General features: G+C 37.4%; 5 protein-coding genes across 5 annotated transcripts; 3 read left to right on the top strand and 2 right to left on the bottom strand.

Annotated features, from left to right (window-relative positions):
- Positions 1 to 5187: 5187 nt before the first annotated feature.
- LOC140159702 (long-chain fatty acid transport protein 2-like) lies at positions 5188 to 24083 on the bottom strand. The gene is made up of 10 exons (XM_072183198.1): positions 23514 to 24083; positions 18968 to 19177; positions 17863 to 18021; positions 17709 to 17780; positions 16135 to 16259; positions 13991 to 14191; positions 13134 to 13227; positions 9358 to 9556; positions 7073 to 7170; positions 5188 to 5952 (listed from the first exon to the last, which is right to left on the bottom strand). Exons 1-10 carry the CDS (start codon positions 24001 to 24003, stop codon positions 5645 to 5647), a joined length of 1956 nt encoding a protein of 651 aa, XP_072039299.1. The 5' UTR covers positions 24004 to 24083; the 3' UTR covers positions 5188 to 5644.
- A 7691-nt stretch (positions 24084 to 31774) lies between these two features.
- LOC140159402 (uncharacterized) lies at positions 31775 to 44729 on the top strand. The gene is made up of 4 exons (XM_072182865.1): positions 31775 to 32378; positions 33834 to 35787; positions 43106 to 43195; positions 44646 to 44729. The coding sequence occupies exons 1-3, from the start codon at positions 31775 to 31777 to the stop codon at positions 43173 to 43175; spliced, it is 2628 nt and encodes an 875-aa protein (XP_072038966.1). The 3' UTR covers positions 43176 to 43195; positions 44646 to 44729.
- Positions 44650 to 54698, top strand: LOC140159403 (uncharacterized). Its single transcript, XM_072182867.1, has 4 exons — positions 44650 to 44738; positions 51263 to 51337; positions 53817 to 53966; positions 54377 to 54698. Exons 2-4 carry the CDS (start codon positions 51281 to 51283, stop codon positions 54509 to 54511), a joined length of 342 nt encoding a protein of 113 aa, XP_072038968.1. The 5' UTR covers positions 44650 to 44738; positions 51263 to 51280; the 3' UTR covers positions 54512 to 54698.
- Positions 54699 to 67375: 12677 nt separating this feature from the next.
- Positions 67376 to 77448, top strand: LOC140159701 (uncharacterized). The gene is made up of 7 exons (XM_072183196.1): positions 67376 to 67527; positions 70611 to 70723; positions 71511 to 71616; positions 74138 to 74226; positions 74636 to 74806; positions 75749 to 75907; positions 77296 to 77448. Exons 1-7 carry the CDS (start codon positions 67419 to 67421, stop codon positions 77413 to 77415), a joined length of 867 nt encoding a protein of 288 aa, XP_072039297.1. The 5' UTR covers positions 67376 to 67418; the 3' UTR covers positions 77416 to 77448.
- An 8466-nt stretch (positions 77449 to 85914) lies between these two features.
- On the bottom strand, positions 85915 to 135401 carry LOC140159401 (long-chain-fatty-acid--CoA ligase 1-like). The gene is made up of 18 exons (XM_072182864.1): positions 135307 to 135401; positions 133207 to 133330; positions 127475 to 127542; positions 126720 to 126821; positions 118012 to 118111; positions 117131 to 117336; positions 116725 to 116776; positions 116310 to 116383; positions 115566 to 115643; positions 96012 to 96232; positions 95227 to 95281; positions 94873 to 94968; positions 93750 to 93914; positions 92991 to 93107; positions 91782 to 91925; positions 90578 to 90679; positions 90146 to 90217; positions 85915 to 86928 (listed from the first exon to the last, which is right to left on the bottom strand). Exons 1-18 carry the CDS (start codon positions 135394 to 135396, stop codon positions 86791 to 86793), a joined length of 2004 nt encoding a protein of 667 aa, XP_072038965.1. The 5' UTR covers positions 135397 to 135401; the 3' UTR covers positions 85915 to 86790.
- Between the last annotated feature and the right edge of the window lie 8778 nt (positions 135402 to 144179).

Below are 144179 nucleotides of genomic sequence, written 5' to 3'. Positions count from 1 at the left end.
TTATTTCACAAATATATAAAACCATGATATATAAATGATAATTTTTTTACAAGAATGATTATATATAAAGTTTGTGCATGAAAAACATCCAGCTGTGATGAAGGTTGATTTAGGCAACCAAAAAAATCCCTGATCTTGGTGGAACGACCTTTCAGGTAGAGTCCATTGGTCAGGTGTTTATTTGTATATTTTTAGGGTATTTTTACATGACCCTAAACAAACCTTTACCACTCATTTTTCCCCCAAAATGCAAAACCTGGGTCGGTCAAGAATTTAGCTGCAGAACCAATTTTTTTTTGTTGCCTTAAAGTACAGGTGGCTGACAGATCACTTAGGACCTTAGTGGAATGCCCTTTCTGTAACAAGGGTCCCAAAAGCATGCACATATTTTGGGGGGGGGGGCTTGGGGGGCGCCAGCCCCCCCGGGGTAAAAGCAGGGGGCGGCCAAAATGAAGGGGCGGCAGAAGAAGGGGTGGCAAAACCAGGGGCGGCAAAAACGAAGGGGCGGCAAAAAGAATTAGTAAATACAAAAGGGCGGAAAAATTCTGAAAAAATTGGGACTATACATCAAAATGTGCTGCTTTTAGGGCGCTAGCGCCTGAAACCGTTTTTTGTTTGTTTTGTTTTTGCTCTTCACTTTTTCAAACGACCGAGAAAAAAATTGTGTCAACCTTTTCGGGCTGTTGAGGAAGGGGCAGCAAAATTGAATTTTCTTCAGCCCCCCGGGGTTGGGGGCGGCCACGGTACGCCACTGAAAAGTAACATAGAAGTACCCCCTTGTGGGACCTAAGGGTGACAAAAAGGACATACTGGGCTATTCTATTTGAAAGTTTGAAATTATTATTCCATATCCAACCATTTTCACCACTAAAAAGTGGAAAGATTATGAAATTGCAAAATTCAACCGGATTTGATAAATTTCTACAATCTTCAAATGGAATTCAACATAAAACTCGTAAAACATTTCCAACTAGACTTGTTCAATCTGGAATTGAGATTGAGATGTCAGTTAAATCATTCACAGAGCAGAGATGTCACAGGCTGACCCAAAAAAATCCTGAATTTGCGTAGCGTAGCGAGCGCAGCTCTCGCGCCACACGGCCGTGGGGTCCGGGGGCCCGCTTAAGGGCCCCCGGTGGGGTCCAGAGGCGAAGCCCCGAAGCCAGATGGTTTCTGCACATTTAGCACCACAGTAAAGGCCATTTCAGAGGGTAAAAAGAACAGTTCAAAGCTCCTGGCTTGTTCTACACTTTTAATAAAAAGTGCTTCCTTCTTCCAGAAAACATGCTTTAAAGTTTTCAGTTTCCTATACTTTTCTTATGTACAAGAGACACTCTTAAAAAAAGTTTTTTGGCTTTATTACATGGACAATATGGCTGATGTTGATATATGTGCAGCAGAAAGATAAGACAATAGGGCCACTCCAAAAGCAAAAAAAAAAAATTTACAATTTTTTTTGTTTTTTTTTGTTGAAAATCCTGAAATTGTTTTTTTAATCCCCAAAATCCGGAAATCCGGATAAATCCGGAAATGTGACATCTCTGACAGAGGGTGTGTAGAATTGAAATGGAATATCCCATTTGTAACTCTTTGTGGGACTTTTAAATGAAAGAAATTATATTTTGATCTCATTATAAGGATTTCTCCATGATTAACAGTAAATTTCAGGCCATATGCGAGGGGGGAGATAATGCTGCAACTGCCAAACGCTCAATCATTTGAGCCAAGATGTGTGTTTTCCATCTATTTATTTTACTACAGACATTTCACATCAAATACAAAATATAATGAATGTCTGATTTACAAAACTTGATTTTATATTGGCATTTCTTCAAACCCAACTTTTTCAAAAAATTGCTTATTCGTGGTGCCCCACTACTCCACTATGGAATACAGACGACGAAATGATGATGTCACTATTGTTTACTGCAATATTGACAATATTGGTAGAGTGGCAGCACCAGAATATTATATTATTTTTTGGGGTGGCATTGGGGGAAAAGTAAATTGGTGGATCAACAACTTTTCGCAAATTTTCGTAATTTAAATTTTTAGGGCTAATCTGTGAAGGGGCAAAAGTTCTGATGGGAGAGGGGTACTTTTGTCTGAGCATTTATTTGGCTATTACCATCACCCCTAACAACAATCTGGAACAGGTTCATTTGGATATCTTAATGTTCAATTAGTCGCAAAATTTCAAAAACTACTGGCTTGTTTTCTTAATTTTTAGCCTACAAAAACTCACCTTCTAGAAACACCACTAGTATAGTGTTTCTGTGTACAAACACTCATCCTCTACTCCTGATTCCATAAAAATAAGCAATAATTCACAGGGATTAAAAAAATGTTATCATGATTTGCCAAATGAAACATTGCTAAATTTTAATCCTTTAGTTAGTTCTAACTGACAATAAAAGTTGATATTAGGCGACGAAAAAAAGAAATCCTGTTTTACGGGCGGACAGACCTTTCAAATTCGGTCGGTCGGTCGTCTTTTTTTTTTTTTTTTTTTTTAAATGACCAAAAAAAATCACTAAAATCTGTAAATAATTTGCAATTTGAGAAAATTTCCGAAATTTGGGTTCCCCATTCATTTGTACAGGAAATTTTTTCCCCCAATTTGTTCAAAATCTGGGTCGGTCGGGCCCGTAGAACAGGGTTTTCTTTTTTCGTCGCCTTACAGTAATATGTTTGCAATTTGAGGGAAACTGGTCCTAAAACATGCACTTATTTTGTATGTTTTCTTACAACTCTAATCACAAAATTCTGAAAATTGGCACAAGCCTAAGCATTTAAAATCTTGAGTTATCTCACAATTTAAATATATTATGTTATTTTTAAATGGAAAAGATTAGAAAATGTGTTTTCCAATATTTTGAATGCATAACTTGAAATTAGTCATTGTACAAGTCTTTAAGCTTGATTGTTATAGCATATAAAAAAAACATCAGTACCTGGATATGGTTTTGGAACTTCAACTACTGACTTGCCACTAATATTCACATTTGGGTAAAACTAAAAAACCTTGCAAGTGTTTGAATTTTTAAAACAAAGAAATACAATCTGCTTATAAATTAGCTTATGAAGCTACTATATTGCACGATTACATATTAATTTTGCATTTTATACATCTCAAAACTTCTTTCACAAATTATCAACAACAGTATTTTATTTTGAAAACTGAACTTGAATTACATAGTTGTGGATGGATTTGCGACTTTTCAAGCTGCCAAACCAGCAATCGCATGTTCTGAATACAGGTGTCTGTGTGGTGTTTTCAGCATTTATGAAACAGTTTGGCTGAAAAATGGTGGGGGGGGGGGCATTTATTAGCAGGAAGAGTTGTTTATTAGAGGAAATACAGTATATTCAGAAATGCCCAATCTGAATTTTTGATGAATATTAAGTTGTTCTGAATGCTCAATAAACTACTGTATGTGGGGGTATCCAAAAGTTTTTGACATCACCCAGAAGTGAAAGAGCTATATCGATGAAATTTTGTCAGTGTAATCACTGGTCCTTATGTACATTATGGACCAAATATGGTCACATAAGTATGTTTACTTTCTTTACAGGTGGCGCTAGATGGGCAGTAGGCGCATAACCTGCTAGATGGTGAAAATTGAGGCACGCAGCGTGATTAAGTTCCTGCATTTGAAGGGTTAGGCCTACAATGCTCAGAAAATCTATGATGAAATGAACGCTATCTACAGTGATGATTGCCCATCATATGGCACTGTTGCTTTTTGAAAAAGGATGAGCCAAGAAGTGGACGCCTATCACTTACGGATGATGCGGCCACAGTGAAGAAATTCAAGAAAGTGGAGGATCTTATCATGAAAAGGTTATGCGCCTACTGCCCATCTAAGCGCCACCTGTAAAGAAAGTAAACATACTTATGAGACCATTTTTGGACCATAATGTACATAAGACCAGTGATTACACTGACAAAATTTCATCGATATAGCTCTTTCACTTCTGGGTGATTTCAAAAACTTTTGGATACCCCCTCATATGTGAGATGTTTTCGCTGGGATAAATTTTGGCGACTGTATCAATTCTGGACAATTTAGTGGGTGTTTAATTTACGTTTCCAACTATATTGACATTAATTAATGTAATAAATAATTTGCGAGTGTGAAAATTATACCCCGTGGAAATTTTTCGCTATACAGTATTATGTGACCGTCTACCACAAATGGGCTGTAATGTCAGCAATTTCACTTTTTGAGATATTGGTCAGGCAAATTCTCCTTATAATAAGCTTTACAATGATACATGCATATTACATGTCCCTATTGCTTGTTTGCAAGGTAGTTAAGGGGGGGTCGATCTTTTGTGCGTAATTATAGAGGGCCACGGGATTCACTCTATCATTAAAAAAATTATTTGAAGAAGTCAAAGATCCCTAGGAATAAAAACTGTAGTGTAATTCACGCCAGATACAATTTCTTTATACGACAAAAATTAATTTTTGTAATCGATCAAAAAACAAACGTTTTATATCAAATTTAAATTTAGCCTGAATCCGTAAATGTGGTACCTCTCGCCCTTTTTTAGGTCAAGGCTATTTTTACCATTATGCAGCGAACCATTGTTGAAGCTATTTCACATACATGTACAAAACATTCTAGAGAAAGAATGATGACATATAGTGTTGAAATATCGTTTGTTGATTTTGAATGATAATGTCATGAAGTTGTAAATTTTAAGGTCAAATTCCTAAAACCAAAACAAAACATTGCGACGCAGATAATTCCCGACTTACGCAATTTCATCATCACATCAGTGTCTTTATTATTTGTTTGAAACCTTTCCCAAACGTTCGTGCTATTTATGCATGAAACGGCTAATCTATCTTTACAAAACGTGTCTTTTTTTAGAAAACAAAAGGCTAAAGATGGCATTATGAGATTAATCTTTTATCATTACACTCCTCCACTCAACTGCCACGGTGGCCGAGTGGTAAAGCGCTAGACGCGTAATCGAAGGAAGTTTAGAATCGCTGGTTCGAGTCCCAACGAAGCCTGTGGAAACTTTTTTTCTTCAAAATTCATGATCGCATTCGAAATGAGTCACTTGTCGGTAAATCATGTATCGTATCCTTAACAATCAATAAATGGTTTGGGAAATTCTTCGTTCAATAACCTAATTTTGGGCCTATATTGTTGGCATCACTGTAAAAGTAAAGTCGGCCCAGTTAATTTTGTTTTATTTTGTGTTTAGAAAATATATATCATAAGCATTAAAATATATCATTTGACTTCAAATGATATCCAGAAACAAAGTTATGGTTTGTTGAACTTTGCTCCTTCAGCAAAAGGGTACCTTATTTCGGTGCTATATATGTCTCTTTTTCCACATTGCTGGTAATAAATATCAAACGGTCATAATTGGCGGTCACAACAAATCATTACCAAGTCAACAAGGTTCAGGAATGTTCAGGAATTTTGGTTAACCCTAACACTGAACACTGCTTTTTGTTATTGGAAGTTAAAGAAGAAACGAAAAAGGAGAGAAGATGAACAAACAAGTGACTTGGGATTCGATACAACCTTTATGCACATTTTGCACTTTCACTCAGAATACAATTTGCCGACTTTACGACCTGTTTGTGGTGGATGGATACATATATGCAAGACTTTCACAGCTTGGCTTTACCAATGACAACGGTCTTGAACACCTGCTGGTCCAACGGGACATAAATCTCCTTACCAACGTCCATAAAATACAATGGGTCTGACACTACTGTGGGATCAAACCCTTCCTTGACTAAGTCGGTTTTCTTGTGCTTGAATGTACCAGTAATGGTCATCTGCGGCATGATACGTATAAATTTTGGGCATGCATACAGAGGTAGGTTCTCCTTCACATGTTTGTAGAATTGTTGTGGATCTAGACTAGTGCCCTCTCTCAGTGTGATGGCTGCCATTCCTGCACGACCATCGTGACCTGTTTGAAATACAAGAGAGCAAATAATCATGAAATTTGACCATTTTGACTTTCCTGAAAGGATTTGCTTGACAATGTTGACATGCAAAGTAGGTAATGGTGCCTCCAACTGACGAGGTAAAAAACACACCAAGGATCAAAGAATGATGCAAGAGGATACCTAGAATATATAAAATGTTGACATGGTTGCACATACACTACAAGATTCCTATTGGGGCCACCTGCACAGGTACACCGTCGTTGCCAAGGTACTGTGCAGTACAGGGGAGTACCAGTGTAGTACCACTCTAGTACCACTGCTGGTGGGTCCTGTGCAGTAGCAGCATTGGTACTGTGTTTTACTCTGTGTGTACCGGTCAGGTACCTTGGCGATGGTGTACCTGTGCAGGCGGCCATAATAGGAATCTTGTAGTCAATGTAGTGTAGTTTAATTACTAATATTGGGCTATTCCAGTTGAAATCTATACACCCCCCTATCAAAGACATGACCTTAACCTCCCACACAGGGAGTGTAGATTTCTAATGGTGTCATCCATTCAGGTAACCCCACTTGAAATTCACACCCCCTGTGTGGGAGATTAGGATCATGCCTTCCATCAGGGGTGTGTGGATTTCAACTGGAATAGCCTATTTTCATTATTAGCCCTCATCTACCAAAAGGAGGGGTGGTTGCAACACCCTAAAATTTTCACTTTGTCACCCCGATTGACCACCAAATGGTTTGGTGTAGTTGTGGGACACCATCCTTTGCACTTATTTTTAAAAAAATAACTGACTTAGATACCACCTTTACCCAGGGTAAGGCCGACCGTCAAACTTCAAGGGTAAAGGGGGCTAGTGAAATCTTACAATTTTATTAAGGCCCTTCAGGCCCTTGGGTTTAAAATCTTTGTAAGCCCATCAATTTTCATGGGCTTGTGCTCCCAAATTTTAATGTTACAATGGTCCGCAATTGTGACTCTTTGTTATGACACAACAGGTAATACTATGGATTGATGTTGACGTCAACATTGAGTCTATCTCGCTAATTTCTTTAGTGACAACATTTCACGAGGGTAAGCGATTTTCAATGGCTTTTAGCCTGAGGGCCCGTCTTAAGCTTCCATCTTACGGTTCTTACCAGGTATTTGCACTCCATATACATTGCTTTCAAGAACACTTGGAAATTTGTTGAGTTCCTCAGCAACTTCTGTAGTAGCCACATTTTCTCCTTTCCACCTGTGCAATAAAACAATCAAATGATGTATCAGTCGGGCATATTCAATTTTCATTTTTTACTTTGATGTATTAAGCATTTGCAAAGCTACATTTTGCAGAAAACCCCATTGAAATTGGATAAATTGTTCCAAAGATATGAGCAGTTGAAGGGTTTCCAAAACAATAGGAAAGAGAAGAAATTATTTCCTTTGTTTGACTATGTCTCAAAGTCAATATTTCCGACTTCCGACCGATTTTGCTTAATCACATGACAAATGACTATGTCAGTCAATGGTTCACAGTAGCTTAGGAGTGACAAGAACCCACTACTAAAATCTTGATCCCAAAAGATGTACGCGGCTCTTTAAACACTGAGCTCCATCAGTGAACTCTCCAATTACAGTTTGAAGCTGACTGTTAATGCTCAAACCATACAGTGATGTAAACGATATAGGCCCCTTTGAAGATCCCTTGTCGCACCTCAGACAATTGTGCTACAACATGCCTAATTCTGCAAGCGTTGTAACTTTATTTTGGCGAATTGTAATGGGTTTTGAGTCTTAAAGTTTTAAATTATGGGTTTTGTGACCATTTATTAAATGGTCAGTAAGTACCGAGTCCAGAAGTTTTATAATTCACATTCTTCTTCACATAATGCTTCCTTCAAACTGAGTGATTTATGTTCTAAATTCAGGTAAAACCACCCAATTATCCGCTATTAGGCGCTTCATTATTATTGTTAAATATAAGGCTACTTGCAAGTCGTTCACCTTGGCTGGAGAGCCAATTTGTTGCGCTTTGTTATGAAAAGGGGAGCGATTGCCGAATAGGGTGCAACTCTACTAGTCTTATTACAAGACTGCCCTACCCCAACCCTAAACCCTAACCCTAAACTCCGTAAACGAGGACTGGACTCAAGTCTAGCAAGTTGCACCCTATTCGGTAATTGTACCTGAAAAGGTTTTGGCAACACTGAAACCATGTGCAGTGGCATTGAATGACTTGTACTTCATGATCACAAATATAAAGTAATTCAAGATGCACAATATGGGAACTGTCTCCCAAACCCATATGAAAAGGCTGAATGACATAAGGTTAGGGGTGTAAATTAACGGTTATTTGTCTAACCATTTAAACGGACCACAATCCGGTCGGTTAACCGTGTAAACGTATGTAAAAAAAAAAATTCAAAGTTTTCGGTGACTTTGGAGAACCACTGGACCTACTGTATTGTCTGTAATAAACACTCCCCCTCTGATAAATGCCCCTCCAATTTTTCAACGAAAAATTGACAAAAATGCAAACATTTCCAAATTCCATGCCATATCGTTTGACTTTGAGTAAGCTTAAAACTTGCATCAATCATTGACGATCTCTAAGTTCAATTGCATGGACAAAACCTACTACGACTCAAACTTCCATCCATTTCATTGCCTAATTATGGTAGAATTTCACCAGATTATTGCTTGATGATGCACTTATTTGTTGCATTTACCATGAAAATATCATTAACCATGCTGTTCTGTGGGCGCTGCCATTATTAGGTACTTGTAAATCCCTCCTTTCTACAGGAGCACCATCGGGAAATTTAACCCGATTTTAAAGTTTTTTTCACTTTTTTCAATTCATTTCCAATAAAAACGCCCCTTTTGGAAAAATGCAACACCTCCGGGGCGTTTATTACAGACAATACGGTAGGTTTAGCGGTTCTCTTTTTTTTTTTTTACGTTTAAACGGTTAGTGATTTTCCTAAACGGATAGTGCATTTTACGGTCGGTTAAATGTGAAACGTGTAAACATAGACACCCCTACATAAGGTAAATAAATATAAATGTGAAGGAGGCAAAGTTGTATATATATAAACAGTGAACAGAGTCTCTCTTTCTTTGGCAATTGGGCCAGACCCCACCATGAAATGTTGCTGTAGTGGGATTGCTACACCTCCTCCACAGTCATTGTGAGTATGTTACCTTCCTATAGTATTGAAGATTGCTAGTACCCCTTTGGATAGACAGGAGTAATTGAGGTAAAGCACCTTACTCAAAGGTACAAAATGCATGGCCACAACGGGGCTCGAACCCACAATCTCACAATCATGAGGTCTGTGCGTTAACCGGTAGACCATACATGCCCACAATTATGACATACACAACCATACTATAGTATTGGAAAAATATCATAACTGGAATTACATCCACAATATCATACCTGAATGTATCTCCTAGTCTATCACAGAAATACACATAGCCATTGTTGTCAATCATCATCAGATCACCGGTGTTGTAGAATTGATCTCCTTTCTTGACGACGTCTCTGATTATCTTCTTCTCGCTGACTGCTTTGGCACCTTTGTATCCCTCAAATGTAAAAACGCCTTCGATCTTGTTGACCATTAGACCCATTTCACCTATTTAATAAAAAAAGGGTCAGTTCTTTAGAGTTCGATATACTGCAATAACATTAACACACCCTATTGAGTTCTTACTATTCATCTGCGGGAGTTACTGGGGAAGCACATCAGTTGAACTTGTCCAAAGATAAAAGATGTGGAACCTTCATAAGACCTGGCCACAATGAAGTTGTTGAATTTCACATAGAAATTGTAGCAAACTAAATTTTATGTAAGCACCCCACCAAATAGTGTGGTTTATAGAGTCGTTCCCACAATCATGACATGTATAGGATTTTACAGTTCCTGTAATCATGTCATCTTTTGCAGTTCAAAGGTAGTGAGCGCTGGTTTTTACATACGCAGGAGGTATCAAGTTCAAAATCCAGAACAGCCTTTTTTTTTCCATTCAATTTTTCCAGCTTTGTTTTTTTTTAATTATCTATTCTATAACCTCATGTGACCTCATGGAAATTGTTCTTACTTGCAATAATTTCACATTTGACAGCACAAACTACAAGCAAATATTTGGGACCAGTATGGGAACGAAAATGGCGCCCTCTATGGCCTGTCTTTTCATGGGCTGTCTTGAAGAACGTCTGCTCTCTTCAATCTCCAAGAAACCACTCATGTGGATGAGATATATCGATGATATTTTCTTTCTGTGGACAGCACATGGACCTGATGAACTTCAGCACTTTGTCAACTTCTGCAATTCATTCCATCCAACTATCAAGTTTACCTCTGAATCCTCAACCAAGGAAATACCCTTCCTAGATGTACTGGTATCCATCAGAGATGATACTCTCCACACGGACCTGTACTCTAAACCCACTGATTCACATCAGTTTCTTCACTGGACTTCCTGTCATCCCAAGCATACCAAGTCAAGTCTCCCGTGCAGCTTGGCTTTCGGTTGAACCGCATCTGCTCCTCCCCTGAGACACTTCAGAAGAGAAAAGTTGAACTTGAATGCTTTCTAAAGGCCAGAGGCTATCCTGGTTCTGTTATCAACAGACAAATCAACAAAGCTCTAGAGATTCCTAGATCTGATGCTCTCGAGCCTAAGACGCCAGACTCTGATAATCCAGAACGCATTCCACTGGTCATCACTTACCATCCTTCGCTTCCCAAACTTTCTCAGATACTTCACAAACACTTGCGTATCTTGCATTCTTCAGATAGATGTAAGAAGGCTATTCCCAACCTACCCATGGTAGCTTATCGGAGAAGTGCTAACATCAAGGACATGATTGTACGCTCATCCCTACCTCCAGCCCAACCTCCTCCCAGAGGCTCGATTGCATGTGGCTCATGTACTTTATGTAATCATGAGATCCACTCTAAACCTAAATGGGGTGGTGGCTCACCAGTCGCACACACCAAGAAAGGGTCGTCTTTCACTAGTTCTTCCACAGGTGAAAGTCATGTCATCCACAAACACCTCAGTTGTCAGAGTGAGAATGTGGTCTACCTTATCACATGTGCTAATTGTCAAGTGCAGTATGTGGGAGAGACTGGTCGTAGCCTGGAAACCAGACTGACTGAGCATTGTGCTGATGCTCGTCTTAACAGAAATACACCAGTAGCTAAACATTTCAACCTCCCAGGACATTCTGCAAATCACATTACTGTCATGTGTATTGACAAACCCCAAAGACTGACACTTTCATGCGAAAAGAAACTTGAGAAAGACTGGATCTCTAAACTTCAGACAACCCAACCACTTGGCTTAAATGTTAAAGATTAACATGCCAGTGTATCTTTAGGCCTATGGATCTTGTTAGCATTTATTACTGGACCTACATGTAGGCCTATATGTTTGATGTGTCAATTCACATTTCGCTTTCTTATTGTAGGCCTCGTTGTTTGCTAATATTTTTCCAGCTTTTAGCAGTCCCTGTATCACTACCTATTTTGGCATATTTCATGTCAATTTACAACGGTATTTCACTGTGCTTTGGTTTTAGTGATTTTTGGCTTTATCACTTTCATCCGCAGGCCTATTTCCGTACATGCACTGAAATTAAATTTTATCATGCATGGACCACATGCTTTCTTACTTTCTCTGTTTTTCTCCCTCCCCTTCTTTTCAGTATGCATATTACACTTTAATATTTGAGACCTTCATTGACTTGTGTTTTATCCAGCAATTTTTGGCTTATTTTTCACTATACATGTATTGTGTAGGTCTATAAACATTATTTGTTCTTTATTTAATATGCATTACTTTTCTCATAATATTGCAGTTTGAGTGACATTAGTCCACTTATCCTATCTATTCATTCTCTACAACCTCTATTGATTGCGACCCCACTTGACATTCACTTCCTGTCAATTAGGACAATACCCTATTGTCCTGTGGTGGTGCTTATTTACATATAGTGTTTCCCAGTCTAACTTTGTAGTGAATTGCTCTCAGTGAGAGAAGACACAACTTATTTTGCTCTGAGTTTGCTGTCTTTTTTGCTACTTATTTCAATTTGAACTTGCCTTCAATTTTTGACTTGAATTTGTTTTTAAACTACAGCATGTAGTTTTTGTTGTTTGCTTTATATTTTGTTGTCTGTCCCTGAAGAAGAGCAGTTTATCTGCTCGAAACGTCGGTTGTTTTTTGTCTGTTCTGTGTTTGACTGCTATGTACACAGTGATTTTCATCACTTCCAGTGTACTGTTTTCCTGACACTTTTGTGGGCTCTGGAATTGGCAATTTTTGGCCATCGAACATTGCCTGTTTTGTGCCTACTCTGGATGTTTGGTTAAGCGTGTCTGTTTATATGCACAGTGATTTTCATCACTTGTTCTAGTGCAGTTTTGTATTACCATTGATCCTTGTTGTTTTTGCAGGTTCAGCACTTACTTCTGTGGGCCTTGGAACTGGTAAAATTTGGCTATCGAACTTTGCCTACTTCTTCTGCCTACATTTGCTGTTTTTGTCCCCCTGCATACTGTCTAGTCTGCATTTTACTTGTTTCCCCACATCAAGTTGGTGTACCTTGCTTTTTTCTTTCCTATCTATTCTATATTTTTAACCACTAATATAAACCTGACATTTTACACACAATTAAAACGTAGTTTTTAAACCTATGTTTGTGCACAGCCTAAGGCCAAAAAAAATTGTTTCCTTGTGCATATATCACTTTCAGAAATTGGGTCGGTCGGTTGGGGAAAATTTTGTTTTCCGCTTTTTTTTCTTATCTTTTTTTTCAAGACCAAAATTTCCACCAAAGACAAATTCAAGGTAAACTCTACTTCATTTGACATGTACAGGTCTGGCAAACTTAAAATGCTGCATAATAGTTCAACAGTGTTTAACATGTGTGGACACTGACTGAGAATGATATGAAATATTGAAACCCTCAGCCAGGTACGACTGGACAGGGGGAATCATGCAGGAAATGGTATTTAACAACATTTCTTTCATATCTTCAGTTTTTCAGACTAAAATTCATGACATTTTTCGGAAAATTGTAAAAAACTTTTTCCAAAAAAAAAAAAAAAGTTCTACGGTCGAGACTGCCAAGACGGTCAGTCGGATTTGAGGACAAGCAAACAACTTTTTTTTCCTAAACAAAAACAAAATAACATTACCTACCTCGTGGCAATGATATACAGCAGCCATCTTTGCCTCGTATAGGTTCAGCTGTCGCAAGATCACACTTGATGATTTCAACATAACCTCTGAGGTCCTACAAGAAGAATGAAGAACTGATTAAATATCCTTAAAGACCCAAATTGGAAAACCTCATTTCCCAGGGAAAGATCAGACAGCACGCCAAACCATGGCCAGACGGTAACATGAATATGAACAGGTTTATTTCACCTTGAAGGCATGGATAGTCTTGGGCTAACTTTACCCTGGTCCATCCAATGTGACATGAATTAGAAGGACTACAACTGGTATAGATTCTACAGGTCAGTTTATACTCTCATTTCCACATCTGTTGTTTCAAGATGTGGCTTTAAAGGTAACAAGTCATGTTCAATATCTTAACCCTAACAGGACGGTATACTACAAAATACTACTTGATATATGCGCTGTTCGTGCATGCATCCCACGTGGTGTGATGACGCCTTAATCGCCTCTAAGTGATATATAGGCACGGTTTACTGGCCAGCGAAGCCCAAGACCCGTGGCAAAGTGTTGCCGACCGAGTGCCTGGCATGCGAGGGGTCTCGGGTTCGAATCCCACCCAGAGCAAACAACTTCTTTCCTTCTTTTCTCTCTTTATTCCTTCCTTCTTTCCCTACCCGTTGCCAAAAAGCCCTTAGGCGGTTAGGGTTAAGGTAATATAGACTTTTCCATCGTCCACTTGCCCATCCTGCATACTCTAGCTATTACATTTATATGTAAAACACAGATTTGTATTAATTTGCACACAATTGATAGATTTTCCACCCAGAGTCCAGGTTCTCTGGTTTTTAATTCTGTGATGTGGACCCATAACTTACATGTACAAGTTTAGGATACCTTCCTACAGATCCCTCTCTGTCATCCAGATTCATCAAAATAAAGTTGCCCTCGGTAGCAGCGTAGAATTCACGTATATGCTCAATGTTGAATCGTTTCTGGAATTCGGCCCAAATGTCTGGACGTAATCCATTGCCCAAAGCAAACCGTACTTTATGCGCATACTTTCCGTCATCAACCCGCTGTAACATAAACAAATTATACACAATAGTTGTCATCAAAAACATTGAGCAATTTTGTAGAAACTCATTATTCCTTTCTTATAGTGCGTAGCGCACTATTAATCACTGTGTTTTGGGTTTTTTTTTCATTTTTTTAAAGATGTTGGATGTCATTTTGGTTCACTCTTACATGACAGATAACTTGGTTAACCCCACAGACACTATCTGCCTTTCTTACAGAGCCACTGATTGGTCAATTAACTGATCTGATCATCTGAGTAACCAATCAAAACAGAGCTTTTAGATCTGTGGGCAATTTTAATCCCCTTCAGCCCTACTGACTATTACCATATCTCTGATATACATGACATGGCTCCCTCTTTGTAATTCCTTCGATATTACCCATAGGTTAGAACATGATGGATCAAACATGCACCAAAAAATCAAGTCCTGCATTGTATGACTACCCTCCAGTTCTACATGCATGTAATTTGTTCTTCTTTTGGTGCTGGTCCAATTTATTCACATGGCAGGCACTGTCTTTAGAGAGAAGCAAGAGTGATGGCTCCTTCTCTGAATTATCATGCATACGATTAATTGTTAGCTCCTCTGATTGATGTCCACTGGTGCAAACAGCTCTTCTAAAGCTCTTAAGGATATTTGAAGAACACTGGCAACTCTTCACATCATTTCAAAAGACAGTTATGAAACATGAACTGGCGTTGCCGCGTTGTCTTTTTTAAAGACAGTTCTTGTTTTTACCTCACATGGAGGCCTGGCCCATCACTATATCTGATCCCAAGTTTCAACTTACATTATGATTTGCGTAATCGTTCTGAGCAAAAATGTGCATCACAATGGCCCATAAAACAGTTAAAACAGTATGGCCTAAAATTTAAATATGACCCGATCTGATCCACTCAGGCCGAAGTTGGAAATGTTGAGTTACTACCATTACTGACTTGCTCAGTACCTACACTTAGGGGCTGTGCAATAATTATGAGACCCGGGGTAAATTTCCAACCGCTCGCCAAAATTGCTTGCCCCCTCTTGGCCCACCAAAAATCGCTTGCCCCACCCCCTCTCGGCCCGCCAAAAATTCTTTGCCCCCCCCCCCCTTGCGCATGCCCAAGTTGCATAAGCCTTTTTCGAGCGCTTTATTTAAAAGGCGACCCAAAAGGCGACCCCCTCTCGGCTTGGCAAAAATTGCTTGCCCCCTCCCCTTTCGGCTCACCAAAAATGTCTTGCCACCCCCCAATTTTAGCTCATAATTATTGCACAGCCCCTTACTGATGTTGAATTTCCAGATCTCTTGAATACTTGGTTGCAAAGTTATGAACCGACTTTAACCTGATTGGATCAGATCTGATCACAAATGAGGTTAGGTGACAAAAAAAACCCTTTGCATAATGTGTAATTTTCCCCCAAAAATTTAAAAACAAGCAAAGTAGTCCCAAGATCAGCATAGCGCGAAACATTACAGCCACTATTATACACTACACTGACTACAGTATCTTTAATATAGAAAAGTTTCTTGAACTTGCAGAAACTTTTAACAACAACAAGATAAAAGAAGTTTGTTACCTGCTGATACACTTAGCTGATAACTTCCATAATTTACATTCAAGATAAAGAGGAATAAAGTTTTTGATAAGGCCCATGTGAGTACTTGTAATCTCAGTTTATCAGATTTCTGCTGATTAAAGGTCATAGTCATACTAATTGTCATTTGTACATGTTTGTAACAAATATTTTACTAGTTATGAATATCAAGAATCATGAGAACAATCCAAATGCATATTTTTTTTCCATACGATGGTCTATATACTGATGCATCAGGTAACATGCACTTTTATTCAATGCATTGTCCCAAACTGCTGTTTTGTAATGAGCCTTTAGTTCAATTCTATGAGTAGAAAAAAATAATGTGCTTTTTTATGGACTATTGTGCTGTTTTATCTTACCGGTGGTTGAGCTAACAAATATCTGCAAAGTTCTCCGATATACTGAACTACTGTAGCTCTGTATCTGCGCACATCATCCCAGTAATGGCTGGCGGAAAACTTGGGAGCGATAGCAACAGTGCATCCTATAAGTAAATAATAATAATAAAATCAAATAAATCAAACCAAATAAGAACAATTTTTGTCCAAACCACAATTGGATATTTCTCATGTTCGATGCACCACTGCGAAAAATCGAGCCGCTCAACTACCAAAAAAAATGCTGGTTCTAGGGTAGAATATATCATAAACTTTTGGAAAAATGGTGTTTTGAATGAATGATGAAGTTATAACCATGAGAAAATGACGATTTCTTGGGTACCTTTTAACACATAAAAGAATAGGAACTTGATTTAGTGGTGTGATTCCAACTGTAGAGCAGCTTATCAAAAAACAGACAATTTCTTTTCTCCAGTAGTGGAGAATTGGATTTCGGTGGCTATATACATCTCAAGTAAAGGAAAGGAAGTGAATGAAAGTTGATTCAGAGTTTCCTTTTGCCTGATTGCACTTCACTTGTAGGCTTGCAGATTATGACAGCCAAGTAGTCATCATAGTCGAGACTACGATTACTAACAAGAAATGTCTTATATGGAAAAGTTAGGCCCACTTTCGTGCAGAAAAGATTTGACCAGTCAGCTGTGCTATGAGCATGCACAATAATGACCTTTCGTCATGCATGCATGCACGCACGTCATGCATAGGGAGTTTCTTGACGATCGATGACCCCGGTCAATAGACATCCGGGTTCGCCATGCTTGATAGTAGCTATCGGCTGATTCGTCGGATGTATTTTAGGGCAAAATGTCACCCTGTTCCCATTATCCAATCAAAACAAGTTTCATATCACAAGAATCCTTAGCTCAAGTAGGTCAATAAACCAGCCGTGTTCTTAGAAAAAGTCCCGTCACTTTAATTGGCTGTTACATTTAACACGAGTAGCCCCCGAAAAAAGTGAAAAATTAGCACATTTTCCATTGACGGCACAGAATTTTGAGCGAAATAATAAGTTTTAAAGTTAAAAAGTCACCCTGTTCTCATCATCAGAAATTTTTGAAGTGAGGTTTTTATTGATAAAGACACTTTTAACATGCTAATTCCGGGCGTGTTTGTGTAAATTTGATCAACACATGAACAGCATGCGGGTAGATAGAACAGCAGAGAGGGAATTCACCCATGATTTCCCGTGGTTAAGCGGCGTTCATGACAATCGCTGAGCAAATGCACTCAACTTTTCCATATGTTAAAAAATACATCATCATGGGAGCTACTAGGTGATTACAAAAATGTAAGTCTTAAGGGCAATGGCCTTGTGGCCTTCATCAATTTCACAGGCATGAGATTGAACTTTCCTAAAAAAACTGAAAAAAAAACCCCTGAAAATGTGCATGAAATTAGGCAAAAAGTACCAAAAATAGGCTGAAATTAAATAATTTTTTGAAATAAAATTTTGACTAAAAAAACAACTGAATTCAGTTTTAAAATTGAAAATTCTCATGCCTGATTTCAAGACCAGATAATCAATGTTGACTCACCTGCTCTGATGGCAGTACACACCCCCATCTGGAAGCCGGCACTGTGGTATATGGGTAATGCAGTATAGATAACTCACCTGCTCTGATGGCAGTACACACCCCCATCTGGAAGCCTGCACTGTGGTATATGGGTAATGCAGTATAGATAACTCACCTGCTCTGATGGCAGTACACACCCCCATCTGGAAGCCGGCACTGTGGTATATGGGTAACGCAGTATAGATAACATCATCTGGTTCTAACTCAAGAGGTTGTGTTGTATAACTAGCTCGAATCAAACGTCCACTGGTCACATTCACTGCTTTAGGAAGACCTGGAAAATTAAGAACGATGGTGTGTACACGTGTCACGCATGACTAAATGTTATTCCCCGGGAGGCACTCCAACTTTGGAGGTGACGCGTATGTAGGGCTGTAAAGACCCCTTTTTCAGCATCGCTGTCACCCAAAGACCCCATATTTTTTTACTTAACACATGCTCTGTCACCCGAAGACCCCCTATTTTTCCATTTGATCTGTCACCCAAAGACCCTTACAAGTTCAATTTGAACAGCAACTTTCATTTTTCACTGATTTTGTTACTTATTTTGAAAAAACAATGAAATTTGAAGCCATTTACAACTAGAAATTCAATTTTCGAGGTTTTTGCGGCGCTGTTTCGGCTCTCACCCAAAGATTCCATTTATAAAAAAGTCATGTTCTCACCCAATGACCCCATATTTTTTACATTTTGCTCTCACCGAATGCCAAAAATCATGCTCTCACCCAATGACCCCATATTTTTTACATTTTGCTCTCACCGAATGCCCATTAGTGCGAAAGTGCCAGCCCTACACCTATATCCATTTCATATTGAAGTGCCCCCCCCCCCCCGGGTGTTATTCATACCAACTCCTATTAAAATGCCCCTGAAATGAACATCAGCCCCAAAGTAAATTGTTGGGAAATTCAACATTTTTGAAAAACTGTTATTTATTGAGAATTTGAGATAGGTTGCTACTTGACACCAGGGGGGGGTGCTTTGAATGATAGTGAGGAGAGGTCATCAAACTTTCATATACAGGGCTTGAATTTCAAAATTGCTCAAATCTGTTGACAACCATGACAAATTATTCCTTTTCAATTACGGATTCAAAACAAATAAAGTACATTATTAAGTTTGTGAAATATAAATAATCATTGGAAGTACTGCTCCAAAAATCATTATACGCCTTTAGCCAGAACTGCCGTCAACTAAGTAAACATATTAAGATTACAAACCTGTTGTGCCTGATGTATAGATATACATTGCGGGAGTATCTTTATTGACATCCTTCCTTACTTCACGAGGAATGGGATCGGCTACACATAGCCGCGTATCTACTCTTCTCATCCCTGTAGGTGCAACCATATCATCATGACCCACAAGCCAAATTTCTATTCCATGATTTTGAAGATCTTCTTGGATGACTTTGAGTACTGGAAGATACTCTACATAAAAAAAATGAAAATGTTACATTTCTAGAGAGAGCGTGGTCTTGTGGCATGAGGTCCTGGGTTCAATTCCTGGTGGTGTTAAGTAGCTGGGGTAAATTGACTTACACTGCAGAGAGAACCAAGACACCTAGTAGATAGAACCAAGACAGCACTATCATTTGGAGGGGACGTTAAACTGTTTGACCTATGTACAGATCTACAATATTTTGAAGGATCTACAATGTACAATATTTTGAAGTCAAGAATATGGGTCACTGTATTAGGAGTCTAATAGGATATGATAGCTAATTAACACAACTAATTACGGATAAAGTTTAGTTCTAATTCTTAAAATATGTACATATACATTATGATGGTACATCCATTGAATGGATCATAATGTATACATCAATACCATAAGGCTGATATTGAGTCACTCAAAAAGGATCTCCATGATTTTCCCAGTGGTATTTCTTCCAGAGACATGGAACTTGTTGAATCTCCGAACTGTTGATTTTCAAAATACTGTCCAAAGTGCGATGGATTTACATATCCCTGCCAAATGGGTTACAAGTTGTAACCAAATTCCATGGATTGACCAAAAAATAAAAGCCCCTTCATAGGTTATGATAAATTTAGCCAAATTAAAAAGGAGTTAAAGGACACATACAAGGAAACAAGAACCTCATATACATTTTTGTACATGTAGGCGATTTATTTCCTCAGTTTGTTCTGCACTCAAATGTTTCTGGTCATTCATTAAGAGAAGTTGACACTATGGGAATTTCTGCTCTTAAAAAGGGTGGAAATCTTGTGTCAGACAACAGAGTGAAAGCTGAAATCCTTTCAAATCAATTCAGTTCCGTTTTCACAAATGAAAACAATATTTTACCCAAGGTGTCAAAGTCAGGTATCCCCCCAAATATGGCAGATATTACGATATATGTTGAAGGGGTTGCAAAACTGTTTAACAAGCTTAAACAAAATTTAGGCTACACACCCGGACAAAATACAGCCAAAAATTTTACACCTTGCAGCCAATGACCTGGCTCCGGCTTTTACCATCATTTTTTCAAAAATCCCTTGATTCAGAGATTCTCCCATCAGACTGGTTTTTGCCAACTTTTCTCATTTAAAGGAGATAGAGCTGATGCTGCAAATTATCGCCCTGTGTCCCTAACCTCAATCTGTTGTAAGACATTGAAGCACATCAGTCACTCCAATATTATGGCTCATTTTGATAGATTTTCAGTCCATTCAGATAAACAACGTATGGGTTTAGCCTAGGCGCATCATTCATGTGAGTTGCAACTTATTCTGACTGTAAATGACCTTGCTAAGCTTTGATAATCGTTCACGAGTTGATATAATTATCATGAATTTTAGTAAGGCATTTGACACTGTCCCACACCACACTGCAGGTACCGTAGTGGTTTGATGGGGAACAACCCCAGGGCACGGTACTTGGGCCGTTATTACCGTAACCACTCGGGTATAAGCCCACCCCCTAGATGGCAGATTTCACTTCAAAAATGGGGGTGGGCTTATAACCGGGGAAGGGCTAGTGCTTGAATTTCAAAATAAGAACAAGCACCCCCATTTGTACATGTATAAGTGTGGAATGTTAATTATCAACTGATATTTTTTATATTTGTTCTTAAATATGAGAGCAAAGCATTGATTTGATTTAAGAACTTGGCCAAAATTTAGTACTGGGCTTATACCTGAGTGCACCCTTGTTCCCAGAATGTTTTGAAAAATAGGGGGTGGGCTTATAGCCGAAGGTGGGCTTATACCCGGGTGCTTACGGTACTTACATATAACGACCTTCCAAATAATATATCATCCACAGTTCATCTGTTTGCAGATGACTGTACAGAGAAGTCAAAAATAACTTTGATGCATCAGAAATCCAAAGTGATCTAAACACACTCTTGAACTGGAAATCTAAATGGTATGCATTTCAACCCAAGCAAATGTTTCCTTATGAAACTCACACACACACAAATGCCACAATCACCTAGAGAGTTCAGTTAAATAAGCTAGGTGAATCAGTGCTAAAGTGAAGGAAACTACTACTAGTATGAGTACTAGTCAAAAAGTAGCCATTCATACTTAGGTGTGGAATTTACCAACAACCTAACATGAACCAAGCATATAAACAACATCACAGCCAGTGGCGTAGCTGCCGGGGGAATTGCCCCTGGCAAAATTGCCTATTGCCCCTTGTGCAAGGAAAAAAAGAGGAAAAAGGAGGGAGAGAGAGGAAAAAGAGAGGAGAGAGAATGTCTATTGTCTATTTGGGCCCCCGCCCCCCTAGTACAGAGGAAAAGGAGAAAGGCTTGGTGGATTTGGGCACCCGCCCACACAGGCTTGCCCCCCCCCCTGGAAAAAATCCCAGCTACGCCGCTGATCACAGCATCGGCAAAGTATAGGGAACTGGGTTTCATCAAAAGGAACCTACACTCTTGCCCCAAGAACACCAAAACTAGCATACAAAACCATTGTCACACCACTGGTGGAATATGCTCCATCCTATTGGGATCAACACACTAAAGAAGCCAAAAACCAAATTGAAATGATTCAAAATAGAGCAGTGAGATTCACTCAGAGTGATTACCACTCACGCTCCAAAAGGATGTGTCACAAAATGACAGATGATATTGATTTTTCTTCTCTCGAAACCAGAAGAACCAGTCATCATCTCACAGTTCTCCATCTGGTCACCTATCCCTACCCAGTGGTTGAAGTCTAGCCAAGAATTTGCTCACCGATAGCTTCACATTCTAGGCTAGAGACCATTGCATTCAAAATCTAGTCGGATTCACTGAAGCATGACACCGTGCAAAGCAATGGAAGTTCAGAAGTAAACACAGCCGATCACGACAAGCGATTGCATCAAAAATGTTGCTAAAATTACACTCAGCAAAATTTTAGCAGGTCCAAAATAGGCAAATCTTGCTCAAAAGATACAGTTGACTCATCGAAATAACTTTCATCCAAATTTCAACATTAACAGAATGAATAACCTCCGGTGCAAAAACATGCACCGCTGTCTGACTGAAAAACGATAGCAAAGCACTCTAGCATCGAATGCGTAACTATCATGTTCAAATTCGAAGTTAGAGTTCTCGAGTAACCCATTGGAAACCTGCTTCAGCCTCCTCTGCGTCAATCACAGCTCCATAACAATTCTGCTAAATAACAAATCTTCACCAACAAAGACGTCTACAAATACGCCTTCCTACCCGGAACAATAAGAGAGTGGAATGAAATACCAAATCATTTAATTTGGTCAACATTTATAACAGATCCCTCTCAGTCTCAATTTAAGGGGGTACTACACCCCTGGCCAATTTTGTGCCTATTTTTGCATTTTTCTTCAAAATTATAGTACATTGGTGACAAGTAAGATATGTATATTATTGGGGCAAGGGCTACAACTACTGTACTGAAAATTCAGCAACTCAAAGCAATTAGTTATTGATTTATTGATCAAATATTGGTTTTTCCTCATTTTTGACTGTAACTCCACAACTGTTGCCTGTCCTGAAATAAATTTCCAGTGCAGTAGTTGTATTCCTTGCCCCTATAATATAAATATCTTACTTGTCCCCAATGCGCTATAATTTTTGAAAAAAATGCAAAAATAGGCACAAAATTGGGCAGGGTGTAGTACCCTTAAAACACTTGGATAGAGAATATTTCAAACAAGTGCAAGTACAAACATGACAAAAACAATAGATGATCAATGATCATGAGTATTTGATAAATAAATTCAGCTTTTTAAAAATATTAGAATACTCATTATTTAGGTATCCCAGGCAAACCTTAGTTAACACATTTGCTAGTCAGCCAAATTCGCCGAAAATGTCAATGCAAATTTACATAGAAATTTAAAACAACTGGCGAAGAAGGAAACCTACATAAATATGTTTTCTATACTTCACTTGACCCAAATATTTACTTTTTTACAGTGATAAGCCACCCGCACATGTAATTTTAGAGGGATTTTCATAGCAGTTCCATTAAAAAAAGCTGCTATCATAATGAGACTAAGATCTAGAAACACCCCGAAATGCCGCTTTTGGGGAATTTTGCTAGCTGAATCTTTTTGATGAAAGTCAATCTTTGACAAGATGTAACTTTGCTACGGAAAGTGCTATGAAAAAAAGGTTTTCAGTTTTGGCTTTGCTTACTCAAGGGCTTTAATTTGATATATAAAATGATGCAGTTTGATGGCAAATTTGAATTTACCTAGCATACCTACATTATTGATACTCTCTCTGGCAAGAAACTTTGCATCAATTGGAATATTTAAATTCAATAATTTGTGAAATATTGTTCCTACCTTCACTGCAAAGCACAACTTTTGCATCAGATATCTGAATGCAATGAAGGAGTGCATGCGGCTTTAGGTTGTAATTCAGCAATGCTGTGGTAATTCCAAGCTTATTGAAGGCCAAGAAATTCCACACATACATGGGTGCATTTGGCAACAAAAAAGCCACAGTATCACCAAATTTCAATTTTCCATTGCCTTGCACATAGTGTGCCATTTTATTAGCTTCTCTCTCAACTTGTCCATACGTATGACACTCATGCTTGTATAAAATAAACGGCTTGTTTGGAACGTTTGCAGCATTCTCCTCAAAGTTATCAAGGACTGTATAATGTTGTGCCACTTTGTCTTCCACAAGTGCGAGAAGGGCGAGTTGTCTACGGATCAAAGAAATGTCTTCACGAATGGTTGGGTATTTCAGGCGAAGATAAAGCAATAATCCAGCTGGAATTCCCACTGCTGCAGCTGCCACCGCTTTACCAGTTCCAACTCCAGCCATTATTCTGATAATTTCTAGGATATGTTACGTAATTTGAAGCAAATCTCCTGTCAAATTCCTGAAAGAAACAACACACACACCACTTGTATGTCATGTATGTGCAGCAGTAGACAAATCTGGAGCATGAGTGACCCTGAGTGAACTCTGACCTTGATTTTGACCCACAGAGGCGCAGACGGTACAGAGCAGCCGATCAAATTGACAAAAAATACTAAATTTAGGAAAAGTGGATTTTGAGATTGACAACCTTATAACCCCATCAAAATGTAATTTTGGTATCATGTGAAAGCTCATATTTTTCTCATTGAGGGCATTTCGTGATCCACAGCTTCATCCCCCCCCCACTTTTCTCAAAAAAAGTTGAGATTTTGATACCACTGGATACGTCTGGATAATGTTCATTTACCAAAAATTTCTTGCAGATTAATTCGTTTGGCAAAACTATCGCCAAATTTGAATTTCGTTCTGGTGTATACCAGAACGAAATTACAACAAGTGGCATGTGTAATACACATAATCATGCATCAAAAAACTGTCAAATTAGTCTCAACTGTGGTATACCACGTTTGAGCCTAATTTTTTCGGAAATACACCGATTTGGAACTCCTAATTTCAATATGTTAATGAGAAAATGATCATGATGATTATTATTATTAATAAAAACACTGTAGACTACCAAAATCATAAAATTTCAGTAATTCCATAAGGAATTATGAGTCACATTTACAAGAAATATTTACATGTTCTTTTTGCATGAATGTGTGACAGGGATGACAGTTAGGCCTATGTTATAGGTGAGTTTTAAAGGCTTAATGTACGATTTCCTTCCAATTTTAAATTTGTCATTATATACCGTACTCAAAATGCTGAAATAATACTAGTAATAATGATCGGGAATGGTTTCAGTCCATTTTGAGCTGAAATAACGAGATAACGTGAAAGAAACACTGCTTGTTATTTTGGCCGTTTAACACGCAGTTCTATGGGCGGACATAAAGTCATAATTTCTTGAATTATGACTTTATGTCGAACTTTAATTGCTCTGTTTACCTACAAACACAACAAATTTGGGTGATTCCATTTAGGTGCAAGTTGTGACAGGTCTAAACATTACAAATACCGGTATGCCAAAAAAATCAGGTTTGAAAAAAATTAACCAAATTCATATTATAAGATCGTACATTATGACTTTAAGGGGCTGTGCAATAATTATGAGCCCTGGGGGAGGGTAAAATTGGGCCGGGCAAGATATTTTTGGCGAGCGAGCTCGGAAAGGGGGGAGCAATTTTTGGCAAGCCGAGAGGCAGCGCACAGTGTCATCGACCCTATATCTTCATGGCAGAAATCGCCATGGTAGGTTGAATCCACAGCCACGATTGGCCATTTGGTTCACACCTTTGAAGCTCTTTGAGATGAATAATTAGTCGAGGGACATGGCTATAGGCTACTCACAATAGCCGGGTAATTGATCTTGGTTGTGCGTGAATAAGCTTGTATACTCCATTGAGGTCAATGGTCATCGACTTTTATACTGCCTAGTAGTGAGTGCAGCTGTACTTACACAGGACCAACCCCGGGGACCAACGCAATATAAAATTAGAGTTTTGGTCCGATTTTGAGTTCAAAGCGCACGGCCAATTTTCAAAGCGCATTCTAGCGACCATCATATCTGTTCAACACGTATTTTCATGTGTATGAGACCACATCTGGTTTCTTGAGAAAAATTCATTTACGGGAGATATTCATCATTTTCCAACCCGGTATCGGAAGATTTTCGTCTGATATCAAAATCGTGCATAGCAATTCACGTGTATCGATCCCGTGTATTCATTTTAGTGTCTCTGCAGCACCAAATATTTATTAGCCAGGCGGTGTCGGTGTGCAGCGGGGGAAAGCGATTTTTGGCACACATTCATGGAGCGCATAGGGCCTGCACTTTGGCTCGTTTTTTGCAGGTTTACATGGTCCAATAATCACAAGATGACTGACATGTGGTAACAAAGGAAGCAGTCACTGCAATTTGATTATGTCCCATATGATTGGCCATTCAAGACACCCCTGTGAATATACTATAGCGGCCTTTTCAAAATATAATACCTGTTTGCTTGACTGCATTGACAATACCCGGGAACAATACACACAGTATATGCATTGGACAAACTTTTTACAATAAGCATGATAAGTGATGATGTGACCTCCAGATTTATACATCGTTCGTCTCGCACACTGACGACATTTGATTGAATGGACTGCGCCGTGATTACGGTGAAGGACACCGGTTCAAATCCTTTGTTTGGAGCCAATCGATAAAAGCATGCAGGGCCTCTATACCCTATACCCATGTACAGTTTATCCCTTACATAACCTATGTCTTGAATACGCTGGCAAAGTTATGTAATAATCGGATTAATACTATATAGCAGTAGGTAAAAACAAGTTTTGAATAATCCGCGCTACAAAGTCCCATTCAGTGATCCCAGCGAAAGTGAAAAAAAAAATCAAATTGTTACGTGTATAAATTTTTTGATGAAAAACAAATGGCAAAAAAACAAAACAGGAAAACGACAGTATTGACGAAGTTGAAGCCCCATTCAAATACATGTAGCTAATTTATATACTGTCAGTACCGGTATATAAATTACAGACTCACGTAAATGCATTATTTTTTTGTCTTAGACACACGGCTTTCGGCTGAACCACTACACTAGCAAGCTATGTTAGCACATCTATGACAATGACGAAACGTACAAAATCAGCCATAGGCCTTTTATGACCTTTGACATTCTTTTGTGGCGAGTGACATGGTCTTTCAATTCACGCCGAGTGTCCTTGACAGGTTCGACTATGCTTCAGTGGTCATGAAAGAATTCAAAAGATAACCTCTGCCCCAATAATCCCAGGCAATTATCTGAAACTGCTCCTCGGATCATAAGAACTCAGTCCTCAAATGATAGTCATAATAATGTCCAAAATATAAAAATTACTGACTATCATTGAAGACTGAGTTCCGCAGTCTAGTATCCAAAATCTGAATTTTGATGATTTTTACGATCGTCGGGATGAAAAAAAAAATCAAAAAATCACTGAATGGGCCTTTAGTTCCCTACTCTCCTTACCCTGGCAATATAAAGAAGAAAAAAAACAAGAAAAGAAAAAAAAGACAAAGAAAACGCATTCTGAATACGAAGAATGTCTTTCTGATATCAAATAAATTTCATTGTTTGGAATTCACGATATAATACAAATTTTATGACAAATTATTAAAATTTGATATTTTTCACATTTTTGATATATAACAGTCCTCGAAGTAAATATCATAAATCTAATGATATAACAGTCCCTGGCATACCATACATGTATAGGCCTATGTATAGTACATTAGTCTGCTTTATCTGTTTTGTGCTGTTTAAGCAAATTTAAACATAATTTCCATAAAATGTAAGCTTTTACTGTCAGATATGTCCCTTTTAATTTTGAGCAGAACAAGTGAGGTAAAGCAAAGAAAATTGGAATTTACTACTACTAGCGCCAATGAATGTTATACGATTGTAAAGCGGTACGATCCTCTGGGTGTGTACGTGGGGGGGGGGGGGTGTGCGTATGTGTGTCCTGCACGCGTATTTTTCTGCAACTATAACGGGACGCAATACGATACCGGTATGTTATAAGAATCAAACTTACAAGAAAGATGGCTCTTGTCAAATCCTACAATTCTGTCAGAGAAAATATGCATATTTGCATTAAATCTTTTATTAATTGACATAATTGATTAATTAATAAATATTTTATTTAATGATTTACCATAATTCCAAACATGTCAAACAATATGTCAAACTAAAGCTAATGAAATGCTTTATAAATTGGTAAGAGCACATTTTGCAGAATGCATTTAGTATTTTAGTTACATGATTCCAAACATTCTATTCCAATTTTTTGCTACACACGCATAGGCTAGGAGCTGTACTTTTAGAATCCGCGCCTAATCAATAATAATAGTCTTTCACTCCATTGTCAAAGTACTGTGCTCCCTGTAGCATTATGGATTGAGCTGTGTACAGTTTTATACGGCGGATTTATTGCCATAAGTATTACCTCTTACTTAACAAAAGAAAAACAAATTAATTCCAATTAAAATTCTACCAGGGTTCGAACCCACAACCTTTTATTTAACAGTCGAGATCGAATACCACTACGCTGTGAGTGCTTCTGTCAGAGAACTGCGTTTGTTCATCATACTTATTGATTACGGAATAAATCGCAAACACACGATATATATATATATTACTTGTCTATTAGTAATAAATACGTATATAATCTCCAATCAATAATGAACCTTGCCTCCGACTATGCGGTTCCTATGCAAATGTTGACTAGTAAATTAATATAGGCGACCAGGTCCTAGAGTGTGATGGTTTTGTAGCAGATGACAGTGCTCATTCAAGCCTGTCAAGGTCAGTTAGTAGCCACTTGCTGAATGGATGGCCATTATCAGCTATCAAAGAGATGCCTTGTGCAGCTGCCAATCACAGTAGAGGTTTGATAACATTTTGTTAAAAACCCAAATGTGATATAAGGACAAAGCTGTGCATGTTGGTACTTAATTGTTTGGATTCTTATGTTGAAATTCCCTTGTATTAGTATTTTTATGTGTAGTGTATATTGTTCATAAATTATATAGCTTTTAAATTTTGGGCATTTTTGCTCTGTTGCACTGTACCATTATGGAATTTGAGCAAATCAATTACCGACACAAGCAGGTATACAGTGTATTATTTTATTTTTATTTCGTATCTCAGGAGCACAGCTCACTTGGTAAGGTGTCAGAATTTGGTACACGAGCGCTTCGAACTTTAAATCGGAAGGTGGTGAGTTCGAGCCTCATCACGGTCACATTAATTTTATAAACCAAATATTGTTCGAACTTTTCATATTTGTTTTTCTTTTATTGTTTCTTTTTTTTTTTTTTTTTTTTCTTGTTTTATTTAATTTTTTCTTTATTTTTCTTTGATTCATATTGCCAGGGTAAGGAGTGGAGGGAACTAACGGCCCATTCAGTGATTTTTTCATCTGGACGATCGTAAAAATCATCAAAATTCAGATTTTGTACAATGATATAGTCAGTAATAATCTTTTGATCATGACTATCATCATCCGAAGAGCAGTTTCAGACAATTGCTTGGGATTGTTGGGGCAGAGGTTATCTTTTGAATTCTTTCATGACCGCTGAAGCAGAGTCAAACCTGTCAAGGACACTCGGCGTGAATTGAACTGATTTAATTTATATACTGACAGTATATATAAATTAGCTACATGTAGGCCTATTTGAATGGGGCTTCAACTTCGTCGATACTGCCGTTTTCTTGGGTTTTTTGCCAATTTTTTTCATTAAATTTTTTTATAAAAGTAACAATTTGATTTTTTTTTTCACTTTCGCTGGGATCACTGAATGGGGCTTTGCAACGCGATATATTCAAAACTTGTATTCACCTACTGTTATAGCATTAATCCGATTATTACACAACTTCGCCAGCGTATTCAAGACATCCAATGCAAATAATCACCTAGATTATGACGTTCATACCGTAAATATGGCGGAGTACTCAAATTCATTCAACAAAAGCATGATTACAAGCTATTGCAATCTACCGCGACAGCTCGTCTCACACACATAACAAATGCACTATAGGATCAAATAGGTTGACGACAACGTTTGATTGAATGTACTGCATTGCGCCATGATTACGGTGAAGGACACCGGTTCAAATCCTTTGTATGGAGCTAATCAATAATTTCACGCACATCCTCTATTATTGCCCAATTATTGCCCGGGATGATTGCACACTGTAAAAGAGCTATTGTTATAATGTTTGATGAAATCGTGTTTAACTATTTGCTTAAGAAAGGCACAATACAGATAAAGCAGACAGATTTACTACATGTGGTACATGTATATACATATAGGGAATGTGTTCGAGTATTACCTAATTATAATAGGGCGTATCCAAAATGAATTCACACCCCTTTCAAATGTCGAGCCAAAGTGCAGGCCCTATGCCTTTTAAATAAAACACGCTAAAAAGGCAGGTGGTGGCCGCATTGCATTCTCTAAATTCAGTAAATTGTCATCGTCAACCGTGTTATTGAATGTGATTATTTTGAAATTTTAAAACGCTTGAAATATCACAAACAAATAGGCCTATGTTAATAAATAATATAAATACAAGCTAAAACCGTTGGGGTTCGATGATGAACCCCACAAAATTAACCAAGTATATTGAAAATGCCATACGGCCGGGCGCTTTCACAAGTTGCCGGCTCGATCATGTCAGCCACCACCTGCTAAAAAGGCTTAGGAAATTGCTACAGAAACGCTTAAATATGCAAATTTGTCTGCACGCTGCGCTAGCAAGTAGCAACATCTATAATAGACCATTTAAGATTTGGAAATTGAGATCCCAAAAATTTGGCATGTGCAAGGGGGGGCAAAGAATTTTTGGCGAGCCATTTGGAAATTTTACCCCCCGGGGCTCATAATTTATTGCACAGCCCCTAAAGAATTCGATTTTCCTTTGGGATTTGATGTTTTTTTATTTTTGGACCACAATTCAAGTTGATGGCTGGTAAAAAAAACCAGGTAGGGCCTACCTGAAAAAAGGATATAGACCCCCTACTAAGGGAGTGTTCATAAATACTTTGGTAGGGGGCTCCCGGGGAGGGGGCTGGGCAAAATGGAGGGGGAAAAGTTTTAGGTCTCCAAAAAAAGGGGGCGGGGGTCAAAAAGTTTTTGCTCCTTATCATTGGGAGGGGTCAAAAAGTTTTTAGCAAGAAAATAACAAAACTAGATCCTACAAAATTTTTGTGCGCTTGCGCACATTGTACCAATAAAGCCCTTTTTACACCGTCAATTTTTTTTTGTCTTTGCCCTGAAATTAATATTTTGACCCCCTGACAAAGAAAGCTGGCTACTCCCCTGTTAAACAAGTCTTAAGCATTAAAAATAGTGATTATGCGCCCAGATGTTGCTTTCAATTTCCTTTTTTAAGGTACATACAAAATTCAGGATTTTAGGGTAAAATTCATATTTCATATAAAAGTAAACAAATAAACAAATAAACAAATAAATAACAAATAAAATAACAAATTAATTAATCAATTAACAAATAAAATAATAAATAAAATAACAAATAAATAAATGAATGAATGATAAATAATAAATAAATAAATAAATGAATAAGTAAATAAGTAAATAAATAAATGAATGAATAAATAAAAAAATAACAAATACAATAAGATAAAAATAGATTAATTGATTAACAAATAAAATAACAAATAAATAAATAAATAAATAAATAAGTAAGTAAATAAATAAATAAATAAATAAATAAATGAATAAATAAATGAATGAACAAATAAAAAAAAATAACAAAGATAATAAGATAAAAATAGATTAATTAATTAACAAATAAAATAACATAAATGAATGAATGAATGAATGAATGAATGAATGAATGAATGAATGAATGATAAATAAATAAATAAATAAATAAATAAATAAATAATAAATAAATAAAAATAAATAAATAAATAAATAAATAAATAAATAAATAAATAAATAAATAAATAAATAAATAAATAAATAAATAAATAAATAAATAAATAAATAAATATTGGCTATCTGGGCTATATAAATAAATAAATAAATAAATCACCTGGCAACCCAGGTGATAACCTTAAAAAAGGTCATTTGAGGTCACAACAAATCAAAATAAAAATGGCGACCTACGACGCAAAAATGAGACGTGTCGAAAATGTAAATGATTTTCGATCTAGATCTGTTGTTGTGCTTTTCATTTTGAGTACGTGTTTTCAGTGCTTTCTTGCAGTTCCTGTTCCTCTAGCAGAATTAAATGTAGACTCTTACCATTCTTTGGTAGAACAATTAACAGAATGTGGGCCACCTGCCACAACCTTCTACGTGTTCCCTGTTGCTCGAGGTGATGCGCAGTTCGGTACTGCATGTCGTATGAGGTTACAAAATGAAGCACCGGATCATGACCAACCTAATGAAAACTTGAAGCATATGGTCTGTCGCAAATTTGTTCAACTTGCTTTAAGCAATTGTGTCAGTTCCGAACGGAGGAAAGGACTTGAACAAAATTACTCTAAATTTTGGCATGGAGTTTCAAAGCATGACACATGCTCTGCATTGAGTGCACTGCTGCAACTAGAGGTGTCGCAAGAACATTGTGATGGTGTGTGTGGGGATCGGCAATCAGGGTTCAGTAGTATCTGCGAAGCAAATGCATTTATACAACAGAAATTACCTAAACTGCGGTTATCGTGGTCAGAGTCGTCTCCCGAGACTGCAAAAGAAGGTAAGTAGGTATGCTAGGTGAATTCAAATTTGCCATCAAACTGCATCATTTTATATATCAAATTAAAGCCCTTGAGTAAATAAAGCCAAAACTGAAAACCATTTTTCATAGCACTTTCCGTAGCAAAGTTACATCTTGTCAAAGATTGACTTTCATCAAAAAGTTTCAGCTAGCAAAATTCCCCAAAACGGCATTTCGGGGTGTTTCTAGATCTTAGTCTCATTATGATAGGAGCTTTTTTTAATGGAACTGCTATCAAAATCCCTCTAAAATTCCATGTGCGGGTGACTTATCACCATAAAAAAACATATATTTGGGTCAAGTGAAGTATAGAAAACATATTTATGTAGGTTTCTTTCTTCGGCAGTTGTTTTAAATTTCTATGTAAAAATGCATTGACATTATCGGCGAATTTGGCTGACTAGCAAATGTGTTAACTAAGGTTTGCCTGGGTTACCTAAGGTAAGAACAGTCTCTCATGAATCAAGTCTACATTGTACTACTACGGTACTTACGAAAATCATGTTCCATAATCATATACCAAGTATTCAAATTTGCAGGTGCTAAATGTACAAAATCTATGCTTAAAGATATAGGTATGCCAGGCAAACCTTAGTTAACACTTTTGCTAGTCAACCAAATTCGCCGACAATGTCAATGCATATTTACACAGAAATTTAAAACAACTGGCCGAAGAAGGAAACTTACATAAATATGTTTTCTATACTTCACTTGACCCAAATATATGATTTTTTATGGTGATAAGACAATCGCACATGGAATTTTAGAGGGATTTTGATAGCAGTTCCATTAAAAAAAGCTGCTGTCATAATGAGACTAAGATCTAGAAACACCCCCGAAATGCCGTTTTGGGGAATTTTGCTAGCTGAATCTTTTTGATGAAAGTCAATCTTTGACAAGATGTAACTTTGCTACGGAAAGTGCTATGAAAAAAAGGTTTTCATTGTTGGCTTTGTTGTTTAAATTACTCAAAACCGTTAACCGTCATACATGTATGTGCATGAAACTTGGTGGGTACAGTCAACATTTACATGTAGAGCCAAATGTTTGGAAGGTTGGTTATTTCGGGGTCATCCAAGGTCATCCAGGAGTCATTAGGTTTAAATTACTTTGTGGGTACAGTCAACATTTAGAGCCAAATGTTTGGAAGGCTATTTCGGGGTCACCATGGGTTGCAGGTTCATTTACTTCTACCAAAAGTAATCACGAAAGCAGGCAGTTGCGAAAGAAGGCGAGACTCGTGGTTCGAGAACCGCCTTGTTTATGTTTTCTTTCTGTATTTATTACTGCTTATTTTGTTGAGCTCAAAGTTATAATTCATTGCTCCTTTATCATAACACTTCTTTACTAATCAAATTCATTGTGTTATGAATTGTTTGTAGTTTTCACATAGTCTAAAGTGGCAAATGTTTCTATTTCTTCCATTTAACACAGACGATACTGTTCCAGATACTGGTGACAGTGAAGGACAAACGGACCAAGATGCTGAAAACACAGGAAATGACGAAGGGGAAGAGGGGAAAACAGACCAAGACAAAAACACAGGAAATGAGGAAGAGGTAGAGGAGAAAACAGACCAAGATGTTGAAAACACTGAAAACGAGGCAGAGACTGGCGTTGATGATGGGAAACTACCCACAAATGATGAGGACAAAATTCCACCAGATGTAGAAAATAATGCAGAGAAGTTAGATGCAAATCCAGCAGATGTTAATCTCCCAGCAGATGATGGAAGTCCAGGGATTGAAAAGAATCTAGAGACAGGAAATGATGAAGTTAAAGAATTGCCACAAGACCTGGATGTAAACAAGAACCCGGTAGGGTCTTCTAACACAGATGAATTTGGCCAGCCTAAAAATAATGGCGATCAGGAATATAAAGCAAATGATCCACAGCAAGATATACATTCAAATGGACAATACAATCCACTGCCAGGACAAAATAATCCACTACTAGGACAAAATAATCCACTGCTAGGACAAAATAATCCACTGCTAGGACAAAATAATCCACTATCGGGACAACAATACAATCCACAGGATAATCTATTGCCAGGAGGACAAAATCCACAGCAAGGACAAAATAATCCACTGCAAGGACAAAATAATCCACTGCTAGGACAAAATAATCCACTATCGGGACAACAATACAATCCACAGGATAATCTATTGCCAGGAGGACAAAATCCACAGCAAGGACAAAATAATCCACTGCTAGGACAAATTAATCCACTGCAAGGACAAAATAATCCACTGCTAGGACAAAATAATCCACTATCAGGACAACAATACAATCCACAGGATAATCTACTGCCAGGAGGACAAAATCCACAGCAAGGACAAAATAATCCATTGCAAGGACAAAATAATCCACTGCAAGGACAAAATAATCCACTATCGGGACAACAATACAATCCACAGGACGGGCAATACAATCCTCAGCAAGGCCAATACAAACCACAGGATGGTCAATACAATCCTCAGCAAGGCCAATACAAACCACAGAACGGGCAATACAATCCTCAGCAAGGCCAATACAAACCACAGGACGGACAATACAATCCTCAGCAAGGCCAATACAAACCACAGGACGGGCAATACAATCCTCAGCAAGGCCAATACAAACCACAGGACGGACAATACAATCCTCAGCAAGGCCAATACAAACCACAGGACGGGCAATACAATCCTCAGCAAGGCCAATACAAACCACAGGACGGACAATACAATCCTCAGCAAGGCCAATTCAAACCACAGGACGGGCAATACAATCCTCAGCAAGGCCAATACAAACCACAGGACGGACAATACAATCCTCAGCAAGGCCAATTCAAACCACAGGACGGGCAATACAATCCTCAGCAAGGCCAATACAAACCACAGGACAGGCAATACAATCCTCAGCAAGGCCAATACAAACCACAGGACGGGCAATACAATCCTCAGCAAGGCCAATACAAACCACAGGACGGGCAATACAATCCTCAGCAAGGCCAATACAAACCACAGTCAGGACAATACAATCCACAAGGAGCAGTTGATCCACAGCAAGGAAAGTCAGGTCAACAAGATGAATTACCAGAAGAGACAGCTGACAACAGGGAAACATTAGAGGGTCAAGGTATAAACCAGGAACAAGGAGACGATACCCCAAAATACCAGGATGAGAATAAAAACCCATCGGATGAAGAATACAAAGCAGAGAACAATGGTGCTGATGATAATGATGCGAAGGATGAGGAAATTGAAGAATATTCATCAGAAAGTGAAGCAGAGGAAAACGGTGATGGGCAGGATAAGCAGCAGTACTACCAGGAACAGGGGGCAACTATAATGGAGAGGATAAACAGCAGTACTATCAGGAGCAAGGGGGCAACTATAATGGAGAGGTATGTTGATTTTATAATATTATCTTTTCACCTCATTGATTTCCTTGGATCTTTAGATCAAAGTATGGTATAGTTTGATCAGCTCGTAATCGGCGGGCTATAACAGCGCAGATTAATATTAACATATTTTATCTCAAGATTGTCTTGTGACATCTCGCCAAAAGTATCACAAATTATTAATTCAAAGTCCTATACTCTGTCAACTTTATTTAACACTCACAAAATAGGCCATATAGGCCAATTATATCACTCTTTTTGTGGGTATACTTTTTGGCGTAGTGGTAAAGGCCTAACAATTCCCACCGATTACGAGCTGATCAAAACTTTAGTTTTGGTGAAAAGTCATAGCATGTAACTTATGCCCATCCAGTCAACAGTCCCCCTACCCAGGACAATGTGGACTGCTTGAGGTCACTGAAGTGTCAATGTGACTGGCACAGATAATTCCTTTAGATAATTTTGTTCCTGAAATATTTGATATTAAAATGATATTTATATTGTCACTTCTTGTCGTTCCCGATAATTTTTGCCGTGGCTCTTGGAATTGTGTGTGTGTTTTAGGGCATTCCCATGCATGTAAATGTGATGTGTGCACTGCGCATGACAACTTCTAAAGATTATATGCATAATCCTGCTCTTCTTTTGCACTCTTACAATGAATACAACTGAATTTGTTAAGGATGACATTTAAAAGGATAACATTTCCTCTTGCATGTTGACGTTGTTACAGCAGTGTGTTCCCTGTTATTAGGCCCCCCCCCCCAAAAAAGATTTGTCTCAAAGCTTGCTCGCGCGTTTGTAAAATCGCACGATTTGACAAAAAAGAAATGCAGACATTTTTTTTATTTCCCCCTCCCCCCCCCCAATTTTTTTAATAGTTTTTTCCGGAAAAATTCGGCGAAAATCAGACTTTTTCTCAAAATACCATGAAAAAAGTCGGGAATAAAAAATAAAAAAATCGCATTTCGCATTTGTTTATAAATTTCTCGTGAGCTTTGAGACAAACCTTTTTTTTTTTTTTGCCTTAGCAAGTACATTTTTGTACCAACATATCAGGATGATAAATTAATGTGTCAGCATTGAGTGATATAATTAATGTATTATCATCTAGAGAGTTTAACTACAAATTGTTTTTTTAACACATCTCCCAGTCCCAGTGGTAACATGTGATACATGTCAGTATAGAGCGATACAATTTAATGTCCATATTATAAATAATAGAGAGTTTAACTACAATTGCTTTCAGAGAAATAGTTTTTTATTGCGTAGACAGCGTAAACACAGAAGTGGGGTTCCAACTGGCTAAAAATAAAATCCATCATCCCACAATCATAACATCAGACCAGTAATACTAATAGGATTGGGTGATTATGCATAAAAGCCCCGCTAGATGTTAATGCTCATTTAAGGGATCTGGAATGAGTTTCGACAGTATTTTTTGTGGGACATGAGAGCACATCAGACATATTGAATTGCATTTTGAATGCGAAGAATGTCTTTCTGATATCAAATAATTTTCATTTTTTGAAATTCATGATATTACAAATTTTATGACAAATTGATATTAAAATTTGATATTTTTCACATTTTTGATATATAACAGTCCTCGAAGTAAATTTTTTCACGGCAGTGAAATGATGCCACTTTCCCCACATCTCATATGCACAGTTTATCCCTTACATATCATGTGTCATGAATAGGTATTGTAGCACACCAGCCTTGTGAATAAGAGTCTAGGAAATAATTCCTAATATCTCATACCCTAGTTTGTATGCCTTTAAAATATCTAATCTTGCCACACTGACAACTTACTAATTAGCCCTAACCCAGAAAAGAGTCTGTCCAGGAGTAGGAATTTTTTAGCCTTTTTTAGAAACATGTTTTCAATTGGCTTATAGCCATTACATGCTTACAATACACAAAACTGATTGGTTAATCAAAACTAGCAGGATCCTGGCCTGGCCTGATTACAAAGTAAACGTACATCATTCCGATTTACTTCAGAAAATTACTACACTGCTCAAAACTAAGTCCATTATCTATAGTTAATTGAATGTTAGCTAATGTTTATTGACTTCATATTGGTGTTCATACATATCCCTGACCCTGACAAAAGCTAGCAAGAGCAAGCTGTGTAATTATTTTGTTTACTTGTGATAAGATACAATTTTCCAAATTTGTTTCCTATTGAGTAGGTGACTTAGTAAAATTCCTTAAAAAAGGAATGGGCGCCCAATGTGAGCTTGGTCGTGATGTGGTAAATTTCATGGTGTTTAGATTTGGCATTATTATCTCTTGCAAACCCGGTTACACCTCATTATAGAAATCAGACCTGTCGATAGGTTGTAAGAGGGGATAGCCTTTTCCAGGCTCGAATTGGGCCATTATAATAAAGTTTTGCTACTTTGCAATGCAATAAAATCCTAAATGCAAAACGAGATCCTGTAGGTGGCTCCCGAGGTGGCTTAAAAAACTAAATGCAAAATGAGGTTTTTAAAAATATTGTTTTCAGAGTCAAGATGCAGGTATCATTATTAAGCCTCAAATCACTTATGTATTGTCGAATAAGTGCAGAGTAGGTTAGATATAAATATTGAATGTTAGACCAAAGTAGCTCAAAGTACATGTACATGTACTATACACTTGATCCGTGAACTTGTCTTTTTTAAAGACAAATTCTTGTATAAATCTAATGACATATTCTTAAAGTGTATGTAGCTGGGAGGAAAAGCCCGACGATCAATGGAAAATTTTGACCTTTCGTATTGAAGATATGGATTTTTTTCCCAAAAGACCTACTTTTTGTGGGTGTTTTGGGAAAAAAATCCATATCTTCAATACGAAAGGTCAAAATTTTCAATTGATCGTCGGCTTTTCATCCCACCTTCATACACTTTAAGTATAAATCATCAGATTTATAAAGTTTACTTCGAGTACTGTTAAATATCAAAAATATCAATTTTTAATGATTTGCCATATATTACATTGTATTACATTGCGAATTTCAAAAAATGAAATGTATTTGATATCAGAAAGGCATTCTTCGTATTCAGAGTGCAATTCGATATGTCTGATGTGCTCTCATGTCCCACAAAAAATTCCACTGTTGAAATGCTCAAAACACTCATTCCAGATCCCTTAACAGAGTTAGTCCGACGAGTAGGACCTTTTATTTCTAAGTTTAAATACCAGAGTGTACCAGACTATACACATTTCACACTATGATCACTATCTCACATGGCGCAAGAAAGACGAATCGCGAAAGTCCAGTGACCGCGCCCCCCAAAATAAAAGGTCCTACAATATTCGTTGTTGGTGTACCGGAATTTCGGTACAAGTTAACTTGACACCAGTGGTGACATCACAATTTGACGACCAATAGAAAATCCCCAACTTTTTGTTTGACAGGCGACGGTTAAAATCTGAGACAAATTATGCCGAGGGGCTTCCAATTGCGTAACTGGAATTATCAGCCAGACACCTAGCGGTCCCCGGGTCGCCCTCCGAGGTCAGTCACGATGCACACCCCAACCGCAAATCTAGCATGTCCATGGCAATGGACTGACCCTGAAGTTGTACACACAATTTTAAAACAAACACCTTTCCTTGCAATCAATACCACTTTCTGAAACTACAGAATTTTTTTAATTCAATAAGCTTAACACACATTCACCTGACATTCACTGATATTTGGGTCTTAAATCCTCTGAAAATGTTGACTTTGCCCCGGGACTTTGCGTGTCGACAGGGATCCTGTAAATGTATTCATGGTATTAAAATAAGGCAAAAGTAGCTGCATGATCCCTGATTTGGCAAATTTAATACTTTCAAAGTTCGACAGCCGGTGAAGCCCAGGTCGCCATTCTGGGTCGCCATTTTCCCTCAAACTACTGGCAATAAATCTATGAAAATATCCAAAATACAGTTTTAAAAATTTCTACCTCCAAACTATGCCTGTAGGGATTTTAAATATTTTAGTTTTAATTTTTTTTCACTAGTTTTGCTTGTTTATTTCTGTCCAGGGACCTCTTGTTTAGTTGTTTACTTCTAATTACCATATGAATGGGAAATTGTTTTGGAATGTTACATTTAAATGACGGGGGTGATATATTTTATTATTACCGATAATTCTATAAAAATGGGGAAAATATGCATTTATAATTATATATTTTTAATTAAAGTAATTCCATGATGGTTTTAAAATTATTATGACTAATTACTAGTTCTCATCAAATTAGAATTGTGATGGAAAATGAATGTAAACATACTTAAATCTGCAAAACACCCCTGGGAAAGCAGCTACAGTGGTAGAATCAATGGGGTTTCCCAATTTTTAATGACGGTATTGCTCAGGTGCGTGCGGGAAGATGACTTTTAGATGAGGTACATTATTTTGTAATACCTTTTCACACAATAAATAACTTCAAGATTTATTTTGTGTTTTCTAAGAAATTCTCAGGGGTTGGAAATATTCTTCAAAATTATTTTATTGGAAAAAGACTTCCAATATTATTTGCTATTCTGTGCAATGCAGTGATGATTTCCGGGATGATTTGTGTTTTCTTTTCTTTTCTTTTCTGCCGCGCCCGGATTTCCCACGAGGCATAAATATTTCTCTGGAAGGAGCTTCGCAAATTCATCACTTTTTCCCATCTTTCATGAAGTCGTGGTCAAGGCAAAACAGAATTTAGAAAAAAAAAAGCGACGTAGTCAAACCATGGAAGAAAGATCTTTTAATATCTCGTACATGTTGATGTTCATTTCTCAAACAAGATAAGAAAATGAAGCGAACAACTCGCAGTAGAAACAAAATTTAAATATTCATTTCAACTTATTTTTATATTCTGACAAAAAGTGAATAGGCCTATATAAAGATCTTATCTCGTACATGTTGATGTTCATTTCTCAAACAAGGTAAGAAAATAATGAAGCAAACAACTACGCAGTAGAAACAACATTTTAAATATTCATTTCAACTTGTTTTTATATCTGACAAATTTAGGTATTATGGTCTCAGCTTTTTGGAAACCAAAAATGCCAAAATAATTCATTATTTTCAAAGTAGGCCCTATCGGTGTTTTCACTAGCGAAACATAGGCCTATATTTTTGATTGTAAAACATATATTCATAACTTGGAAGTAAAACCAGGCTCTTTTCTAAACTTTTCTAGTTCTTTACCCATATAAAAAACATGTTTATAAATCACATGTATGAGTTTGGCTCAACACGCATTTTAGGTCAATATTATGAAATCTGATGAAATAATGAAAAATAAAAAATGAAAAAGTCACCTCACCAACCTGGAAAAAAAAAGTGACGATAAACTCGAATTGACTTTCATGGGCCTAAAGATCTTATCTCGTACATGTTGATGTTCATTTCTCAAACAAAGTAAGAAAATAATGAAGCAAACAACTCGCAGTAGAAACCGGGAGTAGAAACAAAATTTTAAATATTCATTTCAACTTGTTTTTATATTCTGACAAAAAGTGAATAGGCCTATATTTTTTTTCTATAGGCCTATATCTTTCATCCGGAGTTCATGACATATTCAAAGGCCATGATATTGTTAAATGGATTTTTTTAATCGCAATATTATAAATGGTTAAATACAACATAATTAAATCAAATGTTTAAAACACGCATGCAGGCTGAATTGTGTAAACTTGATCTATATAAAACCTAGATCACATGTGCTGCGCTCTTGCTCCAAGGTTGGTATCGGCACAGACCCTGGAAGACCATCACTGACCGAGAATAGATGAGTGATATACACAACAGGTGGTCGCTGCCATATCCAGTGGGCGTGACTTTGGGAAGGGTTATTCCATATTTGGGGTGATTACATCATGGTTTCATATTGCAAGCAGTGACCAGTTTTCAACCAACGTGGGGGGCAAGCGACGTTTATTGTAGGACCTTTTTTTTTCGGGAGGAGCAGTTAGTGGACTTTTGTGGTTAATCTTTCTTGAGCGATCAGAGTTAGAGTATAGTTGGTAAACTAAGAAAAAACAGGTCCTACTCGTCGGACTAAACAGAGTGCACATGAGAGCACTTGAGAGAGATCTGAACTTCTCTGTAGCGTACATTGTATCTAAGCTGAATATTTAGCAACCTTCCAAAATTGGCTGTTCCAGTTGAATTACATACATGCCCTACAGTAGACATGACCTCAATTATATTGCCCACACAGGGGGTACAGATTTTACCGTTTGAAATTCACACTCCCTGTGTGGAAGATCATCATCATATCTTCCATTAATTAAAGCAATAATGTGTGATTTGCATTTATAACGAATAGATTCTTATTTAAATGTTTGTTTTCACTGATCACATTATCCCCTTTTAATTTCGAGCCAAACAAATGAGGAAATTAAATTGCGATTCATTCCCACGCCTACAATGCGTGTACTATGCTCGTTGATCGTATTACATGTAACTGCATGGAGCATCGCGCTCGACGTGTGTACATGCAAGCTAACATCCACGGTACATGTTAGCAAGTATCAGGGTTAGCGGTGACCTGCCGAGTCCAGGGGTCCAAATTGGCAAATAAAGGGGTCCAGGCATCTAATTCTACACAGACGTACAAAATTAAGGGGTCCAAATCACGGGGACCTGCCAAATCAAGGAGTCCTGGACCCCGAGACCCCTTAAAACGCTACCCCTGGCAAGTATTCGATCGTTGAACTCTGAATAAAACCAGGTCGACCCGGTTTTAACACAAAAAGTTAAAGTTTACTGTTATTAAAGCACTTCAGGCTTAGTCTTTTACGTGGTATTTTAGTATACCACTGGGCATTATAATTATGCAAAAAGTTGAAATACAAGTAAAATTTAGGGCGTCGCTGTGAAGCAAATCACACATTATGGCTTTAAGGGATGTACAAAAATAAATGTATGGATTTCAACTGGAATAGCACAGTGCCCTGTCTTATAAAATGAAATTCTTTTTTTATAATAAAAATACCACTTCAAAAAAATCCAGGGACTGCCATTTGAAATTTTCAGGAGAGCATTAAAAAGCTCTTCTGAGGCCATCAAGGAGAGCTGTTTGGAGCATTTACAATAGAATGTAAGGACAGAATACACGTATGTAGTTCACTAAGATTTAAGGAGAGCACTAGGAGTGCAATTATGCTCTCGCTCTCTTCAAAAGGCAGTCCCTGAAAATGTGATTTGCAGAGTACAACATGTCTATGTGTAGAGTAAAAGAACAGACATCCAATGTAGTACATGTATTTACATGTGATTAGACAGGCTTGGAATTCTAATTTATCCTAATGAAATAATAATATTGCTTTAATTTACATCAAGCTTGGAAACGATAATGAGGAAAGCGAAGGTTCAGATTATGAGAAGTCTGCAAATAATGAAGAGAGTGTGAGTTCAGATTATGAAAATGAGGTATGAAATCATTCTGTGATGGGGCACTAACAAAACCTGACTGCTGTGTACAAATGTTTAAATAAATATAACACTTTGTCTCCCATCCATGTAAAATGAAGAACTGGTCCACCCTAGAGTTGAAGCTGCTGATCAGCCATCAGTTTGCTTACTAATCTGCCGATCTGAAAACACATCCTACACTCTTTAAGAAATTAATTAGGGCACCCTCTATAATTTGCCCTTTCTGCTTTGACTGATGCCAAAATAGTTACGAGTAAAAAACATTTTAAACTACATGTAGTGTCACCTACCTGGGACAAACAGTCACCTTGAAGCAGTCAACCTTTGTAATAAAATATTGCTGTCGTGAATACTATTCATTTGGGGTTACAATAATGAATCGGCTCATTAGATCGGCAAATGTAGAAATTTTCCCCAATTCCGACTCAGACTTTAAATTGGACAGATTTGGAAGTGACTGATCAGTGATCAGATTGGTTCTAGACTCTGGCTATGTGTATATCAATAAAGAACATCAGATGCATGAGTACCATCATACTGCCATGAAATGCTATCACTACAACATTACAATCAAGTTTACTGTCCAGGTTTACTCAGACCTAGAGGTCCCTGTTCTCACTGATCCACATTGATTTTGCATCCTCACTACACACCCTAAGAAAAACATGTCCACTGTGTGGAATGGATATAACCCAGATGCTTACCAGAATGTTGAATTGGACTGAGTCCACTTACCCAAATATTGAATGTAGAATCAATGTTCAAAATTTGGTACCACATCCTACATCCGAGACTACCTCAATAACAACATATTTTGCAGTCTCACTAGGCATGAATGTAGACTCAATGTAGCATTGCCACCACATGCCTTCCATCAAACGCCTGTAGTCATTCATTTTTATTATTAATTAACTAATTTGCATATTTAATTAGGGAAAATGAGCTACAGCACCATTGGTGCTCTTGTATAATCATTATCATTATCATTATTGATATTATCATCAACATCATTGTCATCATCATTATTTAGGTCTTAAAGTTTGTATTGCCTTATAAACTGATCAAAAATCAGGTCTTGTTTGGGGGGTTTCTTTTTCTATGTATTTGAATTTTCATTGGTATAAAGTTAATAAAATATTTTGCCTGTTTGTAATTTCTACCACACAACTCAGATTCAAAAAACAAGCCTGACTAACCTTTGAAATCATTGTTTGTCATCAAATGCAATATGGTACATTTTTTAACAGGATGTGGCAAAATATTTAAAAAAACAAAAACAATACCAACTGACCCCAACTTTGGAGTTATAAGGGCAATTTACAAACTTTTGTAGGCCTTATCAAGTTGAACCAAAATTATGCCCATAACAGGTCTCTGATTTTGGAGTTTTTACGTATAATATGCAGAGGTTTAAATAATAATAATAATACAATTATTTTATATCAAGCCTGGAAATGATAACGAAGAAAGCGAAGGTTCAGATTATGAGAAGTCGGCAAATAATGAAGAAATTGAAAGCTCTTTTGTATTTGAAAATGAGGTATGAAATCATTCTGTAATGGGGCACTAACAACACCTGACTGACTGCTGTGAACACAAACATGCATATAATGTACATACCTTTCACCCCATGTAAAATGCATGTTTCTGCATTTATGCTTCTGAAGTTCCATCAGAAATTGATGGACAAATAAAACACTAACACATGTATGATTGTAGTGATTGCACCTCAAAATCAAGATTGGCAAGTGTGTACCATGTGTAATACTAGTTACCACAACACATTTCTTACCATAACATACAGATGCATGTGTGCCATCAGACTCACTGCCAGGAATTGTTTTCATTACAACCAAGTTTACTCGGACCTACATTGTAGAAGTCACTCCCTGTTCTCACTGATCCATATTGATATTGCATTCTCACTGCACACCCTATTTGTTAAAAACGAGTCCAATGTGGACCGGATCCACTTACCCGGTTGTTGAATTGGACAAGGTTAAGCTATGCATTCTCGGGCGGGTTTTCGTACCACAATTCGGCATCAGGTTACCTGGGGGGAAATTGTTATATTTTTTGTTTGGTAAGTCAACCATGAATGATCCTAGCATTTAGGTCCAGGGACACTCCAAAATTGATTTTTTTGTTTGTTGCAAATGCGTCGGATACCCGGGTATAAAATTGCCTGAAAATGCCAGGCTTAGATAGGGCACACTTACCCGGATGTTGAATCGGACTTAGTCCAATTACCCGGATGTTGAATTGGACAGGGTACACTTACCCGGATATTGAATCGGACTTAGTTCAATTACCGGGATGTTGAATTGGACAGTGTACACTTACCCGGATGTTGAATCGGACTTAGTCCAATTACCGGATGTTGAATTGGACAGGATACACTTACGCGGATGTTGAATCGGACTTAGTCCAATTACGCGGATGTTGAATTGGACAGGGTACACTTACCCGGATATTGAATCGGACTTAGTTCAATTACCCGGATGTTGAATTGGACAGGATACACTTACCCGGATGTTGAATCGGACTTAGTTCAATTACCCGGATGTTGAATTGGACAGTGTACACTTACCCGGATATTGAATCGGACCTAGTCCACTTACCGGATGTTGAATTGGACAGGGTACACTTACCCGGATGTTGAATCGGACTTAGTCCAATTACGGATGTTGAATTGGACAGAATACACTTACGCGGATGTTGAATCGGACTTAGTCCAATTACGCGGATGTTGAATTGGACAGGGTACACTTACCCGGATATTGAATCGGACTTAGTTCAATTACCCGGATGTTGAATTGGACAGGATACACTTACCCGGATGTTGAATCGGACTTAGTTCAATTACCCGGATGTTGAATTGGACAGTGTACACTTACCCGGATATTGAATCGGACTTAGTTCAATTACCCGGATGTTGAATTGGACAGGATACACTTACCCGGATGTTGAATCGGACTTAGTTCAATTACCCGGATGTTGAATTGGACAGGGTACACTTACCCGGATATTGAATCGGACTTAGTTCAATTACCCGGATGTTGAATTGGACAGGGTACACTTACCCGGATGTTGAATCGGACTTAGTCCAATTACCGGATGTTGAATTGGACAGAATACACTTACCCGGATGTTGAATCGGACTTAGTTCAATTACCGGGTGTTGAATTGGACAGAATACACTTACCCGATGTTGAATCGGACTTAGTCCAATTACCGGATGTTGAATTGGACAGTGTACACTTACCCGGATATTGAATCGGACTTAGTTCAATTACCGGATGTTGAATTGGACAGGGTACACTTACGCGGATGTTGAAAAGGACTTAGTTCAATTACCCGGATGTTGAATTGGACAGGATACACTTACCCGGATGTTGAATCGGACTTAGTCCAATTACGGATGTTGAATTGGACAGAATACACTTACCCGGATGTTGAATCGGACTTAGTTCAATTACCCGGATGTTGAATTGGACAGGATACACTTACCCGGATGTTGAATCGGACTTAGTCCAATTACCGGATGTTGAATTGGACAGAATACACTTACCCGGATGTTGAATCGGACTTAGTCCAATTACCGGATGTTGAATTGGACAGGGTACACTTACCCGGATGTTGAATCGGACTTAGTCCAGTTACCCGGATGTTGAATTGGACAGGATACACTTACCCGGATGTTGAATCGGACTTAGTTAACATACAGATGCATGTGTGCCATCAGACCACCAAGAATTGTTCTCATTACAACCAAGTTTACTTGGATTGTAGAGGTCACTTCCTGTTCTCACTGATCCATTGATATTGCATTCTCACTGCACACGCTATATGTTAAAAACGAGTCCAATGTGGACCGGATCCACTTACCCGGTTGTTGAATTGGACAAGGTTAAGCTATGCATTCTCGGGCGGGTTTTCGTACCACAATTCGGCATCAGGTTACCTGGGGGGAAATTTGTATATATTTTTTGTTTGGTAAGTCAACCATGAATGATCCTAGCATTTAGGTCCAGGGACACTCCAAAATTGATTTTTTTTTGTTGCAAATGCGTCGGATACCCGGGTATAAAATTGCCTGAAAATGCCAGGCTTTGACAGGGCACACTTACCCGGATGTTGAATCGGACTTAGTCCAATTACCCGGATGTTGAATTGGACAGTGTACACTTACCCGGATGTTGAATCGGACTTAGTTCAATTACCCGGATGTTGAATTGGACAGTGTACACTTACGCGGATGTTGAATCGGACTTAGTCCAATTACGGATGTTGAATTGGACAGTGTACACTTACCCGGATGTTGAATCGGACTTAGTTCAATTACCCGGATGTTGAATTGGACAGTGTACACTTACCCGGATGTTGAATCGGACTTAGTCCAATTACCGGATGTTGAATTGGACAGTGTACACTTACCCGGATATTGAATCGGACTTAGTCCAATTACCCGGATGTTGAATTGGACAGGGTACACTTACCCGGATATTGAATCGGACTTAGTTCAATTACCCGGATGTTGAATTGGACAGGATACACTTACCCGGATGTTGAATCGGACTTAGTCCAATTACCCGGATGTTGAATTGGACAGAATACACTTACCCGGATGTTGAATCGGACTTAGTCCAAATACGGATGTTGAATTGGACAGGATACACTTACCCGGATGTTGAATCGGACTTAGTCCAGTTACCCGGATGTTGAATTGAACAGGATACACTTACCCGGATGTTGAATCGGACTTAGTCCAATTACCGGATGTTGAATTGGACAGGATACACTTACCCGGATGTTGAATCGGACTTAGTCCAATTACCGGATGTTGAATTGGACAGGATACACTTACCCGGATGTTGAATCGGACTTAGTCCAATTACCCGGATGTTGAATTGGACAGGATACACTTACCCGGATGTTGAATCGGACTTAGTCCAATTACCGGATGTTGAATTGGACAGGGTACACTTACGCGGATGTTGAATCGGACTTAGTCCAATTACCCGGATGTTGAATTGGACAGAATACACTTACCCGGATGTTGAATCGGACTGAGTCCAATTACCCGGATGTTGAATTGGACAGGGTACACTTACCCGGATGTTGAATCGGACTTAGTCCAATTACCCGGATGTTAAATTGGACAGTGTACACTTACCCCAATGTTGAATCGGACTTAGTCCAATTACCCGGATGTTGAATTGGACAGGATACACTTACCCGGATGTTGAATCGGACTGAGTCCAATTACCCGGATGTTGAATTGGACAGGATACACTTACCCGGATGTTGAATCGGACTTAGTTCAATTACCCGGATGTTGAATTGGACAGTGTACACTTACCCGGATATTGAATCGGACCGAGTCCACTTACCCGGATGTTGAATTGGACAGGGTACACTTACCCGGATGTTGAATCGGACTGAGCCCACTTACCCGGATGTTGAATTGGACAGGGTACACTTACCCGGATGTTGAATCGGACTGAGCCCACTTACCCGGATGTTGAATTGGACAGGATACACTTACATGTACGCGGATATTGAATTAGACTCGGATATTAAATTAGACTGAGTCTACTTAACGGGATGTTGAATCGGACTGGATCCACTTACCCGGATATTGAATGTAAAATTTTCAATGTAGACTCAATCCACATTGAATGGAAATGCATTCTTATCACTTATTTGCAATTTGGTACGACATGCTAGGTCAGAGACTACATGTACATTGACAACTTATTTCGCGTTCTGACTAGGTGTGAATGGACTCAATGGAATTATATTGAGTCAATGATTGACCCTTCATCAAGCAGGTGTAGTGAGAATGTGACCTAAGGGATTTTCTTCCATTTTATTATTAGCATGATGATGATCATTATCATCATCTTCATATATATTGTTATCATCATTGAATTAGTCATCATCATTGTCATCCTCAATATTATTCTTTTGGTTACTATTATCAACTGATGAAATCTGTTCCTGTGAACATTTTAAATAAGCCCCCCCCCCCCCCCCACCACCACATCACACACATACACACTGTCAGTGGTTGTTGATTTGTAGAACAGTAGGTATGGGTTATTGAGGATAAGATTTTAGTGATAGAATTAGTTGATGGGTTAAACATTGAATGGCCTTTTATTTGTGTCTGTATTTTTCCTCACATGATATGCACCCTGGGTTACACAAACAACTAGCCTATCCCCACTAAACCCCATCTCATATACCGGGTATGCAAAAGCAGCAATAGCTGCCAGTTATCATATTGTTTGTGTGCAGTACATTGTGCAGAAATTGTCAAATGTCTACAGGGCAGCTATTGCAGCAACATGTATGGCTTTGTTGCACCAACCTTTCGATATGTCGTGTTCCATATTTCAACCATATACTGTATGTTTATTCTTGCACACAATTGTAGCCACTATACTTGTTACTGCACCCAAAAAGTGTCCGAACACTTCAAACAAAGGCCATACAGGGACTGCCATTTGAAATTTTTAGGAGAGCATTAAATAGCTCTTCTGAGGCCATCAAGGAGAATTTCAAGGAGAGCTGTTTGGAGCATTTACAATAGAATGTAAGGACAGAATGGTTCACTAAGGAGAGCTAAAAACACACTCTTGTATCAGATTTAAGGAGAGCAGTACACGTAGGAGAACAGTAATTATTGCTCTCGCTGTCCTCAAAAGACGCTAAACTAAAATAGTATATAGATGGGAAATTTTGTTCTGCGTAATTTATTACCTTTTCTTAGTCAGTGGGAGTGGTCTAGTTCGTAGACACTTTTTTGATTGGACAATCGCAAGATTTCAGGTGCCGTTTATCAGGCAGACGACCCCGTCATCATGCGTCTTGATAATGCCGTTACACGCTTGTAGGTGCGGCGTATGTATTGCGCTGTAATGTCGTGACTAGTGCGGAATACGCGACGCGCTAGCAGTCTGCGCAACAGAATACGTGAAGTTGTAAACAAGTTTCGTTCATTTTATAATGAGGGAGTTTTATGACGGTAACTTAGTTTTTGCTTTAAAAAATTGTTTACAGTTATTAAAAATAATATTTAACTGACTAAGAATGAGAATAAGCGATAGGAATTTTTATTTTGCCTATCCTCTACCTATGATAGGCGACAGGCAGGTCCAATATTTTTATCGTAGTGGATACCGGCTGCGCCCGGCATCCACTACTCAAAATATTGGACCTGCCTGTCGCTCTATCACACAGTAGAGGATAGGCAAAATAAAATTCTATCGCTTATTCTCTAAATTCGCACGATGCGATTCTATTCCACTAAGCTATACTCATTTGAATGACAAATGATTGAGTTTCAAAAGTGACAAATTTAGATAATTCCTCCTTCAAAGCAATTTCTGCTACCTATTGTTACAGGCTCAATAAAGCCTACCGCAAATTTTTGTCAGTTTTGGAAAGCTCTCTTTTTTATTCAAATTACTATAAGTTCATCGAACATGTACCAAATATTAAAATCCATGCAGAACAAAATTTAATTTAGTTTGAGTGTCTTTAAGAAATGGCTTTTGTTTCAAGTGTTCGGATACTTTTTGGGTGCAGTATATGTAGTGTTTAGTAGCTTTCCATATCTATATATGTATGTATTCTTGGCTTTTGTGTTACCAGTGAAGGTGTTACTATTTTACATTATCATTGCATCTTGCAAATCTTCATTATTTCTCGACTGCTCCACCTCTGACCTTCTGAATCTCACCTGTACATAGAATGCAAGAAAGGTTTTTTATCATTTTTATTTAAGAAAAAAATTGTTGTGACTAGAGTGTATGGCAAATAAGGAAAAGAAGTTTGTTTCCCATTATCAACATGCATTTTGTCCTAAAGCTCAAAGTAATTTGAGGTGTAATTCTGACTTTAAATATAAGTGCAATAAATAAAAATTTAAAACAATGCATATGGGTTTTCAGTCCACCTACATGTACCAGAAACAAACTTTTTTTTTATTAAAGCCTATAATCCATGTTTCTTTAGTTATTTTTGTTTTCTCTCTCTTACCACATGTCAATTAAGAACCAGGAGGCAGAACAGATGAATTACCTTGGCGATCATGATATCAAAGTTCAACAAGAACAACAGGTGGAATTTGTGAGTATAAAATTGCAAAGAAATGATAGTGAGATTTTGGTAGCAAAACTTTCAGACTTGTGTCCATGTTTTTAACCAAAAAATATTCTGAAGACATAATAATGATCAAATTGGACGGATACTTTTGCATGGCATGATATTTGAAAATTCTAGCTCGACCGATAAACTCAGGTATAATGCTCAATCCGTCCAATTTTATATCAAACTTGGTTTGGTGATTGGATATGGTAGCCTGATGTGCTGTATACTTTTGTGTCATGTTATTTGCGTATTTATGAATATTAATGAGCTGATTTGCGTATTTTGCCTACATTTTTATTAATCCAGTCTGCAACTTAAACGCAATGAGACAAACAATTAACTTAATATACAGGGTGTCCCTGAAAGAACTGTATCATCTGAAACTAAATTTTTTTGGGTATTTTATCACCACATTTAATCATAACTAAATAACTGGTGTGGATGATAAATAAATCAGCTATCATATACTTTTTGAATTTTGACAATTGACCACACCGTTCGTGAAATATAGGAATTTTACGAAACCCCCTCATTTTCAAACCTTTCCACGGATTCAAATATCAATCGATGATCTGTATTCGGAGTGCCAATCACTGTGCATCATCAGCGCATGAGGCGTCTATTGTCATTGATAGATATTCAACTCCGTGGAACAGGCTGAAAATGAGGTAGTTCGTAAAATTCTTTTATTTAAAAAATGGAGCGGTCAATTACTTAAATAGTTCATTTTCCGACGATACAGTTCTTTCAGGGACACCCTGTAGCATTATAAAATCAAACAATTTCAGTGGCAAGGTGGTATTAACAGATACATGTATTTGACAGATTCAATGCACAATATAGGCCTTTACATTCAGTTCTTTTCCCTCACACCATATGTCACAGATTTTGCTTTCAAATCCATATATTTTATCAAATTAACCATGAACTGCAGCAGTGTATTTGTTTGTTGTCTCACAGTAGACCATATATAAACCCGGTTCAGATGTTTAATTGTTATATGTAAGTCATATAATGTGTTGATAAACCACTGATATATTCTCTTTGTATTTGCTCATTCACTTTAATACCATAATGCCATCTCTTCAGTTTGTGAAGTTTGGCTATTGACCTTTTCGGTAAATCCCACAAGCCTTTGCGAGTACACCTGAGATGTCGTCATTTGATGTCATGCCGACTTGTAGTGCGCAATTACGATGTTCAATAAACAATGTGCGCTTCGGGTGTACTCACAAAGGCTTATGGAATATACCAAAAAGGTCAATTAAGGTTAAATCGCTGCTACCACCTCAAGATACTAGGATAACGGGTTATGATAAACTTTTAACGAGAGCGTATTTTGAGCGCACATCACATATTTACTGTGTTAAATGCACTTGTCTGTGATTAGCTGCTGAGGTGATCTGATGTTGCCAAGTGGAAATGTTTGCAACATCACAGTCAGGCGGCGAGTGGCATGATAGAGTCGGCAACTTGTGAATCCGCCCGGCCGTATGGCATTTTCCATATACTCGGTTAGGTTTGTGGGTTTCATTATCGAACCCCAACGGTTTTAGCTTGTATTTATATTATTTATTAACATAGGCCTGTTTGTTTGTGATATTTCAAGTGTTTTAAAATTTCAAAATAATCCCATTCAATTACACGGTTGACGATAAAAATTTACTGAATTTAGAGGATGCACGGCGACCACCACCTGATCACAGTAGTACATGCTCGTCAAAGGTTTACAGCAAAATATTATAGGATTAGGGTTGGGATTAGGATTTTGATTTTCACCCAAAATATTCATTTTGAGCTTAAATTTACAATTTCTATCAAATTTTAATGTTGTTATTATTTGTCAAAAATGATGAAATAATATTAGAAATTACTTTATCAGGAAGGTTTCTGTCCATTTTAATAACAAGGTTTTAAGTAAAAGAAACCCCACAGGTTATTTTGACCGTTTAAGATGGAATGATATGGGGGATTTAATGCACGATAAAAGCCACCACATTATATCATGCTCTGTTGACCTACACGAGCACAGCAGCTGATTCCATTTAGATGTAAATATTACAATATATGCCAAAAATCAGGTTTGAAAAAAATTAACCAATTTCATAAGATCTTACAGTATGGCTTAATGAGGTAATTGGAAAATTATTCCAGCACCTACAATGTAGGTTATGAATGCATTTTATATGCATAAATGTATGTCACAAATACATCATCTTATGCACCTTAAAGTGCTAGTTTTCCATTGTTTTGTCGCACAATTTTGAAAAATTTACCGGAATTTAACTTAACTTTGAACAGAAATAATTTTATCGAAGTCCAGATCAAAGTAAACAATAATTTTTCAGGGTATATTTGCAGAGTCCCCGCTGCACAACCCTGCCCAATCCAAAATACCCAGATAATTATTCCATACTAAGTAATGTGTATTTTCCTCTTCAAATTTGTCATCCTCTAGGCAAAGAGTCAAAATGAAATGAAGAAAGAAGAAGCCGAAGTGTTATACAAATTGGAGGAGGAGTCTTCCAGTAGTCATTTCTTGGCATATTCACTCACAGCTATCGTCTTGATTATGGCAACATATCTTCTCTACCACAATAAACAAAAGGTATCTATTCAGTTACATATTTGGGACTTATTCTGTCGCTTGGAAGTGTTACTTGGTTATTCCTCAGTCTCAACAGGGGTGTATCTGGGGATGCGGATGGTGCACTCGCATCCCCTGGTTTTCCTAAAAATCATACAAAATTGGCCTATTTTGGCGCCTTTCAGCCACTCATTATAGTGAGACACAAGAAGATAATTTGGATACTGATAGCCATGGTCCACTTTATTATGACAACAATAAGGGCCTGTTTGACAAAAAGGGGAGTCAGACATTTTATAACCAGCACAAGATGTAGAGGAAATTAAGGAGGCATTTTATAATCATAATAAAGGAAATTAGGAGGAATTAATCCCATTAGTTCAAGTCGGAAAGAAATTAACCAAACTTATGTGTTCTGCTTTTATTTATAGATTATCGCAATCATCATCGAGGGGAAGAATTCCAGTAGTCGTAGACGGAGAGGAGATGGATACAATAAACTCAATCAGAACGTCACCGAAGTGATGCCATCACTGCAACAGTCATCTAAGGATTATACATTTTAATCAAGAAGGGTTCTCAGCAAAATGTATTCTGTGTGGTTTCAAGTATGGAGAAATTCTGCCTAACCAACATGGTTTGATCAAATCAGTGGTTCTTAATTATATAATGCTCGTTGGTGACAGAACTTCCAAATCATTTCAAAGATTTGTGTTTGAGAGCAAATTACACCTTGTTTTGCTATGTTTATTGTATATTCTTAGTCAGTGGGAGTGGTCTAGTTCAGTATACACATTTTGATTGGACAATCGCAAAGAATTCGGTGCCGTTTATCAGGCCGTAGACTAGAGCGACCCCGTCATCATGCGTCTTGATAATGCCTTACACGCTTGTAGAGGTGCGGCGTATGTATCGCGATGTATGCGTGACTAGTGCGGAATACGCGACGCGATAGCAGTACGCGCAACAGAATACGTGAAGTTGTAAACAAGTTTCGTTCATTTTATAATGAGGGGAGTTTTTATGACGGTAACTTAATTTTTGCTTTAAAAAAATTGTTTACAGTTATTAAAATAATATTTAACTGACTAAGAATGAGAATAAGCGATAGGAATTTTTATTTTGCCTATCCTCTACCTATGATAGGCGACAGGCAGGTCCAATATTTTTATCGTAGTGGATACGGCTGCGCCGGCATCCACTACTCAAAATATTGGACCTGCCTGTCGCCTATCACACGAGAGGATAGGCAAAATAAAAATTCCTATCGCTTATTCTCTAATTTCAGTGCAGATAAAGGACCAAGCACAATTGGTTGGCAAGTTAGATCTAACCCATGGGCGGTCTGTTGAGAACCACTGCTTTAAATCATGTAGTGCAACACATGTTATTACTCTTAGCATACACAATTGTGCTTTGTCTGGTTAGCGATACATAGGCTTGAGAATTCTCAGGTTTAAATGTGAATTCAGGTTTTTTTGTTACTAAAAATGTTAAATTTATTTTCAGGGTGTAGTGGGGGCATTATTTCGTAATTTCAAATGCTTTTTAGCTTTTTCTATCGGTTTCAGGTTTTTCCATGAAAGTTCATTCTCATGCCTGAATACAGCAGCTCCTTTACTTTATGTATTCTCTCATGTACTCGATGCTGTCTGCCAAAAAACATTTCAATAATTCTGTGAGCCTTTGCGAAAGTAGTCCCAAGTATGTCACGCTGATCATTTATGATCGTTACTGTGCAGGTCAACTTCGGCAGTGACAATGTGCGCATAAATTACAAAACATTCTGTGACTTTTAGATAGGGGTGTGATTTTCGGGTAATTTTGTGCCCGGGTACCCGTCGCATTTTTCGGGCGGGTAACCCGGCACCAAATTGCAAAAAAAAAAAAAAGTTTTTTCGGTTTTGTAGTGTCTCTGGACCTAGACCTAAATTCTAGTATCATGGTTGACCTAAAAAAAAAAAATTAAAAAAATTGAATTTTGCACATTGTTTTGTAATTTTAACTCTATTAATGATATCAAAATGCATTCAAATTCAATGCATTTTGATATCATTAATAGAGTATGACATGAAAACTATGTATCAATTTTCATATTAAAATTACAAAACAATGTGCAATATTTTAGGTCAACCATGATCCTAGCATTTAGGTCTAGGTCCAGAGACACTACAAAACCGAAAAAAAACTTTGAAAAAAAAAAAAAAAAAAATTCCCGGGACTTTATACTCACACCCTTACTTTTAGAGCAGCTGACTTCACTATATGGCAGCTTACACTTAATGGTCACCATTTGATAGTGACCTGAGTCAGTTATATTGTATTCCTGTTAAAGATGTCAATCTGCAGTATATATTTGACATGTTTTTCTTATTCATACTTGAGACCAAACAGAAAACATGCGCAGTTTTCAATATTTTATTAGTTGATCTGTCGATGTTCTATTTAAAAAAACAAGAAACACTAAACACAATATATGGGATCAGCTGCAATTATGTTTTAGAGTTAGTGTGAAACACAATCCATGATGCTGAGTGATAGGCCTTGTTTTGTGCATTATTTTTTTATGGAATGCACAGAAAAAAGGTCAATGCAGGCATTGAGTGAACAGAAGTTCATATCATTATGGGATATTTTGATGACAAAGATTAATGTGTATAATGTAATAGTGACACATATCTTATCACTAACTTTGATTCCATGATGATATTTGCTGCACTGCTGCACACAATGAGGTAGGGTCAAAGAGTACCGACTGCGCTATGTTTGTGTGTCACTCATGGAGGGCAAATAGTGTACCTCCCAATGAGGTAGAACTAAGGATTACTAACTCCACCATGCTTGGGTGTCGCTCATGGAGGCCAAATAGTGTACCTCCTGATGAGGTAAAACAAAGGAGTACTAACTCCACCATGTTTGAGTGAGTACATTGTACCTCCTAATGAGGTAGAACCAAAGAGTACTGAGTACCATGTTTGAGTGTCGTTCATTGAGGGCAAATAGTGTACCTCCTGATGAGATAGAACCAAAGAGTACCGACTGTGCCACTATTGTGTGTCGCTCATGCAGGCAACTTATGCGCCCGGCAAACTTGAATTCAAAGTGGGTGGTTGTTTGCGTTCTGCATGTAACACATGTTGGGCCAAAAATGAGTGCTAAGAATTGCAAAATATCATTCGCTTTGAGAATCTTGCCGGTACATTATCTGCACTCCATGAGCGACACACCAAGATGGTAGATTTGCCATAGTGTTACGTATGGTGCAGTTTTGAGTCAGTAATCTTTTCGGTGTATAAATCACAGACTACTACAGACTATGTATCAACAGTCAAAGTCCCTGTGCATTGAATGCTGTGAATTCTTGCATATGCATGAGGGGCTGATTGTTTGATCGTGCCATGTCTAACAATCACACCAGTGTTGTGTGCCTTCACGATTACATGATAGACCGTAAAAATATGCGGTAAGGGCATAGCAGTTTTGCCTGTCGCATTTCATGGAACAATCGGATGATGCTGGGACTTTCACTGCTTGTACACGGTCTGTTATCTTTTTGTCAATGGGTGTAATATTTTTGGCTGCACATGATTTTGAGGTAGAGTGTAGTTTCCTGTCTATTGGGCTTATCCATTTGAAATTTACACCCCCAACTGAGGAAGATATTGGAATTCCAAACAAAACAGATTAAACAATTTCAGGTCCAACCATTTTCATCCATAGAATGTGGAAACGATGTGGAATTAAGTGTACAAAATTTTGCAGGCTAAAGTATGTTGAATTCACATGGATCTTATTCTTATTGCATCAATGGACAACAATTTAACACAAAAATAGCACAAACTTCCAGCTGGATTGAACATTTATAAGATGTAATTGGAATTGAGATAGCAGTGAAATCTTCCACAGGGGGTGTGTGGATTTTAAGTGGAATAGCCCAACCTTGTGTATATTTGTGTGCTTAAAAGTAAAAGTATATTATAGAGAGCATAATTAGTCCCATAGTGTAATGTACATGTCACTATGTACCTCACATTCAATATTTTTAAGTGCCTTTTGTCATATAAACTAAAGTATCAAATCTATGATGCATGTGAATGTAAAAAAATAAAAAAATATTGTAATTTAGCTGATGATATTAGCAAAATTTTATTCCTTTATGTATGTATATCAGGGTTTCTCAATTTCATTTGGCTCACGAGCTGCCTGTTGAGAAGCCCTGATGTATATGTAGGAATTGTATTCGCCATAGAAGTGATGTATAAATAATCAGATTAACTACCATAGCAATGGATGAATACAAGTTTTGAATATATCGCCCTGCACTACAACTTTCACACGGTACCTATGCATTGAACCACAGATGCATGTCAAAGAACCGGGATAAAGACCTGGATCATAAATTTGTATTCTATAGGATGATTAGTATTTTTGAAAAGAGCGGAATTGTATTCGATCAATGATTGCAGACATACACAGGTGATGAGTGCAACCTGCTTGTAGTGCAGGGCAATATATACCAACATTTTATTCATCTATTGCTATGGTAATTAGTCCTGTTACATCATCATTTCTACAGTGAATAGTTACGACAATGTACTTAACATATCAAAACCTTTATCTGATGATCTGCATGCGATACATAGCTTAGATAAGTGATTTTTGTTTTGTTTTAAGTTTTCATCATCTTTTTTATTTGATTTAACCTAATTTTTTTGAAATTATGGTGCTTGGGTGCTATATCATGTAAATATAAAGTATAGTGTAATATTTATGAAATACCCAGCAGCATAAAATGTTTATTTTTTATCATTTACAGCTAGGTAGGTGGTCAGATTTTTATATATTCTGTTTTCTATCTTATATTGAGGCTAACCATTTAAACAATGTTTCCAAATTTTCAGTTATATTCCTCCAGTGGTTTTGATATGAGAAGCAAAAAAATGTGTATAAATACACTGACAAAATATCGACCACTTCGACCTATCACACCTACGAAAAACAATATTCTATCTTATAATGAGGCTAACCATTTGAACAATATGTTTCCAAATTTTCAGTTATATTCCTCCAGTGGTTTTGATATGAGAAGCAAAAAAAATGTGTATAAATACACTGACAAAATATCGACCACTTCGTCCTATCACACGAAAAACAATACCTTTCTGATCTTGCAACACTGTATTTTTTGTATATAAATAAAATATTTTGGATTAGTTTCATGTGAGATTTGGACACTTGTTACTTGCACGTTTGTACATAGTATTATCATTATGTACACAATTGTACACTACTCAAAAAACATAGACCCTGTTTACACAGAGCCTGAAGTCGACTTTAGTCAACTTTGAACTCGACTTCATTTGTGTGTATACAGGGTCGCCGTGTTTTGAACTCGACTTCAGAAGTCCGACTTCAAATGACGACCCAGAGCAACATTTATCAAATGGTAATTAGAAGTGAACTTTACAGCTCTTATGTGGTGGATGGTCAATTTGAAGTAAATTTTATAAATTTAATGATATAGTCTTAAAGTGTATGTAGCTGGGAGGAAAAGCCAGCGATCAATTGAAAATTTTGACCTTTCATATTGAAGATATGGATTTTTCCCCAAAAAGACCTAATTTTTTTTGGTGTTTTGGGGAAAAAATCCATATCTTCAATACGAAAGGTCAAAATTTTCAATTGATCGTCAGCTTTTTTCATCCCACCTACATACACTTTAGGTAGAAATCATCAGATTTATAAAGTTTACTTCGAGTACTGTTAAATATCAAAAATATCAATTTTTAATGATTTGCCATAAGATGTGTATTACATTGCGAATTTAAAAAAATCAAACTTATTTGATATCAGAAGGCCATTCTTCGTATTCAGAATGCCATTCGTTATGTCTGATGTGCTCTGATGTATACAATTGCAGCTTTTGAAAAATGCTAATAAAAGTCTGATCTTTTGGGTTTTTTTTTGTAGTGTACATGGATTTTTTCCCTACCCAGTAACAATGTAAGGTGATTGTGACAGTATATTCTGTGAACCAACGAAAAAAAATATGAAGCAGACAAGCAGTAGTAAAGCACATCTTATTTAGTATACTATACTGGAAATTTCAATTGAATGAACACAGCTGTACACGGTCCAACTGCGATCATATATCGCGTATTTCAAACTATAACACGAAAGCACGACCTTGGATACAATACTCGCCAATCACAAGTACGTTGGCATGATTGGATTCATTTCCATGTTATGCACACAGTCGCACATGCTGGTGTACATCGCGTAGTGTATGCAAAAAATCATCACGCTATGTCAGGCTGTGTTCATTCATACAATTTCTAGTATAGGGAAGAGGGAAAATAAATTACGGGAAATAAAAAAAAAAGATCTCAATATCTAGAATAGTGTTTGGTAACTATATTATAACATTTATATATGGTGGATTTTTAGGAATCAAGTACCTTGTTGAAATACTCTATTGTAAATACTAAAGAGGTGTAAATAAGTTTGATGACCGAGACATATCATTCCCAAATGTAGAGTGTATGTGAATCAAATACAATAGTTTAACCATGGCGAACGGAAGTAACTCGCTATTGAAGAAATATGAGATAAACTATTTTATCCTATTAGCGGTTTGTACACATATGTTTATAACCACAGCAGCTAAAAGGAGTATCCCATTATGCTTTGCGGTACCTTAATAGAACTAAAAGTGTCATAGAAAATGCATACAAAATCCATCACTTCAACTTTCAATTACTGGCTTAAAATCAGAGGAGCTTAGACTTTTGTTGAAAAAATATGACCCCTGAAGTATTGTGAAACTATCCATAGCTCTCAATATCTAAGCGGCTCTTGTTTATATTTTGTATACATTTGCTATGGAGCATGCAGAGATACTGCAATGTATGATGGGATACTCCTTTCAGCTGCTGTGGTTTATAACATATCAAATGTAAAATTTTGTCAACCACTGCAATTGCATTTGTATGATTAAATGCTAAGTACTGTGACTAAGTGGTAATTGTCACGCCAGAGTTATTTTCTGGAATTTTGTGAATAGGCGTTAAGTCGCAAATGTGACAACACAAATATATGAGAAGTTTTGTCATATGATGACATTGTTGAGGCATAAAATTCACAAAGAAACCAACACATGAAAGTCCCTTTTGTTGGAGATTGTGAATCATTCTGTACGCAATAATAGCCACTTATAATACAGCAATCAATTAACATGACAATCACGAAATATGTGTGTCACTGATGCATTATAATTAACACCACCTGGCATTACCTAATATATGCCAGGAATATATTTTATGTCGCACAGCAAATTAAAACACACTCTTTTATTATAACAGAGCTCTATTGAGTTTAACATTATAGTATAGATGGTATAAGGGTTAAGTGGAAGTAAGCTATTCCAGTTAAATTCCATACCCCCCCATATGGAAGACATGACCTTAATCTTACACACAGGGGGTGTGAATATCAAATAGGGTTACCTGAATGGGTGACTCCATTTGAAATCTACATCCCCTTTGTGGGAAATTAAGGTGATGTCTTTCATAGGGGGTGTATGGATTTCAACCGGAATAGGCCATTATCCAGATAACAGGTGGAAATGTCTTATTTACTTGTAATAGTCATTTTTTGTGAAATATCAATTAAACAAAATATTTTAGAATATTATATATGGCATCAAATTAGTATCCACACAAATCAAAGGTGTTGTAACTGCTCTAATCAGGGGTAGTGTTAACCCCCGATCGGGGGTGAATGACCCCCTAAATTTAAAAAATATTAATTTTTCACCCTCCTTATATTGGGAATGTGCAAGCTCGGGGGTGAAATCTGACCCTCTGCTTTTGGACCTTACTCCTACCCCTGACTACACTGCAAAATATTTTTCACCCCCGAGATTTAATTTTCACCTCATTTATTTGGATTTTCTGCAAGCTCGGGAGTGAAAAACACGGGAAAACAACCCACAACTTTCGGGCCTTAATGCCCTGCCATGCGATATTCGACTTGAAACAGAAAAGATGTTGGTATTGCCTTCATGTAAGCAAAATCAAAGTTAGCCTAATATCAAGACAACTTATAATGGAATAAAGCTGTCTATTGCCTTGAAGTCTGACAATAGGCTAATGTTACATTTGGCAGATATTGAATTATAGATAAGGAATCAGAATGTCTTTTGGACATTGGGTTCTATTTTTACAAGCTTTGTTCAACAGACAAGTACATGAATATGTTTTTGTTTGCTAACATTTTTCATTTAATTGTGCTATTCCAGTTGAAGTCCTTACACCCTATATGGAAGACGTGTCAAATTCACACTTACTGTGTGGAAGAACAAGGTTATGTCTTCTACAGGGGTTATATGAATTCCAATTGGAATAGTGTAAATCAACAAACCTGATTCTAATTTGTACAGTAAACATTGAAATGCATGAGTGACAATGGTCTCTTAAAGGGAATCTGTACCATAAACTAATCAATGGCTATATAGTTGCAGCAATAATAAAAACGACAAACAGTAAAAGTCCCAAGCTTATATTCGTCCAAATAAAGGAGAAATTCTTAATTCCTTACGACGATTAGCGGTGAGTTTGCGATCCATGGTGGCTGCCATATTGATACCCGATGTATTTTTATTACGCTGTAACGGTACCTCGATTTTGAAACCAGCGAAATCCGTGCCACAAGCCTCGTCCCTCGTGAACGTTGGTGACACGAAGCGAATACTACCAAAGTTCAGATTCAACATTCGTTCAAAAGAAAGCGCGACAATTTCTACCCATAAAACTACAGAAGAACATAAAAAAATGTATTTTAAGTAATATTTATGATCAACAATGTCTTTTGAGAACGAAAAGTAAAAACAGCACTAAAAACCAAAATTCGCTGTGGGGGTCGCGAATGCCATAGCAATACACGCTCGCCGCGGGTCTGTGTGAAAGGTTACACTCACCGCTTGTGGCAGAAAGGACTCGCAAGAAGCTATCATGGCGGCTTCCATGAATCGCAGAAACGAAGGATTAAAAGTGCTTTTTCTTTGTTAGGAATATTCCGAAATTCATATAGACCGTCTGGTATGTTTAATTTAGGGGTATATAACTATATTAGCCATTGATTAGTTTATGGTACAGATTTCCTTTAAGTTAATTGTCAAAAAAGAATTTTATTTATCAGGTTTTGTGAGTAGAATGAAATTTAGATATAAAGTACTTTAATTTGCACTATACTCAGTTGTATACTTCTCATTTTGTGCCTGCAAAAAGAAAATATTGCTTATGCTAATTCATTTAGCTTGATTTGAAATGTTATGTAGTTTTACTTTGTTTGGATAACAATTTGAATTTATTAATATTTAGATAGATACACACATAATATCAGAACATTTTTTGAATGTTAAATGTTTCATGTGTAGAGTGACTTGGGGCCAGGAACTACTATATAATACTTTTCCATTTTATGTATGTTTTGTTGTCAGTGTATGTTTTGTTGTTGGTACATGTGAAATACATAATTATGTTCTAAATGTATGTTGAAGCATGTAGGATACACTATAGAGGCCGTCAGCGTGACATCATATGCCACCATCTTGTGGGTACTAGGTACACGCTGCCATGGTCGTTCGATCTGCATGCGTGAACAACAAAATCGCAGCATCAGCGCGTGATAACAGCTGCGTGGCAAGCTGCGCCCTGCGCGTAGCGTCCGATGCCTGGACACGCAGATCATTTGTAACCGCAAGATGGCGAAAGGCTGACTGCCGCTATTGCATGTGGGCATGCAAAACATTCAACTACAACATACTGGTCCTATCTGTCATTGGGCTATCCCATGTCAAATACACACCCCCTATGGAAGACATAACATTAATCTTCATTACAGAGAGTGTGATTTCAAATGGGAGTACTCCATTTGAAATCTACACCCTCTGTATGGGTGATTAAGGTCATGTCTTTCTTTGGGGGTGTATGGATTTCAACTGGAATAGCACATTGGCTGCTAAAAGATAACAATAATATGTGTGCTCTTGTGTGTGAATTATGATTTTTTTTTGTCTCTCAGCATTACCTAAACGAAAAACTGTCATGCTTATTTTGTGAATAAATTACCATATCATTAGCATAAATATGAGTATCCTGTAACCTGTATTATTGTGGTAATATTAAAAGGGTCACATTTTTGTCAATTATTGTAGAATTGATATAGTATTTTACACACAGCATTGTATAAGGTAGTAATTCTTTATCTATGTCTTTATAAAATGTTTTATATCTTAGTGTATAGGTATTTTTCCATCCTTTTTTGTACTCAGTGGCTTTTGACTTAAAATTTATGTTAAATTTGATAAGATAATTTATTGTCTGTTCTGGATTACTTGAGTGTCTTTATTTTTCCATTTTGTCGCCCTTATCAATATAAATTCATTTAATTGAAGCTTTTAAATTAATTATAGCTATTAGTCACATATCTGCAATAGTTTGTTGGAAATTTAGTAAATGGAGCAGAAATGTGTTTTGATCTCAAAATTGTAACCTTAGAAGAAAAAATCTGCCTTGGTCTATTGGTTTTTTTTTCATTACGTATGCATAGAGTAAATGCGAGACAATCTTTTCAGTTTAGACAGCTACTTTCCAGCAAACAGAAAATGTCAAGTAATGTGAAGATTTTGTAACATTTTAATAACATTTTTGAAAACTTGCTGCAAAACATTCAAACATACTGGTAGTGTTATTTTTAAAACACTAAAAGTGTTGACAAAATATTTTGTAAAAATGTTTGTCACAAAATAATTACAGCAAGATTTTGGCAGCATTATAAAAATGATATTGCAGTATTTTTTCATATAAACATTTCATTTTGACCTTCATATAACCCGACATTTAATGTTATTAGAACGTTCTGACCAAAACATGTTTATAACATGTGTATAACGTTTTAAAATTTTTGTGTTTGCTGGGTTGTTTTAATGTGGTACTATGTTAAGGGATTATTTCAATTGATATTGAAACTATATTTACATTAACCAAGAATAAAAATGTGTGTGAATTAAATTTATCAGGGCTTAGTCCCCCTCCAATAAGCAAAGGAATAGATAATGTACTAATAGTAATATAATATTAAGGAAGTTGGCATAATGTAAGAACTACAAATAGTTATTTTCCAGTAAAATTAGAAATTCCACTACTTAATAGAAAGCACAATTTTATGTTGTTTTGAAGTGAACATTTTAAAGCCATAATGTATGATTTCCATCAAATTTTAATTTTGTTGTTCTTTATTCAAAATCCTGAAATACTAGTAGTATTTAGTAATAACTGTCAGCGAAGGGTTTTCATCCATTTTAAGTCGAAATATCAAAACAAAGTAAAAGAAACCCTACTGACTATTTTGACAATTTAATGTGAAGTTCTTTGGGAGACTGAATGTAAGAATATGACTTTATTCAAAACTTGTCAAAGTTCATACAACTTTGACAATATCAAATTTCAAAATAATTTTGTAACATTGTCAAAATAGAAAAATTAAGTCAAAATTTATCAACAAAACTTAATGTTTGGACAATTTATGGTTAACAGTCTTAATCAAAAAGATTTGAAGAAAGTAAAATAATTTCTCTGTATGTTTAAAATGTTTACTTTTAACCATTCTTGGCACATGCTTTTACACCATTTGTCTTGCTGCATATTTCTGAAAATAAATAAAGTCAATACGAAAAATATGTTTGTATTTATGTTGGTTGGATTTGTCTGATACATACATGTATGTCTTGTTTATGATATGAATTTACATCATATACTGTAAAATTCCATCTACAAGCATATTCGCTGGTGTAGTGCATGTTAGAATATGACCGTTGCTAGGTCAACTGGCTCACGCTTTCATTGATAAAAACCACTGATCGAAATGATCACAAAACAAATTTTTTTTAATGAAAGAGCCAAAAGGCAGACCCTACACACACAAAAATTACAATAGATTGATTTTACAATAATAATAATATGTGTTTGTACAGCCGACTGTATCAGTAATATAGTTGCTCAAATGCCAAATAATAAAAAATACCCTCATTTAGAGGTATTATAATATATGCTTGTAGACAAAATTCTACGGTATTATACATGTATGCACATATCCATTATGGCCATATTGTAACATTTCAATAAAAAAAAATTATATTTCTTTCCATCGAAAGAAAGTTTGTTTTTATACTATTAGATATGTCCCATTTAAATTTGAGCCAAACAACTGAGGTATCGAAAAGAACATGTTTATTTATGAAAGTAGATCGCAATCATATAAAACTCAACAACTTTGACAAAACTTTAGGGGGTCCTCCTCAGCATATGTTACATTATGGCTTACAAAAATAGATATGCATTCCCACTCCAGCGAAGGAGCATTGCGATTTCAATGACCACCACCACAGTGCCAACCCGAGTCAAAAGGTGGATAAAAATCACCCTTTTTAGGAGGATAACAATTTTCGTATCTGGGGGTTATTTTCTTCGGAAGGGGGTCATGAATGTACTGGGGGTCATAAAATATGCCAAATTAGGTCATATTTTTTGTCGTTAGTGTAACCAGGATTTTAGTGTGAGGGGGGAAAAGCTAAATTTTCGTTACTCCCCATTTATCAATTTATTGTCCCATCTTAGACGGTTTACTCTTTGCCATCTCCATTATCTTCGAAAACATTTGGGGGGTTGCACTTACAATCAAACTTTTAACGTGCTGTGCGCGGGGCCGGCTCCAACCACCTTATTTTATTTATTGACCTTTACCAGAGATGTTGCATGTTCTCTGCCATTACAGATAATCTGGTATGTGAAAGGGGGTCAGACAAGTTTTATTTCCCAGTCACTTGACATTTTCATGACCCCCTCCTCCATTCCGAAAAAATTACCCCCCCCCCCTCCCCGGTCTTATATTTTCTTCGGATGTGGGGCACAGTCTCTAAGTACAAAAAGTTGGCGTCATTAAAATTGTGACCCCCCCCCCCCATTTCTGCAAGTAAAATTATGTGACACCAACCACCGATACACCTTGCCCCGTAAACAGGCCAAAATTGTATTGAAGTCCGTCTATCTGAATAAAATAAACACATCTGTGGCATCTTGTGACTTTTAGTCATCAAAATGTATGACCCCCCGCATATTTGTAACCCCTTCCGAAGAAAATTATAGCCCCTTCGCCCCCCCCTTTTTTTTTTTTTTTTTAAACACATGCTGCACAGTGAAATAATGGCAATCAAGTACCAATATCATTCACCATTCGCTTCTGACACCGTCTGGGGCTACAAAGGTCAAAGGTTATGTTTTGATTCGTGTTGGAAATTTTTGCATCGCGTGAATAAATAATGAGAGAAAAAAGCAGTATTCTGCTACTTTTTGCACGAATTTTGGACAAGATTATAAACGAAGTACAGCAAAATAAGTAAATGTATATCATATAATGGGGACTGTAGCTTCGAATTTTCCTGGAGATGACGGGACAATTTTGGCAGACATCATAAAACCAGCAGACGACGAGTGGATACTCAAACATGCAAAGGAATGCAATGGTGAGTAAGCTTAAAAAATGTAATTCATCTGGAGAGCTAGGGCTATCTGATTTGACACAGCTCATACGCAGTACTGGCTGTGTGGTAGTAAAGGCCCAGCACATATGCTGTGAAAGCATCAGAATTACAGGTTTTAATTTAGAGTTTATAGGTTTTCTTTAGTACAAGGAACTTATACGATGTCCTCATTCACAAACTGATACTATCTGTCCATCGTATAAGACTGTTACCGCACGGCAACTGGTTGAAGGAATATTACACAGTCAAGAATAGGCTCCATCATTTTTTTGTTCTGAACCCTCCCAGTCTCCCAAAACATCAAAACATCAAAAGCGTTGCACTTATGCTTACTTAAGACTGTCCTTTTTCATATAACGCAAACAAAGTAGGGCCAACTTGCCTAGAAATGGTCAAATTTTGGCAAGAAATATCTCGGTGTAATCCTATGTAAGTCCCATATCACATCGTTATCGGCGATCGAGGTTTTTTTTCTTTTCTGAAATTTGGTTGGTACCCACCAGCGTCATGCATGTGACGTGACACGGCTAAAATAAGCGACCGGGAATCGGGGATCGTTAAAACGTCAACAAATTTCAAAACATAGAAAGCAGTAAACTTATTGGCGAGCGGTCTGAATTTTGAGCCATAAGTTTACGTGGTGAACTAGGTTTTCTTATACCCTGAGTAAAGATAAACACTTCATGAATCATGACTTGTGCTGAGCATCAAATTGGTCACTTATCGCTCACTGTTCAAAATGTGACATCTACACTAATTACAGTCCCCGAAACTGTCTATTTTTTAGCCGACCGCAATAAGCCCAATCGGCATTGGAAGTTTGCAATGCATTGTGGGACAGTTTTTGCAGTTTTAGGACACTTTGTCCTTTGACCTATCGGGAAAATTGCTGTAATTATTAATAATTTATTTATTATTGTCATAATGTTATCATTAAAAATATTTAAATAATTAATTCATTTAATAATAATGTTTTTAAGTTTGTTTTATTCTAGTAACAAGTTTTAAATTATATTTTGTACGCACAAAACCCGAATTTTCCAGATAGGTCAAAGGGCAAAGTGTCCTAAAAAAACCGGAAGTTACAATAGCGATTTGGCTTATTCCGAAACATTTACTAGTGATAGTTAAAATGCGATCCCCAACCCTTTGGTTACCTTTGGACAAATTTGCAGAAATCTCCGCGGAGTCTCCGTGTCTGAAATTCCCCGGTACAAACATCGAAAATGTCGCATTTCTCAGTCCCGGTGATGATACTATATCCGCATCGCTGTTTTCATACATGAATATATGCATATCTCTTACCCCTGTAAGGTCAAAAACGTGGCGTTGATTTCAACCAATCCGATCCACCGATTGTGACCTTTTCATGAATATTTAATAAGCAGCTTGATACTGACGTCATATCTGAGGTGACAGCACAGAATTCTATATACACAAGAACCGGTCATCCCTATACCGCTGCGTGGCCGCAAAGGTAACCGTCCCGGCTGAAAAATGAATCAAAAAGGTACGGCAAGACTTTTTTCGCATCACGTGCGTCGAAGTTCACTTTCCAATTATGCAATCTGTAGTTAGGATAACGAAAACGACTGGTAAGCAAGTCTACTAAAATACCTCAAAATCTGAAGGAACAAAATGCCGGACCCGTCGCCAGACCCTTTCCAGAACTAATACAGCATATCTAGCCATTATCAACATGGGGTCATCGGTTTGAATATTTTCCTTATATAAAAAACTAACACCTCCGCTATATGGTATTTCATGATATAACATTAATGGAAAGAAAAGTGCAAATGCTTTTCGTGTTTCGAATCGGACGAGTGACAAGCTCTAATGACGTCATGATGTAAACAACGTAATTGTCATTAATAATTAATTAGGTAAATCCAATGGAGGTTAGGTATCCAAAAGTATGCTAATTCGAACTTCGACTAATCAGAATACGACCCTGGTATCCAATTCTATGCAAATGAGTTGAAGGAGGTTACGTGAACACATATACTTATTCTCATCTAGCTTTACTAAAAGATCTTTGGGTGACAGGAGGCATGGCAGCAGATACCATTTTGGTCAACTGAACTCAACTCGTGCGTTCTTTTGGTTGACATAAATTGAACAAAATTTTCAATAACAGGTAATAGTAGGATTTCAATTTTTTATTAATGAAGTTACTTGTAGTTTTGATGAATGACAAAGTTGTTTTTGGAAACTTAGATGTTTGTTTCAACTGATGATATAGGATCACAAGGTGAGTGAATTCGTGAAGAGATTTGCTTGTTTGAGTGATAGTAGGATACGGGATGTTGGCTAGTCCTCTGTGTTTGACCGGCTCCGACGTCTCAATTCACGCGGAATTATTCGTACCTGCTAACCAGACAGCAATACTGCGTATTGCTGTATGGAACCAGACATAGTTTTCTTATTGGGTTTAAATGCATGATTTATGTACGAAAATTGCTTGATTTAAAGCCATAATGTGTGATTTGCTTCACAGCGACGCCATCAATTTTACTCAGATTTCTCCTTTTTGCATAATTATAATGCCCAGTGGTGTAAAATACCAAGTAAAAGACTAAGCCTGGAGTGCTCTAATAACAGTAAAATTTAACTTTTTATATTTACCGGGTCAACCCGGTTTTATTCAGAATTCATCGATCGACTGCAAGCTAACATCTCACATAGATGTCAGCTTGTATGTACACACGTCGAGCGCGATGCTCCGTGCAGTATTATATGTTACGTTCGGCGAGCGTAGTACATGCATTGTAGGCGCTGGAATGAAATCGCAATTTTCTTCGTTTGGCCTCATTTGTTTGGCTCGAAAATAAAAGGGGATAATGTGATCAGTGAAAACAAACATTTAAATAGGAATCTATTCTTTATGCAAATCACACATTATTGCTTTAATGTCTGAGCTAGTTTGCTCTTTTCGTTTGTCTCTGGCAAAGGAACTTGCCAAGAACTGCCATACAAGTGCCATATCGATATTGTCATCCTCGCCTTCATTCTCAAGTCCTATGTATACTATGATCATTTTTTATTGTTTTTTTAAATTTTCACAGTACCAGAAGCTGATGTGAAAGCTCTATGGGTCCAATTTCAAGAACTTGGTTGTAATGAAAATGGTCTTCTTCAAAAAGACTCTGTAACCAATGGTGATGCAATGGCCCTGAAAGTAAGTTAGTTTTTAATATTTAATTTAGCATCCTTATTATTGATGATTTCAAATCTAGATATATTATTATTATCAATTACATTTCATTTACAGTGGTTATGTTTAAATTTGTGTTTCAGGTAAAAGTAGGTTAATGGGACTATGCATCCTGCACATGAACCACAGTTTCACAGTGGGATCTGGTGGCCTAATGGGGCCTAAAAAAATAATGTTTGGTTTCCGGTATCCCGACCGACCGTGTAAAACCCTGCCGACTCAAGTAATTTTATCCAATTTTTGAAAAAATATTTTAAAAATTTAATTTCGGGTACCCGGATAATCTCGGGCGGGTACCCGCAAGCCCGCCCGAAAATGCCAGCCTTAGTTTGTATAGTTATACATGTCGTAGGTTAGGGTGGGTTAGAGGGCTATAATAGTTTGCATCATGGATCAAAAAAAATTTTCAAAATAAAATTTTTTTCCTACCTACCATCCCAGTTTTTTCCAGCAGTGTAACCGGAAACCAAAGATTATTTTTGTTAGGCCTGGTGAGGGCATCCATCTAGTGATAGGAAGACTGTGGGTTTGTCCCTTGCTTTTTTTCAAGTTGGGTTATGTTTACATGTGTTGGTTTTTACACCCCCACCCATACACCGCCACACCCCCACCCCTACAAACCACCCTACCCACACACACAATGTTAGATAGTGAGAATTTATTTACATTTACAAGTATTTTTGCATCTCTTAATAACCTGCTTACTTTTGTGCATGTGTGTAAAATTACATGTTTTTATTTCTTGCATCAGATATTTAAAGAATTTCCAGCAAACATCAATGGTGAAGTGGCATTCCAGACTTTCTGCAATGCATCCAGGTGGTACAAAAATGCAGACACAGAAGCCAGAGTTAGAGGTAAGATTCTTGAAAACCATTTTAATGTACAATTTGGGTCAACTTTCCATTTTTTTTATTCTTTGCCAAAATTTACATAATATGTGACCTGCTACCACGAAATGAGCATAAAATCGGAAGTTGGTAGTTTTCGAGATGCCCTGACTACTGCATTGGTGTTCTTTGTTTCACACGCACAGTCATGTTCAAGCCAGCAGTACATGTATGTCCTTTGTGAATGGGGGCACAATGGGCCATTCACTAATGACAGACCACTGGCTTGTAGAGCTTGTACAGGTGTGCAGCGAACAAAGAATATCAACTCAGTCAGCCAGGATGTCTCAAAAATACCAACTTGCGACTTTTCCCTCATTTTGTGGTAGCAGGTCACATAGTGTTCGTAATTTCCATCAAAGAAGATTTTCTGTCCATTTTATTCAAATGAAAGAAAAACCAGGCCCTTCCATTTGAAATCCATACCCCCCTATGGAAAACATGACCTTAATCTCCTACACAGAGAGTGTAGATTTCAAATGAAATCACCTATTCAGGTAACCCCATTTAAAATTCAAACTCTCTGTGTAGGAGATCAAGGTCATGTCTTCCATGATAGTAAAAATTGAATAGCTCTTCTTCCTATTCAGGTAACCCCATTTAAAATTCAAACTCTCTGTGTAGGTGATTAAGTCATGTCTTCCATGATAGGGAGTGTATGGATTTCAAATTGAATAACCCATCTTGGTCCCAGGGTTCGGTTTTTGCCGGCAAAAACCTGTTTTTGCCGACAAAGTGGCAATAACTGGCAAAAACCTGTTTTTGACAGTTTTTGCCTGCTTTAAACCGGCAAAAATGGCAAAAACTCATTTATAGTCACTCAAATGTTAACAAGTACACAGAAAGCTAATAAACAGTAAACATTCATCTTTTAATGAATCATTCAACTTAATTTTTGTCTCATCAAGTTCTTAAAATGAAAAAAATTTGAATTTGATATGCCACATTTCAGTTAAATAGAAATTAATTTTTTAATTTAATAATTCGTTTTGAGATCAAAAATCGGAACTTTAAATCACTTTTTTGGTTTTTGCCATTTTTGCCGGCAAAAACTGTTTTTGCCAAGCGGTTAAAACCGCGGTTAAAACCACATTTTTTTTCCACCTGCGGCAAAAACCTGTGAACCCATCTTGGTCCCATAACACTTCCTTCACTCACACACAGCGCATAAATGTGTCAAATTCCCATTCCTTGCTCATGGTGCATAAATGCGCTGATGGCACAAGCCAATATGGCTGTCTTGGATATGTGAGAGATGGAAAATGTTATGTTCTACAATAATGCTTTATAAACATTTCAAATGATTATTCCTCATTCCTAATAAACAGTTTTTAAATTCACCTTTAATGCACATAGATTAGTTTCCATGGTAGCCATTTTAGATGAGCAGGGAAGGGATATTAGCAAGGTTGTGCACAGAAAGTGTTTGTTATCTGTGTGAAGCTCTATGGGGATCAATGTCTTAATTAAAAATTGCTCTATTGTACTACGACTTACAAGCACAACAAATGTGGCTTATTCCAGTGGAGGGAATTGAAGTGGATGGGAATGGGTTGAGTTGGGGACAAAATGATTTTCAGAAAGTGGGTATTATTTATATACAATGTTTTCATTTCTACATTAAACAGACAGCAATGAAGTTTGCACAAATATAGGTCTTTTGGTACTTGTAAATTTACCTACATTAACTCCTATTCAACATTTTGTTTGGGGAAAAGTATATTTAAAGAAAAATATGTCTCAAAGAGCAAGTTAGCTGGATATATATTGAACAATGGTATTTTAGAGGAGACTATAAAATGTCATGTTTATTAACATTAGATTTATACATATGAAATAATCACAAAGGCTATAATAAACTGGGCTCAAAAAGAAACTTATAATTTTTCACAAGGTCATATCTTAAAATCCTGTCCATAAAAATAAACCAAAATTGCACACAGGTTTACTTCAATACTCTACTCTAAACACTGGTCAGTAACCAAACAGTTGTCCAACTGACACAACAGCAAAGTGCACTGACATGAAACAGCTTCCTGGACCACATTCACAGCCCAATAATTGGCACCCAACATAGGAAATCTGTGAGTAAGTGGAATAGTGTGGAACAAGACCTGTTTCTCGAAGAAAGTGTGTGAAAGGCAGGAGCAGCCCCGCTCTACACTATTCCACTTACTCTTTGGAAATTATTACATCTGTAAGGATCTTGTACGCATTCTCACAAATTTCTTTTGCTGAGTGCCAATTATTCGCCTGTGAATGTGGTCCAAGAAGCTGTTCTGTGTCAGTGCATTTTGCTGTTGTGTCAGTTGGACAACTGCTTGGTTACTAATATGTGTTTAGAGTAGAGTATTGAAGCAATACTGTGTGTAATTTTGGTTCATTTTTATGGACAGGATTTTAAGATATATATGACCTTGTGCAAAAATATAAGTTTCTTTATGAGCCCAGTTTATAATTTATGTACTATGTGTATGTCTCCCTACAGTTGCCTTTTGTACATTAAACAGTGGACAGCCACTAGATCAAACCATACTCAATGAAATACTTGCTGAAGTGTACCAAGATTCAAGTCAGGTAAGTGATGATCTCAAAGTTTAATCTGAATCTGTAGTTTTCACTCTACTAAGGACAATAAAATGAATAAAGAGAAAATGTGGAATGGGTTATGGAATGATTTGGTCGAGTCACAGTGTACTTAGGATGATCAACCTTTAAAACACATGTTTTGGCTCTTATTTCCAAAAATTGAACAAATTGTAAAATTTGACTTTTATTGCCAATCAGAACTAACTAAAGGATATATGTTTCATTTGGCAAAACAAGATAATATTTTTTTAATTCCAAAAAATGTGTGCTGTATTTTTCTGGAATAGGGAGTAGTTATGTTTATAGGGCTAACATCTTTTGTTCTCAAACAGTAGTGCATTAATGTCAAGATTAACTGTGGGTATATTATCATCCATTTCTTGTTATCAATATTCAGGAAGTAGTTGAAAGACTTGGAAGAGTTTTTATGGAACAGGTAGATACCAAGAAGCAAGGATTTATTGACGAGGACCAATTTGTAAATTGGATCAAAAACATGCCACAAGATATCATAGAAGCTACTATGGATTTCAATCCTACATCTGAATCAGATCAAAAGACAAATGAGGTGAGAAATGGAAGGGTAGCCCCTATCTGCTATAGCTGCCCTATAGATATTTAACAATTTATGCATCCTATATTGTACACATCCCAAAATATGGCACTTGGCAGCTATTGCATATGGGGGTCTTCTTACACTAACCCCTCAAAATATTCTTGTACATGTTTAACTTTCTTTAGAGTGGATATGCACACAAAAAACTTGTACAGCCTTATCAGCCATACATGAAAATGTCTTAATCTAACCAACCTAACTTGTACTTATGAAAATATTGTTGTGTGAATGTGTTAATACAACGTTGGAATTGTTTTCTGATGTATTGAGATTTTCTTATAAAAGCGAGAAAAGAGGGGCCCAAGGATTGCTCCTTGTCTATGGGCAGGGTAATGACCTTATAAGCAAAGCAAATGGTGAAATTTTATTTGTTCAGGAATTTTGACAAAAAGTTGCTTTGAATTAAAGGTTCTATCAGTTATCCCAGCAAAAGAAAAATTACAATTTGTAGGATTGGTTACAAGTGAAGGATAAGTCAATAAATTGTCATTCTGTATTTTTTTTTTATTTAGAAAATGTCAGTTGTAATAAAAATGAAGCTTCATTGTCTGTATCAGTGCACTTCAAAGGTCCGTACATGGACAAACTCCACAAACATTGACCAGAATGTGACATTAAACTACCTTTATTATGGCATTCTTGGCCTTCACATGGGTACATATAAGGTATATTGGTGATAGTGATCGATAAGCAAAAGTGATGCATGCTGGGAAGGAAAAGGGCTCAAATTCATGAATTTGGTTGATGAATTCAATAGCTTTTGAGCCCTTTTCATTCCCAGCATTCACCATGTTTGCCAATCGATGGCTAATACCTTCCGGGATTAACTTATCAGCACACCCATTCTCTTTACAAAAACTAAAGGAAAAAAACACGCTTATCTTCCCAATATAGGAATCGACTTCAGATGTCACTGTTACCGATAACCAGCTTCAAGTTATTGCCAATGAGGCAAGCCAGCAAGACTGGGCTCTGTTAGCCAATAAGCTAGGATTCACACTGGAGGATGTTGCAGAAGTTAGCAAGAAATTTCCTGATAAACCTCAAGATCAGGTAGGACTAATATGATCCTTAGCTTTGCTTCAGCTGTGTATGTTGGGCTTATTTCCCCATGAATGTGGAAAATGAAAGCAAAAAATGTTTCAACCAACTCAAACATCATTCTTTATGCAACTATTTAATTGCAGTGCATTTATTTCTATGTGTGTTTATATGTTACTTACTTTATAATTAATTTACTATTTATCAGGGTATTTATCAGGTAAATAAGGATAATTTACTAGGTGGGCAATTTAATTTATTTTTGCCCTCAAATTTTGGAAAATAATTTACTGGGTGGGCTGGGCAGCGATAATTAATGGTATCCAGGCATTTGGATTTTCGAAAATGTAGACCTGGTTTTGCGTGGAAGTTATCTTTGATGTAAAAAGTCAACTTAAGCCTCCCCCTAAATGCATCTTATTAACATATTCATGTTGCAACTTTCAAGAAAAATTGTATGTTTGTATTATATTTTGCATTTGACATTTAAAAACCTTACACTAATTATCACTCATCATTACTCCTAGGTAGGGAAAAAGCAGTAAAGTTAGATGGGAAGGGTATTGTTTTTATTTGGTATTACATGGAAATAATGTTTTGACATTTCCTCTGTAACTTCTTGTCACAGACACACATCACTCACAGATTAAAGAAATATAAATTTAATTATACCTGTTTTGGACGAGTGGCATTTTCTAAAATGTATTGAAATTATTTGATAAAAAAATGTGAATATGTGTTAAAAACATGAACAAAACTATATTTCTAAAATTTATAAAAAAATTATAGCCAAACCAGTATTTGAGCAGGTTTTTACTATTAATTTCAATGTTTACAAGTATTTCCCAGTAATAACTTTTCCTTCTCATGGCTGAATTCCTTCTTTTATTAAGTCAAAATATCCACACTTTTAATCATCTTCAGCCCATTTTGGGGACTTTTTATCCAAATTTACACATTATTACAGGCGTTTTTTCACAAAGTTTCAGGGTGTTTGAGTGGCCCATTCGCCCACCCAGTTTAGTGAACTTGTTATTTACCTCCCTGCTATTTATTCTTCGTTCAATTTATAAATGGCAAGAATCATAACATCATGGATTGATATATATTGGCTTCCACACACTATGGCGGGAGGTTTAGATGGTATATTTAGACATTTAACAGAATTTAGTTGTACATGTGCAATGAAGAGGGGGCAGTTGTGTCTCTATCTGTAGGAGCACTTATTAGAGGAGGGTCACTAATTAGGTCTAATACGGTACTTGTACCCAACAATGTAGGGCTGCCAGTATGTCAGAACTATCATTTAATGTTAATCAATGAAGTTATATTCTTTTGAAATGTGCAGTATTTCCTGTTCCCATTTTCAAAAATGTTATAAACCAATTGATCATTTTCAGTTGCATGATATCCTAAAGCAGTGGCAGAAAGCAGAAGCTGAGAGTGCAACCATGTCTGCTCTTGAAGACATTCTCAGAGATGCTGGAATGACCAAAGTGATAGAAAAACTGAAGGTATAGATACACTGCTACAACTGAAGAGGTATTTTGAAGACTGTATTCAACTTAATTTATAACTTTATAAGTAATTTGTTGTGCAATATTTTGATTAGGTTCCCTCAACTTCTATCACACAGGGGTCAACTGAGCAATTTGGTAGTAGTGACCCCCCTCCCTCCCCCACCCCCAGTTTGAACCAGCAGGGGTGGCACTCACTGAAAATGGGTGATGGGGATGTGTGGCCACATTGACCCTTTTTTCACAAGTCAACAACCCTGTTTTTGTTTTCTGTCACCCAATTGACCCCTTTTACTTTCTAAATATGCATTTTAGATAAGCTAACACAAGCCTCCTTTCATCTCTAAAATGACCAATTTTTTTTCAGAAACCTTTCAAAATTTTACTCAATTTAGACTCCTTTTTCAACTTTTGGTTTAAAAAATGTACCACATTTTCAGTCTCATCGAATGACCCAATTTTAAGGGCTTTTTACCAATTGACCCCTTTTTAGATGTCAAATCTCTCACCAAAAACTTATTCTTTGGTTTACCTCAAGTTTGGTTGTGACATAAATGTTTTTTTGTGGTTGTGCTGCAAGTGTGCCTACAAACAGGCCTTGTAGGAGTGTGTGTGTATACTAGGTGCGATTGCGCATGATTCAATACTGCCACCAGCAAAATACACACCTACGTCACTACCAAACTTGAGGCGAACCAGTATATAGTTTTGAATTGCTGTCTGCCCTCCTCTCCCCCTTTACTTCAAAAGTATGTACACCCCCACAAGGAAGATGGTACGACAGGGACTGCCTTTTTAGGAGAACTGCTCTCCTTAAATCCAATATAGGAGAGTGATTTTTAGCTCTCCTTAGTTGACCATTCTCTTCTTACATTTTATTGTAAATGCTCTAAACAGCTCTCCTTGAAGACTCCAGAAGAGCTGTTTAATGCTCTCCTGCAAATTCCAAAAGACAGTCCCTGGTACGACTCAAAACTTAGTTATTGTAAATGGGGAGAACTGATGATTTTTTTTAAATGGTGCAGTTTGATGGATACTTCTTGCAAGTCCATTGACTAGATTTTTCCCAACGACTGCCAGTTAAGAAAGCTGGATTTGGTGCAGGTTTTAGAGAACTTTAATTAATTCTATAGGTGACCCTGGAATGACGTCACAAGCCGTTGACCTCCGTTGACAACAAATCCGACTCAAGAAGTCAAATTTGTAGTTTTCTGTGGTTTGTCCTTTTTCAAATCGGCCAAAATACTACCATTTCTATAACTTCTCAACATGGGGCCAACAACAAAAATAAAGACGCTCCTCTTCATGTTCATGTGTGTTCAGCTTCACATAAAATGCAATTTTCGCCAAGTATTTTACCTTTATTTTACCAAAATCGGCACAGAAATTTGCTTGATTCGAGGTCAAAACAGAATAAACAATCTGAGCCAGCTCTGCTACAAGTCTTCAAGTAGTCGCTCTGATCCATGATCTATTGTGGGCTGAAAAGCGTAAGTATAGCGAGTGTAGTGTTGTGTAAAATACCCGGGGTAAAATAAGTATCCCGATGGCCGGGGTCACCTATTGCTCCAAACTATAGCATGTATTCAATAACCATTCCATAGCCATGCCAAATGAATCGAAATGGGCTATTCCTGTTGATATCCATACACCCCATGGAAGTCATGACCCAAGTTTCCCACACATGAGGTGTAGATTTCAAATGCAGCCACCCATTCAGATAACCCCATTTGAAATTCACACTCCCTGTGTGGAAGTTTAAAGTCATAACTTCCATAGAGGGTGCATGGATTTCAACTGGGATAGCCTGGTACACTCTGTTTAAGTATTAAATGATTTTTTAAAAGAATGTGTAATGTCAAGTTATGAATTGTGTTCAAATATACTTCGCACAATGTAACCTATTAAACCCAATCTGAAATATTTTAATGATCAAAAATTGTAATGCTACTTCATGCAAAAGCCCAGTACTACTATTACATTTACAATGCAAGAGACTGATAGCAAACGAGCAAAGTGTTACTAAAATGTGACACAATCTGGTCCATGGAGACCAAAGGTGGCAAATTTGAAATTGAAATAGAGGCAGAAATGTGGAGTAAAAAAACCCAATAAAATACATAAGAAAGTAAACATCACATTTTTTTACAGGGGTGTCTATTCTTCCAGATAATTGAAATTATTCCCTCACCTTAACTGCGCTGTGTCACATCCGTCCCCAGATTCTTCCCCAACAGATCCAAAAAAATGGACCCAAAAGGGAAAATTTTAGGTTAGTTGCTATCTACATGTACTTTTCCTTAATTTCTTGTTCGCTCCTTTCCTGACTGAATATAGGTGCGTTGTCGGACCCAGAAACTACTTTATACAACTGGTAGGCTAAGTTGTGAGTTGTTCTTCCCCTAAAAACATCAAATTCTTTCCTAGATGGTACAGTCTGCATGGACACTGAACCATTGCATCTAAGGACTAATGGTTCAAAGGGAAGACAGGCTGGCAAACACCTCTAGGCTCTTTATTATTTTCAGAGCTAGCTGTGATTTATTATTTACAGGGGTGTGAAGAGTTCAGCTTTTTGTTTTGATTTTCAGATCTTGCTCTGTACAAAAGTATAGGATCTTCCCAAATTGCAGCTTTTTGCTAGGTGTTTTTAGCTTTTTGCTAACTGTTTTCAGCATTTTCAGCTCTTTTAATTATGTGGTGACTCACATGCCCCTGATTTATAAAGCCTTAGAATTACAATTCTTCTGTCAGAGTTCGGAGATTGCAACTGAACTATTGCATCTATGCCTAGGGAAGGACAATCAAGGATTTGGATCTGAAGCTGAGGTTTAAAAGGGAAGATAAACTTGGACAATAGAGCTGTGAACTAATTGATGGTTCTATATATTTATTTTATTTTTTATTTTATTTGTCTTCCCTTAGAATCCCAAATGCTTCCCTAGATAGGCAGATGTCCAAACTAAAAAGAAAATGTATTTGGTATGCAACGCAGAGCTCCCTTAATCTTTGTGTGCATTATTACCTTTATTTTGACTACTAGTCACTATTGCCCAGGCAGGGAAGAATTTCCAACTTTTCCCTGTTTTATGCTAAAGTCCATGGTTTCCCTCAAAATAATTATTTTTGGAATGGGAATGGGTAAAAGCCAAGGGACCACTACATGTATGCTAATGCTATGTATCCATTATAATTCTTCCCTAAATGACACTTGATGAGTTTGCCTACCATGTAGAGCAGTCACTGCCAGCCAGTGACCATCTATTTCATTCCAAAAATAGCCATAAAACATAATAATATATCGTTATGAATTCGGCAGACGGCCGAATCCGGATTCGGCTTTTAGTAAATTCATTTTTGGCATGCATTACTTTTGAATTAGAGAACAAGGGATCAATGCTTTACCTATAGAGGGCGGCATATCGATTTTTTAACGGTTATCGTCTTTGACCGTACTGTGAGTCACCGTTAGCTAACCCTGTATGCCGCCCTCTTTTGAATACTTATCATCTGGTCTCCGTTAAAAAATTGACATGCTGCCCTCTATCATGTATAGCATTGATCCCTTATTCTCAAATTCAAAAGTAATGAATGCGTAAAATGAATTTACCAAAAGCCGAATCCGGATTCGGCCGTCTGCCGAATTCATAACGATATGTTCCAGTTATACATTTTCTTCCCAAATTAGTTTATTTTATTTTTAATCTTCCTTGAATCCTGTTGACTTTCTTCTGTTTTTCCCCTCTCTTTTTTTTCTTTTTCAAAATGCAAAATTCTTCCCCAAAGGGGTAAAATTATTCCCTCCCCTTTGGGGGCGATTAATGGAAGAATAGACGCCCCTGCATCACAAAACTTCATTACTTTAAAACCCTTTGGTGTTTTCAGTATAACTCAATTTTCAAAAATGTCTCCATTGATCTAGATCGTGTCACAAATATGAAGTTTTTATTGTTTAAAAGGTGCTTAATATTTGGTGGAATATCATCAGAAAAATTATTTATTTTTATTTATCTTTATATATTTCAAACGAGTAGAACAGGCTTTTAGCACTTCTTTGAATTACGGCTTTAAAGCACTCCAAAATCATTTGGAATTAGGGTAGCAATTTTTTGTGTGCAATAAAGACAAAAGCAACATTTGACCAATTTTCAAAATTTGGTGGAAGACAATCAAACAACCTTTATTTTATGGCCAGAGATTGTGTTGTAGTGCAATATTTAATATTTAGTTTTGTGTGTGTATCATAACTTGCTTGAGCTCATTAGGCAGATGCGCCGTTTTAGCGTTAGCTTTGGATATTTAATTTTCTTTATTTTTCAACCGGGTAAGTCGGGTGGAAATTAAAGAAAATAATTTAATGTTAAATACCGCGCCTCAGCCTAATGCTGGTATAGTTTTAATAGTATCTGTATTTTGTTGAACTTTATTATAATATATGTTTGTACAGTAATGTATTTAATTTTTGATACTTTGTATTTTGCAAGTCCCTCTGATGGTCAAACTAAAAAAAAATGGTGTACTTGTTTTGTTACCCCATGCTAAAGACGTATTTATATAATATATAAATTTTAAAAAAGATGACAAAATGTCACAGATTGTTTTGCAAACATTTTCTCAGACCTATGCCAATCTTACTACCTAGTCGTACCAAAAATATTATTAAGATTTAGGATTAAAGTGAGATTCAGTCCTGGAATAAGTATTGAGTCTGTTACTTTTTAAGTAAAACTAGCAAAAAGACATCAAAACATACAGAACTTCAAAATTGTGTTTATTTTATTTTGCTTTTTTAAAACCACATACTCTACCATGTCGCATTAAACTAGTAATAAAATATTGTATGCATATAGGTGCCCCAAAAAGCACTGGTAATGTATAACTGGTAATAACACAGAGTGCTAGTAACTTCTGTAATCCTCATGACATCTTTAGATATAATAATCTTAAAGGAGTGTTTTGTGATCCTAGCATCCTCTTTTTATGACATTTTTCAGTACATATCCACGAAAAAAGCCTATTCCCAAAATTTCAGTTGATTCCGATTTTTGCGTTTGCGAGTTATGCATGATTATGTGTATTACACTGCTCCATAGACAATGCGTTGTAATTTTGTTCTGGTGCACCAGAACGAAATTCAAATTTCACGATATCTATGCAAAACAAATTAATCTGCAAGAAATATTTTGTACATAAACATAACGTAGCCAGAGATTTCCAGTGATATAAAAATCTCAACTTTTTTTGAGAAAAGTGGGGGATGAGGCTGTGGATCATGAAATGCCCCTTTAACATTAAATAAATTATATTTTGCATTAAATTTGTATAATAATATTATTATTACTTACTATTAAGCTTTTAAGTGTACAATTGGCATGTACACTGTAGGCCTACATGCCAATTAAACAACTTCTAGGAATTACAATTACCAGTGCAAGATATACCTTATGCCCATTTAAAACTACATGTAGCACATGTGCACTTGCAGCGTATGACAACAATATATCTCAGTAATATATCTCAGTATGATGTAGCCTATATATTCAGTTGGCAACAAAGTCTCTTTGAAATATTTCATGTACATTGCAAAATGAAAACCTCAGCAAAGAACTGAGAACCAAAAAGGGAGTGAAAGTCTGTGACAAAACATTATGACAGCATCACATGATTTAATATACATTCTGTATCATGATCAAGGAGAATGAGTCACATGTTGACCCTGGTCGAAAATGAGTTCTATGTATGTATCTACAGAGGACATTTAGAGCTTTCAGAAACTGAAAACCCCATGTGGACTATGAATCGCTTAAAACAATATAAAACAAAAGAAGTTGAAAATTTCTTTGCCAATATCTCAAAATCAATATTAGCGTTTTTCGACTCATTTCCCTTGATCGTGTCACATATTGTTACTGCACAGCTCAATATTGAATGTGTATCATTTATTTTTCCATCTAACGGAAGATGATTCTAAAAGCAGTCATTAGTTTATTCAGTATGAAAAAACATTTCACAGAGCTTTGACTGTCTATATTCATGAGGTGCTAGAAACAAAATGATTTAGGGACGAAATCAAAACTCGACCGGCAGTCAACCGCCTGTTCCGGGCGTTTCCGTCCGGTTACTATTGTTCTAAACAATGGGAACCGGACAGAACCGGCAGCTAACCGCCTGTCGAGTTTTAATTTCATTCCTTAGATTGTTATGCTCCAAAATAATGTAAGTCATGAGAACTTTGTTAAATTTTACTTTCTTGATATGCTTTAAAGTTATGAAAGACTGCTTTTCCAAAACAAGCTTAGTCTACCAGCAATATTGGGCTATTCCATATGAAATCCATACACCCCCTCTGGAAGACATGACTTTACTTTTCCACACAGGGAGTGTGAATTTTAAATGGAGTTACCTGAATGGGTGATTCCATTTGAAATCTGCACCCCCTGTGTAGGAGATTAAGGTCATGTCTTCCATAGGGTGTATGTATTTCAATGGGAATAGCCCAGATAATTATGTACTATGTGGATCTGATTGTTGTTTTATACTCTTGCCTCATGGAGTATAGTAGTGGCATAGTGGCATTGATAGGCAAAAACTGCTGGTTATCTGAGCCAAGATTGGAAAGTGGTCTTCATTTGTTCTCGGTTATATGAACAATAATTTTGATTGCCTTTTAAGGGGGTACTACACCCCTGTGGTCAATTTGTGACTATTTTTGCATTTTTCTCAACAAATAATAACACACTGGTAACAAAAGTTATGTATATTATTGGGGCAAGGAATCCAATTACTACACTGAAATTTCAGTGACTCAAGACAAGCGGTTCAGTATATATGACAGGAAATGAGGTACATCCTAGCGGTACCTTATTTTCTATCATAAATAACGAACCGCTTGTCTTGGGTCACTGAAATTCCAGTGTAGTAATTGGATTCCTTGCCCCAATAATATACATAACTTTTGTTACCCCTGTGTTATTAGTTTTTGAGAAAATACAAAAATAGACACACATTTATCGAGGGGTGTAGTACCCCCTTAACCATCAGTATTCTTTGTTTAGTACTTGCAATATTTATATCTTATATTACCTCTGCTTTACAAAACAGGCATAATTACCATGTGTGTGACAAGTTGTTTAAAATTTGTGCAAATATATTAAATGGCTTTATATGCAATAATTCTATCAAAAAAACAATGTCATTATGAACTAGTCATTTCTTATGTTGTTCATAAATGTCTACAGAATACACAGATGTAAGTGATGTATTTATGATATATAACATTTTGCTCACTAGGATGCCCTTAGGACAAAATAGCCCATCTGCAATAGCTGCTCTTTGACATTTTTTTACAACATGCCATATCTAACATTTTAAAACCTGGCAGCTTTTGCAGATAAGAACTTCTTGCCCTAAAACCCTTGTTTTCTTTCTACAGTCTGTGTTGCATACCGTATATACTCTATTAAACGCCCCACAGGCATTGCAATTTTGAAAAGTGAGAAGTGAATTTTCAATGAAAAAATGTGCAAAATATGATCTCCGGATTGAAATACAATGTGGCGGCATCTATAGGGACCACATATTATCAGAAAATACTACGAAATTAGATCTCTACATGCATATTTATGCAAGAATGCAATTTATTTAGTTACATATAGGCCTATAAATTATAAACATTAATGTGTTGCACAATTGGATGGAAATTTAAGTTAGAATAGAATTTGTCCATGCAATTTCGCAATCATGACAGGCCAGTTTTTAGCTTATTTATGATGCTTACATTCTATGGCATGGAAATTTCTGCAGACGGGGACGTTTAACATACGGGTGGTTTAATAGAGTAAATATGGTATATTGGATTCACAACGAGGTGTAAAATATACATAAATTTGAACATTTTTAAACATTCATATAGACAACATAAAATCAATGCACATTCTGTAGTAATATCTACAATTTCTTTTATCTCAAAAATATATTCCAGAAACAATATCATTTGTTCTTTCCCTGTATTTAAGATAGCTACATGAGAATAATATACCATAATCTCATATACATAAATTGGAATTTTACAATGTACACTTGTAACGAAATTATAAAAAATAAAAATAATACATGCTTTTTACCCTTTCATCCACCATCTTAAATATACTACAAAGTGGTGTACAATACACTAGTCCATAAATGTCTTATAAAATAATACAAAAATCAGCCCTGCTGCAAACATAAACTAGGTGGGAATGTTAATCTGGCTGAGAATTGTCCCAACAATTGCAAGTTTATATTTTCCCAATGTAAGCACATACACTACCTATATAATACTAATTTGCTTAACAAAAACCTTGAAATAATTTCTCTTCATTTATATAAAGTACTGTATTTTCCTGAGAAAGTAATTGTACAGGCTTTCAGAATAAAGATAGCTGTTTCAAGTGTGTTAGTAAGCTTAAACAATATCCCGAGCTTGGGATTTGGCAAGATAATGTATCAATGATATAGATAGCAAATCATCAAGGCAAGTAAATTTGGTGTCAACTTTTCACAAGACACATTTTACCATGACAGGTGCATGCCCAGGGAGTGGCTTGGGGGCTTGAACCTCCCACGTTTACACCAACAACATGCAAAATCAGCCTATTTTGGGCACATTTCAGCCTCTTCCAAATGCGCTCATATCATATTCTAGTCTTTGTCAAAGACTCTCAAGATCCCTGCCGAGGGGGGGGGGGGAAGCACCAAAGACATGACAAAGCGGTGAAGCTGCAACACTGAGCGTCAATAAGAGAGACGGTGCTTCCAGCCTCCCACCCCAGGGCTCTAGACAAAGGCATGTTGAAAGACTACTCATATCCCCCGGTTGAATGTTTCTTGGCATGCCCTGTTACCACAAACACTTAACCATGTTAACATGGCATAACTGTGAGCTACATCACCAGTACTTTGGGGGTTCCAACCTTTATATAATGTGATCTCATTTCTTTAAAATAGTGGCATAAACCAGGGGGCAAATCCCACCTGGCTTGAAATACCAGGACAGAATCTGGGGACAGAATTTGCATTTTGCACCTTCTTTTGTATGTTTTTAACCCCCCAAAGCCAAAATTTTTGGCCCATTTTAGCATTCAAATTTGTCATGATATCCCAGTAAGAGCATTCTGGGAATGAGGCAGGTAAATGACTTTTTGCAATTTTGCCTCCCTCCTCACTCCTCAGAACATTTGCCCAGTATGCCACTACTTCAAAATTCTGTCACATAACCAACCAACCTTATTCTGCTGTCAGTATCGAATTGGGAACCCTATACAATGTACAAATCCCTCAAACTTTCCCTAAGACAATAGACAATGTCTGTATTAGTACGGAAGACAAGCAAAGTGTGTGTTAATCCAATTTTGCATACATCTCTGCCAACTGCGATGCAAAGAACTCCTTGAGCGCTGGACGTTTACCTTTGAAGGTGGGTGTTAATAGACCATTCTCAACACTGAACAGTTCATTATGTATGTGGATATCTCTCACCTGAAAGTTTGATAGAAACAAAATGTGACTTACGTTAATGGCTTGAACATCTTAGTCTACCGATGCTGCTACAAAATTTAAGAGGATCGATTGGCGCAGAAAGCAAAATCATTATTTTTTTGGCCATATCTTCTTAGATTGGCCACAAATCAACAGCATTATACAGGGTGTATCAAAATGATTGGTACCCATCAGTTTCCAGTGATTATGGACAAGACTACTACAGCAAAATGCAGCAGAGGAGCGACCTTATATATAGATGAATGTAATGTAAGGTCATAAAACTATAAATGATGGGCATTTCAACAGGATCCAATGTTGCATATATTCAAGAACAGGTTTGTCAATAAACACCAAAAACTGATGGGTACCAAACATTATGATACAGCCTGTATGTAACAAGCAATGACTGGTCACTCCCAGGTGACTGGGATTAGGGCTGTTGTCGAGTAGTACTTTCATTGTCGACAATCATCAAATCTCAAGATCTGACGTAGACAAAATATGTTGATAAAGTAAAAATATTATACATCGTTTATTTACATCAAAATATGTGCGGCATCGGAATATTGGGATTGTAATGGAAAGATAAGCTGCACCACTTGCTGATGAAAACTGATGCAGGTGTAAATTATCTCTAACATTTTAATGACTAGTTTTTTTGTCGACAGTTGGTCCATGCTTGTTGACAATCTGGAAAATTGCTTTGTCGACAATATTGTTGATACCTTGTCGACAACAGTCCTAAATCGAATACATTAATAATGCTGAAACTTGAATATAAATTGATTCAATTTTTGGTGATTCGCCGCGAACAATGTTTAGTGTGTATGGCGAGTGGAAAATCGCTTACTAGATTTTGGGCTAGCGGTGGCGAGTGAAAGCCAGATCGCTCGCACAACACGGCAAGGCCTGTATGCTACGAAGATCTAAAAGGATTAGAAGAACTGCAGGGCCAAAGTTTGTAAGCCTAATTATTTTTCATACGTTGGGGTTGAAGGCTGTATAGGAGAGGTTAGGCATCATTTCTTAATATTAACTCATTAATATTCATTAGAGTACTTATTAGCTACTTAGAATATGCAGAATAAATGCACAGTTTTGGAATCGAGTTGTAGTGAAAATGGCTTAAGATTCCGTGCGGGCAAAACACAACTCTTTTCAAGAATATTTGAAGAAAAATAAATATTAAACATTAACTATTATTAAATAGAGAAGAAGTAGCTCTATTATTAAATAGATTTGCACGTGAATTAATACAAAATGACGTAGGTTCCAAAAACAATGCATAAGTTTGAAAGATGCTTCTTCATTGCATATATCAAATTATGTTGAATTTTGAAAATTTCGTATGAGAGAGAATTTCATCTTTAATTGCACTATATAAAATGTGGAAGCAGCAATTTGGCCCATAAAGCTACACATGCTAGCTGCGTCTCGCACCGGGGTCTAGCACCATACCGATGAACCTCTGAAACCCTTTCAAATTGCCTTTGCAAGTAAGAAGTATTTTAAATAGCTTTAAATGAATCATTGAAAATTATAGGAGCCTGGCATAAACGAAGAATGTTCAAATTTCAAAATTTAACGACTTGTAGTGAAAACAATAAGATACAAAGCAATCGAACCCTTCTTTTACCAAAATCTCATTATCATTACCATTTTAGTTTCTCGTAGACAAGATGAGAATATTTTATCAATCAATTAAGGGATGGGGTATGAACGTTTGGACAGTATTTATTTTGGAACATTAGAGCACATCAGACATATCGAATTGCATTCTGAATACGAAGAATGTCATTCTGATATCAAATAATTTAGATTTTTGAAATTAGCAATTTAATACACATTTTATGGCAAATCATTAAAATTGATATTTTTGATATTTAACAGTACTTGAAGTAAACTTTATAAATCTGATGATCTATACTTAAAGTGTATGGAGGTGGGATGAAAAGCCGACGATCAATTGAAAATTTTGACCTTTCGTATTGAAGATATGGATTTTTTTCCCAAAAACACCCAAAAAAATTAGGTCTTTTTGGGAAAAAATCCATATCTTCAATATGAAAGGTCAAAATTTTCAATTGACCGTCAGGCTTTTCTTCCTGCTACATACACTTTAAGAACATATCATTAGATTTATATAATTTACTTCGAGGACTGTTATATATCAAAAATTTGAAAAATATCAGTTTTTTATAATTTGTCATAAAATTTGTATTATATTGTGATTTTCAAAAAATGAAAATTATTTGATATCAGAAAAACATGCTTCGTATTCAGAGTGCAATTCGATAGGTCTCAGGTGCTCTCATGTCCCACAAAAAATACTGTCGAAACGCAATAGATGCTCATTTTAGATCCCTTAAGTAAATTTGTTTTTGTAATCATTAGTATCAGCAAAGCCAATACAAAATGTGATCAAGCCTAAATGAGGCATATTTGCACACAACTATTAATGAGATTTTACTAAAAGACTGGTACAATGTTCTTGTATTTTATTGTTTTTAGTAAAAATTCAAAAAATAATTTTTGGGAACCATATGCCCAAATTTGATAGGTATAATTCAATCATAATTGTGAATATAGTATAACCATGATAACTGGTATATTTGCTTGATGATATAGCAAATCACAGCTTGCAAGATAGAAAACAATTCAGGAATACAAAGGTATCCTTAAATTATTTTCGATATTTTATAATTGCCTATTATGTGTAACCTTTTAATATTACGTTCAGATACCATTTTATACTTCGTTCATTTATATGAATCAAAATATTACTACCGCATATACGCATGATAAGAATATTGGGATTTTAATGGAAAAATAATCTGCACCACTTGCGAATAAAAATAGAAAATTGATGCAGTCATTTCAAGGCAAATAATGGTGATGTTAAGCTTATCTCTAATGACTATTTTTTTGTCAACAAGTGGTCCATGCTTGTCGACAATCGGGAAAGATTGCTTTGTCAACAATATTGTCGACAACAGCCTTGTTGACAACAACCCTAACTGGTATAGTGTTTCAAATAACTGATGCACAGAACTCCTTAAGATTAGATCAAACATATATCAATATACTGTTTAAATTTAAATGTAATGAATTCATACTTTTTATGTGCACAGTTGCAGGGGTAAAATTTCATTTTGTAGATTCTCACAGAAATTCTATACAGATATTTTTGTGTACAAGTTATGTCAGATCTTACCAGTTCAAATCCTTTCAGTCCTCTTTTCTTTCCATGTTGCACAATTTGCTTTAAAATGGCGTCTTTCACCTCCTGGAATATCAAAGAATGTTTATTTATTGGAAAGAAATTGCACATATTGATGAACATTGGCTTCATTAAGGAACATGGAATTGTAATATCCAAGATATCACTATCATGCTTTTTTTTTAATATTTCAGTGATATCTACAACATGTTTTTTTGTGTGTTTCTTTCTTTTGAATCATTCAATGTCAGCCACAGGCATAACTTATTGGAACTGTCTGTGAGGTCTTTGTCATCCGCTGAATCTGCTCCACAATTCAAAGGCAGTATTATGGAGACAGTGGAACAATACCAATTTTTATCGCCACCATATTAAACTATAGCCCTTTAACAATTAAACACTTAATTTAGCTTTTTTTTTACTTACCTTCTGTGCATATAGCTCCTTAAAGTCCCCTTTTAGACCCTCTCTCTCACCAAATTTCTTCAATTCCTCTTCTTCCGGCACAATGACTGCAATTATACTGGCCTGTGAGAAGATGTGCAATATGTCAATTTGATCTTGTTAGTTTTCAACTTTACATTTAACCAGAACAAAATTTGTTTTTCACTGCATTTGTAACTTACAATTTTTTAAACAAAAGACCTATCACATCAAAAAAGGCAGTTTTTTTATTAAGAAATCTAAATTGACATTTTCAAAGACAACCCTAACCCTAATCCTAAACATAAAACTGACTCTTATCCTAATTCTAACCATAGCGCTAACCCTACCTTATCCCTAATCCTAACTTAAAATGGCCTAAACCCTAACTTTTCTGACTAATGACCCTTTAGACTAATGGGTTGTTCCCCATAACATAACAACTTTGTTTCCCAGATTTAGAGGTCCATTGAGAATCAGAACAAAATATTTTCTGAAGTTACTTTATGTGATTGATAAATTGGGAGAATACCCTTAAACCATTATCAGAAATATTAACAATATGAACTGAAAGGTTATGTCCATCTTACAATGCAAAAACAGCAAAGCAACACTTATACACACTTTAATGGCTAAAGGTCCGTTCATACTACCACCGCATTTGCGATGCGTTGCTTTGCGATGCCGATATATCGATTACTTTTTGCCGCAACTCAACGCAACTCGTCGCATTTCCAAGTTAAAATGTATTTAACTTCATTGCGATATCGCAATGCAGTATTTTGCAGTACGATGCAGTGCGACAACGCACCGCATCGCAAATGCGGTGGTAGTATGAACGAACCTTAAGGTTTGTACAGTGAAGGTAGAGGTGTGTTAATTTATAAACACTAAAACACATAAAAAAATTAAGATGTTCATGTTAACACATTGTTAAAAGTGCACTTTTTAACACTACTTGTGTTAAAACACATAAACATCTTCATATTTTTATGTGTTTTAGTGTTTATAAATTAACACAATTAACACGTTTATTATGTGTTGCTCTGCTGTTTTTGCAGTGTATGGTCTATTGGATTTGCATGGAATTTTTACACCCGAAAACACAGTGTCTACCTTATTAGTTGTATGTATTAGTTACTACATTACATTAAAATATAGTATTATAAAAATGGAACAAATTATGTGAGTGGATAATGGAGCTTACCTTAAGACTTTCACCGTGTACATATGCCTGAGCTACCAATGTGTCCTCACAATAAATGGTTTCAATCTTCTCTGGGGCAACATACTCTCCCTGAGCTAGCTTGAAGATGTGTTTCTTACGATCAATAATCTTCAAACATCCATTCTAAAAGGAATAACATCAGAAACAGTGATTATGGACATGACTTAGGATCTACATGAAGTGTAGATTAATGTCATACAAATTAACACTATTTAAGGATTTCCCACATTTACCCCCAAATGTCACATTTTAACTGGCTATATCTTTGAAAGTAAATGGAGTAGAAACTTGATATTTGGTGTGGGGAATAATGTGGAACATAGATTTTTATACTTATGAACAAAATCATCAATACATTAAAGGGGCATTTCGTGATCCACAGCCTCATTCCCCCACTTTTCTCAAAAAAAGTTGAGATTTTTATATCACTGGAAACCTCTGGCTTCATAATCAGTGTTCGAAATTTTGGTTGTCCGTTCGCCCGGGACAACCAAAACATGCACCGGACAACCAAAAATAATGCTCTAGTTGTCCGGCGGACAACCAAAGCCGGGAACCAAAGATCTACAGCCAAAAGTCACTTTTTCAGCATGCTAGTTTGCTCAAACCTGACACAACTGATGAATTGTTAAACATTTAAGAATAATTGTTCATTAATTGACTACACTCACTCCACTTGATTGGTCACATGTAGTTGTTTCAGATTGTGGCATCTTACGGACAACCAGAAACTTTGGTGGACAACCAGAAATTACAACCTGGTTGTCCATGGGACAACCCCTTTTATTTTCTTAATTCGGACACTGTTCATAATGTTTATGTACAAAATATTTCTTGCAGATTAATTAGTTTAGTAAAGATATCGTGAAATTTGAATTTCGTTCTGGTGCACCAGAACGAAATTACAACGTATTGTCTATGGAGCAGTGTAATACACATAATCATGCATAACTCGCAAACGCAATATCGGAATCAACTGACATTTTGGGAATATGCTTTTTTCGTGGATATGTACTGAAAAATGTCATAAAAAGAGGATGCTAGGATCACGAAATACTCCTTTAAGATTTATGGGTGAAATTTTCATTTTTTATTTGTTCAAAAATGTAATTTTGGATGAATAGACACCCCTGTAGGGGAGGGGCACTAATTAGCTCAAATATGGTACAATATATAATTATATCTTACTGGAAGCCAGACACCAATATCTCCTGTATGTAACCAGCCATCTTCATCAATTGCTTCTTTAGTTTTCTCCTCATTCTTGTGGTATCCAGGAAACACATTGGGACCCTTCAGGCATATCTGTAAATAACAATGTAATGCAATTTACCATAATTAAAAATACAGACTTACTTAAAGAGGAAGCCCACCAGAGCAGTTCTTCTGGGGTGAACCAAACCTGCCTGGTTATCAAATTATTCAGTGACAATTGACAAGTGCATGACTTAGCTAATGCCTATGTTTATACCATGCCAGGGTCATTTGTTTGGCAAAAATTAAGGTTTGGTTCACCCCAAAAGGACTGCTCTGGTGGGGCTTCCTCTTTAAATTAGTGATGTGTGTATTGGATTGTTGACAAGAAAAATCTCATCTTTTGGAAAAGGTATCATTCATGTTGATGGCTCAAGAAATTAAATATTTTTTGTGGGCTGTGTGTGTGAGAATTATGGATGAGTATGTAAACTCTTAGGAATTGTGCTATCAACTATGTGCTGATTCAGATGGGATGGGATTCGTATGGGATAAATTTGAGTTGAATCCATTCACAATGGCTGATCAAACTTGTGAGCAAAGATCTACGTGAAATATAGTATAATTATAAGTACTTGAATAGAAAATCTATAATTGATCATAATATTAGAATTATGTTAGTTTTGGTTTTGTTTTTACCACAATGTGTTCATCAAGTCTGAAGCAAGTTTACCAAATTCAGACATTTCATACCTCTCCTTTGTCATCCTTGGCAAAGTAGTTCATTTCTGCCACATCCACCAGCTTTATGTTGGTATTGGGTAATGGGGGACCCACATGACCTTCTGGTGATGTATCTCCTGCCAACGTTAGGGTAGCTGCACAGGTGCTCTCTGTCTGACCATAACCTTCATGAATCTGTAAGATATCAAAATGACAACCAATGTGATAGTAAGAAAGTGGTGTACCCCAGGACCCCATATTGGGTCCAATATTGTTCATGCATCTTTTGCATCTGTAAGTGTCTGTCTATGACCTTCATAAATCTGTAAGGTATCAAAATGACAACATTACCAATGTGATAGTAAGAAAGTGGTGTTCCCCAGGGTTCCATCTTGGGTCCTATTGTTAGTATGTCTTTTGCTTGTGTCAATGTACATGCAGGCATAATATCATGGTTGCCTAACCATTTATGAATTGTTTGATTTATTTTGACTAGATATCATAGCCTTACAACAGTTTCATATTGATCATGGTATATGAGTCTATTTTATTTAATTGTTGACTCTTCCCATACGAATCCTGCTAGGATTAAAAGCTCAGGTCATTTAAAGGCTTAATGTACGATTTCCTTCAAATTTTAAATTTGTCAATATAAAAAAAATATACTCAAAAAGTTGAAATAATACTAGTAATAATTATCGGGAATGGTTTCTGTTAATTTTGAGCTGAAATAACGAGGTAAAGTGAAAGAAACACTGCTTGTTATTTTGGCCGTTTAACACGCAGTTCTATGGGAGGACATAAAGTCATAATTTCTTGAATTATGACTTTATGTCGAACTTTGCTCTGTTTACCTACAAGCACAACAAATTTGGCTGATTCCATTTAGGTGCAAGTTGTGACATATGTACACATTACAAATATGCCAAAAAATCAGGTTTGAAAAAAATTAACCAAATTCATATTATAAGATCGTACATTATGACTTTAACTAATGTTATGTACATCTTGACTGCTATGAAAGGATGTATATACAAAAAAGAACAATTGGGATGTACAGTGTTTGTATTTCAAATAATTTTAATTATACCCCAGATGTGTATGCTTTCATAATAAAGAAAGATGTTATTAGTATTAAAAATGTATTACTTACATTGGCTCCCATAACAACTCTCCAGAACAAGAGAACTTCGGGTGAGATAGGAGCACTTCCTATGAACATCCAGTCCACTTGCCCACCAATCAAAGCCTGAAACAGTAGGCAAAATAGCATAATCAAAATAGGGTTAGGCCTATAGCTTAATAATACCCATCCAACACATGTTCAGGACACCTATGGTGTGTAGATAACTTTACTGTCAGGCTGATAACATTATGAAAATTAAGTTGTTTTAGATAGATGATTAATATGTTAAAGTATGCCTCAAAGTTTCCATAACATTTCCAAAAACTTTTTATGCATATAAATGCTTTTATTCTTGTGCCATAAAACATAATTATACTCTACCTGAAACTTGTTGAAGACTATTTTGTCCCAGATTGAATTCCTTGTGGTAATTCCTCTGCAAAATAATGACAAAAATGTCACAATATTAATTCTAATAATAATATTCATCCAGGTTTAGTGTTGACTCTTGGTTCTATCTATCAAAGGATTTGTAGTAGATTCAATTAATTTTAAACTTTTTTTCTGAAGATCAAAATCTGAGAGGGTCAGTTGGGCTCTTGGTTTTTATTACTTTGGTCCTCAAAAATGTTCACAGGCCTAAACTCTAATTGAAAATTATTAATGTTACACTGGTCCACATTTTGTGACATTTTGTAAAACTCATTAATAACAACAGGTTATGTTATTTTTGTTAAAATCAGCAAGTATAAGAGGCTAAGAATTCAATACTATCTACATGTATGAAAATTATCACTTCAAGTGATATTACCAAGCACATAATGATCTCAAACACTTATTATCCCTGCTACCGAAGAAAGCGGGGTTTATTGCATGCCGTAGCAGGAATCGAACCTGGGGCCATTGTATTATAAAATGACCCTTCTTACTACTAACCCAGCAAGGAATGAGCTATCAGAGTGGCAATATTTATTCTACATAAGCTTTACAGAATTACTGCAGTTATCATGAAGTAAAAAACTAGATTACCTGAGGTGATATTGTTTTGGAAAAATCACTTGAAGTGATATTACTTATAGGCCTATATGTTTAAGTGGTAAGCTGGATGATCATATCCCAAGTCTGCATACATATTATACACATGTATTAATTAAATACCAACTTACTGTAAGACTTGTGCCTTTTTCTTGTTGAATGCTATGTTGAATAGCCCCCTCTTTAAGGCGCTAGCATTATTGACTCCTGATGAGATTTTGTCATAGATCCTATTCATAAGGCGTGGTACACAGGGGAAGATACTGGGTTTCAATGCTTGCATATCATCACTAAGGAGTTTGACATCTCCTTGGAAGAATCCAGTGCGAACACCTTCACAAATCATTTCATACTGGAAAAAAGTTAAAGCAATGTTGTATGGTCATTAAGAAGTAGATCTATCAGAGACAGTATGGTCATTAAATATTTTAAGCTATAGATATTCTAACAAGTAGAAAAAAAAAAATACTTCAAGGGGTATTTTGTGATCCACAGCCTCATCCCCCCACTTTTCTCAAAAAAAGTTGAGATTTTTATACCACTGGAAACCTCTGGCTATATACGGTAATGTTTATGTGTACAAAAAAGTTCTTGCAGATTAATTTGTTTAGCAAAAATATCATCAAATTTGAATTGCGTTCTTGTTCTGGTATACCAGAATGAAATAGCCCATGGAGCAGTGTAATACACATATTATATCATGACTACCTTGCAAACGCAAAATCAGAATCAACTGAAATGTTGGGAATAAGCTTTTTTCTTGAAAAAGTGTCATAAAAAGATGATGCTAGGATAATGAAAAAAAGTATACTTTTGGTTGTTTTATAAAGGTCACAAGTCCTATGGTTCACTTTATGCATGTCTGCATGATGAGTTGTGACATACACTTAGGCATGTTAAGTTACACATGCGCGTATTTTATGGGGGTTTTGGGGGCCTAGCCGGGCAAAAAAAAGGGCGTGAAAAGAGAAAAGAAAAAAAAAAAAAGGAAAGAAGGAAGAGAAAAGAAAGAAAGAAAGAAAGAAAGAAAGAGGAAAGAAAGAAAGAAAGAAAGAGGAAAGAAAGAAAAAAGAAAGAGAAAAGAAGAAAGAAAGAGAAAAGAAAGAGAAAAGAAAAAGAAAGAAAGAGAAAGAGGAAAGAAAGAAAGAAAGAAAGAAAGAAAGAAAGAAAGAAAGAAAGAAAGAACCAATCAACCATGATGGAGAGATAAAGGGGCGGCACATACCAGGAATGCAGAGAGAGGGCGGCTTGTAGCCAACCAACCATGATAGAGAGATAAAGGGGCGGCACATACCTGGAACGCAGATAGAGGGCGGCTTGTAGCCAACCAACCATGATAGAGAGATAGAGGGGCGGCACATACCAGGAATGCAGACAGAGGGCGGCTTGTAGCCAACCAACCATGACAGAGAGATGGAGGGCGGCACATACCAGGAATGCAGAGAGAGGGGGGCTTGTAGCCAACCAACCATGATAGAGAGATAGAGGGGCGGCACATACCAGAAATGCAGAGAGAGGGCGGCTTGTAGCCAACCAACCATGATAGAGAGATATGGGGCGGCACATACCAGGAATGCAGACAGAGGGCGGCTTGTAGCCAACCAACCATGATAGAGAGGTAGAGGGGCGGCACATACCAGGAATGCAGAGAGAGGGCGGCTTGTAGCCAACCAACCATGATAGAGAGATATAGGGGGCACATACCAGAAATGCAGAGAGAGGGCGGCTTATAGCCAACCAACCATGATAGAGAGGTAGAGGGGCGGCACATACCAGGAATGCAGACAGAGGGTGGCTTGTAGCCAACCAACCATGATAGAGAGATAGAGGGGCGGCACATACCAGGAATGCAGACAGAGGGTGGCTTGTAGCCAACCAACCATGATAGAGAGATAGAGGGGCGGCACATACCAGGAATGCAGAGAGAGGGCGGCTTGTAGCCAACCAACCATGATAGAGAGGTAGAGGGGCGGCACATACCAGGAATGCAGATAGAGGGCGGCTTGTAGCCAACCAACCATGATAGAGAGATATAGGGCGTGCACATACCAGGAATGCAGATAGAGGGCGGTTTGTAGCCAACCAACCATGATAGAGAGGTAGAGGCGGCACATACCAGGAATGCAGATAGAGGGCGGTTTGTAGCCAACCAACCATGATAGAGAGATGGAGGGCGGCACATACCAGGAATGCAGACAGAGGGTGGCTTATAGCCAACCAACCATGATAGAGAGATAGAGGCGGCACATACCAGGAATGCAGATAGAGGGCGGCTTGTAGCCAACCAACCATGATAGAGAGATAGAGGGCGGCACATACCAGGAATGCAGATAGAGGGTGGCTTGTAGCCAACCAACCATGATAGAGAGATAGAGGGGCGGCACATACCAGGAATGCAGAGAGAGGGCGGCTTGTAGCCAACCAACCAAGGAAGAGAGATAGAGAGGCGGCACATACCAGGAATGCAGATAGAGGGTGGCTTGTAGCCAACCAACCATGATAGAGAGATAAAGGGCGGCACATACCAGGAATGCAGAGAGAGGGCGGCTTGTAGCCAACCAACCATGATAGAGAGGTAGAGGGGCGGCACATACCAGGAATGCAGAGAGAGGGCGGCTTATAGCCAACCAACCATGATAGAGAGATAAAGGGGCGGCACATACCAGGAATGCAGATAGGGGGCGGCTTGTAGCCAACCAACCATGATAGAGAGATAGAGGGGCGGCACATACCAGGAATGAAGAGAGAGGGCGGCTTGTAGCCAACCAACCATGATAGAGAGGTAGAGGGGCGGCACATACCAGGAATGCAGACAGAGGGTGGCTTGTAGCCAACCAACCATGATAGAGAGATGGAGGGCGGCACATACCAGGAATGCAGATAGAGGGCGGCTTGTAGCCAACCAACCATGATAGAGAGATAGAGGGCGGCACATACCAGGAATGCAGATAGAGGGCGCCTTGTAGCCAACCAACCATGATAGAGAGATAAAGGGGCGGCACATACCAGAAATGCAGAGAGAGGGTGGCTTGTAGCCAACCAACCATGATAGAGAGGTACAGGGGCGGCACATACCAGGAATGCAGAGAGAGGGCGGCTTGTAGCCAACCAACCATGATAGAGAGATAGAGGCGGCACATACCAGGAATGCAGAGAGAGGGCGGCTTGTAGCCAACCAACCATGATAGAGAGGTAGAGGGCGGCACATACCAGGAATGCAGATAGAGGGCGGCTTGTAGCCAACCAACCATGATAGAGAGATAGAGGGGCGGTACATACCAGGAATGCAGAGAGAGGGCGGTTTGTAGCCAACCAACCATGATAGAGAGATAAAGGCGGCACATACCAGGAATGCAGACAGAGGGTGGCTTATAGCCAACCAACCATGATAGAGAGATAAAGGGGCGGCACATACCAGGAATGCAGACAGAGGGTGGCTTGTAGCCAACCAACCATGATAGAGAGATAAAGGGGCGGCACATACCAGGAATGCAGATAGAGGGTGGCTTGTAGCCAACCAACCATGATAGAGAGATAGAGGGGCGGCACATACCAGGAATGCAGACAGAGGGTGGCTTATAGCCAACCAACCATGATAGAGAGATAAAGGGGGCACATACCAGGAATGCAGACAGAGGGTGGCTTGTAGCCAACCAACCATGATAGAGAGATAAAGGGGCGGCACATACCAGGAATGCAGATAGAGGGTGGCTTGTAGCCAACCAACCATGATAGAGAGATAGAGGGGCGGCACATACCAGGAATGCAGAGAGAGAGGGCGGCTTGTAGCCAACCAACCATGAAACGAGGTGGGGCGACACATACCAGGAATGCAGACAGAGGGTGGCTTGTAGCCAACCAACCATGATAGAGAGATAGAGGGGCGGCACATACCAGGAATGCAGAGAGAGAGGGCGGCTTGTAGCCAACCAACCATGATAGAGAGATATAGGGGCGGCACATACCAGGAATGCAGACAGAGGGTGGCTTGTAGCCAACCAACCATGATAGAGAGATAGAGGGGCGGCACATACCAGGAATGCAGACAGAGGGTGGCTTGTAGCCAACCAACCATGATAGAGAGATAGAGGGGCGGCACATACCAGGAATGCAGAGAGAGGGCGGCTTGTAGCCAACCAACCATGATAGAGAGATAGAGGGGCGGCACATACCAGGAATGCAGATAGAGGGCGGCTTGTAGCCAACCAACCATGATAGAGAGATATAGGGGCGGCACATACCAGGAATGCAGATAGAGGGCGGTTTGTAGCCAACCAACCATGATAGAGAGGTAGAGGGCGGCACATACCAGGAATGCAGATAGAGGGCGGTTTGTAGCCAACCAACCATGATAGAGAGGTAGAGGGCGGCACATACCAGGAATGCAGACAGAGGGTGGCTTATAGCCAACCAACCATGATAGAGAGATAGAGGGGCGGCACATACCAGGAATGCAGATAGAGGGCGGCTTGTAGCCAACCAACCATGATAGAGAGATAGAGGGGCGGCACATACCAGGAATGCAGATAGAGGGTGGCTTGTAGCCAACCAACCATGATAGAGAGATAGAGGGGCGGCACATACCAGGAATGCAGAGAGAGGGCGGCTTGTAGCCAACCAACCATGATAGAGAGGTAGAGGGGCGGCACATACCAGGAATGCAGATAGAGGGTGGCTTGTAGCCAACCAACCATGATAGAGAGATAAAGGGGCGGCACATACCAGGAATGCAGAGAGAGGGCGGCTTGTAGCCAACCAACCATGATAGAGAGGTAGAGGGGCGGCACATACCAGGAATGCAGAGAGAGGGCGGCTTGTAGCCAACCAACCATGATAGAGAGGTAGAGGGGCGGCACATACCAGGAATGCAGAGAGAGGGCGGCTTATAGCCAACCAACCATGATAGAGAGATAGAGGGGCGGCACATACCAGGAATGCAGAGAGAGGGCGGCTTGTAGCCAACCAACCATGATAGAGAGGTAGAGGGCGGCACATACCAGGAATGCAGATAGAGGGCGGCTTGTAGCCAACCAACCATGATAGAGAGATAGAGGGGCGGTACATACCAGGAATGCAGAGAGAGGGCGGTTTGTAGCCAACCAACCATGATAGAGAGATAAAGGGGCGGCACATACCAGGAATGCAGACAGAGGGTGGCTTATAGCCAACCAACCATGATAGAGAGATAGAGGGGCGGCACATACCAGGAATGCAGACAGAGGGTGGCTTGTAGCCAACCAACCATGATAGAGAGATAAAGGGGCGGCACATACCAGGAATGCAGATAGAGGGTGGCTTGTAGCCAACCAACCATGATAGAGAGATAGAGGGGCGGCACATACCAGGAATGCAGACAGAGGGTGGCTTATAGCCAACCAACCATGATAGAGAGGGAGAGGGCGGCACATACCAGGAATGCAGACAGAGGGTGGCTTGTAGCCAACCAACTATTATAGAGGGATGTAGGGGCGGCACATACCAGGAATGCAGATAGAGGGTGGCTTGTAGCCAACCAACCATGATAGAGAGATAGAGGGCGGCACATACCAGGAATGCAGAGAGAGAGGGCGGCTTGTAGCCAACCAACCATGATAGAGAGGTAGAGGGGCGGCACATACCAGGAATGCAGACAGAGGGTGGCTTGTAGCCAACCAACCATGATAGAGAGATAGAGGGGCGGCACATACCAGGAATGCAGAGAGAGAGGGCGGCTTGTAGCCAACCAACCATGATAGAGAGGGAGAGGGGCGGCACATACCAGGAATGCAGACAGAGGGTGGCTTGTAGCCAACCAACCATGATAGAGAGATATAGGGCGGCACATACCAGGAATGCAGATAGAGGGTGGCTTGTAGCCAACCAACCATGATAGAGAGATAGAGGGGCGGCACATACCAGAAATGCAGAGAGAGGGTGGCTTGTAGCCAACCAACCATGATAGAGAGGTAGAGGGGCGGCACATACCAGGAATGCAGATAGAGGGCGGTTTGTAGCCAACCAACCATGATAGAGAGATAGAGGGGCGGCACATACCAGAAATGCAGAGAGAGGGTGGCTTGTAGCCAACCAACCATGATAGAGAGATAGAGGGGCGGCACATACCAGAAATGCAGAGAGAGGGTGGCTTGTAGCCAACCAACCATGATAGAGAGATAGAGGGGCGGTACATACCAGGAATGCAGAGAGAGGGCGGCTTGTAGCCAACCAACCATGATAGAGAGATAGAGGGGCGGCACATACCAGGAATGCAGATAGAGGGCGGCTTGTAGCCAACCAACCATGATAGAGAGATAGAGGGGCGGCACATACCAGAAATGCAGAGAGAGGGCGGCTTATAGCCAACCAACCATGATAGAGAGGTAGAGGGGCGGCACATACCAGGAATGCAGACAGAGGGTGGCTTGTAGCCAACCAACCATGATAGAGAGATAAAGGGCGGCACATACCAGGAATGCAGACAGAGGGTGGCTTGTAGCCAACCAACCATGATAGAGAGATATAGGGGCGGCACATACCAGGAATGCAGATAGAGAGGGCGGCTTGTAGCCAACCAACCATGATAGAGAGGGAGGGGGCGGCACATACCAGGAATGCAGAGAGAGGGCGGCTTGTAGCCAACCAACCATGATAGAGAGATAGAGGGGCGGCACATACCAGGAATGCAGATAGAGGGCGGTTTGTAGCCAACCAACCATGATAGAGAGGTAGAGGGCGGCACATACCAGGAATGCAGATAGAGGGCGCCTTGTAGCCAACCAACCATGATAGAGAGATAGAGGGCGGCACATACCAGGAATGCAGATAGAGGGCGGCTTGTAGCCAACCAACCATGATAGAGAGATAAAGGGGCGGCACATACCAGGAATGCAGACAGAGGGTGGCTTGTAGCCAACCAACCATGATAGAGAGATATAGGGGCGGCACATACCAGAAATGCAGAGAGAGGGCGGCTTATAGCCAACCAACCATGATAGAGAGGTAGAGGGGCGGCACATACCAGGAATGCAGAGATAGAGGGCGGCTTGTAGCCAACCAACCATGATAGAGAGGTAGAGGGGCGGCACATACCAGAAATGCAGAGAGAGGGCGGTTTGTAGCCAACCAACCATGATAGAGAGATAGAGGGGCGGCACATACCAGGAATGCAGACAGAGGGCGGCTTGTAGCCAACCAACCATGATAGAGAGGTAGAGGGGCGGCACATACCAGGAATGCAGATAGAGGGCGGCTTGTAGCCAACCAACCATGATAGAGAGATAGAGGGGCGGCACATACCAGGAATGCAGACAGAGGGCGGCTTGTAGCCAACCAACCATGATAGAGAGGTAGAGGGGCGGCACATACCAGGAATGCAGAGAGAGGGCGGCTTGTAGCCAACCAACCATGATAGAGAGATAGAGGGGCGGCACATACCAGGAATGCAGACAGAGGGTGGCTTGTAGCCAACCAACCATGATAGAGAGATATAGGGGCGGCACATACCAGAAATGCAGAGAGAGGGCGGCTTATAGCCAACCAACCATGATAGAGAGGTAGAGGGGCGGCACATACCAGGAATGCAGACAGAGGGTGGCTTGTAGCCAACCAACCATGATAGAGAGATAAAGGGGCGGCACATACCAGGAATGCAGACAGAGGGTGGCTTGTAGCCAACCAACCATGATAGAGAGATATAGGGGCGGCACATACCAGGAATGCAGATAGAGAGGGCGGCTTGTAGCCAACCAACCATGATAGAGAGGTAGAGGGCGGCACATACCAGGAATGCAGAGAGAGGGCGGCTTGTAGCCAACCAACCATGATAGAGAGATAGAGGGGCGGCACATACCAGGAATGCAGATAGAGGGCGGTTTGTAGCCAACCAACCATGATAGAGGGGTAGAGGGCGGCACATACCAGGAATGCAGAGAGAGGGTGGCTTGTAGCCAACCAACCATGATAGAGAGATAAAGGGGCGGCACATACCAGGAATGCAGACAGAGGGTGGCTTGTAGCCAACCAACCATGATAGAGAGGTAGAGGGGCGGCACATACCAGGAATGCAGAGAGAGGGCGGCTTGTAGCCAACCAACCATGATAGAGAGATAGAGGGGCGGCACATACCAGGAATGCAGACAGAGGGCGGCTTGTAGCCAACCAACCATGATAGAGAGATAGAGGGCGGCACATACCAGGAATGCAGATAGAGGGCGGTTTGTAGCCAACCAACCATGATAGAGAGGTAGAGGGGCGGCACATACCAGGAATGCAGAGAGAGGGCGGCTTGTAGCCAACCAACCATGATAGAGAGGTAGAGGGGCGGCACATACCAGGAATGCAGAGAGAGGGCGGCTTGTAGCCAACCAACCATGATAGAGAGATAAAGGGGCGGCACATACCAGGAATGCAGATAGGGGCGGCTTGTAGCCAACCAACCATGATAGAGAGATAGAGGGCGGCACATACCAGGAATGCAGACAGAGGGTGGCTTGTAGCCAACCAACCATGATAGAGAGATATAGGGGCGGCACATACCAGGAATGCAGACAGAGGGCGGCTTGTAGCCAACCAACCATGATAGAGAGGTAGAGGGGCGGCACATACCAGGAATGCAGATAGAGGGCGGCTTGTAGCCAACCAACCATGATAGAGAGATATAGGGGCGGCACATACCAGGAATGCAGATAGAGGGCGGCTTGTAGCCAACCAACCATGATAGAGAGGTAGAGGGGCGGCACATACCAGGAATGCAGACAGAGGGTGGCTTGTAGCCAACCAACCATGATAGAGAGATATAGGGGCGGCACATACCAGAAATGCAGAGAGAGGGCGGCTTATAGCCAACCAACCATGATAGAGAGATAGAGGGGCGGCACATACCAGGAATGCAGAGAGAGAGGGCGGCTTGTAGCCAACCAACCATGATAGAGAGAGAGAGGGCGGCACATACCAGGAATGCAGAGAGAGGGCGGCTTGTAGCCAACCAACCATGATAGAGAGATAAAGGGGCGGCACATACCAGGAATGCAGATAGAGGGCGCCTTGTAGCCAACCAACCATGATAGAGATAAAGGGCGGCACATACCAGGAATGCAGAGAGAGGGCGGCTTGTAGCCAACCAACCATGATAGAGAGATGGAGGGGCGGCACATACCAGGAATGCAGAGAGAGGGCGGCTTGTAGCCAACCAACCATGATAGAGAGATAGAGGCGGCACATACCAGGAATGCAGACAGAGGGCGGCTTGTAGCCAACCAACCATGATAGAGAGATAGAGGGGCGGCACATACCAGGAATGCAGATAGAGGGCGGTTTGTAGCCAACCAACCATGATAGAGAGGTAGAGGGGCGGCACATACCAGAAATGCAGAGAGAGGGCGGCTTATAGCCAACCAACCATGATAGAGAGATAGAGGGGCGGCACATACCAGGAATGCAGAGAGAGGGTGGCTTGTAGCCAACCAACCATGATAGAGAGGTAGAGGGGCGGCACATACCAGAAATGCAGAGAGAGGGCGGCTTATAGCCAACCAACCATGATAGAGAGATAGAGGGCGGCACATACCAGGAATGCAGAGAGAGGGCGGCTTGTAGCCAACCAACCATGATAGAGAGGATAGAGGGGCGGCACATACCAGAAATGCAGAGAGAGAGGGCGGCTTGTAGCCAACCAACCATGATAGAGAGATAAAGGGCGGCACATACCAGGAATGCAGATAGAGGGCGACATGTAGCCAACCAACCATGATAGAGAGGTAGAGGGCGGCACACATATACCAGGAATGCAGACAGAGGGTGGCTTGTAGCCAACCAACCATGATAGAGAGATATAGGGGCGGCACATACCAGAAATGCAGAGAGAGGGCGGCTTGTAGCCAACCAACCATGATAGAGAGATAGAGGGGCGGCACATACCAGGAATGCAGATAGAGGGCGGCTTGTAGCCAACCAACCATGATAGAGAGATAGAGGGCGGCACATACCAGGAATGCAGATAGAGGGTGGCTTATAGCCAACCAACCATGATAGAGAGGTAGAGGGGCGGCACATACCAGGAATGCAGATAGAGGGCTCCTTGTAGCCAACCAACCATGATAGAGAGATAGAGGCGGCACATACCAGAAATGCAGAGAGAGGGCGGCTTGTAGCCAACCAACCATGATAGAGAGGTAGAGGCGGCACATACCAGGAATGCAGATAGAGGGCGGCTTGTAGCCAACCAACCATGATAGAGAGATAAAGGGCGGCACATACCAGAAATGCAGAGAGAGGGCGGTTTGTAGCCAACCAACCATGATAGAGAGATAGAGGGGCGGCACATACCAGGAATGCAGATAGAGGGCGGCTTGTAGCCAACCAACCATGATAGAGAGATAGAGGCGGTAAAAACCAGAAATGCAGACAGAGGGTGGCTTGTAGCCAACCAACCATGATAGAGAGATAAAGGGGCGGCACATACCAGGAATGCAGATAGAGGGCGCCTTGTAGCCAACCAACCATGATAGAGAGATAGAGGCGGCACATACCAGGAATGCAGAGAGAGGGCGGCTTGTAGCCAACCAACCATGATAGAGAGATAGAGGCGGCACATACCAGGAATGCAGACAGAGGGCGGCTTGTAGCCAACCAACTATGATAGAGAGATAGAGGGCGGCACATATCAGGAATGAAGATAGAGGGCGGCTTGTAGCCAACCAACCATGATAGAGAGATAGAGGTGGCATATACAAGAAGGGCGCCATGGGGCGACACATACAAGGAGAGCGGTGGCCTGTGAAAAAAAAAACGTGTGTCAGTCACCCATAAAGGGCGGCACATGGTCAACTTGTAACCAAGATAAAAGAGGGGGTGGAAATGTACAACAAGTCTAATATGCCCACAGGTTGACCTCACAAGGAGGGCGGCTTGTGACGGGCGGCACATGCAAGGAAGGCGGTTTGTAACCAGGACAAAAGTAGAGGGGGGGGAGAGAAAACACTTGTTGGTCATCTATAGGCGGCACATCGTGACATGTAACCAGGGGAAAAGAGGGGGTGAAAAGGTAGATCACACTTTTTGACTGTATGGGCCTGCACTACAGAAGTATGGGTGATTTTTTGGGGGGCGGCACATATACAAGGAAGGCGGCTTGTAACAAGGAAATGCTTATCAGCTACCTATTTGTAGGGCCGCACATGTTGGCTTGTAACCAATAGAATGAGGGTGGGGGTGCGGCTGAAACGTACAACAGGCGTTATAAATATAGGTGACGGAGGGCGGCTTGTGAGGTGACACATACAAGGAGGGCGACTTGTAACCAGGACAAAAGAACAGGGAGGGAGGAGAGAAAAACGGTTGTCAGTCACATATAAATGGCGGCACGTCGTGATTCTTAGTGGAAAACGGTATATCACGCTGTTTAACTATGGGCCTGCACTGTGACACATAGAAGGAGGGTGGCTTGTGGGCAGCACTACATAAAAGGAAGGTGGCTTATGGGGCGGCACATACAAGGAAGATAGCTTATAACCAGGAATAAAGCAGATGAAGAAGAGAAAATCACATATATATGGTGGCTTTCAACAGTGGTGTAACGACGGGGGCAGAGGGGGCACGTTCCTGGGCGCCACCCTTAGGGCGCCGAATTGACCAATTCAACATCGATTCTGCGCTCCTCCTGGCGATAAAAGTAAAAAATTTTGCACGCTTCGCGCGCATTTGAACACAAATTCATTTGAAAGATCAATTGACGATAATCAACTTCATTATAACCAAAATTAATGAATGTTAAAAAGTGAGCTGTTGTAAACTGCTTATCCACAAAAATAGCCTGTTAAGTAAAATTTCAAAGTTTTAGGGGCCTGAGCTTTCGATCCTAGCAGGATCTTTATCAAAGGCAAAGTGACAAGACAACATACAAACAAGCATATATATAGTGACATGGACATAAAGGAAAGGGAAATTAGCAAGACAATAGAAGACTTAAGTGTCTATTGGGAAATATCAATAGGGGCAGGAAGTGGGATGTCATGAATGGAAGTAAGAGGGATAAGGATATGAATGAAGACAAAAGGCTGAATAGAAAAATGAAAATGAAAGGTAAAAATACAACTACATGAACATATAACATAATGATAGATGTAAATAGGAAATAAAAACTAAAATAATAAAAAGTGGAGGGAAATTTTTTTTTAAATGATTAGGAAATTTTTTATTTTACTTTTTATTATATATAAAAAATATATATAAATAAGGGTGGCAAAATATTATGACGATGAAAAAACAAGTTAGTCGTTTCCCTCTTGGATGTTGAGACCGTGTGGCTGGATGGCACGGGCGCTTCATCCAGAATTTCTCCCTGCTGGCACGGACGGTGTCGGGGTGGTTACCTAAAGACTCAATGCCCTGTAGGATCATGTCGGAGATGGAGTGGTTGGGGAGGTTGAAGTGATTACCAACAGGGGTGTCAAGCTTCTTGGTGTTGACAGTGGACCTGTGTCCTTCTCAGGAAGCTTGAAGCTATCAAGGACCAGATCCCCAACACTGCCATCATTGGCACTTGTGATGTGTCATCCTGTATACTAACATCCCATTCAGTGAAGGAATTTCAGCTACCTGTGAAGCGCTATCTAGAAGTGGCCACACCAGTCCCCCCATTGATGATCTGAAGACTCTCATGAATCATGTATTAACTAAGAACAATTTCACCTTTATGGGAGATCACTATTTACAGGTATTTGGGACATCGATGGGGACCCGCATGTCCCCGCCGTTCGCCTGCCTCTTCATGTCTAGGCTTGAAGAGCAGATGTTGGATGCTGCCCTTGCCGTCCATGGATTTGGTGGAGGTACATTGACGATGTGTTTTTCATCTGGACCAGAGAAGAAGACAGCCTTCACACGTTCCTTGCCCATGTCAATTCTTTCCACAGAACAATTAAATTCACCTCTGAACTTTCTCACCACCAGGTCAACTTCTTGGATGTCACCATCAGAAAGGAGAATGACTCCCTTGTCACAGATCTCTACACCAAGCCCACAGACAGTCACCAGTATCTACACTCTTCCAGTTGCCATCCCCAACACTGTAAAAGTGGTATAGCATACAGTCAAGCTCTCCGCCTCCATGCATTTGTACTAATGATTCTGACTTTTCACAGCATGCCAGGGACCTCAAGAAGAACCTTACATCTAGGGGACATAGCGCACACAAAGTGCAGCAGGCCATCAACAAGGTCAAATCTCTTCCCAGGTCAGATGTGCTGAAGCAGAAGCCCAGAAGCCAGGATACCAATACCAGAGTCCCTCTTGTGGTCACTTTTCATCCTAACCTCCCTCCTCTCCGCAGCATCACTAATGACAATCACCATATACTTCAAACCTCAGATCGGCTACAACGAGCAGTTCCCGATAGCCCCATCCTGGCCTACAGACGTCCTCGCAATCTTAGAGACCTTCTTGTGAGAGCTGAAGTCCCCCTCTTTCTGATACTATTCCTTCCACACAACAGGGTACTTCCACATGTGATTCCAACAGGTGTGTTGTTTGCAAGGACCATATCCAAGAAGGGGATTCTGTCACCAGTAATTCCAACAATTCCTCCCACAGGATCAGGGGCAACATCACCTGCACCACATCTAATGTAGTATATCTCATTTCTTGCAGAGTTTGTGGTATACAGTATGTGGGAGAAACTAAGACTGCACTTAAGGTGCGGTTTTATGGACACAGGTCCACTGTCAACACCAAGAAGCTTGACACCCCTGTTGGTAATCACTTCAACCTCCCCAACCACTCCATCTCCGACATGATCCTACAGGGCATTGAGTCTTTAGGTAACCGCCCGACACCGTCCGTGCCAGCAGGGAGAAATTCTGGATGAAGCGCCTTGTACCATCCAGCCACACGGTCTCAACATCCAAGAGGGAAACGACTAACTTGTTTTTCATCGTCATAATATTTTGCCACCCCTTATTTATATATATTTTTTTATATATAATAAAAAATAAAATAAAAAAATTTCCCTAATCATTTAAAAAAAAATTTTCCCTCCACTTTATTATTTTAGATTTTATTTCCTATTTACATCTATCATTATGTTATATGTTCATGTAGTTGTATTTTTACCTTTCATTTTCATTTTTCTATTCAGCCTTTTGTCTTCATTCATATCCTTATCCCTCTTACTTCCATTCATGACATCCCACTTCCTGCCCCTATTGATTTTCCCAATAGACACTTAAGTCTTCTATTGTCTTGCTAATTTCCCTTTCCTTTTATGTCCATGTCACTATATGGTCGAATCCAACGAAAAGTGTACACGGCATGTTCAGGGCCATAAGTTAAAAGTATTAATCAATTGGCATTCATTTTTGTATTGTGTTTATTCGCCTTGATCATACGCTTCGCGCCATATATATAATAAGACCCCTTCTGTGAAAAACTTAGACACAGAGACCCCAAAACATGCTATTTTTACCCATTTTTTCAAAATATTTCTTAAAGTATTTTTAAAAACATCTAAATCAGTTATGAAAAGAAGTCATTGGATTGAATCTAAATTGATTTCCTGAAAGGCGTGTATTCAAAGATTGCCTGTTCAATTTTTCACATATTTGTACATAATTATGAATTTTGTGTGATAATTTTTTGAGTGGTATTTTTTACATTACCTACGAATACAATTTTTCATAGCACTAGATATATCTTTAAAAATGGAAATCACTAATAAATGCTAATTGATACAAGCTTTGATATGTCCAATACTGAAATGCATTGCATTCGGGCATCTTTATTATTGTGTTTAGCTGCCAGAAATTCTAAATGGTACAAAGGTAGGTTTGGTAAAAAATATGCATTACCTCCGAATACATGTTAAAAGCTGTGTCATTTCCACAAAGTGAGAGAATAGTAAACAATAGTTAAGCAATAGGTGCAGGGTAATACACTCTTTATTTCTACCAAGTTTCAATAGCCTGCGTTTAAATATTTCTGAGATGTCAACAATAAAAGCAAGTATTCAGTAGGTAAATTTCGCAAACCAATGTTACCTACTGAATACAATTTGACATCATGACAGTATTGTGAAACACCGCCATTCATGCCAATGCCTATATTGGTACATAACGAAGGCCTGTATGTTTGCTATCAAATAATATGTCAATGAAAGTTGCGAATTCACATACATGCCCACCATGCAAAACTGAATACGGCTTAATTGTTGAAAAATATGTACTGAAATAGACGACGGTCTGCTCATTTGAAAGAAAAATCAGATTCAAAGAAGATTAGAAGGGATAAATACTTGGATTTGTCAACTGTCATGTGTGCTTCATTTTAAATGTTTACCGACCTTCTGGCGTCTGAGTAATTTGTGTCCAAATTGATTTATTTGAAGGTAACTTTTGACGTTTTCGCTAAGGTTACCTACGAATACCATGGAAAAAACGACTGTTCTCATTGTCTCATGATCTAGACAACATAATGATGGACCCTGGTATAAAGCTAATTGTAGTTGCCCTCAAACGAAAGGCCACAAGACGTAACTGACTCCAAGATGGACTTCACAAGTCTGCAATAACGGTTTTAAGCGAGTTGTGTGCAATTACAAATTAAAGTCACTTTAGTGCCTTTGTTTCTTACTTCAATACTCTTTCAACCGCTGTGAACCGACATTATTAATACATGATAGGGTCTAAAGTATCAATAAACGCACATAAAAAAAATGATACATTCAAAGTGCTTTATAAAATGAAGTTTTGATTGGGATATCCACCAAAAGTCTAATTCTTACCTACAAATACTGAAATGTTACTTACGAATACAGCATAATACATGACATGTGTAATGAAGTGTCGCTACCAATGGAAATTAATTGTCAAAAACTTTAAGCGGTACCCCAGGACACTATAATTACCCATATACGGATTCATTCAACAATTATTTATTATGTAAAATTGCTGATTAACTACTTGTATATCAAAATGAAGTGGTCAAAATCTTGCTAAAAGCATCAAAAAATTTTTGATCTAAGGTAATAGCATTTATTCATTTGGACGCATACCATCTGAAAGAGATCTAAAACTACCATTTTATTAATTCATTACCATAATAGCAAACTTTAAACCTCTAAACTCAATATAGATATTGTTAAATCGCTCATGTTACCTACGAATACCGGGTTTGTTCACCTTTTTAGTGTATAAAGCGTTAGGTGTATGCTTATAATTCCTAATATTCTTGAAAACATATATCCTACGTACTCGTTCTTATACAATGTGTAAATTGATTCATACTCATTTGATAAATAAAATACAGAAACTGACCTAAACTTCATTTTCAAAAATAAACTAGCATAAATTGACTAAGATCATATTGATCGCGTTATAAAAATAAAAACAAATATTTTCTGGTTGAGCTAGCATTTTCCTGACACCCTGTGGTCTACTTTACACGAAAAACGCGTTAATGGGAATATTCCATTTGTTTTAGGTTGATTAGTATTGCGATAGTGAAAGCATCCTAGTGGTATTCGTAGGTAACATTGGGTTTTGATATCACATTTACTATCACACGTCCTGGATTTATTTTTCAAGATTAGTAATGGCACTTTTGGTTCCTATAAGGCCAATATGTCATCAATCAATGGGCAAAAGGAAAAAATTGTGGAGACATTTTTATTTCGGACTTTTATTTTTGGCCCGTGGACACTTTTGGTTGGATTCACCATATATATGCTTGTTTGTATGTTGTCTTGTCACTTTGCCTTTGATAAAGATCCTGCTAGGATCGAAAGCTCAGGCCCCTAAAACTTTGAAAAATTAATGAATGATAGGTACTATTTGTGCACATTTTTGCGCGCTCCGCGGGCATTTGCTTCAAGGATTGGGGAGGGCTCCATTGTGTATCCTTAGCCCTGGGCGCCAAAACCCCTAGCTATGCCACTGGCTTTCAACTAGCACTGAGAGAAGAGGGGAGAAGGAGAGAAAAATCAACGCCATGCATGACCATTCCTTAACTAAGGGAGACAACAGGGAACTTGCCGCCCTGCGTTGGGTTCAGCGCCTCTTTAATTGATTTTGAGCCCAGCGTCAAGCAGCGAAAATCTAAATTTCAACAAAACTAATCATTATGAAAGATTGTTTTACTGGCCGGCAAAATTCAGAGGTCAGAAAAAAAACCGAATAAACGCATGATCAGATACAGTGCCCCCTCGATGGATTTTGAGCCCCTTCCAAGCAGTAAAAATCTATTTTATTTTTAATTATTTTGCTTTGATCATTAAAACTAAGAGAGTAAAAAAGGAACTCGCAGCCGGTGTTGGAATCAGTACCCCTCGGTAAATTTTGAGCACCTCCCATGATGCAAGCGGCAAAAATGTTTCCACACCTCTTGTGAATTTAAAAACTATTAGTATGAAAGATAGTTTTTTCAAAGCCAAAATTTTCAGAGGGTAACAAAAATCATATAGCCCGTGCCATTAGCGTTGCATGGAAGTCAATTATATTTTGTCATAGAAACCTAAAAGTGCCAATTATTCCACTTCTGTTTAGCTTCAATCATGGTAAATTTTCTGGCGCTTCGAGCGCATTTGTACCATAAACTAATTTTGTCACTGAAAGGCTCTGGATTCACTGTACTTCAAGAAATTTTCCACCCATGTTAAAAAGACATCTACGCCACTGTCCATAGGGCAGGGTAGCATCTCGCGCATTTATCTCGGCAAACCCATTCTGTGAGTAGATCTGTGAGACGCCCCATTGGAAATTCTTTTTTTTTTCATCTCAAACTTGAACACAATCACAAATCTCAAAAAGGAGAGTCATAATTCCATCCTTTCTATTATGTAAATCATTAATATGTGTGAGGCAGCTCCTCTGATGCCTGGAATAAGCATAAAACTCATGAGCTGGATCAAAACACCGGGACTAAATTAACCAAATGTTGTAAAACGCCTATACATCTTCCTTTGGGACAATTGTCCTCAATTGTGTTCATTCAGATTTGGGGTGGGGTGTCTTCTATTTGATGAGCCAGAGGTGGCACTCATGTTGCGCAGGGACCAGCAAAAGGACATCACTCCTCAGACAACCAACCCCCTGTGAATGAATAAACAAGTGAAAAGCAAAATTGTCCAACTTTGGAGGGAGAACATCCACCCTCAGACTTGTCAGACACCCCCTGCATATGGTTAAACAAGTGAAAAATGATGCACCAGATGGCTCCAATTTGGACCTTTATTAATTTTGGCAAAATTGTACAATTTCGGAGGAGGACATCCACGCTCAGACACCCCTTCCCCTGCGTATGGTTAAACAAGTAAAAACGATGCACCAAACGGGTTCAATTTGGACCTTCATTTAGCAAAATTTTCCAACTTGGCAGGGGGAACATCCCCCTCAGACACCTGCCCCCCAGGATAAAAAAAAGAAAAATTATACCCCAGATGGCTTCAATTTGGAACTTCATTTGGCAAAATTGTCCAACTTCGGAGGGGGGAATCCTCCTCAGACACTCCCCTGCTATTGGGTAAACAACTTTGAAATTATGCATCAAATGACTTCAATTTGGACCTTTAATTGGCAAAATTTTCCATCTTCGGAGGAGGGGAAATATGTCCCTCAGACACCCCTCCAGCTTAGGCTGACGAAAAAAAAGAAACCATGTTCTACGGGCGGACGGACCTTTCAAGTAGGGTCGGTCGGTCGGTTTCAATTTGGACCTTCATTTGCAACATTTTATGAGGGGGGGAACATCTCTCAGACACCCTTGCCATCATTTACCAAAACTTTCCAACTTCTGAGCAGACAACCTCCTACGATAGATAAACAAGTGGCCGCTTTCTCTTCTCTTTAGAACACAAAATCAGTTTTGGTCCACGAATTGCTTCATTTGGGCCTTCATTTTCACTTTTTCTAAGTATAATTTTACAATATAATAGTGTCAAATGTTTTTTTTCTTCAAATTCTTAGGAGGTAACATATCCCTCAGACTTCCCAAATAATCGTGTGTGTGTGTGTGGGGGGGTGTCGGAAGGGGTGTCGGGGGGTAGGCGGCATCCTGTATATTTTCTCCAGGGCGGCACAAACCATCTCAGCCCCCCGGGGTAAGGGCCTTCTAGATACGCCACTGTTACAGGTCACTGAACAGCTCTTTTCAGAGCCACCGAATCTTCAGTAAGCAAGGGGCAACCTACTTTGAACAGCTCAGACAAACAGTGGCGGCGCCATGGGGGGCATGGGGAAAAGCCCCCCAGTCAGAACTCTTGCCCCCCCTGTTGAAAATTCCACTTTTTGCAGTAATTTTGCATAAAATTTGTTGATTTTGCCCCCCTGAAATTAACTTAGCCCCTAATGCCCCCCCTCCCCGAAAAAAAATTTCTGGTGCCGCCACTGTGGACCGGACAAACACAGTAGGAATACCTTCACAAATCATTTCAAACTAAAAATATATTCTAAAGGTACACTTATTCCACAACTTGAGGTCAATTTCTACATGAAGCAATTCTTGTTGACTTGAGGTTATTGAATTAAGCCATTAGATATGTAACGATTTTCCAATGGTTAAGGGCAAGAAAGCCATATCTGCATTTATAGCTGCCCTATAAACATTTAGACAATTCTGCATTCTATATTGTACACATCTAATAATATGACACCTGGCAGCTATTGCAGATGGGGGCTTCTTGCCCCAAACCCCCAATTTGATGCATATTATATCCTCCTTACCTGGTTACATCTCTCAAATACGTGGGCTAATGGCAGGAAGGAAAAGTGCACATCTGAAGGTTGAATTACATGTACCGTCTATAGAGCAAGAGTAAAGTGCATTTATTACAACAAATAAGTAGCGCGAAAATGTATATAACTTATACTTCACCTTGTAAATTCTGTACTAATTTTTAATCTGAGCATATAAATCACAACAGTTTAAAGTGTATGATGTTTTTATACTGATATACAAAGTGACACAAAGTTAGCCCTTGTGAATTTTGGATGGATTACAAGAACCATGTTAACTTCCAAAGTCATCTTCAAAAGGCAAAACAAAAACACAATTTCATCCAAAGAAGTTAGATCTACTTCGAAAGGACTTGTCTTAAGAAATAAAAAATATGCAAAAATCATTCAAACATTTAAATTTAAAAAAAAAAAAATGTGGGTATTCTATTATTAGCAGGCACTAAAATTATGATTACTTTTTTTGTGTGAAATAACACTATATTAATTTTATTAAGCACGATAAGTGCTTCTATATCAATAGTAGTAGTCGTTAAATGTTGTTGTATTTTTTTGCAATGGTTCAACAAATTTTTCTTTTTGGCCTTTTGGCCAGCTCTGTCATGCCAAATTTATTATTTCTATTTTAAATTTTTATGCATTGTGTATCATTTTGTTTGCATATGAATGATGAATAACTTTAGTATAAGTTGATAAATTGTAAGATACTTAGAATAGCACTTGCATACATACCGCACCAATCGTGTGAACTGCGCCTATTTCAGATATGAATTGTTTGTGTGTAATCCTTGCTCCTTTTGGTACACCTATTGTAAACATGCAAAATATTTATAGGAAGATTACACTACATCCACGCTCTTTTAAAAGATACACTGTTTCTCACTGCCTTTAATATCTATGACATACTGGACAACTCAAAAATGGAAATAGAATACCATTTGAATTATTAATTGCTCAAAGACAGATAATGGCACAAAGAGACACATTTGAGATAAAATGGGATGACAAAGAGTAAAATGGCTCGAATGGGTGTGACATAGGGCAAAAGTGAATGGAAAATTGAAAAATTAGGACAAAAATTGGCAAATGTGCCCCCCCACACACACTCACTCAACCCAGACTGGCTATGTCACTGCAAATATCTCACCTGTTGTGCCGCTTGTGAAGCAGATAGTAGCAAGATTGTCTGGTTTGGGAGGCTGTTGAGTAAAGAGACAACATGTAAATTTACACACAACAGAAAAAGTGGTTCCGGTTGAAAATGCTCAATGTGGGGAAAATCGTGAATATTTCTAAAGGTTGGTCAAAAAACAAACAAATGTGTTTCTAGACTGTTTTCACAAGAAGAGTATAAAAGAAGAAAAGAATATTTGGGTAAAAATCATGTTTTTATGATTTGAGCATTTTTACATAAATCTGACATCACAGTTGGATTTGTCAAGGTTTTTGTTTTCATGATGTAGGCTTATACTTTTATAGACTTGCTCATGTTTTTACCATATTTTGCTTGTTTGCTTTCAAATTTAAAAGACAAAACTTGTATATATACATACCACCGGGTCTTTCATGTTATCTTTGCCAAGTTGTAACAAATCCTCATATGACATAATCTCCACGTTGTGTTCATCACATTGTTTCTTTTCATCTTCATTTGGTGTACCAAGTAATATAATCAATTTGAGAGTAGGTGTGTTGCTAATATGCTTTAGTAGCTGCTGGACTTTAGCCATTTTGTCGCAGACGACAGTAGACATATCGGCTGTAAAATTGTGAGGTAAAATATGTTATAGGCTGGGTTATACAGGAGAACACCTTAAAAGGTATCAACACGTTCTGATATTTTGTACCGAAAATCTCACATTTTCTTTCAAAGTTACAAGACGGTTTTTTTTCAGTCGGCTAAATCTCAAATTTTCTTTCAAAGTTACAAGACGTTTTTTTTTCAGTCGGCTAAATCTCACATTTTCTTTCAAAGTTACAAGACGTGTTTTTTTCAGTTGGCTATTCAATCCAATCGTCAAAATATTAAGGTGGTACTACACCCCCTGATAAATTTTGTGACCAATTTTGCATTTTTCTCAAAAAATAACTACACATTGGTAACAAAAGTTATGTATATTATAGGGGCAAGGAATCCAATTACTTCACTGAAATGTAAGCGATTCAAGACAAGTGGTTCATTATATAAGATGTTAAGAAATGAGGTACATTCTAGCGGTACCTCTTTTCTTATCATTAATAACGTACCGCTTGTCTTGAGTTACTGAAATTCCAGTGTAGTAACTGGATTACTTGCCCCTATAATATACATAACTTTTGTTACCAGTGTGTTATTATTTTTTGAGAAAAATGCAAAAATAGTCACAAATTTATCAAGAGGTGTACTATAGTACCACCTTAAGTGTATCCTTAATTTTGGGCGGGAAATACGTACTGAGTTTGACGGTGTGTTCCATTGCTTCTTCGCCTAACGTGTCATATAGAGGTACAGCAACCATGGAGAATGACTGACAGCCAAAATCAGCGATTACCCACTGGAATCAAAGACAAACAGGTAAGCATACAATTAAAGTACAAATATGCTGAGGCCTAAGTACAAATATTCTAGTAACGTAATTTTACCACTTTTTGGAATAACAGTGTAAACTACCCTTCTTTATATGTAATGTTTAAATAAAAGTACAAATGCTAGTAATGTACATAGTTTACCACTTCTTGGCATAGCAGCGTATAGGTTTACAACTTTTTTTTATATGGAATGTTTTAATAAAAGTACAAACATAGTAATGTAGTTTACCACTTCTTGCAGCGTGTACTACTCTTCTTTATATGAAATGTTTCAATAAAAGTACAAGTATCCTAGTATAATGTAGTTTTACCACTTCTTGGCATTGCAGTGTGCACTACTCTTCTTTATATGCAATGTTTCAATAAAAGTACAAATATTCTAGTAATGTAGTTTTACCACTTCTTGGCATTGCAGCGTGTACTACTCTTCTTTATATGCAATGTTTAAATAAAAGTACAAATATTCTAGTAATGTAGTTTTATCACTTCTTGGCATTGCAGCGTGTACTACTCTTCTTTATATGCAATGTTTAAATAAAAATACAAGTATTCTAGTAATGTAGTTTTATCACTTCTTGGCATTGCAGCGTGTACTACTCTTCTTTATATGCAATGTTTCAATAAAAGTACAAATATTCTAGTAATGTAATTTGACCACTTCTAGGCATTACAATGTGTACTACTCTTCTTTATATGCAATGTTTCAATAAAAGTACAAATATTCTAGTAATGTAGTTTACCACTTCTTGGCATTGTAGCGTGTACAACTCTTCTTTATATACAATGTTTAAATAAAAGTACAAATATTCTAGTAATGTAATTTACCACTTCTTGGCATTACAGCGTGTACTACTCTTCTTTATATGCAATGTTTAAATAAAAGTACAAATATTCTAGTAATGTAATTTACCACTTCTTGGCATTGCAGCGTGTACTACTCTTCTTTATATACAATGTTTCAATAAAAGTACAAATATTCTAGTAATGTAGTTTTACCACTTCTTGGCATTGCAGCGTGTACTACTCTTCTTTATATACAATGTTTCAATAAAAGTACAAATATTCTAGTAATGTAGTTTTACCACTTCTTGGCATTGCAGCGTGTACTACTCTTCTTTATGTGAAATGTTTAAATAAAAGTACAAATATTCTAGTAATGTAGTTTTACCACTTCTAGGCATTACAACGTGTACTACTCTTCTTTATATGCAATGTTTAAATAAAAGTACAAAATAGTAATGTAGTTTTACCACTTCTTGGCATTGCAGTGTGTACTACTCTTCTTTATATGCAATGTTTCAACAAAAGTACTAATATTCTAGTAATGTAGTTTTACCACTTCTTGGCATTGCAGCGTGTACTACTCTTCTTTATATGAAATGTTTAAATAAAAGTACAAATATTCTAGTAATGTAGTTTTACCACTTCTTGGCATTACAACGTGTACTACTCTTCTTTATATGAAATGTTTAAATAAAAGTACAAATATTCTAGTAATGTAGTTTACCACTTCTTGGCATTGCAGCGTGTACTACTCTTCTTTATATGCAATGTTTCAATAAAAGTACAAATATTCTAGTAATGTAGTTTTACCACTTCTTGGCATTGCAGCGTGTACTACTCTTCTTTATATGAAATGTTTCGATAAAAGTACAAATATTCTAGTAATGTAGTTTTACCACTTCTTGGCATTGCAGCGTGTACTACTCTTCTTTATATGCAATGTTTCAATAAAAGTACAAATATTCTAGTAATGTAGTTTTACCACTTCTTGGCATTGCAGCGTGTACTACTCTTCTTTATATGCAATGTTTCAATAAAAGTACAAATATTCTAGTAATGTAGTTTACCACTTCTTGGCATTGCAGCGTGTACTACTCTTCTTTATATGCAATGTTTCAATAAAAGTACAAATATTCTAGTAATGTAGTTTTATCACTTCTTGGCATTGCAGCGTGTACTACTCTTCTTTATATGCAATGTTTAAATAAAAATACAAGTATTCTAGTAATGTAGTTTTATCACTTCTTGGCATTGCAGCGTGTACTACTCTTCTTTATATGCAATGTTTCAATAAAAGTACAAATATTCTAGTAATGTAATTTGACCACTTCTAGGCATTACAATGTGTACTACTCTTCTTTATATGCAATGTTTAAATAAAAGTACAAATATTCTAGTAATGTAATTTACCACTTCTTGGCATTGCAGCGTGTACTACTCTTCTTTATATACAATGTTTCAATAAAAGTACAAATATTCTAGTAATGTAGTTTTACCACTTCTTGGCATTGCAGCGTGTACTACTCTTCTTTATGTGAAATGTTTAAATAAAAGTACAAATATTCTAGTAATGTAGTTTTACCACTTCTAGGCATTACAACGTGTACTACTCTTCTTTATATGCAATGTTTAAATAAAAGTACAAAATAGTAATGTAGTTTTACCACTTGGCATTGCAGTGTGTACTACTCTTCTTTATATGCAATGTTTCAACAAAAGTACTAATATTCTAGTAATGTAGTTTTACCACTTCTTGGCATTGCAGCGTGTACTACTTACTCTTCTTTATATGAAATGTTTAAATAAAAGTACAAATATTCTAGTAATGTAGTTTTACCACTTCTTGGCATTACAACGTGTACTACTCTTCTTTATATGAAATGTTTAAATAAAAGTACAAATATTCTAGTAATGTAGTTTACCACTTCTTGGCATTGCAGCGTGTACTACTCTTCTTTATATGCAATGTTTCAATAAAAGTACAAATATTCTAGTAATGTAGTTTTACCACTTCTTGGCATTGCAGCGTGTACTACTCTTCTTTATATGAAATGTTTCGATAAAAGTACAAATATTCTAGTAATGTAGTTTTACCACTTCTTGGCATTGCAGCGTGTACTACTCTTCTTTATATGCAATGTTTCAATAAAAGTACAAATATTCTAGTAATGTAGTTTTACCACTTCTTGGCATTGCAGCGTGTACTACTCTTCTTTATATGCAATGTTTCAATAAAAGTACAAATATTCTAGTAATGTAGTTTACCACTTCTTGGCATTGCAGCGTGTACTACTCTTCTTTATATGCAATGTTTCAATAAAAGTACAAATATTCTAGTAATGTAGTTTACCACTTCTTGGCATTGCAGCGTGTACTACTCTTAATTATATGAACAGTTTAAATAAAAGTACAAATATTCTAGTAATGTAGTTTTACCACTTCTTGGCATTACAATGTGTACTACTCTTCTTTATATGAAATGTTTAAATAAAAGTACAAATATTCTAGTTATGTATAGTTTTATCACTTCTTGGCATTGCAGCATGTACTACTCTTCTTTATATGAAATGTTTAAATAAAAGTACAAATATTCTAGTAATGTATAGTTTTATCACTTCTTGGCATTGCAGCGTGTACTACTCTTCTTTATATGAAATGTTTAAATAAAAGTACAAATATTCTAGTAATGTAGTTTACCACTTCTTGGCATTGCAGCGTGTACTACTCTTCTTTATATGCAATGTTTCAACAAAAGTAAATATTCTAGTAATGTAATTTGACCACTTCTAGGCATTACAATGTGTACTACTCTTCTTTATATGCAATGTTTCAATAAAAGTACAAATATTCTAGTAATGTAGTTTTACCACTTCTTGGCATTGCAGCGTGTACTACTCTTCTTTATATGCAATGTTTAAATAAAAGTACAAATATTCTAGTAATGTATAGTTTTATCACTTCTTGGCATTACAGCGTGTACTACTCTTCTTTATATGCAATGTTTCAATAAAAGTACAAATATTCTAGTAATGTAGTTTACCACTTCTTGGCATTGCAGCGTGTACTACTCTTCTTTATATGCAATGTTTCAATAAAAGTATAAATATTCTAGTAATGTAGTTTTACCACTCCTTGGCATTGCAGCGTGTACTACTCTTCTTTATATGCAATGTTTAAATAAAAGTACAAATATTCTAGTAATGTATAGTTTTATCACTTCTTGGCATTACAGCATGTACTACTCTTCTTTATATGCAATGTTTCAATAAAAGTACAAATATTCTAGTAATGTAGTTTACCACTTCTTGGCATTGCAGCGTGTACTACTCTTCTTTATATGCAATGTTTCAATAAAAGTACACATATTTTAGTAATGTAGTTTTACCACTTCTTGGCATTGCAGCGTGTACTACTCTTCTTTATATGCAATGTTTCAATAAAAGTACAAATATTCTAGTAATGTAGTTTTACCACTTCTTGGCATTGCAGCGTGTACTACTCTTCTTTATACTCTTCTTTATATGAAATGTTTCGATAAAAGTACAAATATTCTAGTAATATAGTTTTACCACTTCTTGGCATTGCAGCGTGTACTACTCTTCTTTATATGCAATGTTTCAATAAAAGTACAAATATTCTAGTAATGTAGTTTTACCACTTCTTGGCATTGCAGCGTGTACTACTCTTCTTTATATGCAATGTTTCAATAAAAGTACAAATATTCTAGTAATGTAGTTTACCACTTCTTGGCATTGCAGCGTGTACTACTCTTCTTTATATGCAATGTTTCAATAAAAGTACAAATATTCTAGTAATGTAGTTTACCACTTCTTGGCATTGCAGCGTGTACTACTCTTAATTATATGAACAGTTTAAATAAAAGTACAAATATTCTAGTAATGTAGTTTTACCACTTCTTGGCATTACAATGTGTACTACTCTTCTTTATATGAAATGTTTAAATAAAAGTACAAATATTCTAGTAATGTATAGTTTTATCACTTCTTGGCATTGCAGCATGAACTACTCTTCTTTATATGAAATGTTTAAATAAAAGTACAAATATTCTAGTAATGTATAGTTTTATCACTTCTTGGCATTGCAGCGTGTACAACTCTTCTTAATATGAAATGTTTAAATAAAAGTACAAATATTCTAGTAATGTAGTTTACCACTTCTTGGCATTGCAGCGTGTACTACTCTTCTTTATATGCAATGTTTCAACAAAAGTACTAATATTCTAGTAATGTAGTTTTACCTTCTTGGCATTGCAGCGTGTACTACTCTTCTTTATATGCAATGTTTCAATAAAAGTACAAATATTCTAGTAATGTAGTTTACCACTTCTTGGCATTGCAGCGTGTACTACTCTTCTTTATATGCAATGTTTCAATAAAAGTACAAATATTCTAGTAATGTAGTTTTACCACTTCTTGGCATTGCAGCGTGTACTACTCTTCTTTATGTGCAATGTTTCAACAAAAGTACTAATATTCTAGTAATGTAATTTGACCACTTCTAGGCATTACAATGTGTACTACTCTTCTTTATATGCAATGTTTCAATAAAAGTACAAATATTCTAGTAATGTAGTTTTACCACTTCTTGGCATTGCAGCGTGTACTACTCTTCTTTATATACAATGGTTAAATAAAAGTACAAATATTCTAGTAATGTAGTGTGATGTGCCCTCAGTAATTTAATTTAATTATTTAACTTTGTTTACAAGCTGAATGTATGTCATGAGAAGTGTGAGACAAGGGAAAACACCTTGGAAGCAATCATACAATAGTTTGTGTGTTATGGCATGTTCTGGGGGGATTCCCTTTCATTCATCAGGTGATCAAAACACACTGAATCAGAGTTATTAATATCATAGGGGATTTTCCGTATTACTCAATATTCTGTGCATTATTGCACCATCAGGAAAACCCCCCAGGAAGTGATGTAATGTGAAAGGTTAATGTGTATAATTAATCTTGGGAAATCCCAAGCTTGCATCATCTGTGAAGATGAAGTGATGGTTTATTAATAGATCTTGGGTTTTCTGGAGTATAAAAATGTGAGAGCTTGAGTTGGCTGATTACAGAATGTCATGGGAGATTGTGAAACTCCACATGTGTGTGATGGTCTTCGTGCTTCAAAAAAGAAGTACATTTTAACCAGTTTATATAGCCAATAATTGAGCTAATTTTAATACAGCAACGAAGGAGATTGCGAGCATACAAAAGTGCTATTCCTCATCAAAGGATTAAAGTTCTTCTGTCGAATTGCTGGAGTTTGCTGGGTTTGTGAAGGCCACACATCTGTCAAAAAAAGCGGAGCTGTGTTAAAGAAACCTGTTCCCTGGAAAACAGAACAGTGATTGGTGAAAGAAACACCATTATTGGAGAAAGCAGCGCAAGGAGATATATTGTGGAGAAAGCAGCAAGAAGATAAGTAATAGGAGCAAGCAGCATCATTTTCGTGTGAGGATTTCATACGCAAGGATATTTATAAACGCAAGTGTACACTGGACTTCGCTGATTTTCGCAGGACAAGTGAATAAGGATATATTACATCAGTCGTCCAGAACATTAACATTGCAAGAACTCTAGGATCACCAACAAGAAGACCGCTGGTTAATTTGTGTGATTTTATTGTATTGCAATATTGTTGTTATATGTACCAAGCATACTTTGTTTTCAATTAAAGACTTAGATTGTGTTAGCTTAATCAAACAGTGTATTTGTGCTGTGCATTCGTGTGAGTTCGGGAAAAAGGTGATTTTGGCCTTGAGTTGGTATTACGACTCGTAAGAGTAGTTTTACCACTTCTTGGCATTGCAGTGTGTACTACTCTTCTTTATATGCAATGTTTAAATAAAAATACAAATATTCTAGTAATGTAGTTTTACCACTTCTTGGCATTGCAGCGTGTACTACTCTTAATTATATGAACTGTTTCAATAAAAGTACAAATATTCTAGTAATGTAGTTTACCACTTCTTGGCATTGCAGTGTGTACTACTCTTCTTTATATGCTATGTTTCAATAAAAGTACAAATATTCTAGTAATGTAGTTTTACCACTTCTTGGCATTGCAGCGTGTACTACTCTTAATTATATGAACAGTTTAAATAAAAGTACAAATATTTTAGTAATGTAGTTTACCACTTCTTGGCATTGCAGCGTGTATTCAGGATTCAGGCTAGCGTGTACTACTCTTCTTTATATGCAATGTTTAAATAAAAGTACAAATATTCTAGTAATGTAGTTTTACCACTTCTTGGCATTGCAGCGTGTACTACTCTTCTTTATATACAATGTTTCAATAAAAGTACAAATATTCTAGTAATGTAGTTTACCACTTCTTGGCATTGCAGCGTGTACTACTCTTAATTATATGAACAGTTTAAATAAAAGTACACATATTTTAGTAATGTAGTTTACCACTTCTTGGCATTGCAGCGTGTACTACTCTTCTTTATATGCAATGTTTAAATAAAAGTACAAATATTCTAGTAATGTAGTTTTACCACTTCTTGGCATTACAGCGTGTACTGCTCTTCTTTATATGCAATGTTTAAATAAAAGTACAAATATTCTAGTAATGTAGTTTTACCACTTCTTGGCATTACAACGTGTACTACTCTTCTTTATATGCAATGTTTAAATAAAAGTACAAATATTCTAGTAATGTAGTTTTACCACTTCTTGGCATTGCAGCGTGTACTACTCTTCTTTATATGCAATGTTTAAATAAAAGTACAAATATTCTAGTAATGTAGTTTTACCACTTCTTGGCATTACAGCGTGTACTGCTCTTCTTTATATGCAATGTTTAAATAAAAGTACAAATATTTTAGTAATGTAGTTTTACCACTTCTTGGCATTACAGTGTGTACTGCTCTTCTTTATATGCAATGTTTCAACAAAAGTACTAATATTCTAGTAATGTAGTTTACCACTTCTTGGCATTGCAGCGTGTATTCAGGATTCAGGCTAGCGTGTACTACTCTTCTTTATATGAAATGTTTAAATAATAGTACACGTATTCTAGTAATGTAGCTTTACCACTTCTAGGTATTGCAGCATGTACTACTACTACTCTTCTTTATATGCAATGTTTAAAGAAAAAGTACAAATATTCCAGTAATGTAGTTTTACCACTTCTTGGCATTACAGCGTGTATACTACTCTTCTTTATATGCAATGTTTAAATAAAAGTACAAATATTCTTGTAACCTAATTTTATCACTTCTTGGCATTGCAGCGTGTACTACTCTTCTTTATATGCAATGTTTAAATAAAAGTACAAATATTCTAGTAATGTAGTTTTACCACTTCTTGGCATTACAGCGTGAACTACTCTTCTTTATATGAAATGTATGTGAACTATTTAAAGAAAAGTACAAATATTCTAGTAATGTAGTTTTACCACTTCTTGGTATTGCAGCGTGTACTACTCTTCTTTATATGCAATGTTTAAATAAAAGTAAAAGTATTCTAGTAATGTACGGTAGTTTTAGCACTTCTTGGCATTGCAGCATGTACTACTCTTCTTTATTTGAAATGTTTTTAATTTAAGTACAAATATGCTAGTAATGTAGTTTTAGCGCTTCTTGCGCATAGCAGCAGCGTGTATACAACTCTTCTTTGTATGAACTGTTACATAAAAGTATACAAATACGCCGGTTATGTAGTTTTACCATTGGAAGTTTGACGCCATAATCTGTGAATATTATTGAAAACTACATATTTGTCTTTGTCTATTGAATACGATATTACAATGATAAAAATCTGCCCCTACCTCAGGTCTGTTCTGCGAGTAGATGCCAATGTTAGTTGTGTTTACTGCCTCACGTCCTTTAGATATTAGACCGGATCCAAACTGCAACGACTTTTCTTTAAACTAGAACAAACAAGATATATAAGCAAAAATAGTTAACACGTCACGTTAAGATGGAGTTGAGTACATTTTATTTTCATGTAATAAGTAGTACATTATTTTAGGTTAAATTTCCACATAAACCTCACTCTTCAAAAAGAAACGACTGACTTCCTCTTTGAAACATTGGTCGGAAACCATCTTAAATTGTCGTTTCACCAAGTTTTAGATTGTAAGTCAATCTTTTTCACGAACATTGTTTATTGAGTTTTTGATTTTGCGTGCTAGCCCTATTCTCCAAATTACCAAAATGTCCAAGTGTTGAGATATTTTCTCATTATATCCACTGCTATCTCATGAGCTACTAGCACTAAACAAATACTAGGCTTGTTTGTACTCGTTTAAATGTATTTTTCATGCTTATTCCAAATATGGTCATAAAATGTACAATTCTGAAATTGTTGAATATTTTTTTAAATAACTTTGGACCTCTTATATATGTTAGAACGTAAAAACTATTATAGTCTATATACATTACATCATTATCAAAGTCAAAATATACGCCACCAGTGATTTGAGTGTATAATTATAATTATATTTGATTCAAATGTCTTATTACAAAAGGTAAGATATATAACACCAAGTTTATCGTGACAAATACATAAGTATATTGGTACCTCGCTGAATTTCATCCATTTGTACGGTTCCCCTGCAGCAGGTCGCCACCCCATACAAGGTCCATCATCTTGTAGAAAACAAGCAAGAACGTATAAACTATAATTAGTAATAAAGCTAATTTAGTTATACGTAGCACAAATAATAAAGTTGATAAATATGCAAATTTTAGTTTGCCTTTTCTCCTTTTTTATGGAATGTCCTTAATATTGCCCTACTCATCAGGGAGGTAAATAAGGATAATTTACTGGGTGGGCAATTTAATTTATTTTTGCCCTCAAATAATGATATAATATTGGATGGCTGAGCATGATACCATAACATATCGGATGAGTCATAAAAATATCGGACGAGCCAACGGCGAGTTCGATATTTGTATGACGAATCCGATATGTTATGGTATCATGCGAAATAAGCCATCCAATATTATCATTATTAGGTTTTCTTAACTCCTAATAACCCTGAAAACATAATAATGGAAAATAATTTACTGGGTGGGCAGCGATAATTAATGGTATCCAGGCGTTTGGATTTTTGGCGTTTTTGCATCTTCTGCCAATTTTTAGCATATTCATGTAGCAACTTTCAAGAAAAATTATATACCATGTTATATTTCACTTTACTTATACTAATTATCACTCACTATTACTCCTACGTAGGAAAAAAAAGCAGTAAAATTAGATGGTAATTATTATATGGTGCCCAATTTTTAGTGGGCAAAATAATTTACTGGGTGGGCATTTTTGGGCAATGGGCAAATTGAATTTACTGAGTGGGCAAAATAATTTACTGGGTGGGTAACTGCCCACCCAGTTAACATGTTATTTACCTCCCTGCTACTCATTCCGTTCACTCTTTCTTTTCTTTCTTTGTTATTTTGGAATTAAGACATGAGTTTTTTTTGCAAGCTACGCTCGCAAATTAGGAGTGTGACTTTTTATTTCTATTTGGTAATCATGTGGTAATGAGGCATACTATTAAATGCCAATAACAAACAAATCAAGGAAATTCAAACTTCCGGTGCCAAAGTTTAGTTCAAGGTATATGGCTTTTGTTCATTACAACAACTTCCACTATCATGTGTAAGTATATATAGGCATATAAACTGGCCCAATTCTCGTAGTCTCATTTTGCATAATATCATACTCAATTTTGGAATAGCTTTTTTTTTTTAAATATAAAAACATATTATATGCATGACACGGGGCATGTTTTATGGATTATTCCCACTTGGTCCAATCCCATTTGGTCCAATCCCACTTCGTCCAATCCCATTTGGTCCAATCCCACTTGGTCCATTCCCACTTGGTCCAGTTCCCACTTGGTCCAATCCCATTTGGTCCAATCCCACTTTGGCCAATCCCACTAGGGCCATGTCCCACTTGGTCCATGTCCCACTAGGGCCATGTCCCACTTGGTCCATGTCCCACTAGGGCCATGTCCCACTTAGTCCATGTCCCACTAGGTCCATGTCCCACTAGGGCCATGTCCCACTAGGTCCATGTCCCACTAGGGCCATGTCCCACTAGGTCCATGTCCCACTAGGGCCATGTCCCACTAGGTCCATGTCCCACTTAGGCCATGTCCCACTTAGGCCATGTCCCACTTAGGCCATATCCCATTTGGACCCGTACATAGGCCTAGATGTACATACAAAGATGAAAAGGTTTAGAAGAACAGAAAGGAAAAAATGAGATGATGTAGAAGGAGCAGAATAAGGTAGATGAAAAGGGTGAAGAATAGACAGAGGAAGGAAAAGAGAAGGAATCAGTAGGACAAAGGAAGGAGATGGAGACTGAAGGAGAAGAAGGGATTGTTTGCCAACATAATGCCGGAGACTATGAACAGAAATGACCCATAAATGATGATCTTTGGCTTGTATAATAATTATGTGCATAATTATACGAAAGTGGCATTTTATCATAGGCCTATGTAATATTATATAGACCATTTAAGGTTTGTAAATTGTGTGAACGCACATCGTCACACACAGTTTTGCAAGAAAAATGAGAGTATCTTCTATCATGCACGATAAGTTGACGAAAAAAGATACCCTGTTCTACGTCGGTCGGCCTTTTTTTTTCTTCTTTTTTTTTTTAAATGACCCAAAAAATCACCAAAATTTGTAAATAATTTGCAATTTGAGAAAATACAAATACATTTTTTTTTCCCAATTTGTTCAAACTCTGGGTCAGTCGGGCCCGTAGAACAGGGTTTTTTTTTTTTTTCGTTGCCTAAAAACAAAAACACAAATTGCTCCTTTCAGACTCAAATCACCGTACCATTAGACTCTGAAAACCAAAAATGAAATTTGTCATCTAAGATTCACATGACCACAACCAAATCTTGCAACAAAAGAAAGAACTGCTCTATTACAATAAACTCTATAACATCCACGATATAGTCATCAAAAAAACCCAAAAATGCATGATAAAGCTCAACATGTACATAACACACTCGTAGATATGTACAACTCCAAATATATCAAGGAAGATGGGCCTTTCTTGACCCATATATAACAAACTACACATGCCTTTTACCAGAAGTCCATAAACCACCTCCAGATAACTTACTCTTCCATGCACATCCTATTATATAAGCCTACTAATTATTAGTCATAATGGACCTACATCCAAAATATCCACATGTTATGACTATTTCTTAAAACTTATAACCTCAAAACAATCTATATAATTATGTGAACGATGCTTCTGACATCATAAACAAACTAGAGGCTAACAAACCAGTCCCACTCTAATATCTCACTAGAAATAATAGTTGGCACAGCTATATATACTGAAACATTATTAATCTGAAGCAATAGGTATAGCATGCAAAGCCTTTGAAAACACCAGGTTAATAACATGTTTTAACAAACCACCAACTGAACAATTTAGAAATCTTTTAAGTCTCGTTCTTGAATACAAGACCTTTTTTTAAAAGAAAAATGGCATGGTCATGCATGGGACCCACTCTCAGTGCAGTGCAACTTTATCCAATCTTACATTATATTCTCAATTACTGGATATACTTAGACGACTGTGATCCTATACCAAAGAACGGAAGAACTTAGACAGACATTGACTATCTTTCCGTTCACAAACACTTGTTAGGGGACCTAAAATAATTTTCAGGGCCCCTTTGGCCATGAAAATGTATGTCAACCCCATAGAAAATATAGTGTAAACTCATGTTCTGCGAGAAAATATTTTGGTGATTTTTTAATGAGCCTCTACAGACGGATTAAAATATTTAGGACCCACTTTTTGCATCAGCTCCCACCCCCCTTACAACTATAGGCCCTACTATGAAAACTAAAACAAGTACTGAAAATGACCAAAAACAAATATTATAACCATAGTGGGACATGGCCCTAGTGGGATATGGATCAAGTGGGACATGGCGTGGGACATGGCCCAAGTGGGACATGGACCTATTGTCTGTCCAATTAACTTAGACACCCAGTTTTTGTTACTTATTTGAAAAAATATACACTTTCAAAGAAAGTCATGAAAAAAAAGTGTTAACATTCGCTGAGACCTAACGGGATTTTTGTGTTTCCAAAGCATTGAGTGAGAGTTTACCAGAAATTCTATTGAAATTGGAAGGTTTTTCTCAACACTTTAAAAATAATCCGGTAGAAGTTGGGTACCATTATTTTGGAAGGTCTTATTATACAGATTTGTAGGTATGGTAATTTTGGATAGTGAAGGGATGAATAGTAAATTAATTATACTCCTCACCAAAAACATTTTATAAAAATGAAAAATATAATTCTGGTCACATAAAATGCAGACAGTGTTTCTAATTGGCATATATTTATTGTATTAACTCAGTGATCCCAGCTGTCCCTCAACCAATTACAACAATTCGGCGCGGTATTTGAATCTTCTTTTGTGCATGCTTTTGGCTTGGCACAATTCTAAGAAAATACAAATTGTATGCCATATGAATGTTCTGATGTTTTTGGTGAGGAGTATAATTCACAATACACTCCAGACGCATAGTAACTTGCCCTATCATTTGTTATAATGCACCAACTGTGACATCTATTGGGTTATAGAGGTTGTGCATGAAATTATTGATTGGCTCCAAACAAAGGATTTGAACCGGTGTCCTTCACCGAAATCATGACACAGTGTAGTCCATTCAATCAAATATTGTCATCAACCTATTTGATCGTAGTGTATTTGGTATGCGTGTGACGACCTCTCGCGGTAGATTGCAAACATGCTTTTGTTGAATGCATTTGAGTAGACCGCCATTATTGTGAATTAGTAAAAGGATCAAAGAAAAAAGGGTGGAATCACTGATCAATATGCATGTTTACAATGTTCAAACACCCCTTACTGTAAATACATTGTAGATTATCCCATCAAAAGTTTCAAGTCATTAGGAATATTCGGCTGGACCCAGATATCTTGCTGTAAATTTGTCAAAATTGAATAAAAGTAGACAAGGAAGAATATTTTTTTATCGCTTTACTAATAATTTCTGTTAGGTCTGACCGTGTTTAGCCACTTTTCTTTCATGACTTTTTGCCAAAAAGAAAACTTTTCGAAATATATCCTAAAAACCGGGTGTCTAAGTTATTTGGACAGACAATAGTGGGACATGGCCCTAGTGGGACATGGCCCAAGTGGGACATGGCCCTAGTGGGACATGGCCTAAGTGGGACATGGCCCTAGTGGGACATGGACCTAGTGGGACATGGACCTAGTGGGACATGGCCTAAGTGGGACATGGCCCTAGTGGGACATGGACCTAGTGGGACATGGCCTAAGTGGGACATGGCCTAAGTGGGACATGGCATAAGTGGGACATGGCCCTAGTGGGAATGACCTAAGTGGGACATGGCTAAGTGGGACATGGACTAAGTGGGACATGGCCCAAGTGGGACATGGACTAAGTGAGATTGGACTAACTGGGTCTGGACAAAGTGGGATTTGGACCAAATGGGATTGGACTAAGTGGGATTGGACCAAATGGGATTGGACCAAGTGGGAATAGCCCGGCATGACATCCCACCGGAATCCCTGGTTACACTCTTAAAAGAAGCCGGTTCGATTTTATAGAACTTATCTTGTCCTGTATACGGTACCCTCTCCCAAAATGGTTCTACAAAGAACCTTTTTATGGGTTTAAGAACTTTTATGGTTCTATACAGAACCTTTAAAAAACGGCTCTTGATCAAGGACCATTTTAAAGGGTTTTCTATACCAAAGGTTCTCAAATGGTTATTTACAGATCATTTGTCGGGTAAATGGTTCTAGAACCAGTTTGGGAGAGGGTTCCGTACACAGGACAAACAATGTTTTAAGTCGAACCCTTTTTTATAAGAGTGTAGTGGTTATATCAATCCAAATCGGCCACTCTCCAAGTGGAATGAGGTTGTCGGCTTGCAAATAACTATAAGCCCTTACATAGGCATATGCCTACCCAAATACTGCATGTTGAAAGAGTACAAGTGGTCCAAGCAAAATTTGGTGTCTTTTAGGTTTTAGACATCATAAATTTTTAATCAAAAAGGTCTCCCTGCCACTTGAACTTGAACATTAATTCTATTCGTCCATTTTATTAAAGAAAAATATGTATCGGTATAGGCCTACTTATTGAGCGAGATGCATTCACGGAATAATAACTCATCGGTCACGGTGCTAAAATATTTAAAAATCATTCAATCAATCCTGGTTACCGGGCCGTCCTGCTCATCATGAATATTCATAATACTTACTTGATTGTTTTAATCCTCTTTCCATGGCCTCGTAAACCGTGCTAACATCATCATACAGTTTCTCCTTAATATACTCTCCATTTTTGTGATTCGTGTATATGGAACAACGCGCTCTTTCAGCACCCTAAGGAAAAATAATATACGATTATTTTAGCGCCGAATTGTAAGATCAAAGGTAGCCTACTACAATTATTTCAGAATTTGGGAAACAATAACGAAAATAATATTATTAGGCCTATTATACTTTAATTTTTTCTTTTTCATTTGACACCACCCGGGGGGTCATACCTTCATGGCATTTTGAGATATGAAAAGGACTCAAAATATGAATATTTACCCAGGTCTTATGAGGAGTGTTACCCCCGGTTGTGAAATTATTTTTTATTATATTCTTTACTTTTTTCTATACCACTCGTAGAGAGAGGGGGTTCTTTATAATGATGAGTGTCACTCCCCGGCCCCGGGTGGGGATTTTTTTTTTATATTCTTTACTTTTTTGTCTCTTTCATTTGACACCACTCAGAAGGGGGTCATACATCCTTGGCATTTCGAGATATGAGAAGGACCTAAAATATGAATATTGATCCGGGTCTATATGAGTGTCACGAGGGTGGGGCAATAGGCATATGTCCATTTCAGACCAAAAAGCGTTAAAGCGGGTGTTATACATTATAGGCTGATGCCACTTTATGGTTCAGAAAAATACTACTTTCCGGGTTCGAGGTGGGCTTATTTTTGGAATTGATCATATCTTGATCATGCAAGAAAGAGCTAGAAAGAGATAAGCTGGGACAATCGCGATATCTATCTTTCCAATGAGTCAACCAAACTGGTCATATAGTCTATATCAGTAGTCAGTCATACACTTTTAATAATTATACAAACGTAAATCGGTAATAAAGCGTATCAGGATTGGGTCAAGGCCGGTAAATGCTAAAAAGAAAAACAAAGTAGGCTATAATATTAAATTATATATAAAAAATGTTATTAAAGTATAAAATAAGACGTTCTTGGAAAACAGCGTTAAGTACGGGTACGCGTCCTTGGTTGAAATACATATACAACAAAATAATAAAAAGCCGAAAAGATTGAAATAAAATTTGGAAAAAAAAATTAAAACTATAAGCTATAGTCTACTAGAAGCGGTTTTAAAAAGCAATGAATTCTGTTATCCTATCCTAAGCAATTCGCTCCGGGGAAAAATCTCCGAACTGCATTTTCGATTTTGCCATCGGCTTGTGATTTTCTAGTTTATATCAATAAAATATTATTAGGCCTCTAAGCAAAAGAGGAGAGTGAATTTATTCGTTTGCATTTTTTCTTTGCTAAATATTTTTTGTAGCTTCTACTCAAATCACCTGATATATCGGATGATGACTCAGTAATGAGATGGAAATACACGTGGATGTATAAAACATCTGATGTTATATACACACGTGGAGTATATATTATAGTAAACACGCTGAAAGCCAAGGAGGCTATTTACTAGTACGTCCATGATGGGTATTGCATATTATTTAATACATGTACTAAGTATATGCCAAAAATATACGTTTTGGGAATTGGGAACCATTCATATAAAATGTGAATGTATAAGTTTGTATACTTTGCGTAACCAGTAAAGAAAGATAAGCAGAAATATTGAATTCAATATTTGAAAGTTAACTTTTTATATATAAAAAATTATAAGATGCTGCATCAATCCGGGCTGGAATCTTTTAAGAGCAGGATGTAGTAAAAAGCCCAAATAAATGCCTCTCATTTCTTGCTGTCGGTCTCCAAATTATCTTAAACCTTTTATTTCTTTTAACAATATCTCGCAACAAGGAAACAGATGGTTAGCACGATGGTAGGCAGCAACGTTGTTTATCCAGAGTTGTATTAGCATTTACGGATATATATTTAGAGACAGTGATATATATATTACTAGTACCGGGGATATATTATATCCCAGTTCGAGATACCCTATCTATAAAATACATGTTTACATTAGGGCCTACTAGTAATACCACTTCCATGGTAATACATATCTTACAATTTATTTAATAGTGGAAATGTGAATTCTTGTGAACTCGATTATTTTTTACTTAAAGAACTTACCGGTATAAGAACAGATTGGTTGTTATGGTCGTAATCTGCCATCCTGGTCAATCGACAGTATTTTTGGTGTATGCACGAGCCTCTATTCATAAAATGAAAGCTGAATTTTGCAACAACAGCGCACGTGAGAAAGGATCAGCACACTGTTATTAATTTATTCTAGTGCCCTTTCAACTAGGTCGCCCTCACTTCGGTGTAATGCATAAATACAAAGTGTGTGCATTCTTAAATTGTTGACTGACCATGATCTATGAAAACGAATTTCGTCTTGGTGCGGTTTTGACCTCTTTTACAAATTACTGAACTGTGCTCCAAGGAAGAATTAACCGATCAAGCCGACATGCAACGCTGGATACTATTTCCATCCATTAAAAAGAATATATTAGTATGCAATTTTATCAGCCATTGAAAATTGTTAGCATGAATAGACCAATCGCCACAATTCAGCATCGAAGTGGTTACGTAATCCTCTTGGTTACCGGATCACACTATTTTGGTATGCCTTCGAGTGCCATATACTTTGTGTGGTGATTGTTTCGATCGTGGTTCATTACTCAAGAGCGTGATCCCGTTGACATAGTAACATTACGTAACTTTGATACTGAATTATTTTGAAAGGATCAATAAAATTCTCAATCTCTTTAGCATTATGTGTGAACATTTAAATTGAATTCTGAGCCGAACGTTTTAACTTTCAAGCTGCTTCATTAATTAATCATTAATCTATAATTTGAGAGTATTAAAAGGCATATTATGTAATTAAGTGGGTGCTAACCGAGGTGCTATAAACTCTACGCCCTTTCAACTCTGAATAAACGTGTATTTATTAAAGATGTAAAAGTCTAAGAATAAGATTTTATTATTTAATATTATTTATTATTTTGAAAGGTAAAAAATGTTAATTCAGAATTTCACACAATCGTTTTTTGTGATCAGAAGTGTAGCCATTTCGTCTTGCTTCTTAATTTGGTTGTTTTTGCAAACTATATAGTGTCCCGTCATGTAGCTCTGCAGTGTCGACCCCTTTTTTTCAGGCTGACTTCTATTTTTATCTAAGAAGAAAGCCGAAATCGTTTGCAGAATACGAAATGAATATATGCAGGTCATATTCTATTGATCAGCAGTGTGTAGATTGGCTTCAGGCTGTCTTTTTCAAATTATCTTATTTTAGTTAAAGCCATAATATACGATTTCGGTTAAATTATAATTTAGTATATTGTAAAATATTATTAGTAACAACTGACAGGAAAATTTTCTGATCATTTTAATGAGTAAAATTGAGGAAACTTCACTAACTCACTATCTTTGCTGCTTTACTGTGGTGTGCTCTATGGGGGATTTAAAGTCATAATATGACTTCATTGAAACTTTCTCTGCGGTTCCTCAATGAATTTGGCTGAATCCGATTAGGCGTAGGCCTAAGTTGGTACATTACATGCCAAAAAATAAGGTTTGAAAAAAATTGACTTAACTCATTTTAAAAGATCGTTCAGAACATTATGACTTTTAAATGACCGAACACGCTTCAACGCTCAATAAAATGAATTTTGAAAACACATCTGCTTGAACAACCTGCATCAGGAAAATCGACGTTGATATCAAATTTGCGATTTAGGCATGAGAAGTGCAATGACCCCGGGCAATGACCTCCGAGGGTTGATGAAAAGAAGCGTAGGCCTAAGTTGGGACATTACATGCCAAAAAATTAGGTTTGAAAAAATGGACTAACTCATTTTAAAAGATCGTTCAGATCGTTCGGGACAATACAAATATGCCAAAAAATCAGGTTTGAAAAAAAATTGACTAAACTCATTTTAAAAGATCGTACAGTTCAGTGTCTTTGAATGACCGAACACGCTTCAACGCTCAATAAAATGAATTTTGAAAACACATCTGCTTGAACGCATCAGGAAAATCGACGTTGATATCAAATTTGCGATTTAGGCATGAGAAGTGCATTGACCCCGGGCAATGACCTCCGAGGGTTGAAAATAATTCGCTGTGAAAGCGCGCGGCGGATTATTGTTTGATAGTATAGTTATTATGAGAAAACCATGTTTGTTATACAATCGCGGGTTGATTTCTTCGTTTGTCTTCAAAGTTTTGTTGATTTATTTATTGTTTATACTGTTTACGCGATGTCAAATAATCCATGCTTTTAAATATTAGGCCTAATTTATGTTGTAACAAAAATGTTCAGTCTAGTTTCGCTACAGAAAGTAGTACAAATTATTTGATGTGGATTTCATATTTAGTTATTTTTTTCAGAATGTTTTTTTTTCTCAGCAAATTTTAATCTTCAATACAAAGTTAAGGACAATGTTAACTCCTCTCTCCCGTTCCCCACACCTCTCACCCCCCCCATCTAAAAACCACATAAAACAAAGATATACCAACTTGATGTGCGGAACCAAGAAAGATAAAAACGAATGGAGTATAATCATGAAAGCGTGTTAACACTGCGATAAAAAAAAATCAAAACAATAGGATTTATTTAATACAAGACATCTTTAAAAATCCATACAAAACACATAATATTGTCAACAAAATACATATTTATTATCAATTTTGCATTTTCTTTTTTTACAAGTACAAGTTAATTTTTAGTTTTCAATTCATGGAATGTTAAGGCAGATGTTATGTACTACATTATGGTCAATATACAGACATGGACTGGGGGTTCCTTCAGGGCAGGGCAGGGCAGGGCAGATCCAACCCCTCCTTAAAAAAAGAGAGCGAAATGTAATTGATATGAATGATGAAAATGGACGATTTGCAAATCTCTCAAATAAAAGGGTGAAGTTCCCCATAAATAGCAGCTAATAGTTTCACATTAGTGGTATTTCCTTAAACACAAATATACACACACTATCCTCCCTACAGCCATATTTATATTTTCATCAAGATTCACAAAATTAATGTCCCCACCCTTACAATAACGTGGATATGTGCCTGGTTTGCTCTACATGGTTTAAGCTATTTAGGGCTGGGTGTGGGGGCTGGGGGAGGGGTACTTAGTACAAATGCGAAACTGGGATGTGCTGCAAACATGGGTTGCATATGTTCATCCTTCGTATATTGCCTTTTTCCAGGCCAAAGGGTGATTTTTTAGGCCATCTTAATTTAATTGCTTGTCTCAAAGCCCCTGTGTGCATTGATAATAAAATTGCCCGCTTATTGCGCGCTATTCCAGCTGGATTGAGTAAATTTCATTTTTATCTGTTTTTTCCCACAAAATCCATCACAAACACTTCTAACATTATCAGACGTAAAAATAGCATTAGTTTTAAATCTCAGTACGGATCTTCATCTTAAACACAGTGAAACTTAAATATCAGATTATGTTGTTCAAGTCCAAAGATTTACTCACGTTTTAGACGTTTCATCTTCCGTGCGGAAGATTTCATCGGTAATGCGCCGATACAGCCGCTGCACCACCTCTGGTCCTCCTACTCTCATCCCCAGGGTGTGTAGTTGTTTGCAGTAGCTGATCGTATACATGACTCAAAGGACCAGAGGTGGTGCAGCGGCTGTATCGGCGCATTACTGATGAAATCTTCCGCACGGAAGATGAAACGTCTAAAACGTGAGTAAATCTTTGGACTTGAACAACATAATCTGATATTTAATTTAATTATATCAGTCCTGATGAACTTATTCAAACTTTACGTGCCTATTTTGATTTTTTTTTTAAATCTAAAACTGCATTCTGCATTAGGTTTCAACTTTGGAAGCGCTTTGAGACAAACTATTAAATTAAGATGGTTTTACAATTTTCTATTTTTATTTTTTTTTAAACAGCCAAATTTTGCCTAACTGCACCAATTTTGAAATAATGAACTTTTATCTTTTATTTCCCAATTAGTACTAAACGAATGATTAGGATTGAGTTATGTTTCATTTGGCAGAACTTGATAATATTTTTTGAATCCAAAATATATAGTGCTGTATTTTTCTGGAATGGGGCGTAGACCTGATCCAAACCACCAATTTGCATGCCAAAAAGGAAATAAAAATAAAAATCAATCAACATTGTCAAGGTTCTCAAACTGTCTACAACATCCACATCATGAGAAACTAGAATTTACTCAAACAAACACTTGTAAATAGGTTACAATTGAAGACACCTCTGTCAGTTACAGGTTGTTAGTCAGAAGGGTCATTAGTATAGCTATTAGTCCACAAACCCTATAAACCCTTACCCTTACCATAGGCATAACCCAAACTTCAACCGTTATATAAACCCTAACCATTGCCCTAAACTTCACCCTAACAGTTACCCTAACCTATAAAGCCCTAATCCTAACCCTAAATATATTAACCTTAATTGTCGAACACATCCCAATTATTTTCTTATAAAATTGGTTGATATTGGATTGTAACTACTGTCCAATTAAAATAATTGCATTACCTTTGTAATTATTACGTATGGCACTCAGAATAATAAAGTATATACACCTTAATTTATACCAGTCTCTAAAATCAGAATGTGCAAATTGTCAATCAAGACTGTTTTTGATGATAAGACTGTTTACAAAGGTGTGCTCTGGCAAGTTATTTTTGTCAAGAAAAAATAATAGTAAATGTGTAGACATTTATATAGTGCCTTAGATCCATAATTAATACAGTTATCAGGGTGTTATACATGTGTTTTTAACTGCCACTAGGATAAATCCAGGGGGTACTCAGTACAAATGACCATATGGGGATGTGCCGCAAACAGAAGTAGCATTTTCGGCCTTTTGGTATATCAATGACCCTCGGCCAATTTTGGTATGGGTCCCTTTTTCAAAATTTTCTCGGAAAATAGCCCAAATATTTTAAACTTCGCCAAAATTTGTGTTAAAGACAATTTGGCTGAAAATTCTGGTATATTGATGGGTCCAAATTTCCAAAATTGGTATATTGATGGTATATTTCACACCCCTAGTACCAAAACCAAACTTGAGCACCCCCCCCCCACACACACACCCACAAACTCTTTTTACTAAAAGAGGTATTTAACTGCAAACTCACACATTTTATGAAAGGTAATTTGCCATAAAACAGTGGAAGTTTTGTTTATTCATACCTCAGAAATGACACAAAAGGTTTCTGTGTACAATAAAGTGACATTACCCTGTGAAATTCTTCTACTGTATAAATAATAATCACATATGTAAAATTCTTTCCCAGGGACTACCAAACAAATTTACTGTACACATGAGTGCTCCTCATAAAAGGTATTATTTGGTCTTATTTCACATACTGATCTATCTCAAAAGGCTGCCTTGTGTGATTGATTTTTATATTTCATTTTTTTTCAGGTATAATAGTCTCAGATTTTAGTACATGTATGCTTCTCTCTATTATATGTGACCATCCAGCACAACTGAGCCCTGAAGTCGCCAATCATCATTTTTGAGATATTCAACCAAATTATTCTGCTTGAAATTAGCTTTAAAATGATGTATATCGTGTCTATAATACTTGACATTTAAGTAGTGAAAAATCAATAAAACAGTCAATAAATCCTTTGTTTCCTATTGTTTATTGTTAAGTTCAATGGAGCATATCTCAATAGTGGCACTGGCGACATCCGGGCTCAGTTGTGGTGGATGGTCACATATATGAATGGACATGGGAGTGTGATAATTGTGATAATGCATCAAAATTAATTTTACAGTGCATCTTTAGGCCAAGTAAAAATAAAAATATGTTTCTCGTCCAGGATTTCGAAAAAAAGGAGGGAGAGGGGCTTTTTATTTTTTATCGATAGATAAGTGTAAATACCCATATTTGATCCTCCTTTTTTGAGGCTGCTTCAATTTTGTTTCTATTTTTTATCAATTCATTTTATAACTTTTGAAAAAAGATGTCTCGGCAGTTGAGATGCTTTCTACATCCATACTAATATACAAGAAACACTTCCAGAAGGTTCTGTGATCATTAGAAGAAGCCTACCTACAAGAAGAAGGCCTTTTTCCTGGCATTATTGTGCACGCTAGCTAAATACAATCAGGAGGGGACGAGAAATGTGTTTTATTTCTTATTCGGCCTTAGATGACAATAATAGGTCACCAAAGACAGCCTTTGGAGGTGTATGAGATCAGTATGTACACAATAATTTGTGGTAGCTGTGCAAGTAACACAATATGCTTTATGAGGTCTAAAAAACATTCTCTCAATATATTGTCGATTTCTGTTTCACTTGTTATGGGGTATCTTTATTAAATATTTCCTTGAATCCAAAATGAATCCTTATAATAATTCAATAAAATTCATCACATTTTTGACAACTGCCAAATTAATTCTTCATCATTGCACTCAAATAATGCATATTCATAAAACAGTAACTTCATAATAATAAAAATCAAGTGCAAATTATTCATTGTATCATTGTATGATTGTATGTGAACACTTAACAATAATTCATTTCCAATTAATAATTTGCCTCAAATTCCTCTTCCCAAATTACTCTGCCCAAATTACTCAGAGCTGTAATCATGCAGTTCAGTTGACCTGTGACCTTATCATTTGTTACAACATTTCATGCATATCATGTTTTTCATATTTTGTACATTTTGAAATTTCTAATGTATGTCAAGAAAATAATGTCAACAGTCACTAAAAATTAAACACAATTCTTCCAAAATTAAATACAATTCTTCCAAAATTGTCAAAGAGTTGTTGTGAAGAACGAAATATGGCTAAGAAAGTTATTCTTATAGTACCAAATCAAATCAAATCAAATCAAAAGTTCACTATAAAATTAAAAATAACTAAAAATATTCTACGCTTTCTCATTTCTCATCAACAATAACTATAGCAGGGGTGCACAACATACAGCCCGTAGGCCACAAGCACTCTGCAAACTGATTTAATTTTGCATAAGAATAAAATCTTTACCGCATCTTTGTATAAAGAAATGTAAAATTATAAATATTGAAAACCACTTTTATAAAGCGCAGAATTCAATTAAGTTCCATATTGCTCATCCTCATCTTAAACGAAAAGCCAACAATTTATATAGCGTGATTGCATCAGAGCATTGTGCTTTACAGGAAGTCACTAATGCCCAAATCACCCAAGATGCCTCATAAAGAATGACTCATCAATCAGGGACACATCTCTGTACAGGTGCAGAACCCTCATCTGTCTACATCTAAAATAAACCATCACAGCCAGGATCCCCTCCCCTAGTTTTCCAAGCAAAGTTTTTTTCGTATCATGGAAATGTATATACAAGGGCTTGTTGAACACACATTGTTACATGAATAAGCATCTTCTTGAGTCAAGTATCTTATCAATTACACTAACGTGACTTCCAAATTAATTTTTATTTTTATCAATTGTCAGGTTCAGGTGCACATTTTTTCTTGCATATGCTTCTAAAGTCTGCACAAAAAGTAACTCAGCTGTTATAAATACGCCTATAGCAGTGGCGTACCGTGGCCAATTTTGCCGCCCCTTCGTCAACAGTCCAAAAAGGTTGACCCAATTTTTTTTACGGTGGTTTGAAAAAGTGAAGAGCAAAAAAAAAAAAATTTTAGGCGGTGGCGCCTAAAAGCAACAAATTTTGATGTATAGTACCATTTTTTCCACCATTTTTTCATTACTAATTCTTTTTGCAGCCCCTTCTTCTTCCGCCGCCCTCCATTTTGGCACCCCTGCTTTTACCCGGGGCTACGCCTAAAGCCCCCCCAAAATACGCCGCATGTATAGATTCAGAACTAATAATTGTTTTCACAATATTTCAACATAGCGAGAAGGATGATTTATTTAAACATATTTTGATACCCCATTCGTCAAATGTCGTTCAATATTAACAACACAGTAGTGCTTTTACAGAAAAATACCCAAATTTAAAAGTTGCAGTTTACAGCGATCAATGGTTATAATGCCAGCACTGTAAATACGTAAAGCCCGCCATTATCTTCGCGCTTACTTCAAATCAATACAAATAACTGCAACTTTTAAATTGGGGTATTTGTCTTTCAAAACACTGCTGTATTGTCAATATTGAACAAAATTATACACTGCTGTATTGTCAATATTGAACAAAATTGAACAAATGGGGTATCAAAATGCGCGTAAATAAATCATCCTTCTTGTTATGTTGAAATATTGTGAAAACAATTATTAGTTCTGAATCTATAGGCGTGATAACAGCTGAGTTACTTTTTGTGCAGACTTTATTTCAAGCTGAAACTACACCCAATGAAAAACAAGTTGTGCACCTCTGGTCCAACAAAACCACTACTACATACATTCCCTATTCAAAACATTAACAAGTGAACACTCCAATTGCATTTTCAAGTACTGGTACTTCACCAAATTTAATACAACCATTTGTTTGTGTAAACATTCATATAACAATATATACACAAATATATAAAATAAAGGTATTTTTCTTGATATTATAATCAAGAATACAGCAAATATCTGCATCATCACAAGACATATGATTTAAGGTTGGAACCCTGGAATTATGGAAACTTTCGGGCCTCATAACTTCTAAATTGTTGGTCTAAAGTATATAAAAGTATACATATTTAGAATGGCAAAGACTTGATAAGTTCATCTGTGAGGTCAAATTTGGGCCAAAATGCCATTTTTGGCCCAAAATCTCAAAAATAACGGTTTTAGGCCCACTTCTTTTTCGTGCATCGTAACAAAAAAATTCTTGGGCCAAAATTTTTTTAAATTAATTTTTAAAAACAAGATCAAAATATCTAGGACCCGTTTTTTCATTTTTTTGAATTTTGACCAATTTCACCAAAAATATTTGAAATTTGGGTCAAAATCGGGCTTTTTTATGATTTTTTTTAAAAATCCGCATTTTTTGACCATTTTTGGTGCAAATTTCTCAACGTTTCCATAATTCCAGGGTT

The sequence above is a fragment of the Amphiura filiformis genome, chromosome 8 (genome assembly GCF_039555335.1).
Source record: "Amphiura filiformis chromosome 8, Afil_fr2py, whole genome shotgun sequence".
NCBI classification, from domain to species: Eukaryota; Metazoa; Echinodermata; class Ophiuroidea; order Amphilepidida; family Amphiuridae; genus Amphiura; species Amphiura filiformis.
This window is presented reverse-complemented; position numbering and strand designations above follow the sequence as displayed.

What these genes read in the sequence shown, in the direction of transcription:
- LOC140159701 (XM_072183196.1), top strand. Translation starts at nt 67,419, where the DNA reads ATGGGGACTGTAGCTTCGAATTTTCCTGGAGATGACGGGACAATTTTG. An exon ending in CAGATCAAAAGACAAATGAG is followed by an intron (nt 74,807 to 75,748) that starts GTGAGAAATGGA and finishes TTCCCAATATAG; the next exon opens with GAATCGACTTCAGATGTCAC. An exon ending in CTGATAAACCTCAAGATCAG is followed by an intron (nt 75,908 to 77,295) that starts GTAGGACTAATA and finishes GATCATTTTCAG; the next exon opens with TTGCATGATATCCTAAAGCA.
- LOC140159402 (XM_072182865.1), top strand. Translation starts at nt 31,775, where the DNA reads ATGGCGACCTACGACGCAAAAATGAGACGTGTCGAAAATGTAAATGAT. An exon ending in TCCCGAGACTGCAAAAGAAG is followed by an intron (nt 32,379 to 33,833) that starts GTAAGTAGGTAT and finishes CATTTAACACAG; the next exon opens with ACGATACTGTTCCAGATACT. An exon ending in GGGGCAACTATAATGGAGAG is followed by an intron (nt 35,788 to 43,105) that starts GTATGTTGATTT and finishes ATTTACATCAAG; the next exon opens with CTTGGAAACGATAATGAGGA.
- LOC140159401 (XM_072182864.1), bottom strand. Translation starts at nt 135,396, where the DNA reads ATGAATAGAGGCTCGTGCATACACCAAAAATACTGTCGATTGACCAGG. An exon ending in AAAAAGGCACAAGTCTTACA is followed by an intron (nt 95,282 to 96,011) that starts GTAAGTTGGTAT and finishes ATTATTTTGCAG; the next exon opens with AGGAATTACCACAAGGAATT. An exon ending in TAGTCTTCAACAAGTTTCAG is followed by an intron (nt 94,969 to 95,226) that starts GTAGAGTATAAT and finishes CTACTGTTTCAG; the next exon opens with GCTTTGATTGGTGGGCAAGT.
- LOC140159403 (XM_072182867.1), top strand. Translation starts at nt 51,281, where the DNA reads ATGAATTACCTTGGCGATCATGATATCAAAGTTCAACAAGAACAACAG. An exon ending in AAGAACAACAGGTGGAATTT is followed by an intron (nt 51,338 to 53,816) that starts GTGAGTATAAAA and finishes GTCATCCTCTAG; the next exon opens with GCAAAGAGTCAAAATGAAAT. An exon ending in TCTACCACAATAAACAAAAG is followed by an intron (nt 53,967 to 54,376) that starts GTATCTATTCAG and finishes TTTTATTTATAG; the next exon opens with ATTATCGCAATCATCATCGA.
- LOC140159702 (XM_072183198.1), bottom strand. Translation starts at nt 24,003, where the DNA reads ATGGCTGGAGTTGGAACTGGTAAAGCGGTGGCAGCTGCAGCAGTGGGA. An exon ending in AGTTGTGCTTTGCAGTGAAG is followed by an intron (nt 19,178 to 23,513) that starts GTAGGAACAATA and finishes TTTTTTATGTAG; the next exon opens with AGTATCTTCCAGTACTCAAA. An exon ending in CTGTATATCATTGCCACGAG is followed by an intron (nt 9,557 to 13,133) that starts GTAGGTAATGTT and finishes TTTATTAAATAG; the next exon opens with GTGAAATGGGTCTAATGGTC.